The sequence below is a fragment of the Mya arenaria genome, chromosome 10, assembly GCF_026914265.1.
Source record: "Mya arenaria isolate MELC-2E11 chromosome 10, ASM2691426v1".
Classification (NCBI taxonomy): Eukaryota; Metazoa; Mollusca; class Bivalvia; order Myida; family Myidae; genus Mya; species Mya arenaria.
Genome location: NC_069131.1, coordinates 70082617 through 70226795, shown reverse-complemented (window position 1 = coordinate 70226795; position 144179 = coordinate 70082617). Strand labels below are relative to the sequence as shown.

At 34.8% G+C, this 144179-nt stretch overlaps 6 protein-coding genes and 2 long non-coding RNA genes across 11 annotated transcripts in view; 7 read left to right on the top strand and 1 right to left on the bottom strand.

Annotated features, from left to right (window-relative positions):
• Positions 1–458, top strand: part of LOC128205732 (interferon alpha-inducible protein 27-like protein 2B) — a 2429-nt gene extending 1971 nt beyond the window's left edge. For both annotated transcript variants that reach the window (XM_052907645.1, XM_052907646.1), the window contains exon 3: positions 137–458. In XM_052907645.1, the coding sequence (XP_052763605.1) occupies positions 137–259 (123 nt within the window). In that variant the 3' untranslated portion in view covers positions 260–458. The remainder of the gene's footprint in view (positions 1–136) is intronic.
• Positions 459–18394: 17936 nt separating this feature from the next.
• LOC128204981 (uncharacterized) lies at positions 18395–21167 on the bottom strand. The gene is made up of 2 exons (XM_052906376.1): positions 19616–21167; positions 18395–19533 (listed from the first exon to the last, which is right to left on the bottom strand). Exons 1-2 carry the CDS (start codon positions 21165–21167, stop codon positions 18395–18397), a joined length of 2691 nt encoding a protein of 896 aa, XP_052762336.1.
• A 10458-nt stretch (positions 21168–31625) lies between these two features.
• On the top strand, positions 31626–43548 carry LOC128205728 (multiple epidermal growth factor-like domains protein 11). The gene is made up of 5 exons (XM_052907640.1): positions 31626–31921; positions 32317–32387; positions 39370–40689; positions 42095–42223; positions 42472–43548. The coding sequence occupies exons 2-5, from the start codon at positions 32336–32338 to the stop codon at positions 42594–42596; spliced, it is 1626 nt and encodes a 541-aa protein (XP_052763600.1). The 5' UTR covers positions 31626–31921; positions 32317–32335; the 3' UTR covers positions 42597–43548.
• A 12025-nt stretch (positions 43549–55573) lies between these two features.
• LOC128205731 (receptor-type tyrosine-protein phosphatase alpha-like) lies at positions 55574–59032 on the top strand. Its single transcript, XM_052907644.1, has 6 exons — positions 55574–55677; positions 56073–56140; positions 56596–56632; positions 57101–57204; positions 58148–58273; positions 58953–59032. The coding sequence occupies exons 1-6, from the start codon at positions 55644–55646 to the stop codon at positions 59004–59006; spliced, it is 423 nt and encodes a 140-aa protein (XP_052763604.1). The 5' UTR covers positions 55574–55643; the 3' UTR covers positions 59007–59032.
• A 334-nt stretch (positions 59033–59366) lies between these two features.
• LOC128205733 (uncharacterized) lies at positions 59367–61382 on the top strand. The gene is made up of 3 exons (XR_008256318.1): positions 59367–59441; positions 59950–60078; positions 61281–61382. It is a non-coding gene; the product is annotated as an uncharacterized LOC128205733 (long non-coding RNA).
• An 11584-nt stretch (positions 61383–72966) lies between these two features.
• Positions 72967–92110, top strand: LOC128204980 (receptor-type tyrosine-protein phosphatase mu-like). Its single transcript, XM_052906375.1, has 20 exons — positions 72967–73209; positions 73605–73675; positions 79946–81265; positions 81464–81572; positions 81797–81879; positions 82043–82213; positions 82531–82688; positions 83669–83756; positions 84210–84277; positions 84777–84813; positions 85377–85480; positions 86400–86525; positions 88333–88481; positions 88863–88998; positions 89277–89405; positions 90395–90497; positions 90738–90814; positions 91080–91214; positions 91509–91643; positions 91952–92110. Exons 2-20 carry the CDS (start codon positions 73624–73626, stop codon positions 92108–92110), a joined length of 3339 nt encoding a protein of 1112 aa, XP_052762335.1. The 5' UTR covers positions 72967–73209; positions 73605–73623.
• Positions 92111–92428: 318 nt separating this feature from the next.
• LOC128205734 (uncharacterized) lies at positions 92429–94079 on the top strand. The gene is made up of 2 exons (XR_008256319.1): positions 92429–92563; positions 92835–94079. It is a non-coding gene; the product is annotated as an uncharacterized LOC128205734 (long non-coding RNA).
• A 36765-nt stretch (positions 94080–130844) lies between these two features.
• On the top strand, positions 130845–140283 carry LOC128205729 (protein draper-like). 3 transcript variants are annotated; one of them, XM_052907643.1, is made up of 5 exons: positions 130845–130931; positions 132576–132646; positions 136397–137690; positions 139086–139214; positions 139451–140283. In XM_052907643.1, exons 3-5 carry the CDS (start codon positions 136619–136621, stop codon positions 139573–139575), a joined length of 1326 nt encoding a protein of 441 aa, XP_052763603.1. In that variant the 5' UTR covers positions 130845–130931; positions 132576–132646; positions 136397–136618; the 3' UTR covers positions 139576–140283. The 3 variants fall into 3 exon arrangements, with proteins under 3 accessions (XP_052763603.1, XP_052763602.1, XP_052763601.1); XM_052907642.1 differs by having other exon boundaries at positions 130851–131067; XM_052907641.1 differs by lacking the exons at positions 130845–130931; positions 132576–132646 and having other exon boundaries at positions 135301–137690.
• Positions 140284–144179: the final 3896 nt, after the last annotated feature.

Genomic DNA, 144179 nt, shown 5'->3' with positions numbered 1-144179 from the left:
TAGGTCAAATATAAGTGAAATCTGATAAAAAAAGTTGAGGCCATATCTTCCCCTTAATTGTTATTTTAAAAAATAAGTCTAAATATTTGTTAGACCAATTCTGGTACATACTCAAACCCATACTTCAACATTTCAGGGGACATCCGTGGCATCCGGAAGTTTATTTTCGCTTGCGCAGAGCACAGGAGCGGCGGGGCTAGCTTTCGGGACAAAGGCTGTCTTGTTTGTAGGAGGAGCGATTGTAGGGATTTTTGTTTGATATTTCGTCTATGTAACTATGGACGTTCGTCACTGAAAATTACGTCATGAATATATCACAACATTTGAATTTATCTTACCGGATATGACGTCATTATTTAACAGATTTAAAATTATGTTAAAAATATAGTGTTTTTGTTGTTATTCTTATTTTAAATCATCTTTGAATGCATTCTTCTTATAAATCAAATAAAAACGTTCGGATGTATCTGTCGCTTAAAATTATTCCCGGTACAACAATTTATGCAATGCATATGGCGCGGGAAATGGCATTGATTGGTGGTATTCGGCGCATCACTCATACTTGCTAAACAAGAAGTTCGTTTATCGCTATTTTATTACTGGTAAAGAATGCACTAAAAATAATATTACACTCGTCATCATATAACTCGCCAATGGCTCGCTTACTAATACTTATCATGCACTCGTTGAATAAGATTGTGTATCATATGTCGACAATTGACAAACCCTATATTTAAATTAATACATTGATTCTCGTGTACTTTTATTCATAAAATGAACAATTAAAATAATAAGGAAGTACGGAAGGTACTTAAGCAAGTTTATTGTTAACACATGCCATCCTTTACAAATACGTGTATACATGTACATGCACTATAGTAAACGAGATTTGATATTGTCAATAAGTCAATATTAATTGGTAATTTTCATGAATATTTTTCCACAATATCATCGACCTATTAATTACTTATATCATGTATTTTAACGGATACGATGTACCTAGCGCCACCCATTCGAACAAAATGAACACACATGACTGGTGGGAAAATATGAGGTTATAAGGTTGCCGCTGAAGTCTTTGAAAGGGAGTTGATATATTCAACAAAAGTCAGCTAAGGGAAGTAATCAAGGTTAGATGATGGCAACTTTTCAGGGGTCAGTACAGGCGTACGATTGCAATTATTTGCATGATTGCCATTGGCTATTTTATGTGTTTTGAGTTTGTAGTTAGAAACAAACTGGACGTTATCATAATAACCGCGTTGAGTTCAATCTAATGAAACATTCGAAACTAAAGAGACAATACTATTGTAAGCAAATATCCTGCTTAAAGGATCAAGCCCAGTTTCCTATATTGTAAACAACATCCTGCTTAAATGGACACACCCATTAGCCTATATTGTACACAATATCCTGCTATAAGGGTCAAGCCCAGTAGTCTACATTGTAACTAATATCCTGCTTAAAGGGACAGGTTCAGTAGCCTATATTGTAAGCAATATCTTGCTTAAAGGGACAGGTTCAGTAGCCTATATTGTAAGCAATATCCTGCTTAAAGGGACAAGCCCAGTGGCCGATATTGTAAGCAATATCCTGCTTAAAGGAACAGGTTCAGTAGTCTACATTGTAAGCAATATCCTGCTTAAAGGGACAGGTTCAGTAGTCTATATTGTAAGCAATATCCTGCTTAAAGGGACAAGCCCAGTGGCCGATATTGTAACCAATATCCTGCTTAAAGGAACAAGCCCAGTGGCCGATATTGTAAGCAATATCCTGCTTAAAGGGACAAGCCCAGTAGCCTATATTGTAACCAATATCCTGCTTAAAGGGACAAGCCTAGTAGCCTGTATTGTAAACAATATCCTGCTTAAAGGGAAACGCCTAGTAGCCTGTATTGTAAACAATATCCTGCTTAAAGGGACAAGCCCAGTAGCCTATATTGTAACCAATATCCTGCTTAAAGGGACAAGCCCAGTGGCCGATATTGTAACCAATATCCTGCTTAAAGGGACAGGTTCAGTAGTCTACATTGTAAGCAATATCCTGCTTAAAGGGACAGGTTCAGTAGTCTATATTGTAAGCAATATCCTGCTTAAAGGGACAGGTTCAGTAGTCTACATTGTAACCAATATCCTGCTTAAAGGGACAGGTTCAGTAGTCTATATTGTAAGCAATATCCTGCTTAAAGGGACAGGTTCAGTAGTCTACATTGTAAGCAATATCCTGCTTAAAGGAACAGGTTCAGTAGTCTATATTGTAAGCAATATCCTGCTTAAAGGGACAGGTTCAGTAGTCTACATTGTAACCAATGTCCTGCTTAAAGGGACAGGTTCAGTAGCCTATATTGTAAGCAATATCCTGCTTAAAGGAACAGGTTCAGTAGTCTACATTGTAACCAATATCCTGCTTAAAGGGACAGGTTCAGTAGCCTATATTGTAAGCAATATCCTGCTTAAAGGGACAGGTTCAGTAGTCTACATTGTAAGCAATATCCTGCTTAAAGGGACAGGTTCAGTAGTCTACATTGTAAGCAATATCCTGCTTAAAGGGACAGGTTCAGTAGCCTATATTGTAAGCAATATCCTGCTTAAAGGGACAGGTTCAGTAGTCTACATTGTAAGCAATATCCTGCTTAAAGGGACAGGTTCAGTAGTCTACATTGTAACCAATATCCTGCTTAAAGGGACAGGTTCAGTAGCCTATATTGTAAGCAATATCCTGCTTAAAGGGACAGGTTCAGTAGCCTATATTGTAAGCAATATCCTGCTTAAAGGAACAGGTTCAGTAGTCTATATTGTAAGCAATATCCTGCTTAAAGGGACAGGTTCAGTAGTCTACATTGTAACCAATATCCTGCTTAAAGGGACAGGTTCAGTAGCCTATATTGTAAGCAATATCCTGCTTAAAGGGACAGGTTCAGTAGTCTACATTGTAAGCAATATCCTGCTTAAAGGGACAGGTTCAGTAGCCTATATTGTAAGCAATATCCTGCTTAAAAGAACAAGCCCAGTGGCCAATATTGTAACTAATATCCTGCTTAAAGGAACAGGTTCAGTAGTCTATATTGTAAGCAATATCCTGCTTAAAGGGACAGGTTCAGTAGTCTACATTGTAACCAATATCCTGCTTAAAGGGACAGGTTCAGTAGCCTATATTGTAAGCAATATCCTGCTTAAAGGAACAGGTTCAGTAGTCTACATTGTAACCAATATCCTGCTTAAAGGGACAGGTTCAGTAGCCTATATTGTAAGCAATATCCTGCTTAAAGGGACAGGTTCAGTAGTCTACATTGTAAGCAATATCCTGCTTAAAGGGACAGGTTCAGTAGTCTACATTGTAAGCAATATCCTGCTTAAAGGGACAGGTTCAGTAGCCTATATTGTAAGCAATATCCTGCTTAAAGGGACAGGTTCAGTAGTCTACATTGTAAGCAATATCCTGCTTAAAGGGACAGGTTCAGTAGTCTACATTGTAACCAATATCCTGCTTAAAGGGACAGGTTCAGTAGCCTATATTGTAAGCAATATCCTATTTAAAGGGACAAGTCCAGTAGCCTATATTGTTAACAATGCCCTGCTTAAAGGAACAAGCCCAGTGGCCGATATTGTAAGCAATATCCTGCTTAAAGGAACAAGCCCAGTGACCGATATTGTAAGCAATATCCTGCTTAAAGGGACAAGCCCAGTGGCCGATATTGTAAGCAATATCCTGCTTAAAGGAACAGGCGCAGAAGGCCATTGTGTAAAAAATATCCTGCTTAGAGGGACAAGCCTAGTTAACTATATTATAATTAAAATCTCCCCTAAAGGCACAATACCAGTAGCCTATATTGTGAACAATATCTTGCTTAAAGGACAAGCCTACTAGCCTGTATTGTAAACTATATCCTGATTAAAGGGACAAGCCTAGTAGCCTGTATTGTAAACAATATCCTGCTTAAAGGGAAACGCCTAGTAGCCTGTATTGTAAACAATGTCCTGCTTAAAGAGACAAGCCTAATAGCCTATACTGTAAACAAAATCCTGCTTAAAGGGACATGCCCAGTATTGTAAACAAAGTCCTACTCAAAGGTACAGGTCAAGTACCATAAATTGTAAGCAATGTCCTGTTTAAAGACACAAGCACAGTAACCTCTATTGTCAACAATATTCTGCCCAAAAGAACAAGCACAGTAGCCTATTTTGTCAACTCTATCCTCCTACAATGGACTGGCACTTTGGCTTTTACTGTAAACAATATCCTGTTTAAAGGGACACGTCCAGTAGCCTATATTGTAAACAATGTCCTGCTAACATGGACACGTCCATTGGCTTGTATTGTAAGCCATATTCTGCTTAAAGTAACAGGCGCATTAGCCCTTTATGTAAACAATATATTGCTTAAGGGCACAACACCAGTAGCCTTTATTGTGAACAATATCCTGCTTGAAAGGAGAAGCCGAGTAGCCTATATTGTAACTAATATTCTGCATAAAGGGACAGGTCAGGTTGCCTATATTGTAACTAATATCCTTTTTAAAGGAACAAGCCAAGTAGACTGTATTATGAACAACTTTCTGCTTAAAGTGTCAAGCCCAGTATCCGATATTGTAAACAACATTCTGCTTAAAGGGACAGGACCAGTAGCCTATATTGTAAACAATATCATAATTAAACGGACAGGTCTAGTAGCCTATATTGTTAACAATATCCTGCTTAAAGGGACACTCCCAGTGGTATATATTGTAACTTATATCATACTTAAAGGTACATGCCCAGTAGTCTTTATTGTAAACAATATCTTGCTTAAAGGGACACTCCCAGTGGCCTATATTGTAACTTATATTATACTTAAAGATACATGCCCGGTAGTCTTTATTGTAAACAATATCTTGCTTAAAGGGACACTCCCAGTGGCCTATATTGTAACTTATATTATACTTAAAGATACATGCCCGGTAGTCTTTATTGTAAACAACATACTGCTTAAAGGGACAGGTCCAGTAGCCTTGTTTACAATATCCTGTTTAAAGAGACAGGTCCAGTAGCCTGTATTGTTAACAATATCTAGCTTAAAGGGACAAGCCTAGTGGCCGATATTGTATGCAATATCCTGTTTAATGGAACAGGCGCAGACGCCCATATTGTTAACAATATCCTGCTTAATGGGACAAGCCCAGTTTCCTTTATTTTAATAAAGATCCTGCTTAAAGGTACAATACCAGTAGCCTATATTCTAAACAACATCCTGCTTATAAGGACAAGCCCAGCAGCCAATATTGTAACTAATATCCTACTTAAAGGGACAGGTCCAGTAGGCTATATTGTAAGCAATATCCTGCCAAAATGAAAAGCTTTCAACTCCACATAGAATAACTCCTGGAAAGTTGAACACTTCTGTGAACGTTCCTTTATCTTGAATTTATAGACTCAACTAATGTAATTAGATCAGCCCCGTAAGAGGGGCAACGCGTTTAGAATTAATGTTTTTCACTGCCCCTGGTCACAGACGTAAAAAAACAACAGCCGCGACCTTTTGACGTTGATGAAACACAAGAGCATTTATGTGAAACGGATTTCAGGTTATCTTTAACCAAATCACTTACGCATTTCCCCTGACATATAATTAAATATTTGTATTATTCCATTTCATTCCTTTGTCGATTTGAACGGCTATATTGTGTAGTTATATATATCGTGCTGGCATTTGCTCTTGACATGGGCGCCATTAAAAAAAACCCCCTAAAACTAACATCTAACAAACTAGCATCTTTCCTGCGCATGTGATATTATTTTGCCAGTCAACACTACCGGGCAGTAATAAGAAATATTGACCTCTCGGGTTTGAGGATTTTAACATTCAGAATATAAGAGAGGTATGACATTAACATGATTTAAGGCCATCCGTGATTTAAAATTTCAATTGTATAACATCAAATTAAATTGATATACGAAACCTTTTTTAACCTTATTGGGTCAGATAATGCGTTGACAATATGTCAGCCAATAAGGTTGTATTCTAAGTCAAGAAGATGAGCTTAAGTAATATTTTAATGATTCGTTACACCGTGCATGTTTATCATTACGTTTGTGCTTCGTGTCATCTAACGATATCTTAACAACTATTTGACCTCCTTTATGTAATCAGCTGTTTCTTATCTATAAACTATATTAAAGCTGTGGCTCATAGCCTGCGTACAAAATGCGTTTGCGTCACTCTATTTTCTGAAAGCCTGAAATAATGATTCATGCGATTTCTGAAAATGAATCGACTTACACTTTGAATAAGGCTATTCAAAAATAGCATGTGTTTTACACACTGTATAACCAAAGTTTAATATTGGTGGTACAGTTGTATAATTTATTCAGAATTGCCGAAATGTGTAAAGACTGTTCTAGCTTTATAAGTAGATTTCCTTAAAACCTATATGTTTAGAGCATATAAAAGCTACGCTTAATAAACAACCAAGTAGAATGGGAATTTAGAGCTATGATCGCAAATTCATCCTTCATCTTCATTGCAGTGAAACAAACATACCTGTCATTTCTTACAAACAGACAAACACAACATATTTAAATCTTTCAGGATGTTTAAGTAAGTTATCAAAAAACATTCTACCAAATGTCACGAACTTAATATTGCGATAGTACTCGATGTGCCAATTATCCATGCATGAATACGCACAACCACAATTAGTATATACATTATATATTATATTATTTTTATTTACACCCGAAAGTGATTTAAACATATTAAACAAACAAAGGTTATATATACAGTATGTTCAGCAATATATATTACATGTTATAAGGCACAAAGTTGTTACAGAAGGATGATGTTAATGCAATAATATTGTAAGACAAAGCATATATTTTAAAACTGAGGTTTATATGTTCTGAGTTTGTCCCTATTATCATTAATGCGATGTACAATACACTGAGTACTTATTTCTATTATTTTATTTTATTCCGAGAAAAGAATAAAAAAAAATGAAAATAGAAAAAAAAAATATCCAAAAACATCTCTTGGCATCTGGTTCAAAATCTTGCGGAAATTGAAAAACAAGTAATAGAAGGTGCTAAGGAAAATATGCTTTTATAATAATACCTTTGATTTTACTGCATCCGTTTTAATGTTCAAAAGCGTTAAAACGCACTGAGACATGCAAAATAAAAGGATAACCAAAATAAATGTTACAATAATATTAGAGTTGTCGTATAAGTTATAAAGAGAGTACTCATGAACAAGCAAGAAACATAGAAAGACTAACATAATACTAATTTCTTATGTCAATAATCAGCAGTGAGAGTTCCTTTGTGAGTGCAAGTCTATTAAGTCTGTTTGCACAATGCATTGTGAAAATATCTACAGACTGCGTGGATACGTTTGTCTGTATGATCACTCGGTGCAAAATGTTCATGACGAATCGCGCTAGCACAGTAGTAGATAAACTCTGCACTATTACATGGGGTCTCGAGTATGTTCATTAACACTTGTCTCTCGATGGAAAGTCTTGGACATGAAGAAACACGATGGACGTCGACGTCAGCTGACCACTTAAGACATTGAATACATATACCGGCCTGGGGATGTCTTATGTTTGTGTAGAAGCGGATGGTTGATATCGCATGACGTATATCTTCTCGTGATTTCGCATTGACCATATTAAGGACGGGTGGACGCGAGTATGGAAACTGCTAAAAAAATTGAAACTCCGGGTCGCCAGTGACGTTGGATTTCCGTAATCGTTATAGAAGCCTGTGGTAGCTGTTCGGGTTGACTGTTTCCAAGCCAGTTTTGTAGGAAGCTTTGCTGTACATCTTTAGGTGTGTATGTGCTGATCTAAACCATATTTGCTAAGGATTTTGAAGATGTCTGGGATAAAGCCAAGTTGGCTGCTATTACCACGAGTACAGAATAAATGTAGCCTACAGTCGAACACCTTCTTCACAAGTAGTGATACATTTAAAGTGCACAGTTTGTGGAAAAACATGAGCTTTCGTAGGTCGATCTGTGATGCAATAGAATGCCATCCCAACAGACTGAGAGCAATATCAGTTCTTGTCCTCTTGTTAAGGGTTTGACACATCTTAGCCGCACGTAACGTTCGAGCTTCATAATATCAGATTCAGTGAGTGACGACCATAATTCAGAGCCATATTGAACTGTTGGCGTCGAGATTTTGTGCACTAAGCCAGCAAGCATTAGCGGATTGACAACGTAGGCTGACTTTCTGATTGTTAGCAAGAGATGATTGTCCTTTTCTTATTCTGGCGTCAACGTCTGGCGTTATGACTACTCATAACTAATTTTAAGAACTAAACAGAAGTTTATTTTTTTATTTAGACTACCTAGTCTCTCATACATACACTAAAAAACAAACAAACACATACACGTACAAATAAAACAATTATAAAATAAAACAAAACATTTAATGATACAAAGAAAACAATGGGGAGGGTAGTCATAAATAGTTAAAAAACTATTTATTATTATGTTACTGTATTTTTGGAATATGTAAAATCAACGTTAAACAAAACCATATTTAACTTGATGTATTGCTTAAATTATTTCTTATTCTAATTGCACAACTGATATAACAAGAAAGCTGTTTAATACATTCTTATTTTTACTTTGTAACAGTCCCATAAGCTTGATCATACTAGTAATAACGACTTCTTTTTGGTATGATTTCATATGTATTACACTTGAACATGAAGTAAAACTCATCTTCAATATTCCAGTTCATCACAAAATACACATATTCGATCATGTCTCTCTTCTCGATTTCTCCCGTAACGACCAGTCTCAATTCTGCATTTATGTGATGATAGTCGTAGTTGACTTAACACATGTCGATAACGCTTTGAGTTCATAATGTTAAGACACTGTTCATATTCTATATTTGGTTTTTCATATCTAAATAGAGTACGTGCGTTATTATTTTTAAGGGAAGTGTGCCATTCTTGGCTGAAGAGATCAACAAGCCGCTGCCTAAACAATTGAGCAAAAACAGTCAGGATTTATAGTGGATGTATTTTAAGCATATGTTCGATTTTGTATGGCCTAATCCGAATGATAAATACGCTGAAAATCGGTTCTTTGTGGTTGTATTGATAAATCAGTTGTTTACGGATAAAACTGTTATTTCATAATATTCATTGGGCAGCAGCGACAAAAATGTCAGGTAAGAACTAAATTGATTTTTTTCTATTGATTTTTATTTGAACTAATTAACAGCATTTTGATAATTGTAAGGCAGAAGTAGTTAAGAACCAGGTCATGCTGCAATATGAACACTGAGACGAACACTTTCAAGCGATTTGAAATGAGTACATCGAATATAACGTAAAATGATTTTTTTTTTTTTTTTTTAAAAAGTTTTCTGATTATCTTGAATTGTGATCTTCTGTTCACCTTCAATTATTTAAGCACCAACATTTTTCTGTTCCTGTAGCGGGGGGCGGGGGGGGGGTCTTAACATGGATATCAATAATGTTATAAAAAATAAGTACATAATTTATATGAAAAACTACAGAAATAAGCTCAGTAGCCAAAAGTTTAAAAATAAACACCGTTTAATGACACAGGGCAAACGCCAAAGACATAGAACACAAACACACAAAACTCACAAACAAGAAACATGAAAAAAACAGCACAAAACTCTACAAACAACACCGTGCATATATACTTTACAAAACAAACTATTGGTGTTTATCAAAGATACGATGCATTTATTGTTTTAAACAATGAACATCACAAGCAGCCTGCCTTAGTAATATAAAAGGGTTAAACCTATGTGATCATTGAGTTTCGTATTAAAATGGAATCATTGTACTTAAACTGCGACAAAACAAGGAAAATACTATTATAGTTGAAAATACGACATGAGTTAGGTAAAAAAAATCCAAATGATTACCTTAGTAAAATTTCAGAAGAAATAGACCTCACATGCTGGAACATTCCTAGCACTATTTATGCGAAAAACTACAGAAGGAAGCCAAAACCGATTTTAAAGATAACATGAATCTGTAAAATCTTCATAAAATCAAAGCGTTGAAAGTTTAGTTATGTAAGGACGATATATTCAATCTTATATGTTGTATGAGGAAACCATAAAAATAAACTCATACAAGAACAATTCATACTATAGAATCCCATTTTTTTCAAATATTGACTTAACATCTATATAAATATAAGTTATGAGAGAATGATTCTAAAATAAACGAGTACACGGGGTATGTTATAAATCTGATTGAACTATGAAGCTATCTTTTATCTTTTAAAGCAACCTATGCTATTAAAGACGAAAACTAATCTCATTGAATCTCATTTTCTTTAAGGTATTTTGAGTTTAGCAGCTAGTGTCACAGCGGGTGTTGCAGCACTAGTTGGTTTCCCTGCTGCTTTAAGCGCCCTCGGATTTGGATCTGCTGGTGTCACTGATGGGTCTTTCGCGGCTTGGTTTCAGGTTAGGTAATTTGCATACATATACTACCTGATTATGTTTTGCTTTGTTGTTTTTCAATGGGTGTGTTTATTAATCTAAGTTTTGTAAAATCTGTATTCCAAAGGTAATACATGGACAAGCATTGAAGCCAACAATTTCACTCTCTTCATCTATCTCAAGAAAAAGTAAAGCAATATCACCCCACGAAAGAATCTCAATACAGCCATAAAAATAAATTTGAATAAATGAAATGTCGGGTCAGAAAGTAGGTCTGTGGGTCAAAGTAAAATCTGATAAAAATATATTGAGTCCATATCTTCCCCTTAATTGTTATTTTAAAACATAAGTCTAAATATTTGCTGTGTGGATCTGAGTCCAACTCTGGTACATACTCAAACCCATATTTCATCATTTCAGGGTCCATACGTGGCAGCCGGAAGTTTCTTTTTGCTTGCGCAGAGCGCAGGAGCGGCGGGGTTAGCTTTCGGGACAAAGGCTGTCTTTTTTTAGGAGGAGCGATTGCAGGGCTTTTTATTTGATATTTCGTCAATCTATCTATAGACGTTCGTCACATAATGTTTTGTCACTGAATATTACGTCATGAAAATATCGCAAAATATGACGTAATCTTACCGGATATGACGTCATAACAGATTTCAAATTTGTTTTAAAATGTACTGTTTATGTTCTTACTCTATTTTATATCATCTTTGAATGCATTTTTCTTATAAATTAAATAAAAACGTTTGGATGTATTAGTGTTTTTTTTAATTATTTCTGTTACTACATTTTTTGTAATGTATGTGGCGCGGGAAATGGCATTGCTTTGTGTTATTCAGTTTATTACTCATACATGTGAAAAAAGTAGGTCGGTTTTCGCTATTTTGTAACTGGTAAAGCATGTGATAAAAATAATCTTACATTCGTCATCATATAATGCGCAGTTTTATTTAACTCGTCATGGAAATATGTTACTAGTAAGCTCGCCAATGGCTCGCTAACTAATACATTTCATGCACTCCTTGAATAAACATGTGTATCATATGACGACAAATGACAATTCCTATGTTTATGTAAATACCTTGAGTCTTATTACTTTCATTCATAAAATAAAATGAACAATTCAACAAATAAGGAAATACGGAAGGTACTTAAGCAAGTTTATTGTTAACATATGCCATCCTATACAAATACATGTATACATGTACATGCACTATAGTAAATAAGATTTGATATTGTCAAATTTTCAATATTCATTATTAATTTTCATGAATATTTTCCGACATCGACCTATGTTTTATTTCTGTCGTGTTTTTCTAACGGATACAAGTTACCTAGCACCACCAATTCGACCAAAATGAACAAACATTATTTGTTGGAATATGTGAGGTTATAAGGTTGTCGCTGAAGTCTTTGAAAGGGAGTTGATATACTCAACAAAAGTCAGCTAAGGGAAGTAATCAAGGTAAGATGATGGCAACTTTTCAGGGGTCACTACAAGCGTATGATTGCAATTATTTGCATGGTTGCCATCGGCTATTTTATGTGTTTCGTTCGTCCATGTGTTTGTAATTAGAAACAAACTGGACATTATCACAATAATCGCGTTGAGTTTTATCTAATGACATTTGAAACTAGAGAGACAAGACTATTGTAAGCAAATATTCTGTTTAAAGGGTCAAGCCAAGTCGCCTATGTTGTTAACAATATCCTGCTTAAAGGGACAAGCCCAGTAGCCTATATTGTAAACAATATCCTGCTTAAAGGGACACACCCAGTAGCCTATATTGTAAACAATATCCTGCTTAAAGGGACACACCCAGTAGCCTATATTGTAAACAATATCCTGCTTAAAGGGACACACCCAGTAGCCTATATTGTAAACAATATCCTGCTTAAAGGGACAAGCCCAGTAGCCTATATTGTTAACAATGTCCTGCTTAAAGGGACACACCCAGTAGCCTATATTGTCAACAAAATATTTTTTAAAGGGACAGGCTCAGCATCTGATATTGTTTACAATATTAAAATTTAGATCAGGTAAAAAACATTGAACGAATATTAACATTCATTAGATGTGTTGAACTGAAGCCAACAAAAAAAATCAGTTTCGAAGAACAGCCGCATGATCCGATAACCTCGATCAAATCCTTGTTGGCTTTTTATATAACACTTAAAAGAGAAAAAAAAACAACATGTTAATAATTTGACTGACAATTTCCATTTAAACTTCATCAGTTAAGCTGTAAGTTTGAAACAAATGTTATAAATTGAAGCTAAGTTATAATTCCTTTGCAAGTAACGGTCAATGTTAGCGGAAGGGGACCCTATTCCAGTTCATCTTTTAAAAAAATCCAATCACTCATACAGACACGGTGAAGTTTTGCAGGATTGAATACCACGTCTCAAAATCCACGGCCGTCTTCCAAGTTAAAATAATCACGAAGACACGGGGTTGCTTTGCATTAGGGACCTCCCGCACTCTATTCGTCAGACATTATGGTTTCCCTTAAATAAGAATACTTTTATATATTAGGTTAATGGTATATTAAGGTTCATTTCTAGCATTATTTCTGAGTAGTACAATGATTATTCAATGTAAAAAAACACATTGCAGGGAATGTGTATCGGTTGAGTGGCAGTTGCCAATAAATTTATTGCGATTTTATTGAAAAATTAATTCCGTAGTAAATATGCCCCGCCCATTAGTATTATTGCGCCCATTAGTATTATTGCGCCCACTGGCAGGACAGAAGTATCGAACAAATGCACGCGATTTCGAAGGGAAATGCCATTGTTTATACAGAAATAATGTGAAATTGATAAACAGCAACTATCGTCAAAGAATAAAGTACATATATAACAAGAGTGAACAGAACATAAATGCAAAAAAGAATTGGAACGAACATACCTTAAAATAAACTGGCAATCCGACGAATCATAGTCTGTACTCAAGCCAACTAATCAAAGTGCTAATTTTACTGCAAACACTCCTTTCATGGTTCTAACTTTGATCTTTCAACAAGCACTTTCATTAGGTTTTGCAGATTTATACATTTTAACCAAACACGTCAATTATAACTTATCACGTCCTTATGCCTCAAGGTGTTGAGATTTTGATGAGCCAATTTAAATTCCATATTCGCTTTCAACTTTTCCCCTAACTTTCATCCCCTTCGTTTCAGCACAAATGAGAACGAACGCTTATCATAAAATCTATTCCCGATTTGATGGTATGAACTATACAATAAGTATAGTAAACATTCACTTGCAATGTACCTTTTAACTGCATTGCATTAAGAAATATTTATTTAGACTCCGATGTTTCTTTAATACACTACGTACTCTTACTTGTTCCCTACGAGTATATACATGATTTATTTTCGGGTACACAGGACCATCCCGTTTTAAACCCAAACACCATTGGGGTCCAAAACACATCGTATTTTAGCATTCAGTGACAGCATGGTTCCAAATAATGACCACCCGATAGGAATCTATCGCAGCGGGGTGTCATTAGTCATTACTGATAGGTAACAGACAAGGCCAATAACTCACAATAACATCGCCATATCGATATTGTGGCAATTATTGTATGCATTTAAAATGTATGCTTTATGATTTTATTTTTTTATATGCCTTTATTTAATAAGTATATTTTCCTATTATGACCAATTTAAATGATGTTGATGGTTTGTATTTACTTGCATTTATGGCAAGTGAAATTGTATTATTTGCGTTTCTTTCTTCACGAGAATGTGCAATTAACACAGCAATACTTTCCACAAAACTGTTAAGACAATTGGTTTCGCGGACAAATACACAAAAGGACAATTTAATACATCGGCTCCCGCTTGATAACAGTGTTAAGAGTATAAGTATTATACACAGTGGGTAAATTAATGAACACATTGAAAGGTTATTTTTCAGTCTAGATTTATTTATATATTGGTGGATAAAATAGTTCAAACCTTAAACGTTTTACAGTCTTCGTAAACAGACACATTGATTCTATACCTGGAATATCGATAAATATATATTGGATTATCTAAAGTAAGAAAGGTAAGAATTATGACTGTTGCTTATATCCATCTAATATTAATAAACTAAAAACAATCCCATACTTCTTACACGAGCTAACCTTTTGGAGAGTCAATTGAGTTTGGTACAGATAAATAACAACAAATCAATTTTATATGTTATAAGTTGCCATCTTGCATAAATCATAGTCAATGCCGCTAAATGATTGGAAATATTACGTTGTTGGTAATATTTGTTCATTTATTTTTATATTTTTTACTATGTTACATTACAAATAAATGTTTCATATATATATTCACTCATTTGTTGCAAGGATTTTTTTAAATAATATAATACATGATGAAAAAATGTAAATGAATATTAACACTTTGGATATTATTTCCGTTACAGAAAAAGCTGTTTAAACAGGATGATGTTTCGAATATTTGCTCTTCTTTGCCTCGCTCAATCATGTTTTGCAGGTAGGTTATATTTTATTATGACACACGTTATATTATTGATATAACAAGTCAATCGATGATGCGTTACTATACCCCTATCTTAAAACAATTATTTCCTGTCACAAGTGTTATACAGTTTTAAAAAATATATAGCTTTAACTAGCCAAGGTGCAAAACTATTGTATCATTTACAGTGTCGCAATCATTTGATACGGGAAGCCGCTAGGCGTCAAAAGGCACAAAAATCGATTTTAGTTCTATAAAAATCACATCAAAGCCAATTAAAAAAAACTCCAAAATTATGATTAAGTTATTATAAAACTCAACGCCAATTTGATTTACGGCTTAAAGCATTTGCTTAAAGTACATATGCTGTATGCAGTGTTTGTCCGAGGAAAGTAACAGAATGTAGCTACCGAGTCGAATATGAACATAGTTATTAAGCAGTGGACAGTTACATCGTTGGTTATAAACAGTTTGTTTATAACCGCACTTTGTTTGACAGCGGGATTCAACGTAAAAAATACGAGCATACGTCGATGTCATAAATGCAGTGAACGGTGCGGCGTTATTCTACACATTTATATCAATTAATTGAGCCTAGTTGGTTTTAATTTTATCACAAATTTGATTCACGCTTCCTTTAATTTGATGTTTTCTGCACACTGACACAGCATGGGCTATATTTTCACTATCCGTCTCATACCCATATATTCTTCAAATGAATAGAACACTTTGGCATTTCTAATATATAATTTCCAATTCGGTAGCGGAGAAACTGAATGAAAATCTGTTTTAAAATGATATAAAACAAACAAATCAAACATGACATTCTACCCATATTTTTCAGTAATATACCATGTCGCTTTACATCTTTGACGATTACAAACATATATAAAACGTCAACATCAACTAAATAAATTACATGCTATTTAAAAAAAACAACAATTGCGAGCTTTCAATCTTTTTTCCTTTAAGTGATTGTGACAATACAGAAAGAGGTGGACAGTAGCTTGCTGTGAAGGAGGAACGGGTGGATGTGGATTAGGTTCGAACCTCAACGATATTTGCCATGCAGGCTGTGTTGGCACAATATATGGCGCAAGATGCAAATATCTGTGTCCTTTAAACTGTGCTACGTGCAACCAATGGAATGGCACCTTATGTTTTTCTTGCAAGGACTCATTTTACGATATAAAAAGTGCTTGTAGCATGAGTTGTCCTCCTGGGTGTGATGGTCCTTGTAGAAATGACGGAAACTGTAAGACATGTAAATCGAGCTTTGAAGGAGCAAAATGCTATGTATACATGCCACGGAAATACGGTGATGATTGTTCTATGACATCCATAAATATTGCACTCGCAGCATCAATGGGAGTTTTGGGCATTGTACGTATTTGTACTCTCCCCGGAAGCTACCTGTGGAACAGACGTATGTCAAGATCAAATGGTATCTACAATTATACTGGTTTACAGAAACTGTTTATTTTATAAAATGTCAATGTATTGTTTAAATATTTTAGTTAATATCAATTTAATTTTCACAAAGAATATCATGACACACCTTGTTGTTTTATAAGAAACAAAGTGTTTAAATTCTGCCTCAAATACTAACAAGCATGTGATAATGGACTATATACTTCTACTGAAATCTATAAGATGCGCTGTTATTATCATTTCAGAACGAACTAAGGAAATACAGTTAGATCAGCGTGAAACCGGAAGGAGATATGAAGAGATACAAAGACAGACCACCGATCCAACATACAGGAATGTTGACTACAATTATACTGTCCTTGCAATGTAGAAGTAAAACAGCATATGGTTTCTAAGTTCACATTTAACAACACGTGTTTAGGACGTCTTGTTTAGTGCCCGTATATTTTAAACACTTGGTCAATGTTGGAACAAGTGTGAGGTTTACCACTATTACGCTTTTTGTGGTTACCCCTGCATATAACCATGTCAATATTGTTAAAGTTTCATTTTTTATGATGTCTTGATGCTGTCTTGAAGTTCAGTTTATCTTGTATGAACTTTTTGGTCTTGGGCCTTTTGCCGTTCAACAGGATATTTGATTCATTAAATGCTACTGGGCTTATTCAGGGAAAATACAATTATGAGGACAATTTTAGCGTTATGTATGTATAAAAGATCAAATATTAAAGCCTAACACAACATGGACATGGAAATTCAATGGCGGCTGTTCTAAAAACAACAAAAATACTTGTAAAAGAGGTGTTAGGCGAAGCATTAACATAAAAAAGATACGAAATTTCTTTTCCTTAGCACATTTAAGCCCCCTTTCACCGTCCGGTTCATGCACGATATGTGAATAAACAAAGTATTATTCTTAGTTCATATTACATACTAACCGAAAACACAAGCAGTAAGCATTTTAAGAGAAAGAAACGTTAATTGTATATATATATTCTGCCAGCTCTATTTTATAGCGGTACCGGGGGCACGTATTACTCAAGAGTGCAGATAGTGTAACCCTTTATTGATGAATCAAACGGTAAAAGACTGAAAAATATACAAACAGACATTGTTAAAGAAAATGACAGAAATGACACACATTCAATGAATTACATATACAAACACGTTTACAGCAATGCCTAAAGCTTTTAGATTGAGAAATTAACAATGATATTTGAATGCTAATTGGTGTTTGGACTAATTGTACAGTACACTTTACAAGAGGTGAAATTAAATTGGTACGAAGTAACATAGGTACGAAAGTTTATACAAAATTTTAGAGCGGAACTCCTCATACAGCCTTAACCATTAATCACAGAAGTGAAAAATCATGCAAGTAAGACATACAATCAATAAAATATAGAAACTTACACTGTGAGGGGGCATGAATTGACTAAAATTGAGATTGCGGGAAAATTTCTCCCATTAAAGTAAGTACAAGTTGAGTGAATAAATTCATACCATTTTCAAAGGTTACACAGCACTATTACTTTTCTTCTATAAACTGTGAAGATCGAGAGGGGTTCAGAACACTCCCCGTCTGGTATTTAACTAATATCACCCATTAATAATATATGAGGGTACAACTTAAATCAAACAAACACAACTCTTTTGTAACACACACACATCGACTAGAGACTTTAAGTGTAATACTGTATAATGAGCATAAACATACAGTTACATAGAGTTTGACATAAAACTGACAAGTTACTAAATGCTAAAAAATGATAATCAACCTCATATACAAGTACATAAAACCTGACCTAAGGTGTACTTAGTCTTATGTGTACAAGGTGATTCCTAACAATCTGGATTTAGTATAAAGTATGTAAACCACTGTACGCATTTGCAATTAAAAACACACTGAAATCTTATTTACATTGATTCAGTATAGGAAAATACTTTTAGGATGTCAAATATGAACCTTAATCAAAATACAACACATAAAATCCATATCTATTTGAAAAGTCACATAAATGGCAGTGTTCATACAAGTTGAACTTAATCACTCGGCATTAACAAGTAATACCATCTCAACAATTGGTCGAACATAGCTCACTAGTTTGTCATCTTTGTAGACCAATACTTCTACTTTACGAACTTTCTCATCTGAACTAGGGAACACTTTGTTAACACGAGCGATAGGCCAGAAAATACGACTGACCGATTTGTCTCTCAGCAAAACAATGTCACCAACACGAATATTATCTTCATCGTGGTTCCACTTCCTCCTCGGCTGTAACGTCTGTAAATACTCCTTCCGCCAACGACACCAGAATGTATCTGCAAGATGTTTGACTCGTTTCCACTGACTACGTAGCATGTCCTTGACATCCATCTGACCCAGGGGTTGTTCATCTGTGCCGGTCTTTGAGGTAAGTATCGTAGACGGAGATAACACTTCGGATACGTCAGAGTCATTAGAGACAGGTACCAATGGGCGTGAATTAACAATGGCACAAGCTTCCGCCATTAGTGTCACAATGACGTCATGAGTCAGATTCTTGACGTCACTTAGCATCGAATCCAATATGCGACGAACAACACCAATCATGCGCTCCCAGGCACCGCCCATGTGGGAGCGGTGGGGTGTGTTAAATTTCCATACAACACCATTATCATACAAGAACCTTTTCACATCTCCTTGTTCTACTTGTATTGCCTTCATATTGAGTTCGTCGACAGCCCCAACGAAATTTGTACCTCTATCGGAGTAGAACTCCTTGACCTTGCCACGAATGGAAACGAAGCGACGCAAAGCGTTGATGAATGCAGATGACGAAAGCTCTTCGACCACTTCGATGTGAATCGCACGAACAGTCATACAAGTGAAAAGCACTGCCCATCGCTTACTGCTTGCCTGTCCTCCTCTAGTGCGTCTGGTAGAAACCTGCCATGGGCCAAATGTATCTACACCTACGTAAGTAAATGGTGGTGCTTCACTGAGTCTGCAGGAAGGTAGTTCAGCCATCTTCTGTGTTTGCAGATTGCCCCGAAGCTTGCGGCACTTGACGCACTTGAATATGAACGATGAAACTCGCCCACTACCCCCAGTGATCCAGAATCCGGCCTTCCTGACAGCACCTGCAGTGAAATGTCTTCCCTGGTGTTGCACGCTCTCGTGATAATGGCGTATTAGTAAGACTGAAATGTGATGATCACCTGGTATGATTATTGGGTTTTTCTCACAAGTAGAGAGACTACTCCGACTCAAGCGACCTCCTACTCTCTTCGTCTAGATACGGGTCTAGTTGCAGTATGTGACTTTGCTTGGAAACTGGCTTTCCTAACTTGAGGCAGTCTAGTTCCTTCAAATAGCTCTCGGCTTGGACTACTTTGATGATGAACTTTTCGGCCTTTTGGTACGATGGTACCTCTTTCCGTTGAGATTTTGCTTGGTCCTTTTCCACAAAGTGTTGAAGGTATGCGATAGCTTGCACTAGGCGCCTCCACTCAGAGAAACACGAAAAGCGTTCAGAACCAAGACGGCTTTTAATTGCTGACTTAGAGACATTGACATCGACTCTCAACTCTTTGTCGTGTTCTGGTTCGACAAGATGATACGTTTCGCTGTCAACACTGTTCTCACTGGTCAAATGTGTGGGTCCTTGGAGCCACGCACTATTCATAAGGTCTGATGCTGCAAGACCACGGGTAGCGCAGTCAGATGGGTTCAGTTTGGTACAAACGTATCGCCACTGTGCTGGTTTGGTTGAACGCCGTATTTGCTCTACACGATTGCTGACATAAGTATGAAATCTGCGCGTGTTGTTGTTGATGTACCCTAGGACAACCCTACTGTCTGTGTGAAATGTAAATGTCTCAATAGAAATTCCCAAGTGTTCTGCTACAGTTTGTGCTATTTCTACGGCCATGACTGCAGCGCATAGTTCCAACCTGGGGATGGTGTGTCCGGCAATGGGTGCAACCTTAGACTTGCCCAATAGGAACCCAATTTGTGGGGTGTCGGATTCAAAAGTGAGTAAATAAGCCACCGCAGCAATTGCTTGTTCTGAAGCATCTGAGAAGATGTGGACACTACTCGGATGTTGCGTAAAGCCTTTCTCAGAGTATGTACGACATATACGAACTGCCTTCAGATCAGGTAGAGTGTTCACCCAAGATTTCCATGTCGTCGACATTGTATCAGGTAATGGTTCATCCCGACCTTGTGTACTGGAGGTCAGGTCTCTCATGATTAATCTCCCTTGGATAGTCACCGGTGCTAGAAATCCAACAGGATCAAAGATACTATTGATCAAAGACAATACACCCCTTCTGGTGAAACGTGTTTCTTCTGGCGAGACTGTAAATATTAATGTATCATCGTTCAGGTCCCACTGCAAACCAAGACTTCTTTGCACAGGCAAAGTTTCGTTCTTTATGTCGATTCCTAGGAGACCCTTTGCTAAATCATCTGACGGAAAAGCGAGCATAACCTCATCACAATTTGAAGCTATTTTGTGCAGATATAGCCCATGTGCCTGTAGGTCGTTTTGTGTACGTTTAAGCAAACTCACAGCGTCGGCTGGGTTTTGTAACGAGGTCAGGGCATCATCCACATAGAAGTTGTTGGTAACGAATGGCACAACGTCGCTGTCACTGTACTCCACCGATTTTCTCAGCCCATACGTGGCGATAGCCGGGGACGGGCTGTTCCCGAACACTTGTACGCACATCCTGTATTCAGTTAGAGCCTTCTTAGGATCGTTGTCTTCGTACCAGAGAAATCGTAGATAATCCCTGTGGTCCTCTCTGACGTTGAAACAGTAAAACATTTGTTGAATATCGGCGGTAATCGCAACTGGTTCTTTGCGAAACCGTAGAAGCACACCAAGAAGACTGTTAGTGAAATCTGGACCAGTGAGCAGCACATCGTTGAGCGAAATTCCGCAATGTTTTGCCGATGAGTCGAAAACGCACCTTATTTGGTCTGGCTTCTGTGGATGCGTTACGCCAAAAACAGGTAAGTACCAACACTCTTGGTCAGGCAGTAAAGTTGGAGCCAGTTCAGCGTGGCCGTTTTCAAAGACCTTTTCCATGAAATTGGTGAACATTTTTCTTTTGTTCTCGTCTTTTCTCAAGTTGTAGTCCAACGTCTTCGCCCGCCGTTCTGCAGCAATGCGGTTGTTTGGAAGCCTTGGTCTGTCTTTTCTTGAATTCTGTTCCCATTATGGCCATAAACTCCCTATCATCATTCGAAAAGCCTGGCTTGTTGTCATCCCGAGTTCTCTTAAAAATGGCATCTTCGCGTACTGCCTGCGAACACTTGCCTGGACATTGGTAAACGTGTAAACCATTATGGCATGGCGTAAGAACATATTCTCTGCCATCACTAAACAGATATGTTTTCTTCACATTCACATAATCACTTCTATGGATGTTGCCTAAACATGCTTCGCCAACAATAACCCATCCGAGAGGTAACTTCTGCGCATATGGGGCACCGCGTGGGCCAATCTTCTGGTCAAGTACATGGTGGGCTTCTAACAGATCCCTACCAATCAATATACTAATTTTCGCGTTGTTGTCCAGAGGCGAAATTGTAACGTCTCGGAGATAATAATGTGACATAGCCACTTCGGGGGTTGGGATTTCGCTCCTCACGTTTGGTATGTTTTGACATTCTAATAAACTGGGAAACTCGAACATCGTGTTATTGTCAAGGCTTGCTACCACACATCCCACTGCTATTCGTGCATTAACGACTGTTTGGCCGGAACAAGATCCAAGGGTATATTCAGTCATCGTTGCATTTAGGTCTAGCAAATCGAACAGCTCTGGTCCTGCTAGAGACCTGTTGCTCTGGTCATCGATCATGGCATAAACTTTAATTTGATTTTGAGGCCGATTCTTTTTATAAACGTTAACGAGAACCAATTTCGCGCATGACTTCCCCTTGAATTCTGCATTCCCGCAGACACTAGTGCACTTGCTTGCAACTACATGTTTCTTAGTTTCCTCCCCGCCACGACTTTCTCTAGGCTTGTAAGTGAAGTGCATCACCGTACAGTGCCTATCGCTTCCACATTCTTCACATTTCACGTTTGTGTTACAGTTTTTGTACATATGGGAAGGAGACAGGCATCTGAAACATAACTTGTTCTCTTTTAATAACTGTTTCTTATTCTCTTGGTTCATTGCTTTGAAAGCATTACATACTCTCAAACTATGTCTAGTCTTGTGTATTGGACACTTTTCTTGAGGGCGTTCTTCAATCGGTCCATGCGTTGACTGCACACGATCGTTGACCTCTGTTTTTCTCGAAAATACTTTCTGTTGCAACGTTTTATGCGTTGCTTCAATATGATCGAACATTAAACCAGGGTCATTCTTGATACGGGCTATTTCATTGAGGAACTTCACAAGCTCTTTGAATGGAGGGAACACGGCTTCGTGTTGGGCTTTATACTTCGCGGCGCGAGTAACCCACTTCTCGCTCAAACTATGTGGCAACTTCATAACGATCTTATTCACTCCCGACGATGAATCGTATACTGCCAGTAAAGCCGAGTATCTAGGATTCTCTTTCAGGGACTCAATTTCTGCTGCTATATCGGCAAGTTCATACAGTTTCTTGTTATCTTTGTTCGTCAGATTTGGGAATTGTGATAATTTCTTAGACACAGCGCTTTCAATCTGCTCCGGAGTGCCATAACGCTCTTCTAACCTTTCCCATATTCTCTTTACCCCTTGAGGGAGGTCGTGAATGTTAGCCGCGCGAATGGTGACTGCGTACTGTCTGGATTCCGTTCCGAGCCATTTTAACAACAGATCTAACTCTTCCACCGGTGTTACATCCAGTTCTGTAAGAACTGTCTGAAAGCTCTGTTTCCATATTGGAAATGTTTCTGGTCGATCGTCATATTTGTATAAGCGGCTTAACAAAAGGTCCTTTTTCAACAAGAATTTGCTCAATTGACCATGGTCGCATTTATCTGTATGGACAGATGGTTGAGTGTTAAATGGTGGTAAAGGTTGATAAAACGACGAAGTGAGCTGACCAGGCTGAAACAATGGCGGTTCAAACTGTGGTTCCGTACGTCGCGGAAGCTCAATATCTGGCTGTATCCGTGAACTTTGTTCGACAAACTGTAAAACACGATCAGTTTTATCAGTCGCCTTAAACGGGAGCTGTTGTAATGTTACTGAGTGCGTTCCTGAAGCTTCTCTCTCTAACACTTCCGCTTCAGCGACGGCGGCCGCTGCCTCTTTTTCTTCTTTTAGCACAAAAAGTTCTGCTTTAATAAGAGCTTCTTGTTTCATGAGCTCAGCTTGGCGTTGAGCATAGACGACCTTTGCCTTTGCGGCCTCAGCCTTTGCCAGTTTACCTGAAACGACACTTGATCTGCTCGACGAACCACTTTTGATAAATGAAGTTTCACTCATAGTGTCCAACTTAGTGTTTATCTGGCACAAGAAACGATCAACTTCATTATACACTTCATAGACAGTTTTTTCCAAGTTTGATAACTCGAGATTGCTTTGTTCAGTGTTAATTCTTCTCAAGTAGTCTTGAAATTCTTTATCAATGGTTTTGAGTTGACTAAATGTTTGTTCTATATTCCCTCTGAGAGTGTGTAGCTCACTGCGATTGTAACTTGAAATATTATACTTGGTGGATTGAATCACTTGATCACACAGAGGCTGAAGCTTGTTATTATAGTCACTAACAGTTTTATTGTAGATCTCCATTGCTTTGTATGTTAACTTCTTAACTCGGGACATAAGTCTGTATGGAACATGGAGTCAGTTTATTCGTATGATGTCGACACGTTCTTCTGATGATCCGTGTGAAAGAGGTTCGATGACAGGCTGTCATCTATCATCGGCGTCCGTTGCCCAGTTCTTTTACTATTCTGTCAGCTCTATTTTATAGCGGTACCGGGGGCACGTATTACTCAAGAGTGCAGATAGTGTAACCCTTTATTGATGAATCAAACGGTAAAAGACTGAAAAATATACAAACAGACATTGTTAAAGAAAATGACAGAAATGACACACATTCAATGAATTACATATACAAACACGTTTACAGCAATGCCTAAAGCTTTTAGATTAAGAAATTAACAATGATATTTGAATGCTAATTGGTGTTTGGACTAATTGTACAGTACACTTTACAAGAGGTAAAATTAAATTGGTACGAAGTAACATAGGTACGAAAGTTTATACAAAATTTTAGAGCGGAACTCCTCATACAGCCTTAACCATTAATCACAGAAGTGAAAAATCATGCAAGTAAGACATACAATCAATAAAATATAGAAACTTACACTGTGAGGGGGCATGAATTGACTAAAATTGAGATTGCGGGAAAATTTCTCCCATTAAAGTAAGTACAAGTTGAGTGAATAAATTCATACCATTTTCAAAGGTTACACAGCACTATTACTTTTCTTCTATAAACTGTGAAGATCGAGAGGGGTTCAGAACAATATATATACATCAAAATATACACTACGACACTCTGACAATGGTATTCTCCCTGAATTAGCCTAGTAGCCTAAAATGTATCAAAAATAATGTGTTGACAGTTTTTCCATTGCATATATTATACGAGTAAAACAATATTATGTTGAATACAAACAATGTTTGATTACATCATACATGAACTTGTTTCATAAATAAAATTGCAATTTTTGACAAAATGAATAGCTATTATGGAAATAAATACATCAAAAGCATCCATTACCATGGGGCAATCCTTCTAATAACACTTACTATATACTTGAATGAATAATCAACTCAATGACACTGGCGGTTGGTACAATTATTAAGATACATTACAGGTGATATAAATGCGATATGAATAAACCATCACATAGAAAAAGATTGAGTCTGTATGTGAACAACTCAAATTTCAGAGACCATTCGTGACGCTGCTCATTTAAGAAAGGTCCGAATATCTACTCGCCTTATTCTTAGACTCATTATCAGCTATTGGCTTAAAATTCAACAAGACGGTCGGATCAACATTTAAACGTATATTATGAAATGTTTATTACGATCGCTTATTTCATATTTTGAACTAGATTCATGTATTCATACTTACATCGATAATTACACTGATAAACTCACACATCAAATGGTGAATTGTTGTGAAATATGTATTTTGTCTTATATAATCACATTTATGATCCCAATGGTTTTTAAATAAATCCGTAAATCACTCCATCAGAGACGGAAATCATATAGAAGAGAAAAAGGCATAAACAGTCATCACCAGTGGCGAACTTATAGAATGATACACAACGGCGTCGACCATATTTAAGAACTGCCAAGCAATCACATTGTTACAAACTTAGGGAAATTAACTTTTCTTCAACAGTCTTTTGAAAACATATTAAAATGATTTGATAGTCCAAAAACATACCCCCTTCATCCACAATTGCACCGCCTGCGACTCGAACACTGATAACGCAAATATTCTAAACAATTTATTTCTATAACAGAAACTAACAGACCTTTTGCTATTGGTTCTGACGTTCCATTTCTGCCTGTCTTTGATTTTTCTATCAAGATATTATAGGCTCAACAAAGTTTTCTTAAACTTGCAAAGCAACCGGACCTAGTTCAGTATTCTGCGACATCACAAAAGCCTTTTATCGCGTATAATATGAATGTCTTGTTCCATGCCTAATGAAGGTGGTAATGACGATTGCCCATAATAATGGCTAACTAATTATTTCAAAAAGAAAACAGTCATTTGTTTTGTCTGATTCTTTGTCTGACACGGTTTCCATTGCTGTACCTTTCGCAACAATGCTTGTCACATTAATTGAACCAACCTTAACCAGACTTCTGTCTAGTCAAACTAGAATCACGTCATTCTGTTACGTTGGTAGAACCATAATTTCTCTCTGGTCAGCATTAAAAGTGTCATGTCGGACCTATAGTCCTTTTTGTTTAATTAATTAAATGCATAACACTTATACAGTCGAGTGTTACAGTGAACACACCTTTAAAATATATTGTATTTCAATTTACATGAGTCTCTAAATGTAAAGAACATTCCCTGGCAATATGAGTTTTTGCGTCATTGCTTGCATTAGGTGAATTCTAACACTGAAACTAGTGCATGCTTCACTCAATTCTTTTCTAAAACGACGACGCACCCATCTTTCTTCACATGTTACTGAATTGATGGGTCACCATTCCTGTTGTTTTCCAGTGTCCAATTGCTGTTGAAAGTCTGATGTATGTTCTTTCAATGAAACTGACTGACCCAGCTACAGCTCTGTTACTTCCCGATTGGATGACTGATTGCACAAATACCACATGGATATAAGTAACTAATTTTCAGGGGTCACTTGAATATAATACCTAGGTAGCGTCTATCTAGCACTGACCCTTTGTTTAACATTAGGGTGTTAAAAACATGACGGATAATTTGCATATCACGCACAACGTCACAATAACCTGCAATGTCATAAATAAGCAAAATCAAACAGTGCATTCATGTCTACCGAATGGACTCAGCGGTCCTCGCTTTTGTGTCTTGTAAATAAACATGCGCAACGGATCAACTTGATGAAACCCGTACTTCCATCCTACATGACTTCAATCGCAAAAGTAGGCGGATGCAACTAATCCTTTTATACAGGTTGTTTCATTCCCTTGAAGAAGCCTAGCTTACCTACATTTTTTGCCATCCTGAGTCTCGGATAGACAAAATTCTGATAACTTCTGTGATATTTATTGTAAACCCTTTTCATCGAATGCATTCATGTCATATACAATAGCCTCATGAAATGCACGATCTGAAACATTTCGTTGCTCTGTCCATGCTCTCCTTCAAATATAATCTTAGCAAGAATAAAAGAGTGTCATTTATGCAGTGTTACGCATACACTTTAGTAAATTGTTAATGAATTTTTGTTCTCTAGAAGTTTTTTAACAACCCTAATTACCAACGTAAAGAAAATTATGACACCTACCGATTGTTCTTCACGTGTCCCCTATATACTGTTCAATGACATCACTTCGGTCAAGTATCAGTCCTTTGTCACTACAGCTACTATTCTGTATAACAAAAATGTCACGCACCTGACCAACACAACGATACTCAAACAAATTCAGCACTGCATTCGCAATATACGCTTTTGAACTCCTTAATATAATCTAGAGCAAACTTGATTCTACCGCTGACCTGACCTGACCTCGTCTTGCCCCCCCCCCTATATTTATTTTACTTTCTGTTTCTTCCCTTGTGTCTACTTTCAAGCTTACAACACAAATTTCCCCTATGTACTTCAGACATGTATCATACACATTTCGCTTATCCATTACATAATTAAACGAAAAATATAGTCTCAAATAATACAATTAAGATAAAAAATCATAACAACCTTTATACCAGTGAAAGACATAGTATAAGCGCCGAAGCCTTCCTATAAAATAGTTCCTGTTTATTTTGTTTTGTGCATATATCACCTGTTTATTGTTCAAATCCGTTGATTATGCTTCTACTTCGTGTGTCTTTAAAATGTTTTAATGGAATAATAGTGTTTCAACCGAACCAATAACTTATATAAACTCGCAAAGCGTCGCTTGGCAACAAAGTAAAACAAAGTAATACATTAATTATCTACAAATAAAAATTACAGTTTTGAATTAAATGAATACCAATTTTAGAAAACGCTTTCAATTCAATCTCATTCAATAAATGAATTGTATTTTCTAGGACATACAAGTAATGGAATGTGTAACAAAACATCTCAAAACATCCATTTTATAAAATTCATTATTTAATTTATTGAAATTATCATACAAGTCTGGTAATATACACAAAATACTATTTTTCCGGTATATTGTATATTACGTATACAACGTAAAGTCAACTCTGCTGAAAAGCACGTAAAACTATCAACAATTTAAAGTTCAAATGTTTTTCTTCCTGTTTTCGACACGCTTTGGTAATTTGATACATGCGAGACAAGCTTAACGCTTATCTAGATACAATTGGTGTGATTTATCTGAGTATTGCTACCTGTCATTTGATAATTTATTGAATAGAAAACGACGTGTTTGTTCGTGAGCTTTAAGAGTTGTTACATTCATCTACTGCTTTACTGCTTTGACTTTAACCCTTCACGATTTATTTATATAAGTAAATGTATTTATAAGATAATATACCCGAATCCAAATTATTATATTTTGGGCAAGCTTATGCGCAACATGCAAAAATATCTACACTGTAAGCATATTGTTGTTACCTAAATGTTTTGATATAAGATCTTGTCTGCATGAAACGTGTTACTATAGTATACCATTTTGACAAGAACCTGTTATTGATGGTCATGCTTTAAAGAAAGAACATGAACTTTGCTCCTGCATATTTTGATGGCCTTTCTGTCGGAATAGGGCACATTGAAAGTTTAGGATACACTTACAAACAGGACAAACTAATTTACACGTCGACTTCAGTCAAATTTTAAACAAAGAGTTAGCTTAAACGAGTGCATGCGAATAACACTTAAACTTTCAATGTGGTATCGTTTTTAAGATCAAAATTTAAGGATGCAATTTCAATACATTAAAAAGAGTGTTATCGTTGCTTAATGTTGCAAACATAAATTATTATGAAATGATTATTAAGGCATGAATCGTGCGTTCGATTAAACAAACAATATTACTAAATTGTTTTGATGTATATTTCGAAACAAATCACTTTGAGACAAAGTTTATACGATTTAGGGAATAAAATGTTCTACCAAAGTGACGCTGATTTATATAATCAACGACATGTCTTGATTCTAAGATATGTTTGTAGTACGTGATACTAAGGCCACATATTTTGTGATGCATGATAAGAATTCTGGATTGCCAAATATTATTTATTATCAAAATGCATTGTCCTACGCTGTACTCATTAAAGCGACTATCACTGCGCAAGACGTTTGAATTTACAGTATATTGGCTATTGCTTAACTATACTATAATATCAAGACGATATTTTGTCATACATGGTTATATACATGTTTATTATCAATTAGTTAACATCTGATGCGCGTTTCTTGTATATATTACATACCTTTTTTAATTCAACATACCTCAATCTCCATTTACGACGTTTATCGTTATATATATAATACCTGTCTTATATTCCAACAGATAAGTAATTTCATTTGTACATGGTTTTCGTTATTATTATCAATTACTCGGCGAATGTGAGTTTTGCGGTTCGGGCCGATAAATGACAATTTACAGCTTGCCAACCCTCCTGTGTAGTACTTTAATTATAATATAAATTATATATGTGTGTGTGTGTGTGTGTGTGTGTGTGTGTGTGTGAGCTATTTCCATTTTAAACTACACGCATCAGTTGTTCCTGTGTGTTGTACACTGCAATCACGCTTATTACTTGATGATAATAAAAATCACATGAACGCGTTCGAAACAAGTTTTATATAAAAATATTAGTTTTAGATAATTATGGAACAATCTTTTGAAATTTTATACTTAAAAGTGAATAGCTCAAATCAAGCATTTTTTCGTACTTGGTGGTAATAATCTTCTTTGTTTTTAGAAATCTGATGGTTAAAGAACAAAATATCAATCGAAACATAAATCCTTACTTTTACTGTCAATCGTGAAGTATCTAGTGCCGCTTATAGGCGACTAGCTGGTAAAAGCATACGTATATGCTTGTTAAACATAAACGTCAGAAAAGGAGACGTCAAACACTGATGTTCTTACTACAACTTTCTCGGTGATCGTTACAGGAGATGGAAGATTAGTTGTGTCATTGCTTGATAGAAAAACATTCTGTGATATAGTTATTTTTTTAAACAAATGCAATGCCACAAAACATGCACACAAATACCTCCCAGGACTGTCATTGCATTTGTTTGTAAAATATCACTATTTCACAGGACTATTTCTATCAAGCAATGACACAACAATCGATTGTGTTTTTTTTTGCTTCAAAACGGAACTGCAATAATGTAACATAGTATCTTCATATATTCATACTACGTTATAATTCATAATTTAGCTACAATTATCAGTGAAATACACAGCCGTACAGTTAAAGATTGTGAAAAAACATGAGACTGGGATGCATGTCATAGTGAAAGTCAAATCGTCCCCTTCATCATCGGTCACCAGGACGGTAAACGCGGTTGTTCCTACCAGAACGGTCGTGGATATGGTCGTAGAGTCTAAACTTTGTATGCATGCTTGGAGTAAATTAACAGTTGTAAATACTTAGATTGAATATAAAGTAAGGTTTACCATGTTTGTTTGAAACATGGACCACTGTTTATAAAAGTAAATTTAACATGGACAAGTATTATATTTGTAGACACCAACATAAGAGCTATAAACAAAAGTACTTCAGTCAACATATTGATTTACTTTGAAGACATTACTTTGCATATTCTTAAGGATTGATTCTTTTATTTTGTGCGTTCAATACTAAATAGTCAATAACAAATGCATGGCAGTAAATTATTACAATTTGACAGTCCATCTACTTGGCCTAATGCTTTTACACATGACACACCAAGATTATAAACTATATATGTATATATGGTATCCCATCTTTCTGTAAAGTAAGAAACTGGTTAATCCAACCCATTTGACCGAATCGTAACAATTGCATGATGCACCTCGAGCTTCAAGCTTTCCTTTTCATTATTTACTGGAAAAAGTACTAATGCTTAAATGACAAAACATTAATTAAGGTTTCGAAATGGTTATTTATTAAATGAACAATTTTGCAGTATGGTAACGTCAGTATGCCTTCAGTAAATGAAAGGTACATCAACAGTTTGTATTCAATTTGCATATTTCTTTTTTGATTACTTGGTTTGGTCAAAGTTAGTCAAAAAGTTTATTGTTTGGTCAAAATTTATAACAAATTTCCTATTTCAGTTTGAACAACTTATCAAAAAATGAATTAAGTTGGCTAATTACTTATCCTTAATACTGTAACATTACATTCTATAGCACACAACAAGAACAAGTACAGTGCGTTTCATTATGCTTTATGATTCCCTATGGGTATACTCAGTGTATCAATTAAGTATTTAATATAGTGTTTTCACAACCATAATTGCTATAACGCGCAAAAATAAAACCACATTTAAAATGAATACGTACATTCGTGAAGTAAATCTTAAATAGACTTTGGAATGTTTACATTGATGTATCGTGTTTCAGTGCTCTATTCAGCTTACTACAATCGACTAAATACTGCTTAAATAATCCTAGGTGTGTAGGAATAGGATTAACAATGATTGCGATATTTTTTCCTGATTGAGGAAAATAAATATAATAAAACAGTCGTCATTGAGGACTGACATGATTTGGACTTATTATATTAGTATTGAGTTGTTCGAGTACACGAATTATATAAGTGAGTTTATGAATTAATTAACACATTAAATGATTTGTTTTCAGTTTAAAATTATTTATTTATCGGTCCATAAAGGATTTAACCAGAAACGATGAAGAGTCTACAAACACATGCATTAATACTTTACCTGGAATATTGATAAAAAGTGGATTTTTTAAAATAATAAAGGTAAGCATTATAACTTTTCCTTATAATTATCTGTATCTTAATAAACAAAAAAAGCAATCCAATATATTTTACACATGTTAACGTATTTGAAAGTCAGTTGAATTTGATTACCTATTACCAATCAATATTGGTTGTTTTGAATTGCCTTCTTGAATGAATCATATCTTAAGCCGCTAAATTATTGGAAATTATTCGTCGTTGATGATATGCTATATATAAAACAGACTAAGTTGTTAAATAAGTTAATTATGTTTTTCTAAACGTACATTGTATAACACTTATAACTATATTTTGTTTATTATTACTCATTTGATGTTTTTTTTTATAAATAGACTAATAAATAAATAAACAATGTTAATGAAGATTAACAAATGTAGATATGATTTCCGTTACAGAAAACGCTGTGTAAACAGGATGATATTTCAAATATTAGCTATTCTTTGCGTCACTCGATCATGTTTGGCAGGTAGGTAATACTTTTATTTGCCACACGATATATTATTGGCATAACAAGGCATTCGATAACGCTTTTAAATATCCCTATTCAAAACAAGTATTCCATGTCACAAGTAGTTTTCAAAAATGTATATTCTTACCTAGCCTTACATTACCTAATCTACTACCTAGCCTAAGGCCAGAGTTTTTTTATTTTTCGTTTTACGGGAGCGCCGTACCTAAATATTGCAAAATCCAAATAAGAAAAAGATTCAAATTCTTAACTTTATTTTTAGTTTTTCCACCGCCCGTTCTTCGATATCCGATGAAAAATAAAATTTAGTATTTTTTAACCTTACGCTAATTTAACAACAACAAAAAATTATCGCGAACAATTTCCAAGATGGCGGAAGATGGCGTTTATTGCTAATAATGTTAACTGAAATATGTTTCATTGTTTTGTGATATCGAAAACAATACAATATATGCCATGATGAAAATAAAACTTGAAACTTGCTAATTATCATCATCTAAACGCTTGTAAGGAATATGGCTGCCTTTTACGAAATTTTAATGTGGATTTAGTTTGAAGACTGATACGGTTGTTCATAAAATCGTGGCGTTTGTCATTTTGTGAAATCGGAATAAAATAACTTGAAATGATCGAGCCGCATTCTTTCAGAAACCTTAATACGATCCCTCTTATGGCTGTGGCGCAACACTATTATACAACAGGCAGTATGAAGTACAAAACAAGTGTGCATAGTTTCAAAATATGCATTGTATAAAAAAAATCGAAAAAAAAGAAAACATATGGAAAATCCATCTTATTTTTATTCTATTTTCTCGACGCTAAATTTTCGACATCTTTTTCTTATTTTTATTCCCTCCTCCTGGTGCTTATTTTTGAAAAAAATCCCGTGAAACGAAAAAAAAAACTGGCCTAACATAACCTTGCCTCCTACGTAGCCTCAACAATAGCGTCTTCTCTAGCGTCTTTTCTAGCCTCTTACCGAGCCTCTTACCTAGACTCGTACCTAGCCTCTTTCCTGTCCTCGTACCTAGCCTCGTACCTAGCCTCTTTCCTGTCCTCGTACCTAGCCTCTTACATAGCATCTTACCTAGTCTCTTACCTAGCCATTAACCTACCCTCTTAAATAGCCTCTTATCTAGCCATTGTCTGGCCTCGTACCTTGTCTCAAACCTAGCCTCTTAGCTAACCTCTTACCTAGCCTCATACCTTGCATCGTACCTGGCCTCTTACCTAGCCTCATACATAGCCTCTCACCAGGCCTCGTACCTGGCCTCTTACCTAGCGTTTTACCTAGCCTCTTACCTGGCCTCGTACCTGGCCTCGTACCTGGCCTCGTACCTAGCCTCGTAACTAGCCCCATACCTAGCATCTTACCTGGCTTCGTACCTGGCCTCTTTCCTAGCCTCGTACCTAGCCTCTTATTTGGCCTCGTACCTGGCTTCTTACCTTACCTCGTACCTAGCCTCTTACCTGGCCTCGTGCCTAGCCTCGTACCTTGCCTCTTACCTGGCCTCTTACTTGGCCTGATACCTGACCTCGAAACTGGCCTCTTATCTAGCCTCTTTTCTGGCATCGTATCTAGTCTCGTACCTGGCCTCTTGCCTAGCCTCGTACCCTGCCTCTTACCTGGCCTTTTACCTGGCCTCTTACCTGGCTTCGTACCTAGCCTCGTACCTAGCCTCGTTCCTAGCCTCGTTCCTAGCCTCTTACCTAGCCTCTTTTTTGGCCTCGTACCTAGCCTCGTACCTAGACTCTTACCTAGCCTCCTGCCTAGTCTATAACCAGGCCTCGTACCTGGCCTCTTACCCAGCCTCGTACCTAGTCTCTTGCCTGGCCTCGTACCTGTCCTTGTACCTAGCCTCTTACCTAGCCTGGTACATAGCCTCTTAACTAGCCTCGTATTTAGCCTCATACCTAGCCTCGTACCTAGCCTCGTACTTATTCATATTTTTTAGCCTTAAATTGCATATACTCGTACGAGCCTCTTTCCTAGTCTCTTATCTAGCCCCTTACCTACCCTCTTACCTAGCCTCTTTTCTGGCCTCGTACCTAGCCTCGTACCTAGCCTCCTACATAGCCTCTTACCTGTCCTCTTACCTAGCCTCTTACCTAGCCTTACACTACCTACATTCTTATCTACCCTCTAACCTGGCCTCTTAACTAGCCTATTTCCTAGCGTTACATTATCTTTCATCGTACCTAGCCTCTTACGTAGCCTCTTACCTAGCCTTACATTACATATCCTCGTACCTAGCCTCTTACCTGGTCTTTTACCTAGCCTCTTACCTAGTCTTCTACTTAGTCTTACATTATATATTCTTACCTACACTCTAGCCTGGCCTCTTACCTCGCATATTTCCTAGCCTTACATTACCTATCCTCGTACCTAGCCTCTTACCTAGCCTTACATTACATATCCTCCTACCTAGCCTTATATTACATATCTTCGTACCTAGCCTCTTATATGGCCTCTTTCCTAGCCTTACATTACCTGTCCTCGTACCTAGCCTCTTACCTGGCCTCGTACCTGGCCTCGTACCTAGCCTCTTACCTAATCTCCTACCTAGCCTTACATTACCTTCATTCTAACCTACCCTCTAACAAAGCCTCTTACCTAGCCTATTTCATAGTTTTACAGTACCTAATCTCGTACCTAGACTTTCACATGGCCTCGTATCTAGCCTCTTACTTTGCCGCCTATCTAGCTTTACATTACCTACATTCTTACCTTCCTTCTAACAAAGCCTCTTACCAAGCCTTTTTCCTAGCCTTACATTAATCATCTTCCTTACCTAGCCTCTTACCTTGACTTGCATTACATATCCTCTTACCTAGCCTCTTACCTGGCCTCTTACCTAGCCTCTTACCTAGCCTTACATTACATATCCTTTTACCTAGCCTCTTACCTGGCCTCTTACCTGGCCTCTTACCTAGCCTCTTACCTGGCCTCTTACCTGGCCTCTTACCTAGCCTTACATTACCTATCCTCTTACCTAGCCTCTTACCTAGCCTTATATTACATATCCTCTTACCTAGCCTCTTACTTGGCCTCTTACCTAGCCTCTTACCTATCCTCTTACCTAGCCTCTTACCTAGCTTTACATTACCTATCCTCTTACCTAGACTCTTACCTGGCCTCTTACCTAGCCTTACATTACATATCCTCGTTCATAGCCTCTAACCTAGCCTAACATTACATATCCTCGTACCTAGCCTCTTACCTAGCATTACATTACATATCCTCGTACCTAGCCTCTTACCTAACCTCTTACCTGGCCTCTTACCTAGCCTCTAACCTCGCCTTGTACCTGGCCTCTTACCTAGCCTTACATTACATATCCTCGTACATAGCCTCTTCCCTAGCCCAGTACCTAGCCTCGTACCTAGCTTTACATTATCTATCCTCTGACCTAGCCTCTTACCTAGCATCTTACCTAGCCTATTTCCTAGCCTTACATTACCTATCCTCGTACATATCCTCTTACCTAGCCTCTTACCTGGCCTCTTACCTAGCCTCTTACCTAGCCTATTTCCTAGCCTTACATTACCTAGCCTTTTACCTAGCCTATTTCTTAGCCTTACATTACCTATTCTGTAACCTAGCCTCTAACCTAGCCTTACATTACATATTTTCATACATAGCCTCTTACCTGGCCTCTTACCTAGCCTTATATTACATATTTTCGTACATATCCTCTTACCTAGCCTCTTACCTGGCATCTTACCTAGCCTCTTACTTTGCCTCCTACCTAGCCTTACATTACCTACATTCTTACCTTCCCTCTAACAAAGACTCATACCCAGCCGTTTTCCTAGCCTTACATTACCTATCATAGTACCTAGCCTCTTATCTGGCCTCGTTCCTGGCATCGTAACTGGCCTCGTACCTAGCCTCTTACCTAATCTCCTACCTAGCCTTACATTACCTACATTCTTACCTTCCCTCTAACAAAGCCTCTTACCTAGCCTTTTTCATAGCCTTAAATTACCTATCCTCGTACCTAGCCTCTTACCTGGCCTTGCATTACATATCCTCGTACATAGCATCTTACCTGGCCTCGTATCTGGTCTCGTACCTATCATCTTACCTAGCTTCTTACTTAGCCACATACACAGCATCTTACCTATCATTTTACCTATCCTCGTACCTGGCCACTTTCCTAGCCTCTTACCTAGCCTCTTACCTAGCCTTCTACATAGCCATTTACCTAGCCATTTACCGAGCATCTTACCTAGCCATTTACCTAGCCCCTTACCTAGACTATTACCTAGCCTCTTGCCTAGCCTCTAATATAGCTTTGTACATGGCCTCGAACCTAGCCTCTTACCTAGCCTCGTACCTAGCCTTTTACCTGGCTCGTACCTTGCCTCGTACTTAGCCTCTTACCTAGCCACCTACCTAGCCTCTTACCTAGCCTCTTACCTGGTTTCGTACATGGCTTCGTCCCTAGCCACTCTCCTAGTTTCTTACCTAGCCAAATACATAGCCTCTTACGTAGCCTCTTACCTAGATTCTTACCATGCCTTTTACCTAGCCTTTTACCTAGCCAATCACCTAGCCTCTTATCTAGCATCCTACCTAGCCTCTTATCTGGCCTCGTACATTGCCTCGTACCTAGCCTCTTGCCTAGCTTATATAAAGCCTCTTACCTAGCCTCGTACATGGCCTCGTACCTAGGTTATTACCTAGCCACTTTCCTATCCTCTTACCTACCCTCTAACCTAGTATCTTACCTGGCCTTGTACATGGCTTCTTACCTATCCTCTTACCTACCCTCTTACCTAGCCTCTTACCTACCCTCGTACATAGCCTCTTACCTAGCCTTTTTTTCCAGCCTCTTATCTAGCTTATAACCTAGCCTCCTATCTAACCACTTACCATGCCTCTTATATAGCCTCTTACTTACCCTCTTACCTACCCCGTTACCGAGCCTCGTACCTAGCTTCTTACCTAGCCTCTTACCTAGCCTCTTGAATAGCCTCTTACCTAGCCTTTTACATAGCCTCTTACCTGGCCTCGTTTCTAGCCTCGTACCTAGCGTTTTACCTAATTTCTTACCTAGCCTTACATTACCTGCATTCTTATCTAGCCTCTTATCTAGCATTTTATTACCTACATTCTTCCCTAGCCTCTTATCTAGCCTTTCATTACCTACATTCTTACCTACCCTCTTATCTAGCCTTACATTACCTACATTCTTATCTAGCCTCTTATCTAGCCTTACATTACCTACATTCTTACCTAGCCTCTTATCTAGCCTTACATTACCTACATTCTTACCTAGCCTCTTATCTAGCATTTCATTACATGCATTCTTCCCTAGCCTCTTATCTAGCCTTTCATAACCTACATTCTTACCTACCCTCTTATCTAGCCTTACATTACCTACATTCTTATCTAGCCTCTTATCTAGCCTTACATTACCTACATTCTTATTTATTCTCTTATCTAGCCTTCCATTACCTACATTCTTATCTAGCCTCTTATCTAGCCTTACATTACCTACATTCTTATCTAGCCTCTTATCTAGCCTTACATTACCTACATTCTTATCTAGCCTCTTATCTAGCCTTACATTACTTATATTCTTACCTAGCCTCTTATCTAGTCTTACATTACCTACATTCTTACCTAGCCTCTTATCTAGCCTTACATTACCTACATTCTTACCTAGCCTCTTATCTAGCATTACATTACCTACATTCTTATCTAGCCTCTTATCTAGCATTACATTATCTACATTCTTATTTATCCTCTTATCTAGCCTTCCATTACCTACATTCTTATCTAGCCTCTTATCTAGCCTTACATTACTTACATTCTTACCTAGCCTCTTATCTAGCCTAACATTACCTACATTCTTACCTAGCCTCTTATATAGCCTTACATTACTTACATTCTTCCCTAGCCTCTTATCTAGCCTTACATTGCCTACATTCTTACCTAGCCTCTTATCTAGCCTTACATTACCAACATTCTTACCTAGCCTCTTATCTAGCCTTACGTATCCTACACTCTTATCTAGCCTCTTATCTAGCCTTACATTTCTTACATTCTTACCTAGCCTCTTATCTAGTCTTACATTACCTACATTCTTACCTAACCTCTTATCTAGCATTACATTACTTATATTATTATCTAGCCTCTTATATAGCCTTACATTACTTACATTCTTACCTAGCCTCTTATCTAGCCTTATATTGCCTACATTCTTACCTAGCCTTTATCTAGCCTTACAATACCTACAATCTTACCTAGCCTCTTATCTAGCCTTACATTACCAACATTCTTAACTAGCCTCTTATCTAGCCTTACATTACCTACATTCTTATCTAGCCTCTTATATAGCCTTACATTACCATCATTCTTATCTACATACTTATGTAACCTCTTATCTAGCCTAACGTAAGGTACAATACTATTCAATAATCATTTACAGTATGAAAGACTCATTTGATACGGAAATGTGGCTATTCGTCAAAAGTCACAAAAGGTACTTTTGGTCTATGAATAAAATCAAAGCCAATTTAGATAACAACAACAACAACAACAATTTTGAATATAAAATTCAACGCCAAATCCGATATACGGCTTAACGCAAAGTTTTTCAAAGTACGTATGATGGATGCAAATTTCATCACAAATTCGAGTAACGCGTACTTTAGTTTCATATTTGATGCACACTAACATAGAGTGGGCTATTTTGTCACTTCCCCTGTCAAGCCCATATGTTCCTCAGATGAATAGATCGTTTTGTCATATCCAATATATAACTTCCAATTTGGTAGCAGAGTAACTAAATGAGAATCTGCTTTCATGTGAAATAAAACCTACAAATCAAACTTGATACACGTATTTTCAGTTATATACCATGTCGCAATACATTTTTGCCGATTATTTGAATAAAACAACAACATAAAATATATTAATTACATGCTTTTTTAAAATTCACGATTTTCCAATCCTTTTTTCTTTAAGTGACGGTGATAATAAACGGGAAGGAGGTGGACTGTAATGGCCATTGTGCTTGCTGTGAAGGAGGAGAGGATGAATGTAGATTCGCTGAAGGAAAATCTGATTATTGTTTGAAAGGATGTGTAAACACAATATACGGATACAGATGCAAAAACCCCTGTCCTGTTAACTGTGCTACTTGCGAGCAAAACGATGGCAGGCCGTGTTTTACTTGCAAGGATTCATATTACGATATAAATAGTGATTGTAGCATGAGTTGTTCTCTTGGGTGTGATGGTCCTTGTAATAATGACGGAACATGTATGGCATGTACATCGAACTTTGAAGGAGCTAGATGCGATGTATGTATACCAGGGAAATACGGTGAAGATTGTTCTATGAACTGCCATTATCAAAACTGCCGTTGTAAAGACTTGAATGGATGTGATTCATGTAAATCAGGTTTTGCTGGTACCTTTTGCATGGAATGTGTAGCTGGATATTATGGAGCAAACTGCAACATAAGTTGTTCTAGCGGATGCAGAGGTGACAGTTGTATGAAAAATGGAGTATGCATTGAATGCATAACTGGATATTATGGCGAACAATGCAAAGACATGTGTTCTAAGGGTTGTAGTGGTGGAGTTTGTTATAGAAATGGGACATGTGCTTGTACGGATAATTTTAGAGGTACATATTGTGACGAATGTGTTGAAGGGAAATATGGCGAAAATTGTCAAAATGAATGCAGTGTTGGTTGTTCTATATTGTCTTGCGGCAAAGAAGACGGATCATGCCTTGGTGGATGTAAAGATGGACTCTATGGCATCAATTGTTCTCAGAATTGTACTGATATTGACAGTAAGTGTTTGAAATGTAGCCAGCTTGGTGGGACGTGTTTGATGTGTAACAAAGGATTTTACCGGAATGAAACAGGAACTTGCACCACTTGCAATAGTAACTGTAATAATGGAGAGTGTAATCCTGAAACAGGCAAATGTATAAATGGCTGTGCAGAACGCTTTTGGGGAGACAAGTGTGACTTCAATTGTAGTTCAAAGTGTGAAACGTGTCAGCAAGATTCAGGAATTTGTTATTCGTGTACAGATTTTACTGTTCATGGACTGTATTGTAATACATCATGCAGCAGTCTGTGCTTTGAAAGGAAATGCGAACTAAAGACTGGCTTTTGTTCCCTTGGATGCGATGGAGACTTTTTTGGCAATTTGTGTGAAACCAAATGCCCTGAGAATTGTCAGCACACAGGAACAAAAACAAGTTGTAATACTGATGGCGACTGTTTGTATGGCTGCATAAATGATCTTGAAGGCAGATATTGTACAGGTACGTTCCAACTAAATTTTACGGCTGTTGATATGACTTTACTTTTCAATTAGCTTAGTCCATCAACGGTAACAGAACCTGCTCAAAATGATGAGAAAAACTATTCATGCAGTTTATATCTTCAATGTCTAAGAACTGTCCTTTGTCAATATTTATACTAGTTTTATGTTCAATTATTATGCATCCATGCTGCGGCTTTTGTATCAAACGTAGGATCATTTTAGATAGGATCATGATTTGAATCTAACACCGAAGCAAAATGGCGGGACGTATATAGCCGTGAAGGATCGTCGAATGATACTGATATACAGTTTCGCCAAATATAGTACAGCAATGCCGAAGCATTTCAATGACAACGGCAAAACCCGTTAACGCATTTGTATCGGCATTGGATACAATAGGAGATACGTCAAGCTAGCACAGGTTAATACTGTAGATAAAATATATTGAACGTGTAAATACTGAGTACCCGGAGGACCTGAACACCTACACCCAACTCGATATGTTGTTAAGAGAACGTCTATAAAATATGTGTTTCTTAATTAGGTTGCTGAGGCTGCTATTTGATAATGTGATACCTGTAAATTAATCACCGAGTCTTTAGAAGAAGCGTAACATACTCATAATTATATTGTATTCTGCATACTTTCTGCTTAAACAATTGACTACAAGTCTTAGTTGAGGTGTTAGTATACGTTGTTTTAATATGAAACATATTACTTATGACATTATAATCGCTTCCGTGATATATTAGGTGATATATTTTATCGACTTTTTTATAACTGAACGAATCCATTCAAATATTATTAATTATCTTTGATATAAAATTTACAAAAATGCCATGCATTTTAAAGTAAATGTACATATATATCACTTTGGTATTTTCCTAATCGGTGGCGCCTTGTGATGAAAAGTCGAATCAATGCTCAAACTATGTTTTCTGGTCTATTATTGTTTTGAATATGGTTCTAATGCTTTCTTAAAAGTCATACTCTGCTTCCTCTGATTTGTGACGCACCGTGATGTGTCGATTTGACGTACTTGTATATCATAACGTCATTTTGTTCGTATAACGTCATTCAATATATTACATTTGCAAAGTTCAAAAACGTCAATACAGACTAAAAGTTGTAAACAGATACATTCCGGAGGAATTGTAAGAGTGACTTATACTTTTTGTTAACGTTCACAAACTAAATTTATTTGTTCGAAGTTAGTGTCAGGGGAAAGAATAGGACGACTAATATATCTCAAAAATGTTGTACTCGGTACTACGTTAAACATGTAATCGAGAAAAATGCGTGTTAACAGTTATTTGTATATACACATTGAATAAGTAACATACATAGACATCCTATGTTTTATTTCCTTGTTCTTCAAGTTAATGCAAACGATGCTTTTTCAGAAAGACGAACTTACAATGCTTCTTCTACAAATACTGCACTCACAGCTTTAGTGGGAGTGTTTGCTGCTTTGTTCCTTTGTACAGCTGCTGGTTGTTTCCTGTGGAATAGACGATTGTCTAAATCAATAGGTATCGGTCTTGATATTGGTTTAACACATAGTTTGTATTAAATTGATAATTTGTATATGTGTTGTTTAAATATATGTTAATGTATTATAATCATTTAAAGTTTATTATAAATATATCATTGCACGCCTAGTCGTGTTCATAGGAAACAACGTGTTTTACCTCCTGTCTCATATAATCACAAGCATACATGGTATTGAACTATATACTTTCATTAAAATCTGTTTAATGTGCTTTAATTTTGATTTCAGTACAACAATCGGAAACACAGTTAAATCAATGTGAAACCGAAAGTTCATATGAACAGTTACAAAGACAGTCTAACGTAGAAGCAAACATAAGTGTTGAGGACAATTACACTGTGCTTTCAATGTAGAAATTCACAACAATAATATGTATTATTTTATACTTGAACTAGGACATTGCAAGAAGGAAAGTTACCCAAACATTTACCAATGCCGATTTTGCAAAAGTTGCAAAATATGTGTTGTCTTGTTGTTTGTTAATCTTGTATACACTTTGTTTGGGCTTGATCCTTTTGCCTTTAAAAAATGAAAATGGACTCATTTTAGTAACTGGGCTTATCCAGTAAAACACATCACATTCTTATCTATACAATAACTTTAACTGATGCATTGAAAGTACTGAAAATGATCTAGCTGCAACAAATGTAACTTTACTCTTATTTCTAAATCATTTTCTTCAAATATCTAAACTAACCTGTAATATTGTAGTTGAAAATCCTATTTAAAATGCTGTAAGTAAGTTATGTAAATAACGTATTCCCCACACAATTTGTTCTTCATTCTATTTCCTTTTAGTCCCTATGTAGGTTTATGTATGCATTAAATATCGGCTCATTATTACTGTTGATTCTGTGAGAGGAATGGCTCAGGTTCAAGAAAAATGGGAATGATTGCGTCGCATGCTGGTGATAACCGAAAAATCCAAGGTGGCTACCAAATTTTGAAAGATCAACAATAGCAACATTTCAGCTTTAAACAAACTTATTTTCTGTACAGGTGAGGTTAACTGATCATTTTTTCTTATTGATAGAACATGAAATTAGCGAATGTCTCACATTAAAAGTGGAAAAATATATTTTTTGATTTTTTTTTGTTCAAAAAAATGTTCCCCTTCTCATTTCTGTCAAAAGCTATAAAGTTCCTTAATATGTAAGAATTCTCATTGCTGAAGATGTACAATTCCAATACAATTTTGACATTTTCAAGAATTAATTTGTTTCTGTAAAAAGTGTTATAAAGAAGCAAAAGTAATACACTTTTTAATTCAATTTAAAATGACTGTCAATTGATTTTGATGTCAAATCATGTTGGAAATAAGAAAACAAACACTTGTTAAGAAAAATATGTCCTAAAACAGTGTCATTTCACTAATGGCGATTCATTGAAATTTGGGTTCATATCAAATTACCCCACCCATTGCTTTGGCTTTAAATTGCACATTTGTGCAAATATTTTTATTAAATGCATCCTAAATATCACCATTTCAATTCATCTTGTAAATGATTACTATAACACTTATCTTACCACACGTACTTAAGTTGGCATAATTGTTACACATAAGGTGCAATGAAAATGTTTTATGCCAACTTTAATTGTAAATCCTAAGTTACCACCATGTTCTTCACGAAGGAAAATGATTAATAACTTGTACCTGTAGCTAAAACTATCTAATCCTTGAGATATTCATGAAGTATATCTCCCCGACCATACTGAATTATACTGAATTAAAGTAGAAAAACTGTCAATTATATTCACTACTTAGACTTAAACAAAATATCAGTCTGAAGTAGCATTCCAAATCTTACATATGGAGAGTGCGTTCTCGACCCAATCCGAGCATATGGCATTTGGCATTTAGTTATAGTGTACCCAATAGAAGAGCCAGATGCAAAATCAATGACCACCAGTGGTGAACTAATTTGACGATTCTCTACACATCAACCATAATATTAAAACCTCCAAGTAAACACGCTATAATAACCTGTTCTAAAATTAGGTAAAAATACCTTATATTGAACATAGTATTGTAAAACTACTGAAACCTTTGCTAGTCCGAGTTCGATATAAGAACCTCCCCCCCCCCCCCCCCCCCCCCCACGTCCACGATAACAACACTAACCGAAAACTGAGAGGCAAATTTTCTGAATAACTTCTTACTACCATTCACGCTTTAAACTGTACCTTTCTCTTAAAATTGGTTCTGATGTTCCATCTAAGCAGCACTTAAATATCCCGTCAATATGATATAGCATCAATAAATGTTCTGAAAACTGGGAAGACAAACGGAACGGACTCTGTAAAAAGCTATTTTCTGAGGAAGATAGCAACTAAAATTTCTCAGTTTCTTTGGAACCTTTTTATTCATCTTTTCTTTTAAGTGAAGTATCAGATTCAATGAAAACTGGCTCATGTATGTGCTATTTATAAAGATGTCAAATTCCCAAAAATGTAGGTAATTACCCTCCAATATCCCTATCAGTGGTCAAGGACCCCATTTCTAAATAGCTCGTATCAATCTATCACTCGTAATGCCTAGCTCCAGATGAGTGAACAGAAGTTATATCAGTATTCTGCTGAGACATCTCAAAAGCCTTTGATTGTATATGGCATATTTAAAAGGTATATGGTATTCTGTTCAAGCTTTGAGAAAGTGGTATTTCCGATTCCCTACAATTATGACTTACTGAATATCAAAGAACTTGAATCTCTGAAGGAAAGCAGGCGGAAACATAAATTTACACTTTTCAACAATATGTGTTATTCTCTAAGACATGCATATCGTTCAACACTTATTCCATCCGGAGTAATGCAATCTCTTACAATCTCAATATTATCCGTCTTTATAAATACCTCGTATTTTTTTAGACATTTGAGTAATTAATTGTGCAACGAACGTCCCAAACATCAAGAACATAATTTTTATTAATAAAATTATCTTACAAGTGTGGTATTGAAGATACTCCAATTACCTCTTCGCAAGTAGATTGTATGCAATTTCTTTCCTGTTTTCGATACGCTTACGTATTTGAATACATGCCATACAAGCTTCACGCTTATCTTTATACAATTTATGTGTTGATGAATATTCTTCCTTGGAGTACTTATGCTTCATTTTATTATTTTATAAAGATCAAACGACATGTATATGCTTGAGCTGTAAGAGTGTTCACATAGATATATTACTTAAGCTTTAACCCTTGTCGTTTTAATAATATATATGAATCTAATATAATATACCCGAATCATAATTACTATATGCAAGCCTATAAGTAGTTAACTGAATGTTTTGAATCAAATCTTGTTTGTACATAAAACGTGTTATTATCGTATTTGTTTTTTGCAAAAACCTTTTATTGATGGTTATGGACTATATACCTGCATGTTTTGACGGCTTCGCTGACTGATACGGTGTGTCATATTCCGTGACCAGGCGACTCTTACATGAACTTCTTCGTGTGAAATCAAAAATTGAAATACGTTTAAAAAGTTTTCCGTTGCTGAAACATCCTGATCTGTAAACCATATGGCAATTTATTGCTTTATCAATACTTTATTATATAGTGTTCTATATCAACATGTCTTTTACCAAAGATGTTCCCCACAGGTCGGCATTCTGTGTCGTACAACTCACATGTATAAGTATGTATGGTTATTTAAGTGCACATTGATTTAGGTAAATGCCGCAAAACAATTCAAAAACGGCACTCATTATAATAATCGTCGGAACTTTTTTTATAATAACCCTATCATGTTCCTTTTCATGAAATACGTTAATATATCTCACCATGAAACTATCAATTGGCTGTTAACTTTGGGTTTTAAATGTAGGTTACTTATTTGTGTACCCTTACATTATATCACATGTATTAGTTTGTATTGTATTTTTAGTTTGTGCTCATATAATATTGAAATAAAGTTTATGATTAATACCACTTTAGCCTTCTTTTGCTTGTTTGATGTTTATAGTTGTTTCCACTGTTACAGTAGTGATATTTATGAGACGATGACATGCTACATGTTAAGCACGTACATTGACCCATTTTAATAGCCGACGAACGATGTTGGGTCAAAAAGAGGTATGGGAATGAGCATATCTGTAGTCAAGCTTGTAAACTATAAAGTACTTATCAAAATTGCCGATGTTCTTCTGAAACTGATTTCATTTGTCATAAAACGGGATTCAATGGCAGGGAGTCTTTGTGTCGAAAACCGTGTTATCCAGTATGCCAGAATGGGGTTTGTCACAACAACGGAAGTTTTACCTACTTGTCCAGTTTAGAGTGAATATTATGGTACACATTGCAAAAACAACAATGTTTAACAGGTTATGTAAGTGGTAAATATTCCAACAATGGCACTTGCGTTCCCTACTGGATGGGATGTTTGTGGCATTTGTTAAGATGGAGATACGGTGTTATCTGTGATAAAGTTGGCATCGTAGCTGGGCATCATACATGTGCTCACATGGGTATGCTAATCCTGAACAACAATGTAAGTGTCAGTCTCAGTATAGTATCGGAAACAATTGCAATGCATGCGTTAACAAAACAGTTTATGCATATTGTATATAACCAAAGAATTACAATTATTATTTTTGCACGGATAGACCTGAGTGTTGTTCAGGTTATAATCATGATTTTTTACAGTCGCATTTGTTCTCAACAGTGTTTTTCAATCAGTGCCGACTCTAATCAGAAAAAGTCTATTACCTGTATATGCATGACAATGCAATACGTGTAAGTTTCAAATGAAGCTTGAAGAACGTATAATTCCAACACTAGCAAATGTTTTTTTGGCTGTACAAAAGAGACAGGGACGATAAATATGCTCAATATCAATTTTGATGATGACCCATGCAGCATATATCGGAAGACTGCGATTTGTGTACACATCTTATTGTCACTGGACCGGTTTGCAAAAAGGAGCTGAAAAATGCCGGATACTTAACAAGTTTAACAAAATTGTACCAACCTAGAAGTTTTTTTGTTATTTGTTTTACTATCTAGCCGCTTTCTGGATTAAGAGTTACGTGATCAATGTTCAACTCGTTTGGATGCCATGCAGATTGCACATGCCATTTTGATCCAGGGTTAAGGTCAGGCTAGAAAACACACGTCAAATGGCCATTGTTAATTTTGCTCTTTATTATAAATACATATTTAAACATTTCCATTGTTATAGTATTTCGTAATATTGTAAAGCTCATCGCCATTTTATTGACTATATTTGACATGGAATGCATTTTTAATTCATACATCCCACTTGGCCTTCTTTATTGTTATACGTTAATATGAGAGTGTACAGCACACGTGCAGTATAACAATATAACTCCGCAGGCTTGTGAACAATGCAATTGAAAACAAGAATTGCTCAATTGCTTATATTTCAGCAAGGCATACGTTTTTTTCTCAATTTGTTGAGGCTGTTCGTTCTCGCTTATTCGTTGAATAAAATTGTGTATTGCAATTTGAGACAGCTCCCGTAAGGATCGCTCTTTTTTGCTACTTATTAGAAAGGGTACTGTGTTGTTATGCAAATGCTATTTCTTGTCAAATGTTGTACAAAGAGCAAGGTTAACACCGTTATGTTAATATTGTGTATCTCTTACCTTAAAATTACCGCAAGTGGCCGATTTCAGACATGACTTTAGCTCAAAGGAGAGCAACACGATTCGTTTACCTTTCTGAAATTCATATTGAAATTAATCTAACATAAAAAGAGAACATGTTCATATTTTTACATTAAAACATTTTCAAATATTATTATTTAAAGTCTAATAATTTTTTATTGCTATAACAATCAGGACATAAAATGAACGTCACCACTCGTCTTTTATCTCAAAGTTGATAAGGGTATGACTCCATAATTGTTAAACCAAACCATACATACCTACCTAGAGTTATACTTGTGCATAAATGTCTGCGGCAACTTAAACCATGTTGGAATGTTTTTCTTGTTTTCGCTTCACATTTAATAAAAAAGTAACGATATTAAGTAGAATATGCGTAATCTGTCTATTACTTCCCTGCGGATGAATACAAAATCATCTCATTAAAACCGTACGGTATATACGATTAAAAAATACTTTATTGTATGTCCTTGACGACTTTAACAATTTACCTACTTCACCTGCATACCTCGTAATTGATGTAATACACTCTTTCTATTTTGGGTGCAGCACCTAGTATTCAGCCTATAAGATTTATTGCTTGAACAAATAAGACTATTAACATCAGAATAAGCTAGATTTAGTTCCGGTATAATATAATAAAACCTATATTATCATTCCATCGGTGGCTGTCCTTTAGATGAATTTGTTTAATGTGTTGTACTGGGTGAGTACCTAAATCGGAACACTTTTGGCACTATTTGTGAAATATTTTTAGTTACACTTATACCACAACTACAAAATTTTCCATCAGCATACTAGGATTCAAGACCAATTGGTTGATATAAATGGCATTTTTCAAGATACTACCAATCTGCATGAAAAGTACTTTATTAACCGCACAATTAAGGACTGCCATTTTCGTCCTCGGAGTACCTAAATATGGAACAGTTTTAATTCGTTATTTATTTTTCTGTATTCTTTTAAAATTATTGCTCCATGTTTTGTTTAAGTAAATTAATAATTTATGTTATTTCTAGCTTGTCTTTTTTGTCAGTAAAATTTGATGATTTTAGTAAAATACAGGCTGTACCAGTATGCTGTGATTGTGGCAAGCATGAAGTCTTTCCCCCGCGAGCCATGTATTGATATTTGAACATGAAAAACTTAAAATGGTCTCAGTATTTGAAATACTTAGCGGAGAATCGTATTCTTTGTTATATGAAGCAACCATCTTTATTAAAATCGTAAATAAACTGATCTCAATCGGAAAAACACTTTTATAATGGCTGTTCCATATTTAGGTACTGTTCCGATTTAGGTACTCTCCCAGTATAATAAGTTTTAACTAGAAACTTTATGTAGTTTATGCATGACATTTATTTCTTGCCATCTTACCCTTATTTATTTAATTAGTTTAATAAATTTGAGCCAAGAAATAACTTTCAGTTCCAAAGGACCGCCACACGATCCGTTGACCTCCATAAAATACGTGTTGGCTATTATTTTACTTTTGAAGAGAAAAAAAGAATATCAATGAATATTTTGAGATTAGTTCATTTCTATATCACACAGACACACTGTTGCTTTAAAGGAGGGAACAGGCCTCCCGCAACCTCTCCGTCAAATAGTTTTGTGTCAATTTCCCTGCAAGAATTAACCCGGTAAAATAATTGCAAGGTATGTAAACATAATAATATTGATATACAGTTAGTATAATATGATAAGTATTAACAATAGTGTATACACAACACCAATTACTCTATAACGCAAAAATAAACACATTAACAAAAACTTTAAAACATTAATCTTAAAAACGCTTGTGAAATATTCAAATTGCTGTATTATGTTTCAGTGTCCCATTCAGTCTATTGAAATCGGCAAAAAATCCGCTTGCCTAATAGTGATAGGTAAACAGAAATTACAATAATTGCGATATTTGTTTCCTGTTTGAGTATATCAATATGATTTGGCATAAATAAGACTGAGTTTACTGCGTTTATGTTTAGGAGTTACAGAATAGTAGTATTATGTTTTATGGTATACATATTATACAAATGAGTTGTTGATTTAATTAAAGCATTTATTGATTATTTTTTTCAGTTTAAATCTATTTGTGCATATTTTTTAAACCTGAACTGTTTTATAGTCTTCGGCCATAGACATATTATTGCTATACTAGTAATATGGATAAATAGTGGAATATTGTGAATACAAGGTAATAATAAGAAATGTTTTGATGCTCATGTTTAGTAAGAGTCTACCTCATATAGCGTACAAGTGTTCACGTATTTCAAAGAAAATTTGGTTTGATAAAGATCAATTATTACCAACCGTTATATTTGAATTGTCATATTGCATCAATTATACTTAAAGACGTTAAATTATTTGAAAATATACATCTGTGATAATATGCTCGGTTGTTTTTTTTTATTTAAAACGCTCAGCTGTTTAATCAATTAATCTATCTTAATTCACGTCGTAATAGTACTAATTAATATATATGTATACTTTTTTTCATATCATGCAATTTTGATTGCATTAAAAAAAATTGAATAAAAGAATACATGAAACAACAATCGTTGACAAGGACAAACAAAGGAAATACTATTTTTGTTACAGAAAACGTTGCCAAAACATGATTATGTTTCGAATATTTGCTGTTATTTGTGTCGCCCGATCATGTTTGGCAGGTAGGTAATACTTAATTATGACACACGATATATTATCGTTTTAGCAATAATGTGACGACGCGTTTTCTATATATTTAATACCAATGTTGTTGTTTGTCTGTCACAAGTTTAATACGTTTTCAATATTTTATTTCTTACCAAGCCTTACATAAGGTGCAATTATATTCATTAATCATAAACTGCTTTCAAAAAAAACGATATGTGTTGAAATTAGGCGTCAAAAGTCACAAAAGTTACCTTGTTTCTTAAGAAAAAGAAAATAATACTTTATCTGACATAATATTGATTATGTGAATATACCATCACAGAGCTAAATCTGACAAAACGGCGTAAGGCATTTGCTTTAATTTCATACGATATATGCAATGTGTCTCGAGAAGGAAGTAACATAATGAAGTAACCGAGACGAACCCTTTGGTGGTTTAAAATGTATAGTGAATAAGTAGGCTTATGCATGGTTCAATATATAAGACAACTTTCTCGTAATCAGTGCCCCCATGAACACCAATCCCATCCTTACATAAAAACACAGCGATAAAAACTTGTCATAGGGGACTGAGTTACTGTCTGTTTGTCGTTTTATTATGTTTTCAAACATTAGAACATTGCTATTAAGCAACGGACATATCCACCATCGTTTTTAAACCGTTTTGTTTGCGACCGTATTCTATTAGGCCTCCCGCCTCAACAAATAAACTGCGAGCATAAGTCCACGCCATGAATGCAATGTATGGAACGCCGTCATTCTTAACATTGTGTCATTGTCTCTGTCAATGAATTTATATTAATATAAAAACTACGGAAATAAATCCAGTCGCCGAAAATGTATAAAAATAGGCCTCTTGCTTTATGTATTCGATTATACAGTTTGATTTACGCATTATGTAAGAACTTTGTTTGAAAATTAAAATACAAGCGCTATTTCTCTACCTTTTATGGCCTACCCATATGTGCTTCAGATGAATATAACATTATAGCAATACAATAATCATTTCTTATTTGGAAGCGAAGTAACTTGATAGGAATCTCTTTTCATGTGGTATAATATAAAGAAAAATATAACTTAACAATCTACACATATTGTTTAGTTATATAACATAAAGAAATACATATTTGCAGATTGTTGTAAAATACAACAAAATAAAATACTTTTATTACCTAAATATTACGAAATATTTGGGAAATTAATTTACGATTGTTCCAACATTTTTCTTCAATGACAGTGATAATAAACGAGAAGGAGGTGGACTGCAGTATACAGTGTGCTTGTTGTGAAGGAGGAGAGGCTGAATGTGGACAGTGGAATACCTGATTATTGCTTAAAAGGCTGTGTTAAAACAATATATGGACACTGATGCAAAAATCCGTGTCCAGGTAACTGCGCTAGTTGCGAACAAAATAATGGCCAGCCGTGTTTTACTTGCATGGATTAGTTTTATGATAAAAATAGTAATTGTATCATGGGTTGTCCTCTTGGGTGTGATGGTCCTTGTTATAATGACGGAACATGTATTACATGTATATCCAATTTTGAAGGAGCTAGATGAGATGCTTACCAGGGAAATACGGTGAAGATTGCTCTATGAACTGCCTTTATCAAAACTGCCGTTGTACAGACTATAATGGATGTGATTCATGTAAAACAGGATTTGCTGTTACATTGTGCATAGAATGTGTAGCTGGAAAATATGCAGCAAACTGCAATATGAGTTGTCCTGCCGTATGCAGGGATGGAAAATGTATGAGAAACGGAGTATGCATTGAATGCATAGCTGGATATTACGGCGAACAATGCACTGATACATGTTCTAAGGGTTGCAGTGATGGAGTTTGTTATAGAAATGGGATATGTGCTTGTACAGATAACTTTACAGGTACACGTTGTGACGAATGTGTTGTAGGGAAATATGCCGACAATTGTCAACATGAATGCAGTGTTGGTTGTTCTACTTCGTACTGTGGCAAGGAAGACGGATCATGCTATGGTGGATGTAAAGATGGACTCTATGCCATGAGAGACAAGTGTGACGTCAATTGTAGTTCTAAGTGTCGAACATGTCAGCAAGTTTCAGGAATCTGTAAATCATGTACAAATCTTACTTACCATGGTCTGTATTGCAATGAAACATGCAGCTCCATGTGTTTTGACCGCAAATGCAAACCAAAGACTGGATATTGTTCTATTGGTTGCTCTGGGAACTTCTTTGGACTTCTGTGTCAAACCAAATGCCCTGAAAATTGTCTACGAAGTGGTGAAGAAACAAGCTGTGATAAAAGTGGTCACTGTTACAATGGTTGCATCGATGGCTTTGAGGAAGTTGACTGTACAGGTAAAGAACTATGCATTGTCAGTTGATACATGTATGCACTTGATAAACTAGTAGAGTTGACATAAATAGTCGCGGACATTTGCTTCGTCACTTGCGTGCTTCATTAAGTTATAATATACATACGACTATACTTAAACTCTGTTAAGTATGACTGTTAAACCTCAATTATATTATCTATGTAAAATTCCATGTACCCGAGCGGCCAATATTATTTAAAACTGCCAGGCAATGTTGACTTTCAAAACATATCACATGAGCAGGAAATATGCGCGGTCGTTTTAGATTTTTTGTAGTGGCTGATGCCCGCGCAGGAGATTACTGCGTAAGATATATTACGTTACAGAAGACCTGAAAATCCGTATCGCAAAAACGCTCATTGTGCTTTATTGAAGTCAAAAGGTCAAGGCTGTTTTTTGTCGTCTGCGAATTTCTGCTACAATGTATTTATTGAAAATTAAAAAAAAATGATTTTTGCTGTGTAAAAGGTGTTGAATTTTATTTCTATTTTTTGGAACTTAAATAAATTATTATTGTTATATACAATGTGTTGATATTATTTGGTTTATTAACCATAAATATCACAATCCTGTGAAAAGTGACAATCTTCGAAATATAAGGTTCATCATAACATCATAATTCTTAGGTTCACAATTTGCAATTTGCAAAAGCGCCCTCTCAGGAATGTGATATTTATATAATTACTTTCGTGCTTAAACACAATTTATACTTAGTGTCTGTACTTGTATGAAATATTTTGATATTGATACAAATTTTCAGTACAAAAGGGATCAGTACCAGTAGCTATTGTGGCAGGTGTAAGTGGTGGTATTGTAGTCATCATAGGTGTTGTTGTTGCAATACTCTTCATTCGGCGAAGGTGAATATACACCACTCTTTTCATATCTAAACTTAATATGATGTAAAATAACAATTGATTCGTATCTAAATAAGCTATTCCTTGTTTTAAATATCCATTCACTTTTCAACTTTACAAGACATGATACTCATTAAGATAAAAGTTAGATTTCCATTTTTGATGTTTTTATTTTTAATTGAAACAAGTAGTTTCTGGCTTTACTTTTTCTTGAATGCATATTCTTTTATCAGATCTATTCGCCTGCCTGTTTTGAGCATAAACAAAGGAAAAGGTCATACAATAATCCAAGGTAACATTCACGACGATAAAACATATGAGTGTAAGTACAAATACAATTAACTCATTTTGTTTGTAGAATATTGTAAATCTGTTTTATAAAATAAATGCAAGTGGTATTTATTTTACGTGCCATTTTAGTACAAATTGTCCTGACCGTTCCCAGGCCGTAATCTTATCTTTGAACGGTAAAGCAATATGTGTGAGGCTATGGTTTAATTGTGGTGTTTATATTTGTGTATGTGGTGTACGTTTGTTTTTGGTGGTTGTGTTTGTGATTTTAATATGTTTGTGTCCTTAGTTCATTGCATTTTTGTCCTTTTCCTTGTGCCCCTAAACAGGGTTCATTTTTGAGTTTTTGATTATGTTTGTTAAAAAATGCCAATGCCAATAAAATCAAATTGAACTGCCTGTAGCATCAGCAAATGATCGGACATATTACAACGAAGGACAGATCATGAGAGAATCTACGAAACCAAACCAAACTGGTATCCGACCGCAAGCAAGTAGGCCAGTTTCCGCCAAGAACCAAGAATCTCCACGAGTGGTAACTGCATCCGAAATCGAGATTGACCTGAAGATAGGTAAGCTATACGAAGCATTCTGGTAGATTTGAGGTTGAAATTAATTCAAACAATAAATTTGTAAGTCTCAGCTAAATTTCAAACGAGTTGATGATTTGTTAACACTTCAGTAAGGCTATTGGAAAATTATACACATTTTTTAGACAAATCTAAGAATATGCCACACACAAAAATAAGTAAGTCGACAATAAGGGAGTATTCGTAAGAGTTAATTGAGTGTGAGTACTGTAAAGTTTAATTTGAAAAATATACATAATTTAACGTGATCTTCATAGTCCCTCTATGCAGTTAGTGTATTTTGTTATACAGATGACGAAAACAATACCGGTCTTGACAAGTCTTCCAAAGACGATCAGACGTACTATAATGAACTTGCATCATTAATTAATAAGTCAAAAATACCCATTGGTCAACTCGTGCAGTATGTGAATGGAAAGAGTCATGATGCGTATAGTGAAGAATTTGAGGTATATTCCAGGAACAAGAGTTAAACTATGGTTATTAGTATTAGAATGACACTTGTAATACTAACAGAACATTACCGACATAGTTCAATGTTTATTTCATTATTCATTATGAATAGCGAAGACGTTTGAATGGGATCTCTCATGTTCGTGTAAAATGCAGATCGTAGAGTATGACAAAAATAAAGTGTGGCAAACCTAGGAGCGTTAAAGCTTATTTGTTGACGACTGGAACTATTCAACAATTGTTGATATATGCTTAAATATTGTCTTTGAATTCCACGATTTTGAATAGCGTCAGTAACGCGTTTCAACAAAAAGGTTAAAGGTGAAGTTATTCTTATGTTTATTGATGAGTCCTTGTGTATGAATATTTTTGATACCCTAAAGTGACACTCGTATATAAAATGGGGGTGTAGTATATATTCCACCAAATACTATTTGAAGTCATACTTTTCTCCTTGTTTGTTTTATTTACACTTGTATATAATCATGTGTTCCTTGTTCACAGAAATTTACTCGCGGTCTAGTGAAGCCATATGTAGAATCTCAGAAAAAGGAGAACATGAGCAGGAATCGATACAAAGGAATTTATCCATGTCAGTGGTGACCATTGTTATTTTCATAGTGCAATTGTCTAATCTGACAAAATCTACACATACTAGATTATCTCATTTGCTTGTTTCATTCATCCATATACGTAATTGGCGTTGTAATTGATTAATTTGCAAGAGGGGTTTGACTGATACTTGTACATGAATTGTTATATTCAAAGATTCTCACCGCACAGTTTTTTTTTCTAATATAAGTTATGAAAATCGCTAACTGACTTTATATCTTTTTATTGGGTATGATTCCTACTAAAATGTACCACAATGGAGTATTCAGCTATAAGTTGAATCCACTTTATTTTCATATGACTTTGTAAATAAGAATATATTTATTTCAAACAACAATATTTGATACATTTTTTCCTTTCCTTTCAACCGTCTAGACGATGACTCGAGGGTAAAGATTAGAAGCAGTTGTGGTTCCGACTACATAAACGCAAGCTTTATTGATGTATGTACAGTCGGATATTACTGTAAAATGTTTAAGTGTGTTTTTCTTACTTAAAGCACAAATTTCCATATCGGTACTGTAACAAGTATAATTGGCGTAAACGTGTTATAAATACCATAGGAATGCAACCGTATTCACCTATCTTCTTCAATTTATGTGTCAAACGTTGTCCTTGAAAAAAACAAAAACAATTACGTCACCTGCAAACCTCGTGATTAAAATCATACACTCGCACTAAAGCGTTTGAGTATAACCTTAATAACTCGATGTATTCAGTATCAATACATCCTAGTTTAGTGGGCATGCACTCGTACTTGCAAATGTTAAAATAATATCTTTGAAATTTCGTTGTCAATTGTGTTATTTAAAGACGCCGTCAAACTACCCAATGTCATAGTTTTTAAACCTTGATAAAAATTTAAACCAATTATAATTAAAGTATAACACCGTTTCAGGGTTATAAAAAGCCGAAGCAGTATATCGCCACATTAGGTAAGAGGAAACATGACATATGATACCATATCACGGTATTATGTGTCATTTTGTATAAGAACGATTTGTAAAATCGGCAAAACGTTGTTTCGTTATTGAAATGCATGGCATTTTTGTCATTCAGTGCAAGATTTCAATGGTGCAATCCAGGCATTATATCTGATTATTCAAAATGTAGAAATAATGACGCATACATACTATTGAACGCATCATACCTGAATAAACACATTCAAACATTTCAGCAAATGTATATTTCATCTTTGCCTCGGGAGAAGCATTTAAATCATTAAACACAATATAGTAATTTATTTAAAATCTATTTACATATAATTGGAGTCCAGTAACTTAGTAACACATTAAACAGATGTAACCAACCAATGGTCGTCCTTCTTATCGTTTGTCTAAAGGGAACGATTTAACAATAAGATTTATTTAAACCAGATTTATTGTATTAAATATCCGTTCTAGGTCCGATGTTCCAACAATTAAGAGATTTAAGCTTATTTTGGAAAATGATTTGGCAACAGAGGGTTGAGAAAATTGTCATGGTTACCAACCTCATTGAGCAGGGAGTAAGTATAAAACTTTTAAACATTTTTTATAAAAGTACTCCAGATGATAACATTAAGAAGAAATAAGTTATTAAAGTAAACATGACAATTCTCACAAATAGCTCTTTGCATATCTTGGGTACAACTGTGCTATCATGTCCTTTTTGTCATAACAATACAATTACGAAAAGAAAAGAAAATATATCGAAAACAAATGAGTCTAGTCTATATAGTTTTTCTAAAACTGTATTGTCAAATGATTATATAGTTTCTAACATGTTATGTCACATAATCTATAAAATGTTATGTTGCAAGTGTAAGTATTCTTTAAAATATTATGACAATGTTCTTATAGGCCGCACGTCAATAAAATCATAAGGTTTAATAGCGTAACGTTTTAGGCGTAACTTCTTGTTTTTCGAAAGCTGCATTTCAAAAAATATATCGTAAGGAAATGTGTCACATAGAATCTGCCCGTAACTTAACGGCTGAACTCTTACACTCTTAAGGAGAGTAAGGTTAACTACTAAGAACTATTATTGAAACAAGGACCATGATCTTTCAATTGGTATGTCGCATGTTATTTTAGTCTTTCAAATATTATGACACATGTTATATGTTGACTTTTAAAATTGTTCGAGCCACATGCACATTTGAGCCACGTGATATATCCGTGTGTAATTTATTCGTTAGAATTTTCCGTTATTCGCTTTAACATCGGACGAACTTCACTCATTTACATGAACACTAAGTCACTGTCGTGGTTTTAAATGTAGGAATAAGCTGGTCTTATGTAGTCGTTAATAATAACAATTTCACTTGTTGACGTATAACGATATATTTGCGAACGTAATTGTGTATTTAAGGTTTCCTGATAACTGAACCCGACATAATTATATTGATTATCGATTAAACCTAAAGTGAATTGTGTACCTTGGTAACGATTATAGGTATGTTATTTCAGTCTGCTAAATGCGAGCAGTACTGGCCGAATCCTGGCACAACTAAGAAGTATGGTGATATAATGGCGGAGAACCGCTCGGAGGATGAGTTTGCCGAGTTTACTAGAAGGGCTTTCACAGTAACCATGGTGAGCCGGCATAATATACATACCGTTGGATGTCAATGAGCCTGTTTTAATGGTCTTGAAAATAGAGTGCAAATTATCGTGTACTAACTGTTATTGGAATTGGTACATCTATGACTACTGTCTTAATGGTAGTCTCCGTCAAACGGAAGCTGCAATTCCACGCGGCGTATTGTGCGCTTTCGGAGAATAGGTCGTCCAGGGTTTAAGTAATATTTTACTTCAACACAAATGGTGCTCTTCCGAATTTACATGTTTATAAATATCGTTAATCTCAAAATTATCTCAAAATGAAATCCGATAACATCATTCATTTGAAAGTCCTTCTTTTATAAAATTAACCCTGGTCCATGTATTCAATTTACATTTAAAACTCGTTTTCCTATTGTGTGGATTTAATTTGATTAGATAACAGAACATAGTGAGAATATCATCTATTACGTTAGATGTATTTATTTGCATGAATAAGCGCTTCTTGAAGGCTGAATACCCAATTTCTAAAGGCGTATTTTCTCAATTGCTCGATTACAAGATAAACAAAAGAATGCATACAGCTCAAGCAATATATATCAGTTGATGTAATTTGTGCTTGCGTTTAACAGTTTAAAAAAAACTACTGAATTCAAATGATATTTTATAAACATATTAAAAGTATCCAACTTGAACCATAACATATCTCTAGGATACCGACAAAAGGACGTTGCACCAATTGCACTTCACGTGTTGGCCTGACTAAGCGATACCAGATGATGTAACTGCGATGATCGAGTTTCGACAGCGGGTTCTCAGTACTCAGAGTCAACTTAATGGACCAACGATTGTACATTGCAGGTTCGTAATTGTATAAACTCTGAAAAGTCTACTAAATGAGAGTATATTCGCTATTTCATGACTGAACTCTATTTTGAACTTTCAACTAAAAAACTATTCTTAAATGACGTATCTTAGGAATTGAATTGAAATGAAAACGAAAAATGATTGTATGAATTAAACGTGTATTTTATTTACGTGAAATTAATGTAGATACTAATATTGTAACCAGGGAATAGTTTACAATACGAGCTTCCCCTTTTTACAAAGAAGTTAAGTATGTAAAGCGGAAGGAGCCATTGATATTGCGGGATGTGTCAACAAAATGCGCCAGAATAGGCCAAATATGGTTCAGACATTGGTGAGATATTATTTGTTCTAAAATAAACACTGATTTTGCAAAACACCAAAACGAAGCAAATTTGAAAGGATTTTGGTTATCCAATTGTTTCAATACCATCGAAATAAGCAGTTAAAAATGACATGTTTGCCAACACTGACACTGACAACACAATTATTTTTAATATTGCTAATTAGATACTGTACAACTATATATAGATAATACTTGTATCGGCTTTGTTAACAAATCATGATTTTCTTTAGTGAGTTTCCATTGCTTTATGTGGTACTCTTTCAAATGCTCTTGTAAAGCTTGCACGCACTAGTAAGCTTAAGTTATTTATTAAATATCGTCTACAAAGTCAAGACACATTGTACAGATGTAATTTAAACTACTGAGATATTGTTAACTGAAACCAAATGTGCAAAATAAATAACAATATGTAAATATTGAAAAGTTGTTCTTCTTTGCAGACAGGAGTAACATCTATTACTAATGATGTAAGTTAAGTGTCATATTCTCATTCCAGGGGCAGTATCAGTTTCTGCACACCGCCGCGGTTTATTCACTTACTTTCGACTGCAAACAAATCAAGGGAGAAAACTTCAACCAGTACATGAACAATTTCACTACACAAGAACTGAATAGTCTGTTTAAGGTAACCTTGATAAATATTTTACTGATAACCATTATTAACACATGTTTGTCATCCAATCTTTTTGTACTCTATATAGGTTATTTGACTGCGTCTGTACTTTATTTCTACTAACTGTCCAACATTTGGAGAATGGACTATCCAATAGTTTAATAATGGAGAGTAATGGACAGTCGTAGTAGTATTTTGCGTTAAACATACTATAGAACCAAGATGATAGAACTATGACTTGCGTTAAAAACTTGTTTTTTCTTATAAATGCATTCAAAATTGAAAAAAAACAAGCTATCCGCTTATGTGATGAAAAATGACTTTAAAACCTTTTTTGTTTAGGTATAGAAATAATATTAAAGATAAATTGTTTAAATTTTTGGCTACTAAGCTTGTTTCTTTAGGTTTTATACAAATATTGTTTATAAAATTCCGATTTATAGGTTGTAACAACTCAGTGTCCAATGAAGACGTGGCTTAGGCTTGACGTTGGGGAAAAGGAACATGTTTATTTTTGTATTTTTGTTTATCCCTTAAAGAGAAAAAATAAAGCTTCAGTATTAAGGGAATTATGCACACTGATAACACGGTTTGCAGGTTTTATACATCCGTAGAAGTTTATTTTTAAAGATTTTTTTTTATTTTAAATAGTAATCAATATAATATTTTACAATTTTTATGTTTTTTAGCGCAAACTTATTAATATTTGCCAAAGAGCTTCATATGATTAACATATTTTCAATGGGATTGATAGTCTCCGGTAATTTGACAATAGCGCCATAAAAATAATGATTAAAACTTGTTGTTTACATGTTTTAAGTATGTTAAACGACACAAACTATCATTTATGACAGCGAAAAACAGCCTCGGCACTGCGTGCCTCGGGCTAGTCTTTCTCACAAAATGGACAGTTTTCGGCCTTTCATTTTTGCATAAAACAGAGTCTACTTCAGTATGTGTTGCCTACATAATAACCTAGGGTTGTCTCCTCTGTTTTGTTGGAATGCTTATTTTTCACGTACTTTCATTTTTTTTCATTACAAAAGCCGACAGCACCAGAAAGCTGACCTGAACGATAATTCAAATCTTATTTTATTGAAGGTTAATACTTGATATATATAATGTATATTGTGTTCTGTGTAGCTGCCATATCTAACTCTTCTGTGAAGCATATATTTTACGTTGCGTCAATATTTGACGATTGATTATTTTAGCAACTGCAGCACACGGTCGAAAAACGATCAAAATATGAAACAGAAGCGGTTGAACGAAATAAACAGCACCTAAATAAAAACAGAACAAATGCTGATATCCCGGGTAAGTTACAGAAATGAGCTGATAACATGTAAACAAAATTTAGTCCGGATTATTATTTGACACAAATAATACATTTATCAGAAGGTAATAACTGTCTAATCACCAAAAAGGACGTTTGACTTTATAAATAAACAAATCTCGTTACAACGTAAATGAAACAAAATAATCAATTTTAAATCGACGTCCTGTCTTTCCAAAGCTGATATTGATAAGCTTGCTTTTGTTCAGGAAACGAAAACAGAGTCCGACTTCATCTGAATTTAAAACCAGGAACTTCAGACTACATCAATGCTGTTTATATTCATGTAAGCATTCTCCAGTTGTCTATATGTTATTTGTTAAGTCGAATAAAAAACACATATCAATATTAATTGAATTATACAGGCAATTTATTACGAAATGAAATTGTACATCGCTTGATTATATTACAAGCAAAATAATTTGGTTTATTTCAAACATATCGGTGCTTCTCCTTTTAATAACTGAACGTTGTCATCAATACAATGCTTGTCATAAAGTGTACGCTGTTCCCGCAGTTATATAGATTATATTCTTCCGTTCGTTACAGAGCTTCAGAATCAATAACGTTACCTGGTAGCGCAGACTCCACTTCCAGAGACAATCATTGAGTTTTTGACGCTTGTTTTCCAAGAGAGCTGTTCATGTATTGTCAGCATCGAAGCTGATATGGACAAACAAAAGGTAAAGTGTACACTGCTTACGATTTTATCGTCAGATACAATAGATATATATTCACCAGCTTTCAAATCAAAGAAGTAATATTATATAAAGACACACTATAATTAATGTTTATTTAATCAGATGAGGTTCATGTCACACAGGCTTTGTTTAGCCATCGAGACCGAAAACCAAATAGGGCACAGTCGAATGCCGTTATTGTATATGATGTTTGTACGATGTTGAAGTTAGTTATTGAGAACAGCATAATTCAATTTAGATTTCAGTGAGATCTCCTATTATTTAAACTTGTTACAGAATATTGGAATGTATTACCCTACGGCAAACCAAGACGTTTTAAAGAAGGGAACGTTTCAAGTCAGCAGCTCAAGGGAGGAAAATAGAACATTCTACACAGAACGAACATTGACTATACAGCACAAAGGGGCAGGAGTAAGTACAACAAAAGATGACTCAGTCACTGGACAACTACTTATCATACAAACATTGTTATGCCGAAACTATCGGGTTTAAAATATGGTGTACATTTTGCGAAACACTGTTTATGTATTCATCTCAATATTCAATGCGTTAGCCGCTAGATATATGCACTTAAGTGCAATTGACAATGGATCATACACCATGTCAAAATTATAATAGAATAGTCTAACGTGTAGATAATTATCGTTTCAGAATAGCACGGATCGATCCATTCCACATCTTCAATTTACTGACTGGGATGAAATGAAGAATATTCAAAGATCAACAGCAAACTTTCTGTCATTTCTGAACGTGATAGAGAATGTCGTGAAACAGCAAGATGATTGACCGATTCTGGTCCATTGCTTGTAAGGAAATACATTTCAATTTTGAAATTTTATTTAAATTGCAATTAAGCTTGTAAGCAAAATGTCAAAATGAATCCTAAACAAAGATAATAATTGCTTAACATAAGATTGCAATATTTGATCCAAATAATTGTCGTGGCATAAAAGGAAGCCAAGATCTTTATATTCCGTTTCACATTTTATCACCATAAAGAATAGAATCTGTTAATACTATTGCATAACCGCATGATATGTAAGGGGTAAAGAAATATACTTACTGCTTGTAATCTTGTCTCCTTAACAAAGTGATGGTGCGGGCAAAAGCGGCGTGTTCTGCGTGGTGTCGTTGCTTCTCACCAAAATGGCCGTGGAACATGAAGTCAGTGTACTCAACGCTGTAAGGAAAATAAAAACCACACGGCGGCTAGCGATCCCCAATCAGGTGATACTCCTCTTATCAATCTAAATGTAACGCACAATATATATTATAAATGGAAATATCGCATCCTTATTATTCGTTCGACAAACGCTACGTTGTTAAAAAGCATTGATGGGAATGGTTCCCTGTTTATTGAATTGTTTCCGTTTTATATAAGCGACGGATACCAGTATCAGTTAATGGTCCGATGCGTTCGATCATTGTATATCAGAAGTACGCATGCAGTTGAAATTATCGAAATCTTTTTAATGGCAGTTCATAATTTGTGTTTTCAGGAACAATTTGTGTTCTGCCATGGGTGCGTATCGGAGTATCTTCGTTCGTTCGAAGTGTACGCCAACTTTCATGAAGAAACTTGAAAATTTTAACTTGTTGTCCAGACGCTGATGAATGTAAAACTGGAAATAAATTTGAATAAAAATAATGCATATAAGTACGTTGTGCATACACTAATACAAATATCTACTAAATAAATAATATGCAATTATTTGCAAGATGTCAAGTGTAAATAAAATTGTATTGATCCAATATTGTACATGTATAAATGAAATCGGAATGGATTTTTTTTATCAACAATATTTATTCTCTAACGTTTAAAACAGCCTGTATGTAGGTGTATGATGTGTATCTTTGTAAGTGTGTTTCATGTGGCAACATAAACAGATAATTCCTGAAACAGAAACTTTGTAAGAATATGCAGTGATATTTTATCTTCATAATGTTGTTTTCCTACTGTACTCTATTTCCTAATACACAATCGAGTGCTGATGGCGTGTTTTTATGATATAAACAGAATGTAAGCAGTAAAATATTGACATTTACATAGCATATAGCTTTAATGCAGCTGTTGCCATAAGTTACTAAACAGAATCCTTCTATTAAGTATGTGTCTATATACATAGTGTGACATATAATTAAGAGTAAATATTCAATACAAATATGTCAGAACAAGTTCAACTTGGTATTATTTAAATATATCCTTGTCACAATTCATAGACAAGCCAATTTTACATTTCCCGACAGCAGGATTATTTTTTTCGACTGATACATTGTCATGTTTTCGTATCAATAGGATGCATTTTTTATCTCTAATTGTTATTAAAATTTCACCAAAAGTCGGAGTTTTATTTCATAATTTACATAATTTTGTTGTATATACATGACAATTGTTTCTTGTAATTTTCTTTTGATATTAGTGTTAATAATTATGATATGTACTTTCTTTGTAATGTTTTATACGCAATTGTGTCATCAAGACAAAGAGCTTACGTCCACCTTTCTCAGATCATAACTTTCAGTTAAACGTTAGAAAAGGAAAATCGAGTTAAACATCTTAGTTTAACATTGTAATATGGCTTGTGCTTGGACTTAACAAAATAGTGTGTAATTCTTATTGCACAGCAATCACGATGGTGTTGGTATGTTTTGTTCAGCCATCAGTTAATGGTAATATTTTATGAATGTTGACAAGAACTTTTATACGTCTATTTAATCTTTTTCTATGACTGTCTGAAATACTCAGTTTACAGATTCTCGATTTGAATGTGTTAGCTTTCTTTCTTTTAAGTCTAAAACTTGATAGTAATAACATATTTTCATATCTTCTATTGTTTGTTATTCTTGTGCCAAATAAGAATCATGTGCAGAATGCGCACCAGCTTCCTTATGGAACCTGGAATGTATAACAAAACATCATTTAATTTACACAATCACAATATTAACACACAACTCAGGTAGAGGAAATGATACAACTGTGTAATAAATTCAATAACATATACCCCGTTTAATGACACAGAGTAAATGCCAATGACATAGAACACAAAAAACAAACAATCACAAACCAGAAAAAATTGAACAACAACACAAAATTTCACAAATAACACTACATATATATTATATATAAAACACTTCACTCTTGTCCCAACAATCCCGAATAAAGTAAAATCGTGCGTGGTAAATCGTATCAAAGTTTACTCGATAAAAAGGATGGGTGCCTATTGTTTGGAATGTATTCGATTTAAAACTGATTTAACGTGAAAGAAACATTGTTGAATTGAATTGTATTCTCTGCAAATTAAGGAATGAATACATCAACTTTAAGAACTTCTTTTAAATCAATTGTATTTAATTCGGCTTGATCAAAAGAAATCACATAACTTTTAAACAAAAAAATATTGCTAATAAATAATTCGTTCATTGCCTACTTTAGAGCGTATCAGGGTACCGACGGTCTCTATCGATTTCTCCTCTCAGTGCAAAAGTAGCATTAAGATACGCTAGTTTAGCACTTATTTATCTACTGGACGCAGTGTGAGATTAAGACAGATAAGAAATACAGAGTTTATGAGGGTCATAAAGTTGACCCGTCCTTTTATTATAAGTTGCGATAGAAAATTTCAGTTTTTGGCGATTTTAGATTGAGCCATAATTAGGAAGAGCTGTTCTATAGGAAAATCGTTAGTTGATAAAGTACTGAAATATCAATAAATCTCTGAGTTATTTACTTCTTTTACATATGATATTCCCTGTCTTTTTGTTGAAGTCTATAATCGATCGTTTATCAAGACATTTAATTGGGGCCATTTCCACACCTTTAACAGTTTGGTATTTTTTTTTCTAATAGCAGTGTAACACAAAATTGCGTGTAAAATTTCGGAAAGGATCGAACAGCTAAAATGAAATAAGTAATTATATTTACGCTAAATTTATGAACATGTTTGGTTGAGTGCAAAATGGTAGACCAAAATGTTTACCATTAAGAATTAGAACTTAATCATTACTAATGAACATGTTGACTCGATGTAGATATGTAAATTATTATCTTTGAATACCCTTATTTATTATGTTTCATAGCCCATATGTATTTCCAAAATTGCCAATGAAACTTGAAACATTAATATTTTATAAGAAAAAGTGTTACGTTTTAACTGTCTGTGATAGTGTTTGCGATTAAAAATGGGAATAATTTTTGCTTAATATATTTCTTTCTTTTTACCACAAAAACAATATATATGACATTTCTTACTTACTAATGTAAATGAATAATCGAGTATCATATATATTTTCAATTATATAATTATGATAAAAGGAAAAAATATCCGAAATAGTTATGGAATAATTTCATTGCAATAAATGACAAACTTCGCTGCACATGTCATACCCAGTGTCATAACCTTGCCGATGGATTATTTCTATCCTGCTGTGAATACGCCGCGGAGTGGGCCATAAAACCATTAACGTACAGTTGAATACACAATTTATGGGCATTGAATTTCTACAAATTTTACATAAATGTTCAAAAAGGACCAAAAGATTTTCAAAAATTCATTATTTCGAAAGGTGCATTTGAAAGAGAAAAAAATTCTGCATCGTAATCCGCTGAATGCTAACCGATCGGATGTCTATACTCACTTTAAACAGTAGGGATTGAACGATGATCGAGTATTGTCGAAAGTCGATTATTTGTGTCCGAGGTCGGCGATAATCGATTTCATTATTCCATAATTGGTTATCACTTATTTACGGCAAAGGGAAGTAACCGTGTTGTGTATGTACTGATTTTCTTTTAAACGGGAAACGGTACGGACTTATACGGGATTATACGGCAATTTATTCTCAATTAATTTAGAATTAAGTTATCTCCTAAAACATTTTACTAAATTATCAATTGTAACCTGGAATGTATAACAAAACAGCATATTAAACATAACTGATTGTAATATGTTTATTCATTTATTGACACGTATGTACAAACCAATATAGTTTTGGATATATTTGTAATATATTCACTTGTTCCGTTTCGATTGTATAATCGATGATTGATCGAAATGGCTCGTCCGATTTTTTTCGATGATCGATTATGACTTTGGTCCGATTTTCAATCCCTATTAAACAGCAAAACATTTTTTAGCTCCTTCTTATTTCAATGTAAATTTTAATGACCAACAAAACCCTTAAAAAGGACCAAAATGTAAAAATCATACAATTCATTCAAAACCATCACATTCAAGAGCAAGAATTATCCTTACATATATGTAGGCAGTAAGTTGATCTGTTGAAAGACTAAGTCGTGAACACTGTTTAACCATATTTTCCCTATATAACTCTATAGGCACTTTCGCTTCAGCGGATTTCTCCAAAGTAGGCAATGTGATATTAAAATGGGTTCAATTAAGAATTTATTCTGATTTTTGTGTGTTCATACTGCATGAACGCACAAAAAATAGCAATCAATACTTATAGTTATATTTTTCATTTCTATTTGTTTATTTGTTCGCTCAAATAGTGTTTGAGAACAAGTCTTTAATTAAAACAAATGGGAAAAACGTGTAGAGCGAATGTAAATGGTAAGAGCACTTTTCGCCCTTGGTGTTTGTTTATCTTCCGCATGATAAATAGTCCATAAGTAATTTGCAGAAAAAAATTCAAATAATCAAAGATTGTTTTAATCATTTGGTAGTTTCTGTAAATTATGTGAAGGTAATAATGATTTTTGTTGTATACGTTCATTTTAATCAAGAGAACTTTCGATACATTTTAATTCCTGTTTTACATAAGCATGATCTATCTGAGTGGGCATAAAAAATGTGGCCATGCTGATTTAATGGATAACTTCCAGTTTAAGGTAATTATACCGTCATGATATTTTGTTGTCTTTTAACTTTCGCATAGATATTGAATTGTTGTGATGTGCTAGTCTTCTCGAATTGTCAATATTAAGACGTTTGTTCGATCTCGCGAAAAAGATGACACTTTGACAGTCTCCAATCAGTTCATGTTTTTAAATGTAGACGAAGATATCGCCTAATTCTGTCCAAGAAAGATATTCATTGGAATCCGATAATGGATCATACATTCGTCCTAGAAAGAAATCGCCGAACTCAGAATCATCAGCCATGTTTGTTTTGACAGTTGTTGCAGACGAACCGTAGTAAAAACCGCGTCAATTTTAATTTGTTTTTATTATTTGTTCAATGCGTGTTCTTTTGTTATCAAAAGCAAAATCATATTTTTCAAATGATATTTATAGAAAATAATGCCTTTCATTTAAATTCTTCGTAGAACATAAAAAAAAACATGTTAACAAGCCGGAATTCAACGGAACATGTGCCCTGCTATATTTAGCAATAAAGTAGATCGTAGTAAGATCACTACGCGCGGTTATTCAGCAGCGCTTAATCAGAGCGTTGCTTTTTTGCCCAACTCCGCCAACAAAGGTCACGAAAGGTCGACCGATTCATGCAAAATGAACTAAACTTTTATCGTTCAGAAAATCAAGTACGGATGTAAATATATAACATTTGAGACTTTTTGAAGTTAAAAAATAAAAAAAGCTAACAATTTTTTTTTGTCTTTTTAAATGGGACGTGGATATTAACATATCCTCAGATCGACTATATTCGTCCCATGTAACCATCTCCCTTCATAGTATCAAGCCCAGATCAGGTCAAATAGTTCGAAACAGGGGACAATGACAAAATAGTTGTCATCAACTTTCTTGTGGATAGTCTGCAATTGAAATAACTTGCTGCCTTGTGAACGCCGATAACACCATTCTCTTCTGTGTTAAATCATTTTTTTATTAAACGTTTAAATATGGGCTTGTTTTAAAACAATATAATAGTTATTCGCATTCACTCGTTTTAACTAACCCCTTGTTTAAAAATTGTCTTTAGTCGACGTGTACATTAATTTGTTTTTCAATTTACACCATGTTTGTAAGAGTATTCTTAATTTTCATCGTGCTATCGTTTTGAAGATCAACATTTAAGGATGCACATTCGATACTTGAACTATTTCAAAGCTGATTCACATCCTGATGTAAATGTAATGTATGCTGAAGGCTTTAGGACGAGACTATTTTGCTTCTTTTATTTTTAAAAAAACAAAACAAACGGATATTGTTTGGTGTACTCTATTCAGATTATAACATATACTAAAACAAATGCATATTTTATATCAATTTTGTTTTAAAAAAAAGTTTTGAATACAATTCTTGATCCTACAGTATTATGTATTGGTAAAACAGGGCAGAAAAGGATATATATAGCGTCTACATGGCAATTTGCTCACGAAACACGGTCACCACTCAGGCGAATAATTTATGATGTTTAATGGCACATACTTAGTGAAGGCGTGAAACTCTAAAACACCCCATTATAAAGAGGCGTGAAAATCTAAAACACCCCAAGATCAATCCGTTCGTCACTATATAAAGAATTAAGAGAGATAGATGCAAACCGTGCTGTTAGAAATTGGGCCTCAAATGTTCGAGATGTTTTACAACATTCGGGATTTCATGACGTGTGGCTTTATCCAGAATCAGTAAATATGACTGTATTTGTACCTTTGATTAGAAATAGGCTACGATATATTTATATTTCAGACTGGAGAGTAGGTATGGAAAGTTGTACCTCACTATTTATATATAAAGAACTAAAAGACACATTCGAAGTCTCAAGCTATATTCATAAATTAGACAACATTAAATACAGACAAGTACTTGCAAAATTAAGACTATCGTCACATAGATTAAATATTGAAGTTGGGAGACATAATAACATTGTAAGAAATGAAAGAAAGTGTACATTTTGTAAATTAAACGATCTGGAAGACGAGTACCATTTTGTCTTAAAATGTCCAATGTATGCTGATGTTCGTAGAAACGTTATACCCAGATACTATTTAGAACATCCTAGTTTGGCTAAGTTTATCTCTCTACTGCAAACTGATAATAAATCACTTCTTGTTAAATTGGCAATTTTTTGCCTAAAAGCCTTTGAAATAAGAAAGAACAATGGCTAATGGTTTTATTCATTAATTGTCCCAAAAACAAGACGAGCTGTATATGTATTTGTATTTCCTTTTTACATGCTTGTTTGTTTTGTTTCCTGTTGTTGTTGTATCACACATGATGTATCTCCAATCTATTGGTATTAGTTTCTTTAGAAACGGCAATACTGCTTCTATTTTCATGTCTTATTCTATTTCTTTCCGCAATTTTCAAGGTTTATGTGCTAAAGAATATATTTAACATTCTCACTTTTATATCAACCATCATGCACGCTGATTTGTGTGTAACTTGGTTGATGTTTTCCTTTTTTTCTTTCGATTTTTGAGTAATTTCTGAAAAATCTGTCAATGATGCAAAAATCATTTAAAACGTGTTATACATGAAACTATATATATTCTGATTGTTTATGTGTGTGTGTATTCTATATTATGTTTATATTTGTGTAATGTGACGATGAGCTGTATATGCTTAAGTCAAAAATAAATTTTCTGTTCTGTTCTGTTCTGTATATATTCTTACTGTCACTTGACAAAAAAAATATATATATTCTTACTGGGTTATATGAAATATTTAATGATCTATGTCATTGTACAAAATTGATATATGTAACCATTATCTTCTTAAATAATGAGAGGCTTAAATCTTAAGTAGCGATTTTTAAATGTAAGTCTTTAGTTTGACAATATGGGTTATCTCAAAACATTTCTTTTCAAGGAAGCCGAAACTAATATCACCACGTACAATTATATTTTGGATACTGTCAATGTCTAAACTCATCTATAAGTAGTATTTGTATTTGTCTAATTGTTAGGAGAATCCCGACTTTATTCAAAACGGTCGTTTAAATGTTGGACTAAATCTTTGAGCTGACCCCTTCAGACTTAAAAGTGTAATCTTTAAACTTTTCCTCATTCGCCTATGAGCAATTTAACAAATTCAGGTAAACAAAAGGTCGATGAGGAAAACATCAGTTATTTAAAAAGACAATGAGGAAAATTTTACGTGAGTAAACAAGGAAAACATCGAATGCCCTTGAATTGAAGTTCAGGTAATGTATCTGGTTTAAGACTGTCAACGTCTTGGGTATGAACCAACAAAAGCTAAACAGATGAATTTCTTTTGTTCCGGAACCGCCTAAATAAAGTATTTCCTTTAAGCCATAGTGTTGACATTCGATATTCGATGACCCCACATGGATGGATAGCAATGGTAAACACAAGACAGGAATCTGCATTCATTGGAGATTTTTTTAAATTAAGACGGAATTATTTCGTCGTAGATGTATGCTTTTGTTTCTACCTAGATTTTTGACCAATCATTTTTTTAACTGATAATTTGAACAATTCCAAGAGTGTTATCGTTGCTTAATGTTGCAAACAGAAATTATTATGAAATGATTATTAAGGCATGAATCGTGCGTTCGATTAAACAAACAATATTACTAAAATATTTCGAAAAAAATCACTTTGAGACAAAGTTTATATGATTTAGGGAATAACATGTTCTACCAAAGTGACGCTGACTTATATAATCAACGCCATGTCTTGATTCTAAGATATGTTTGTAGTACGTGATACTAAGGCCACATATTTTGTGATGCATGATAAGAATTCTGGATTGCCAAATATTATTTATTATCAAAATGCATTGTTCTACGCTGTGCTCATTCAAGCGACTATCACTGCGCAAGACGTTTGAATTTACAGTACATTGGCTATTGCTTAACTATACTATAATATTAAGACGATATTTTGTCATACATGGTTATATACATGGTTATTATCAATAAGTTAACATATGATGCGCGTTTCTTGTATATATTATATACCTTTTTTAATTTAACATACCTCAATCTTCATTTACGACGTTTAACGTTTTATATATAATATCTGTTTTATATTACAACAGATAAGTAATTTCATTTGTACATGGATTTCGCAATTATTATCAATTACTCGGCGAATATGAGTTTTGCGGTTCGGGCCGATAAATGACAATTTACAGCTTGCCAACCCTTCTGTGTAGTACTTTAATTATAATATGTGTGTGTGTGTGTGTGCGTGTGTGTGTGTGTGCGTGCGTGCGTGCGTGCGTGTGTGTGTGTGTGTGTGAGCTATTTCCATTTTACACTACACGCATCAGTTTTTTCTGTGTGTTGTACACTGCAATCACGCTTATTACTTGATGATAATAAAAATCACCTGAAAGTGAATAGCTGAAATCAAGCGTTTTTTCGTACTTGGTGGTAATGATCTTCTTTGTATTTAGAAATCTGATGGTTAAAGTACAAAATATCAATCGAAACATAAATTCTTACTTTTATTGTCAATCGTGAAGTTTCCAGTGCCGCTTATAGGCAACTAGCTGGAAATAGCATACGTATATGCTTAAAAGTTTATTGTTTGGTCAAAATGTATCACAAATTTCCTATTTCAGTTTGAACAACTTATCAAAAATGAATTAAGTTGGCTAATTACTTATCCTTAAGACTGTAACATTACATTCTATAGCACACAACAAGAACAAGTACAGTGCGTTTCATTATGCTTTATGATTCCCTATGGGTATACTCAGTGTATCAATTAAGTATTTAAAATAGTGTTTTCAAAACCATAATTGCTATAAAGCTCAAAAATAAAACCACAATTAAAATGAATACATACATTCGTGAAGTAAATCTTAAATAGACTTTGGAATGTTTACATTGGTGTATCGTGTTTCAGTGCTCTATTCAGCTTACTACAATCGACTAAATACTGCCTAATAATCCTAGGTGTGTAGGAATAGGATTAACAATGATTGCGATATTTTTTTCCTGATTGAGGAAAATAAATATAATAAAACAGTCGTCTTTGCGGACTGACATGATTTGGACTTAACATATTATTATTGAGTTGTTCGAGTACACGAATTATATAAGTGAGTCTATGAATTAATTAACACATTAAATGATTTGTTTTCAGTGTAAAATTATTTATTTATCGGTCCATAAAGGATTTAACCAGAAACGATTAAGAGTCTACAAACACAGATGCATTAATACTTTACCTGGAATATTGATAAAAAGTGGATTTTTTAAAATAATAAAGGTAAGCATTATAACTTTTCCTTATAATTATCTGTATTTTAATAAACAAAAAAAAGCAATCCAATATATTTTACACATATTAACGTATTTGAAAGTCAGTTAAAATTGATTAACTATTTCCAATTAATATTGGTTGTTTTGAATTGCCTTCTTGAATAAATCATATCTTAAGCCGCTAAATTATTGGAAATTATTCGTCGTTGATGATATGCTATATATAAAACAGACTAAGTTGTTAAATAAGTTAATTATGTTTTTCTAAACGTACATTGTATAACACTTATAACTATATTTTGTATATTATTACTCATTTGATGTTTTTTTTATAAATAGACTAATAAATAAATAAACAATGTTAATGAAGATTAACAAATGTAGATATGATTTCCGTTACAGAAAACGCTGTGTAAACAGGATGATATTTCAAATATTAGCTATTCTTTGCGTCACTCGATCATGTTTGGCAGGTAGGTAATACTTTTATTTGCCACACGATATATTATTGGCATAACAAGGCATTCGATAACGCTTTTAAATATCCCTATTCAAAACAAGAATTCCCTGTCACAAGTAGTTTTCAAAAATGTATATTCTTACCTAGCCTTACATTACCTAATCTACTACCTAGCCTAAGGCCAGAGTTTTTTTATTTTTCGTTTTACGGGAGCGCCGTACCTAAATATTGCAAAATCCAAATAAGAAAAAGATTCAAATTCTTAACTTTATTTTTAGTTTTTCCACCGCCCGTTCTTCGATATCCGATGAAAAATAAAATTTAGTATTTTTTAACCTTACGCTAATTTAACAACAACAAAAAATTATCGCGAACAATTTCCAAGATGGCGGAAGATGGCGTTTATTGCTAATAATGTTAACTGAAATATGTTTCATTATTTTGTGATATCGAAAACAATACAATATATGCCATGATGAAAATAAAACTTGAAACTTGCTAATTATCATCACTTAAACGCTTGTAAGGAATATGGCTGCCTTTTACGAAATTTTAAAGTGGATTTAGTTTGAAGACTGATACGGTTGTTCATAAAATCGTGGCGTTTGTCATTTTGTGAAATTGGAATAAAATAACTTGAAATGATCGAGCCGCATTCTTTCAGAAACCTAAATACGATCCCTCTAACAGCTGTGGCGCAACACTATTATACAACAGGCAGTATGGAGTACAAAACAAGTGTGCATAATTTCAAAATATGCATTGTATAAAAAAATCGAAAAAAAAACAACATGGAAAATCCATTTTATTTTTTCAAATTATTTTTATTCTATTTTCTCGACGCTCAATTTTCGATATCTTTTTCTTATTTTTAAACCCTCCTCCTGGTGCTTATTTTTGAAAAAAATCCCGTGAAACGAAAAAAAAATGGCCTAACATAACCTTGCCTCCTACGTAGCCTCAACAATAGGGTCTTCTCTAGCGTCTTTTCTAGCCTCTTACCGAGCCTCTTACCGAGCCTCTTACCTAGACTCATACCTAGCCTCTTACCTGGCCTCGTACTTAGCCTCTTTCCTGTCCTCGTACCTAGCCTCGTACCTAGCCTCTTTCCTGTCCTCGTACCTAGCCTCTTACATAGCATCTTACCTAGTCTCTTACCTAGCCATTAACCTACCCTCTTTCCTAGCAACCTACCTACCCTCTTAAATAGCCTCTTATCTAGCCATTTTCTGGCCTCGTACCTAGTCTCAAACCTAGCCTCTTAGCTAACCTCTTACCTAGCCTAATACCTTGCATCGTACCTGCCCTCTTACCTAGCCTCATACATAGCCTCTCACCTGGCCTCGTACCTGGCCTCTTACCTAGCGTTTTACCTAGCCTCTTACCTGGCCTCGTACCTGGCCTCGTACCTGGCCTCGTACCTAGCCTCGTAACTAGCCTCATACCTAGCATCTTACCTGGCCTCGTACCTGGCCTCTTTCCTAGCCTCGTACCTAGCCTCTTATTTGGCCTCGTACCTGGCTTCTTACCTTACCTCGTACCTAGCCTCTTACCTGGCCTCGTGCCTAGCCTCGTACCTTGCCTCGTACCTGGCCTCTTACTTGGCCTGATACCTGACCTCGAAACTGGCCTCTTATCTAGCCTCTTTTCTGGCATAGTATCTAGTCTCGTACCTGGCCTCTTGCCTAGCCTCGTAACCTGCCTCTTACCTGGCCTTTTACCTGGCCTCTTACCTGGCTTCCTACCTAGCCTTGTACCTAGCCTCGTTCCTAGCCTCTTATCTAGCCTCTTTTTTGCCCTCGTACATAGCCTCGTACCTAGACTCTTACCTAGCCTCCTGCCTAGCCTATAACCAGGCCTCGTACCTGGCCTCTTACCCAGCCTCGTACCTAGTCTCTTGCCTGGCCTCGTACCTGTTATTGTACCTAGCCTCTTACCTAGCCTGGTACCTAGCCTCTTAACTAGCCTCGTACTTAGCCTCATACCTAGCCTCGTACCTAGCCTCGTACCTATTCATATTTTTTAGCCTTAAATTGCATATACTCGTACGAGCCTCTTTCCTAGTCTCTTATCTAGCCCCTTACCTACCCTCTTACCTAGCCTCTTTTCTGGCCTCGTACCTAGCCTCGTACCTAGCCTCCTACCTAGCCTCTTACCTGTCCTCGTACCTAGCCTCATACCTAGCCTCTTACCTAGCCTTACACTACCTACATTCTTACCTACCCTCTAACCTGGCCTCTTAACTAGCATATTTCCTAGCGTTACATTATCTTTCATCGTACCTAGCCTCATACGTAGCCTCTTACCTAGCCTTACATTACATATCCTCGTACCTAGCCTCTTACCTGGTATTTTACCTAGCCTCTTACCTAGTCTCCTACTTAGTCTTACATTATATATTCTTACCTACACTCTAGCCTGGCCTTTTACCTCGCATATTTCCTAGCCTTACATTACCTATCCTCGTACCTAGCCTCTTACCTAGCCTTACATTACATATCCTCTTACCTAGCCTCTTACCTAGCCTCCTACTTAGCCTCACATTACCTATCTTCGTCACTAGCCTCTTACCTGGCCTTACATTACATATCATCTGACCTAGCCTCTTACCTAGCCTCCTACCTAGCCTTATATTACATATCTTCGTACCTAGCCTCTTATATGGCCTCTTTCCTAGCCTTACATTACCTGTCCTCGTACCTAGCCTCTTACCTGGCCTCCTACCTGGCCTCGTACCTAGCCACTTACCTAATCTCCTACTTAGCCTTACATTACCTTCATTTTTACCTACCCTCTAACAAAGCCTCTTACCTAGCCTATTTCATAGTTTTACATTACCTATCCTCGTACCTAATCTCGTACCTAGACTTTCACCTTGCCTCGTATCTAGCCTCTTACTTTGCCGCCTACCTAGCTTTACATTACCTACATTCTTACCTTCCTTCTAACAAAGCCTCTTACCAAGCCTTTTTCCTAGCCTTACATTAACTATCCTCCTTACCTAGCCTCTTACCTTGACTTGCATTACATATCCTCTTACCTAGCCTCTTACCTGGCCTCTTACCTAGCCTCTTACCTAGCCTTACATTACATATCCTCTTACCTAGCCTCTTATCTGGCCTCTTCCCTGGCCTCTTACCTAGCCTCTTACCTGGCCTCTTATCTAGCCTCTTACCTAGTCTTACATTACCTATCCTCTTACCTAGCCTCTGACCTAGCCTTACATTACATGTCCTCTTACCTAGCCTTTTACCTGGCCTCTTACCTAGCCCTTTACCTATCCTTTTACCTAGCCTCTTACCTAGCCTTACATTACCTATCATCTTACCTAGCCTCTTACCTGGCCTCTTACCTAGCCTTACATTATATATCCTCGTTCATAGCCTCTAACCTAGCCGTACATTACATATCCTCGTACCTAGCCTCTTACCTAGCCTCTTACCTGGCCTTACATTACATATCCGCTTACCTCTATCCTCTAACAAAGACTCATACCTAGCCGTTTTCCTAGTCTTACATTACCTATCATAGTAACTAGCCTCTTACCTGGCCTCGTTCCTGGCCTCGTACCTGGCCTCGTACCTAGCCTCTTACCTAATCTCCTACCTAGCCTTACATTACCTACATTCTTACCTTCCCTCTAACAAAGCCTCTTACCTAGCATTTTTCATAGCCTTACATTACCTATCCTCGTACCTAGCCTCTTACTTGGCCTTGCATTACATATCCTCGTACATAGCATCTTACCTGGCCTCGTATCTGGTCTCCTACCTATCATCTTACCTAGCTTCTTACTTAGCCACACACACAGCGTCTTACCTATCATTTTACCTATCCTCGTACCAGGCCACTTTCCTAGCCTCTTACCTAGCCTCTTACCTAGCCTTCTACATAGCCATTTACCTAGCCATTTACCGAGCATCTTACCTAGCCATTTACCTAGCCCCTTACCTAGACTATTACCTAGCCTCTTGCCTAGCCTCTAATATAGCTTTGTACATGGCCTCGAACCTAGCCTCTTACCTAGCCTCGTACCTAGCCTTTTACCTGGCTCGTACCTTGCCTCGTACTTAGCCTCTTACCTAGCCACCTACCTAGCCTCTTACCTAGCCTCTTACCTGGTTTCGTACATGGCTTCGTCCCTAGCCACTCTCCTAGTTTCTTACCTAGCCAAATACATAGCCTCTTACGTAGCCTCTTACCTAGCTTCTTACCATGCCTTTTACCTAGCCTCTTACCTAGCCAATCACCTAGCCTCTTATCTAGCATCTTACCTAGCCTCTTATCTGGCCTCGTACCCGTCCTCGTACCTAGCCTCTTGCCTAGCCTATATATAGCCTCTTACCTAGCCTCGTACATGGCCTCGTACCTAGGTTCTTACCTAGCCACTTTCCTATCCTCTTACCTACCCTCTAACCTAGTCTCTTACCTGGCCTTGTACATGGCTTCTTACCTATCCTCTTACCTACCCTCTTACCTAGCCTCTTACCTACCCTCGTACATAGCCTCTTACCTAGCCTCTTTTCCAGCCTCTTATCTAGCTTATTACCTAGCCTCCTATCTAACCACTTACCATGCCTCTTACATAGCCTCTTACTTACCCTCTTACCTATCCCGTTACCGAGCCTCGTACCTAGCTTCTTACCTAGCCTCTTACCTAGCCTATTGAATAGCCTCTTACCTAGCCTTTTACATAGCCTCTTACCTGGCATCGTTTCTAGCCTCGTACCTAGCATTTTACCTAATTTCTTACCTAGCCTTACATTACCTGCATTCTTATCTAGCCTCTTATCTAGCATTTTATTACCTACATTCTTCCCTAGCCTCTTATCTAGCCTTTCATAACCTACATTCTTACCTACCCTCTTATCTAGCTTTACATTACCTACATTCTTATCTAGCCTCTTATCTAGCCTTACATTACCTACATTCTTATCTATCCTCTTATCTAGCATTTCATTACATACATTCTTCCCTAGCCTCTTATCTAGCCTTTCATGACCTTCATTCTTACCTACCCTCTTATCTAGCATTACATTATCTACATTTTTATTTATCCTCTTTTCTAGCCTTCCATTACCTACATTCTTATCTAGCGTCTTATCTAGCCTTACATTACTTACATTCTTACCTAGCCTCTTATCTAGCCTTACATTACCTACATTCTTACCTAGCCTCTTATATAGCCTTACATTACTTACATTCTTTCCTAGCCTCTTATCTAGCCTTACATTACCTACATTCTTACCTAGCCTCTTATCTAGCCTTACATTACCAACATTCTTACCTAGCCTCTTATCTAGCCTTACGTTACCTACACTCTTATCTAGCCTCTTATCTAGCCTTACATTTCTTACATTCTTAACTAGCCTCTTATCTAGTCTTACATTACCTACATTCTTACCTAACCTCTTATCTAGCATTACATTACTTACATTATTATTTAGCCTCTTATTTGGCCTTACATTGCTTACATTCTTACCTAGCCTCTTATCTAGCCTTGTATTGCCTACATTCTTACCTAGCCTTTATCTAGCCTTACAATACCTACAATCTTACCTAGCCTCTTATCTAGCCTTACATTACCAACATTCTTAACTAGCCTCTTATCTAGCCTTACATTACCTACATTCTTATCTAGCCTCTTATATAGCCTTACATTACCATCATTCTTATCTACATACTTATGTAGCCTCTTATCTAGCCTAACGTAAGGTACAATACTATTCAATAATCATTTACAGTATGAAAGACACATTTGATACGGAAATGTGGCTATTCGTCAAAAGTCACAAAAGGTACTTTTGGTCTATGAATAAAATCAAAGCTAATTTAGAAAACAACAACAACAACAACAATTTTGAATATAAAATTCAACGCCAAATCCGATATACGGCTTAACGCAAAGTTTTTCAAAGTACGTATGATGGATGCAAATTTTATCACAAATTCGAGTAACGCGTACTTTAGTTTCATATTTGATGCACACTAACACATAGTGGGCTATTTTGTCACTTCCCCTGTCAAGTCCGTATGTTTTTCAGATGAATAGATCGTTTTGTCATATCCAATATATAACTTCCAATTTGGTAGCAGAGTAACTAAATGAGAATCTGCTTTAATGTGAAATAAAACCTACAAATCAAACTTGATACACGTATTTTCAGTTATATACCATGTCGCAATACATTTTTGCCGATTATTTGAATAAAACAACAACATAAAATATCTTAATTACATGCTTTTTTAAAATTCACGATTTTCCAATCCTTTTTTCTTTAAGTGACGGTGATAATAAACGGGAAGGAGGTGGACTGTAATGGCCATTGTGCTTGCTGTGAAGGAGGAGAGGATGAATGTGGATTAGCTGATGGAAAATCTGATTATTGTTTTAAAGAATGTGTAAACACAATATACGGACACAGATGCAAAAACTCATGTCCTCATAACTGCGCTACTTGCGACAAGGATGTCGGCCATCCGTGTTTTACTTGCAAGGATTCATATTACGATATAAATAGTGATTGTAGCAAGAGTTGTTCTCTTGGGTGTGATGGTCCTTGTAATAATGACGGAACATGTATGGCATGTACATCGAACTTTGAAGGAGCTAGATGCGATGTATGTATACCAGGGAAATACGGTGAAGATTGTTCTATGAACTGCCAAAATCAGAACTGCCGTTGTACAGACTTGAATGAATGTGATTCATGTAAAGAAGGATTTGCTGGTGATTTTTGCATGGAATGTGTAGCTGGATATTATGGAGAAAACTGCAACATAAGTTGTTCTAGCGGATGCACAGGTGACAGTTGTATGAAAAATGGAGTATGCATTGAATGCATAACTGGATATTATGGCGAACAATGCAAAGACATGTGTTCTAAGGGTTGTAGTGGTGGAGTTTGTTATAGAAATGGGACATGTGCTTGTACGGATAATTTTAGAGGTACATATTGTGACGAATGTGTTGTAGGGAAATATGGCGAAAATTGTCAAAATGAATGCAGTGTTGGTTGTTCTATATTGTCTTGCGGCAAAGAAGACGGATCATGCCTTGGTGGATGTAAAGATGGACTCTATGGCATCAATTGTTCTCAGAAATGTACTGATATTGACAGTAAGTGTTTGAAATGTACCAAGCTTAGTGGGACGTGTTTGATGTGTAACAAAGGATTTTACCGGAATGAAAGTGGAACTTGCACCACTTGCAATAGTAACTGTAATAATGGAGAGTGTAATCCTGAAACAGGCAAATGTATAAATGGCTGTGCAGAACGCTTTTGGGGAGACAAGTGTGACTTCAATTGTAGTTCAAAGTGTGAAACGTGTCAGCAAGATTCAGGAATTTGTTATTCGTGTACAGATTTTACTGTTCATGGAATGTATTGTAATACATCATGCAGCAGTCTGTGCTTTGAACGCAAATGCGAACTAAAGACTGGCTTTTGTTCCCTTGGTTGCTCGGGAGACTTCTTCGGACATCTATGTAACACCAAATGCCCTGAAAATTGTCTTCGAAGTGGTGCAGAAATTAGCTGTGATAATAATGGTCGCTGTAACAATGGTTGCATCGATGGCTTTGAAGAAACTGACTGTACAGGTTAGAAAGTATTCATTGTCAGCTAATACATGTATGGTAATAAAGTTACATTTTCTTTAATTGTGGCAGACATTTGCTTCGTTACTTGCGTGCTTCATTAAGTTATTACATTCATACTTAGTATACTTATAATCATACAAATTGTCTGTTTTTGTATGACAGTTTTATTTGTGACATTGCTTTAATGTATGATTTTAGTAGCAGCGCTGCCAGTGGGCCCGCCAGTAGGTGCTATTGTGGGGGGTCTAATTGGCTGTCTTGTAGTCATCATTGGTGTTGTTGTTGCAATACTCTTCTTTCGACGAAGGTATATACATATTACTATTTTCGTATCTGAACTGAATATATTGTATAGTATGAATTCGTTCGTATCAAGGTGTGCTCTTCCCTGTACCTGTAAGTATCTATTCACCTTTACACCCATACCTGACATGCAACACATTTAGATAAACGTTATTCATGTTGCTATACTTAATTGAAACAAGTTGTCACTGACCTTACTGTTTCCAAAAATCATTTTCATGTTTTCAGATCTATTCGCCTACCTTTCTCGGATAAAAGCAATAGAAATAGTCATACAATAATCCAAGCTAACATTACGGACGAAAATGAATGTAAGTACAAATACAATTACCTTATCCACTTTGGTTGAAGAACCATGTCGTGCTGTTTTATAAATTTAATGCAAGGAACAGTTCGCTGTATAAAATGGCGTGAATTGGTATTAGTGTTTGTTTATATAAATCGCTGTCGATTGAAAACAATTTGAACTGTCAGTACCATCAGCAAATGAACGGACATATTACAACGAAGGACAGATCATGAGAGAATCTAAAAAAACAAACCAAACTGGTACCCGGCCGCTAGCAAGAATGCCAGTTTCCGTCAAGCAGCATGAATCTGCACGTGTGGTAACTGCATCCGAAAACGAGATTGACCTGGAGATAGGTAAGCTTAGGGAAGCTTTCTGTTAGATTTGAGGTTGAAATCAATTCAAACAATAATTCTGTTAGTCTCAGATAAATTGCAAACGAGTTGGATGAATTGTTAACATTTCTGTTAATAATAGGCCGTTGGTAAATTATACACAATTTTTAGACAAATGTAAGAAACGAGTAACACACAGAGAAAAGTTAGTCGATAACAAGGGAGTATTCGTAAGAGTTTATTGCGGATGAGCACTGTTAAGTTTAATTTGGAAAGTATACATAATTTAACGTGACCTTCATATTCACTCTATTTAGTTAGTGTATTGTGTTATACAGATGACGAAAAAAATACGGGTCTTGACAAGTCTTCCAAAGACGATCAGACGTACTATAATGAACTTGGCTCATTAAGTAATAAGTCAAAAATACCCATTGGTCAACTCGTGCAGTATGTGGATGGAAAGAGTCCTGAGGCGTATAGTGAAGAATTTGAGGTATATTCCAGGAACAAGTGTTTACCTATGGTTACTAGTATTAGAATAACATTTGCATACTTGTAATACTAACAGAACATTACCGAAATAGTTCAATGTTTATTCATTATGACTAGCGAAGACGTTTGAATGGGAACTCTCATGTTTTTTTGTAAAATGCACTTTTTTTGTGTATGACAAAATAAAGTGTGGCAAACCATAAGGAGTGCTAAAGCTAATTTGTTGACGGCTGGAACTATTCAACAATTGTTGATATATGCTCACATTTCGTCTATGATGTCCAGGATTTTGAATAGCGTTAGTAACGCGTTTCAACAAAAAGCTTAAAGGTGAAGTTATTCTTATGTGTGTGTATGAGTCCTGTTGTTTGAACATTTTGATACTTGAATGTGACACTCGTATATAAAATCAATGCGTACACATAAATTACAAACATATCTTTTGAGTGATCAACTTTAAACTACTTATCTAGTAATGCATTGATGGAAAATATTATTAACTGATAACAAGATTGTAACCGTGTATTTAATAGTTGATAACGCACCAATACTTAATGACTGGTGGGTCCCTAAGGATCTACAGTCAACAACTATCGCCTCATTAGGTAGGAAAACTGTGTGTTCTGCACCCCTCTCAAATAAAACGCGGTATCCTTTATAAGAATCATTGTTTCCGATATGAATTGATCCTTTTCGGTTTAATTGAAACAATTGCATTATTAAAGGTACATCATATTTGGAAGTAAGAAACTTTAAGTGTATTTTTGTAGTTATAATATTAGTATTTTCAGATGCTTTCACGGTTAAGAGTGTTGGTGCCTGAACATGAGCGAATCCCTTTAAGTGAAAAACAAGAAAAAGTAATATGGGGTTAATATGGGGATATAGTATGTATTCCGCCAAATACGTTTATTGAAGTCATATTTTTGTCTTTTTTGTTTTATTTATAAATGTGTATGTTAAAGTATCCCTTGTTTACAGAACTTTTCTCGCGGTCTAGTGAAGCCATATGTGGAATCTCAGAAGAAGGAGAACATGAGTAAGAATCGATACAAAGGCATTTATCCATGTAAGTGTTGACCATTGTTATTTCATAGTGCAATTGTTTAATCTGACAAAAGCTACACATACTTGATGGTTCTATCTTTTGACCGTTGATACTGAAGCAATGGAAACGAGGTGAAAGCTATTTCTTAAAGATTTCAAATTGACTATAGTAAGTTCGTATTAAAGTATTCTATGAACTGTCTAAATACGTATCGTTAACAATCGTAAATTGCATATAATTTTCCAATTCTATAACAATGTATTATATACTGATTTAAATTACATCATTTGCTTGTTTCATTTATCCATGTACGTAATTGGCGTTGTAATTGATTAATTTGCATGAGTGGTTTGACTGTTATATGAATAAGTCGAATCCACTTATTTTTTATATTACTTAGAAAATAAGAATATATTCATTTTAAACATTAATATTTGAAACCATTGTTGTTTTCCTTTCATTTTAACCGTTTAGATGATGACTCGAGGGTAAAGGTTAGAGGTAGTGGCAGTTCCGACTACATAAACGCAAGCTTTATTAATGTATGTAAAGTTAAATAGTATTGTAAAATGTTTAAGTGTGTTTTCCTTATTAACACCACACATTAATTTCCATATCGGAACGGTAACAAGTAGAATGTGCGTATCTATAGATACCATGAGGATGACTAACTACGCTATTCACTTAGCTACTGCACGCTATGTATTAAACGTTTTCATTGACAACATGATACAAACACATTTACGTCACTTGGAACGATCGTGATTAAAATAATATTCTCACACTAAAGCGATTGAGTATAACTTTAATAACGCGGATAGTGACTTTTTACTCATATAAGTGTTTGTGCAGTACAAATACTTCGTAGTTTAGTGGGCATGCACTCGTACTGTCAAATGGAAACATGATGTATTCGGGACTTCCTTGTCCATTGTGTTATTCAAAAACGTCATCACAATACCGAATGACATAGTGTTTAAACATTTAAAAAAAATAACAGATAACAGATTATATTTAATGTATTCAATTGCACCGTTTCAGGGTTATAAAAAGCCGAAGCAGTATATCGCCACATTAGGTAAGACGAAAAATGAAATATTAAACCCATATCACAAATCCAGGTGTCAATTTGTATAAGAACATTTTGTGAAAACAAATAGTTTCGTTATTTAAATGCTTGAAATTTAATACATGGCATTATTCTCACTCAGTGCATGATTTCAATGGTTTAATAGCCACTCGGTTTATCTGATAATTCAAAAAGTTCGATATTATGACGCATACATACTGTTGAACACAGCATACCTGAATAAACCCATTCAAACAACTTTAAGCAAAATTAATGTATATTTTGTCTTAGCTTCGGGGAAACCATTTAAATCACTAAGCACAAAAAGTAGATTTATTTAATGTATGTTTCCATATAATTTGAGTCCAGTAACATAGTAACCCATTAAACAGATGGCATTAACCAATGGTTGTCCTTCTTATCGTTTGTCTAAAGGGAACGATATAATAATTAGATTTATTTATTCCAAATTTATTGTACTTATTTAACTTTTAATTTAATGTATTCGTGGTATCATTTAATTTGTATATAAACATTAAATGATATCGGCGTTTTACATACTTCCGTTCTAGGTCCGATGTCCAATCAATTAGGGGATTTTAGCTTATTTTGGAGAATGATTTGGCAACAGAGGGTTGAGAAGATTGTTATGGTTACCAACATGGTTGAGCACAGTGTAAGTATAAAACTAAAAAAAATGGCAAAGTACTCTAGATGATAACGTTATGAAGAAATAAGCTATTAAAGTAAAAACACAAAATAGCCCTTTGCATATCATGGTTACAATTGTGCAATTATGTCCTTTTTGTCATTACAATATAATTACAAATATATAAGAAAAATATATCGAACACAAATGTGTATGGTCGATATAGTTTTTTCTAAAACTCTAATTTCTTTTATAGTCTCTAACATGTTATGTCACATAATCTTTAAAATGTAATGTTGTAAATGTAAGTATTCTTTAAGATATTAAGACAATGTTCTCATAGGCCCCATGTCAATACAAATCGTAAGGTTTGACTTTGTAGTCGTCACTCCGTTTTTGGCGTAAGCTGCGTTTCAATTAATGTATCGTAAGGACGTTTATCATGTAGACTCTGCCCGTAAGTTAAAGGTTGAACTCGAGCACTTTTAAGGAGAGTAAGGTTTACGACTATGAAATATTATTGAAACAGGGACCATGATCTTTCAAATGGTATGTCACATGTTATTTTAGTCTTTCAAATATTATGACACATGGTTTATGTTGACTTTTAACAGTTTTCGAGCCACATGTATATTTCAGCCACGTGATCAATCCGTGTATAATATTCAAATCTTTTCGTTTTTCGCTTTTACATCTGACTTACTTACTCTTTTACTTTACAAGAACACTAAATCACTGTCGTTGTTTTAAATGTATGAATACGCCTTATGTAGTCGTTTCTAATAAGAATTTCACTTGCTGACGTATGACGATATACTTGTGGGAGTAAACATGTGTATTTAAGTTTCTAGTTACTGAAACTACTATTATTATACTACCATTGATTATCGATTAAACCTTAATTGAATGGTGTACGTTGGTAACGAATGAGGTTATGCTATTTCAGTCTCCTAAATGCGAGCAGTACTGGCCGAACCTTGGCACAAATAAGAAGTATGGTGATATAATGGTGGAGAACCGCTCGGAGGATGAGTTTGCCGAGTTTACTAGAAGGACGTTCACAGTGACCCTGGTGAGCCGACATAATATACATACCATTGGATGTCATTGAGTCTGTTTTAATGGTTCTTGAAAATAGAGTGCAATTTATCGTGTACTAACTGGCATTGGAATAGGTACATCTATGACTACTGTTTCAATGATAGTCTCCGTCAAACAGAAGCTGCAATTTCACGGCGCGTATTGTGCGCTTTCGGAGAATAGGTCGTCCAAGGTTTAAGTAATATTTTATTTCAACACAAATGGAACTCTTCCAAGTTTACATGTTTATAAATATCGTTTATCTCAAAATTATCTCAAAATGAAATCCGATAACATCATGTGAAAATACCTCTTATACAAAGTTAACTCTGGTCTATGCATTTAATTCACTTTTAAAACACGTTTTTTCTAGTTTTATGGATTTAATTTATTCATATTACATAATATGGTGAGAATATCATCTATGACGTGAAATGAATAAGCGCTTCTCGAAGGGTAAATGCCCAATTTCTAAAGGTGTATTGTCAATATAAAACCGCAATGCCTCCACTAGCTCATTAAACTTGCATGTTTGACTTAAGTAACTTTAACGTAAACCGTCTTTCGGGTTTAAATTTATAGATTGCCTATCCTTATTTTAACAAAGACGTTTTTATAACATGACAAAGACTTAATAATATGCCTTTTTATATTTCACTGATATATTTAGTTATATTTCTCTGCTAGATTTATTTATAACTTATACTGAGAGACTGTGCACGAGTTATTAAAAAAAATGGGAATTTCACCTGTTTCATTGTTATATAAATTTATCTTTTCTGGATATAAGTATTCTAACCACAAAGTAAATTTATACGAAAGACAACAATTTCAGATATTGCAATCACATTATGAAAGTGGTTTCGAATATGAAATTAAGGCAGTATGATGTTAAAAGCTAGATACAGTATTAAGTGATGAACACAATAAAACAATTCGTTCGTGTTTTTTAATTCAGAATTTAATTTGCCTTATAATCACCCGCTCAAAAGAACATTTAGATGGGTATAGATTTGGCGTTTTCCGTTCTTCCGTCCGTCTCTCCGTCAGGAGTCATTACTATGGACAAATGTTTTTAAAGTATATGTCTATTGTGCATTAACACAGGGCGCTGGTACACGCGCAAAATTATTCTTTCTCGGGTCATTCATGCAATTGTTATTGACAATTGCCAATCCGGAGCCATTTCTAAGTAACAGGAATTCATAAAGCATATCTGAGAAGTGCATATCGATAGTGTGGTGGTGCACGCGCAATATGTATTTAGATCAGGTCAGTAACACGAGTTAGTTCCATTAATAAAATAAAACAGCTTATCCTAGTCCTGGAGATTCCATCCATATTTTCAACCTCATATTCGAAATTCCTCTCCATGTAAATCAAATTTAAGGACTTTAAGATGTATCTTTTACCTGGATTCTTGAAATGTTTAATTCATTGATAGTGAAATTCCTACGTTGGGGATATTATTTGTATTGTTAAATTTGATAAACAATTCGTGTTCACACGAACTCACACATATAATGAATCATGCAGACAGTTTGAATTCGCAAATCAATGTACAGCGCCAAGCCGAGTATCCAAACAATAACCAAGAATGAGTTTAAGGGCGCACATATTAAACTTCAATGCTCGATTATAAGATAAACAAAGGAATGCTCACCATTCAACCAAGCAATATACATCAGTTGATGAAGTTTGTGCTTGCGTTTAACAGTATAGAGAAGAAGCAACTGAATTTAAATACTATTTCATAAACATATTAAAAGTATCGTACTTGAACAATCACATATCTCAAGGGTACCGAAGAAAGGACGTTGCACCATTTGCACTTCACGTGTTGGCCTGACAAAGCGATACCCGACGATGTTACTGCGATGATAGAGTTCCGACAGCGGGTTCTCAGTACTCAGAGTCCACTAAATGGACCTACGCTTGTGCATTGCAGGTTCGTAATTGTATAAACTATCAACACTCTACTAAATGAGAGCATATTGGCTTTCTCGTGACCGAACTCATTTTTGAACTTTCAACAAAACAAACTATTCTTAAATGACGTATTTTAGGAATTGTATTGATAAATAAAACGAATAATGATTGTGAAGAATATTTGTTTTCCTCTGTCATTAATTAACGTGTATTTAATGTATGTGAAATTAATGGGGATACTAATATTGTATTAACTGGGAATAGTTTGCAGTTCGAGCTTCCCACTTTTTACAAAGAAGTTAACGCTGTAAAGATAATAATGTATCTGTTTTAAAAACTGCTTTCCACGAGTTTGAAGTGGCTCTTTAGCATATGACTGTGTTTCATTCTTACTTTAAAGCGCTGGCGTCGGACGAACAGGCACATATATTGCCTTGGACATCTTGACAAAAGAAGGTGAGGCTGAAGGAGCCATTGACATTGCGGGATGTGTCACCAAAATGCGCAAGAATAGGCCAAATATGGTTCAGACATTGGTGAGAAATTATTTGTTCCAAAGTAAACTCTGATTTTGCAAAACACCAAAACGAAGCAAATTTGAAAGGATTTTGATTTTCCAATCGCTTCAATACCCTCAAAATAAAAGTCAAGACACATTGTGCAGATGTAATTGACACTATTGGGATATTGTTAACTGAAACCAAATGTGTAAAACAATATCAATAAGTAAATACTGAAAAGTCGTGCTGCTTTGCAAACATCGAAGAACATCTACTACTAACGATGTAAAATATTTGTCATATTCTCGTTTCAGGGGCAGTATCAGTTTCTACACACCGCCGCGGTTTATTCACTTACTTTCGACAGCAAACAAATCAGGGGAGAGAACTTCAACCAGTACATGAACAAAGTCACTACACAAGAACTGAACAGTCTGTTTACGGTAAACATGGTTAAAATGAAATTGATCACCGTTGATAACACATATTTGATACGTAATCCATTGTTCTTTGTGTACTCTATGAAGGTTATTGGACTGCGTCCGTACTTTATTTCTACTAACTGTCCACTATTTGGAGAATGGACTGTCCAATAGTTTAATAATGGACAACAATGGACAGTTATTAGAAGTAAAAAAATGCTGCGTTTAACATACCATAGAACCAGACGATAGAACCTTGACGTGTGTTAAAAAACTAGTTTTTCTTGAAAATGCTATCACAATTGTGAAAAACTTTGCACTTATGTAATGAAAAATAGTTTTAAAACTTTTTAATTTAGGTTAAATAAATAATTATAAAGATGATATGTTTAAACGTTTGGCTACTGAGCTTGTTTCTTTAGTTTTCCATACAAATATTGTTCATAAAATTCCGATTTATAGGTTGTTACAACTCAATGTGCAATGGAGAAGTGAGGTTTGCGGTTGGGGAAAAGAAAAAATGTTTATATTTGTATGATTTTTATCTTAAATAATAATTAATATAATATTTCACAAATTATATGTTTTTAAGCGCATTTTTTATTTGTCCAAGAGCTTGAAAAAATTTAACGTATTTATTCATGATTTAAACCTGTTTACATGTTTTAAGTATGAGTAACGCTTCAAACTGTCATTTATGTCAGCGAAAGACAGCCTGATCACTGAGTGCCTCGGACTATTCTTTCTGACAAAATGGACAGTTTTCGGTCTTTTACTTTAGCATAAAAGAGAGTCTATTTCAATATGTGTTGCCAACATAATTACCGAGGGTTGGCTCATCTGTTTTGTTGGAATGCTCATTTTTATGATACGTTCATGTTTTCATTACAAAAACCGACAGCACCTAATCTTATTGAAGGTTATACATGCTCTGTGTAGCTGACATATCTAACTGTTCTTTGAAGCATATATTTTGCTTTGCATCAATATCTTGACGATTGATTTTTTAGCAACTGCAGCACACGGTCGAGAAACGATCAAAAGATGAAGCAGAAGCGGTTGAACGAAATAAACAGCACCTGAATAAAAACAGAGCAAATGCTGATATCCCGGGTAAGTTGAAGATATGTGTTGATAGTGTTTCAAATAATTTGTAAACAATATTTAGTCCGAATTATTATTTGACACAAATAACACATTTATCAGAAGGTAATAACTGTCTAATCACCAAAAATGACGTTTGACTTTATAAATATACAAATCTCGTTACAACGTAAATGAAACAAAATAATCAATTTTAAATCGACGTCCTGTCTTTCCAAAGCTGATATTGATAAGTTTGCTTTTGTTTAGGAAACGAAAACAGACCCCAACTTCATCTGAATTTAAAACCAGGAGCTTCAGACTACATCAATGCTGTTTATATTCATGTAAGCATCCTCCAATTTTCTATATGTTATTTGTTAAGTAGATTAAGAAACACATATCAATATTGATTGAATTATGCATGCAATTTAATACGAAATGAAATTGAACATCGCCTGATTATATCACAAGCAAAATTATTTGATTTTTTTTCAAACATGTCGGTGCTTTCTCCTTTTAATAACTGAACGTTGTCATCAATAAAATGCTTGTCATAAAGTGTACGCTGTTCACGCAGTTATGTGGATTATATTCTCTCGTTTGTTACAGAGCTTCAGAATCAAGAAACGTTACCTGGTAGCGCAGACTCCACTTCCAGAGACAATCATTGATTTTTTGACGCTTGTTGTCCAAGAGGGCTGTTCGTGTATCGTCAGTTTCGAAGCTGATATGGACAAACAAAAGGTTTAGTGTACACTGTCTACGATTTTATCGCCAGATACAATACATAAATATTCACGAGTTATCAAGCTCTTAAATCAAAGAAATAATATGATATAAATATATTATAATCCATGTTTATTTAATCAGATAATGTTCACTTCAAACAGGCGTAGGTTACTCGTCGAGACCGAAAACCAAATACGGCACAGTTGAATGTATATAATGTTTATACCAGCATGTTGAAATTAGTTTTAGAGAGCAGTACAATGCAATTTAGATTTCATTGAGATATCCTATTAATTACACTTGTTGCAGAATATTGGAATGTATTACCCTGTGGCAAACCACGACGTTTTAAAGAAGGGAACGTTTCAAGTCAGCAGCTCAAGGGAGGAAAATAGAACATTCTACACAGAACGAACATTGACAATACAGCACAAAGGGGCAGGAGTAAGTACCAACAAAAGTTGACTCACTCACTGGACAACTACTTATCATACACACATTGTTATGCCGAAACTATCGGGTTTAAACGTTGGTGTTTACGTATTATGTTACGAGTGTAGAAATCCGTATTCGTTGTAACAAAAGCCTCACTATTCAGGACATTTTACGAAACACTATTTATGTACTAGTACATCATCTCAATATTCAATACGTAAACTGCTATATATACGCACTGAAGTGCAATTGACATTGGATCATACTCCATGTCAAAAGAATAAAATAGTCTAACGTGTAGATAATTATCGTTTCAGAATAGCCCGGATCGATCCATTCCACATCTTCAATTTACTGACTGGGATGAAATGAAGAATATTCCAAGATCGACAGCAAACTTTCTGTCATTTCTGAACGTGATAGAGAAAGTCGTGAAACAGCAAGATGACGGACCGATTCTGGTCCATTGTTTGTAAGGAAATACATTTCAATTTTGGTTTTCATCGTTTAAACTTTTAATTTATATCAACATGATGATTATTTAAATTGCAATTAAGCTTGTGAGCAAAATGTCGAAATGAATCCTAAACAACGACAATAATTTTTCAACATAAGATTGTAATATTTTATCCAAATAATTGTCGTGGCATGAAAGTAAGCCAAGATCTTTATATTCCGTTTCACATTTGATCTCAATGAAGAATAGAATCTGTAAGAAATATTGCATAACCGCATGATATGTAAGGGGTAAAGAAATATACTTACTGCTTGTAATCTTGTCTCCTTAACACAGTGATGGTGCAGGCGAAAGCGGCCTGTTTTGTGTGGTGTCGTTGCTTCTCAACAACATGGCCGTGGAACATGAAGCCAGTGTCCTCAACGCTGTAAGGAAAATTAAAACCACACGGCGGCTAGCGATCCCTAATCAGGTGATACTCCTTTTATCAATCTAAATGTAACGCACAATATATATTATTAATGCAAATATCGCATCCTTATTATTCGTTCGACAGACTCTACGTTGTTAAAAAGCAGTGATGGGAATGGTTCCCTGTTTATTGAATTGTTTCCATTTTATATAACGACGGATACCTGTATCAGTTAATGGTCCGATGCGTTCGATCATTGTATAAAAGAAGTACGCATGAAGTTGAAATTATCGAAATCTTTTTAACGGCAGTTTATAATTTGTGTTTTCAGGAACAATTTGTGTTCTGCCATGGCTGCGTATCGGAGTATCTTCGTTTGTTCGAAGTGTACGCCAACTTTCATGAAGAAACTTGAAAATTTTAACTTGTTGTCCAAACGGCTGATGAATGTAAAACTGGAGATAAATTTGAATACAAACAATGCATATAAGTACGTTGTGCATACCATTATACAAGTATCTACTAGTATGCAATTATTTGCAAGATGTCAAATGTAAATAAAATTGAATTTAATCCAATATTGTACATGTATTAATGAAATCGGAATGGATTTTTTTATCAACAATATTTATTCTCTGACGTTTAAAACAGCCTGTATGTAGGTGTATGATGTGTATCTTTGTAAGTGTGTTTTATGTGGCAACATAAACAGATAATTCCTAAGACAGAAACTTTGTAAGAATATTCAGTGATATTTTATCTTCATAATGTTGTTTTCCTACTGTACTCTATTTCCTATTACACAATCGAGTGCTGATGGCGTTCTTTATTATATAAACAGAATGTAAGCAGTAAACTGTGGACATTTACATAGCATATAGCTTAAATGCAGCTGTTGATAGCTGTCATCAACATAAACCTTCTATTACGTATGTGTCTATATACATATTTTGACATAAAATTAAGAGTAAATATTAAATACAAATATGTCATAACAAATTGGTATTATTTAGATATATCCTTGCACAGTTCATGAACATGTCAATTTTACATATGCCGACTGCAGAATTGTTCTTTTAGATTTATACATTGTCATGTTTTCATATCTATAGTGTGCATTCTTTATCTCAAATTGCGAATGGAATTTCACCAATAGTCTGAGTTTTAATTCATAAATTAAATTATATTGTTGTATATATACATGCACATTGTTTCTTCTAATATCTCCTTAGATTATAGAGTTAATGATATAAACTTGTTTTGTAATGTTTTATACACAATCGGGTCATCTCGTCAATGAGCTTACGTTCAAATTTCTTAAAATCATAACTTTCAGTAAGACGTTTAGAAAAGAATAATCGAGTTGAAAATCTTTAATTAACATTGTTAAAAGGATTACATTTTTTTGGACAATAATTCGTCGTTATTCTTATTGCACAGAAAGGACGATGGAGTTGGTATGTTTTGTACAGCCATCAGTTAATGGTAATAAATTATAAATGTTGACAATAAATTTTGTACATATATTTTATCTTATTCCATGACTGAATAAAATACTCAGTTTACAGATACTCGATTTGAATGTGTTTGCTTTATTTCTTTTATAGTCATTAAAGTTGATAGTATTAATATATTTTCATATGTTCTATTGTTTGTTTTTCTTCTTGTGCTTACTAAAAATGTGTAGCATGCGCGCCAGCTTACTTTATGGAAAGGTGGTAACTAATTGATACAATCACAATAACAATACTCAGTAGAGTAAATGATGTATTGCTCATTTTGTTCTTGTTGTGTTAAAATAATGCAATACATATGGAATAATGAGTTTGATCAGTGAAATGACATAATTAAATGGTATATTTTCACTGAAAAGTAAAGAGTGAACATATCATTGTAGGAACTTCTTTTGGAACAAAACATATTACAGACGAAAATAGCTGCTTTTACATGTCTTGAATTCGATGTTAATTTATCCTTAAAATACCTTTTAAAGACCTTTGACCTTGTAATACGAAGTTTACGGAAATGTACACAACAAATAACAGATTTCGCTTTATTTCACCCAAAACTGGTCAACAACCTAGCGATGTCTTCACTCTTATTCTGTAAATATTTACACCTAAAATTATATTCCTTAAATGAAATGCTTTTGTTATTATCATCCAATGAACGCGACATCTTCGGATATGTTCGGATCGTGAATCATCGCATAACAATAAATATGAAACTTGTTTATCTTGTTTTTGTTTTTATTGTGTCAGCAGGCACTGGAAAACTTCAATCAACATTCCAGAAAGTGAACAGTAATGATATGTATTGTTGTCATAAGTGTTTCAAATTTACGTTTAAAAGTGATTTCAAGTGGTTGATCTTTTCCCACGTTATTGGCGTTATTTTATATACTGTCTCCGCTTACGGTCGGGTCGTTCAATTTACAGAATGGATGAGAAAGAATTTCTGTAAGCTTATCTTAAAGGAAATGAAGGAAATAAGGAACTATTGGTGTAAATATAAGAAATGAATTGCATAATTGATGTTATTATCGGGGACATGAAGGCAGTTAGGCTGGTAAAAGTACGCATGGAGTCCTTCGATCTCGACATACTTTAACCAGCCCAACTGCGTTCATACCCCGATAAGGATGAAATTCTTTCCTTAAAACGACCCTTCTTTAAGCAGATCAGAAAGGTCTCCGACAGTGAGGGGTGATACTTATCTACATAAAAAAACTCTCAAAATTGAAAAATGTTTTTAATCTAATGTTTTCTCGGTTTCTTTAAAAAATAAAACGATTGTGCATACCATGTTTTTTTTTCGGAACATATATGCATTCCCTTTTAGCCCCAATATGAGTTGTACTCTCGAGTTTTGTCTGTGTTACTAAAAATTCATTAAAAATACAGGGACATTCCCTAAAGTCGAAAACTAACCCCGTTTAGGGGCACATGGCAAGGGCTCGAAAGTCTGAGAGAGCCCAAATGGCGTTAGATTCAAGAATGTTTGAAAACATATAATTTTCTCTCTTAGAATCATGAGTTTAATAACAATGTTTAACAATTAATGTATTGAAACGTGTACAGTCGAGTGATAAACATCACATTTGAAAAACAGGAATTTATATATACACATGCAAGGACAGTTACAACATGCACAGAAATGCCATATTTGCAGCGAAAATAAGAACAATTGTGGAAAAAAATCAACCCGTTTTTTTTATAACATAGCATCTTATCGTAGCCCACAATTTGTTTAATAGGGTTTGTTTAATCTTAAAAGCAATGACTTCAAACTAAGATGCCGATCGACGAATATGTTTTTCGCCACATACTGGATGCATACTTATTTCAAATTTTAAAGTGAAAATCCACTTACAGGCAAATGATGGTACCAGAACCGTTATTTGCGCTTACAAATCCGCCGTTGTGGTTGCATTAAAGCACTTTCCAACTTAATGTTTGCATGTTACAAAACTACGCCCCTCGCCCCCCCCCCCCACCCCGCTTGATTCGTTTATCGAACGTTTTTCATTTTTAAATATATTTGTTTTAATTGCAAATAAACTGCAAATGACACAATGCAGACAATTAATCCGTTACTGTTTTAAACCCGAAATAAAAAATAAGAAATTAATAAATAATATAATACCAGTCTGATAAAAATAAAGCTGAGAAATGCGAATTAGCGTAACAACTGGATGCAAACATTGATATTAGCTGTACATAGACCTTTTTACTCATCAACGACATATATACAATGTTTATCCATGATATTAAATATTCACATGTTTAAGACAAGTAATTGAAGACGTTAATTCCAAACGATATATTTAAGAAAACGATCTGTTTTATATATATGGTTTAATATTCTTGTAAAATATTTTGAAAATGCAACAAATTTACGGATTTCTCCAACGCGTGTAGACAGACATATATGCAGGAAAAACGGAACCATGAGACATTCTAGGAACATCGTGAACGATAAACGATTCTGAACATGTAGTTTTATGATTTTCAATTACGTTTGCATGGGTGCTGTTGTTTCCATTTTTGTCACAGCTTATATAGGCAAGGGCTATTATTCACAAGTAAATGAAACCTCATTATAACTTCATAATTCAACAGGAAAGTATTGATGAATAACATTTTCTACATTAACCAAACAATGGGTCATATGACACTTAGCACTTCCCGATACAATACATGTAGCATTCAATACTTAATAAGGAAGTTATCATCATGTTTTGTATTGTGAAGTTTTCGGCTCATATTTTAGATTTTAGATTATTGTCAAAATAGAAGCCTTAACATATATATAAGCTTCAAGAGTTGAATGTGATTATAAATTGAAGAAATCTTATATATGCGAGTATACTTTTCCTACAGGTCAGTTGACTTCATGTTTTGCAACTATTGTCTATAATCTTTTTAAATGTATGATTAGTTGACGTTTCTCGTTGCTTCGTTGATTTACAATATGAATATCTTTAACATTGTTTTATTTAATACTGTAAATTTTATACCAATGAGTATTCTTTAAAAGCATCACGAAATACATGTTTCTACTTTCTTGGAATTTTATTAATATCAACATTTTTAACAGGAAACGTCCCAAGCACCATTGGTTTTGAGGCAAAATGATTATTCTGATAGTTATTTTATTCTGCTGTTTGCCCGCATATGACGCAGGTAATTTCATGGCTATTTCGTTATAATATATTTTTTATTATTATCCATATTAATAAAGAAATATCATGCATGAATGGTGTCGATTCGTTTTGTAACTGTTTACCAAGTATTTAATTGGACAAAATACGTATGTTAAGAATCGCTCTTTAGCTACAGCCATTATAGACGGGGTTGAGGAAGACTGTAGTGCAAACTGTGTCTGCTGTTTGGGAGGAGTGGAACGATGTGGTTTTAAGAAAGGGATCGGAGACAACTATTGTTTAAATGGTTGTGTCGACGGAATATGGGGCCATAGATGTCGTAATCGATGCCCCGGAAATTGTTCTTCTTGTGAGCCAAGTCAGCCAAAACCGTGTTTCGCCTGCCTAGATACATTTTATGACAAAGAAAATTTGTGCAATAAGTCGTGCTCGGTAGGATGCAAGGACGGACTTTGTTTGGATATCGGCATTTGCGATTGTAATTCTAATTTTGAGGGGACGCATTGTGACCATTGTATTGAAGGCAAATATGGATCTAGTTGCGCCTTTAATTGTCTCCATCAGAACTGTCGATGTACAGATGAGACGGAATGCCATTCCTGTAAACCTGGATTTTTCAATACCACGGCGTTCTGCGTAACTCCTTGCTCAGTTGGGTGTATAAACTTTTCTTGTAACAATGATGATAATTGTGCATGTCGCGAATCTTTTACAGAAAGCAGATGTACGGACTGTATTTTTGGAATATATGGGGTACACTGTAACAGACTGTGTTCCAAGGGATGTTTTAGTGGATCCTGTTTGAGAAATGGAACATGTTCTTTGTGTTATCCTGGATATTACGGAGATGGGTGTCATGAACTATGTTCTATTGGATGTGTTGATGAAGTTTGTATGAGGAATGTAACATGTCAGGAATGTATTGCTGGCTTTCATGGACCTAGATGCAATTTAAATGTTCTCAAGGATGCACTGATAGAATGTGCATAAGAGATGGTTCATGCACGAAATGCATTTCAGACTTTTACGGAGAAAACTGCAACATATCGTGTAAACAAGGAGCCTTTTTCAAGAATAACACATACTCTTGCATAGATAACGTTGCCGGTAACGTTTCGAATACGTCTTAATATGAATATTTCATATTTTGCAAAATATTAAAGAATAGTATGAGTCCACTTCTTCCTCTTTTTAATGGTATTGTAACCAAATGTGATTTGATTATAGGGGCAGGAATAGGTTTATCTAGCTTGACATTATCTAGTAAACAAAAATGTCCAAACGTTTAAAATATTTCAATCGCTTATAATAGCCTATGTTTTTTACTGAAGACATGATACCGGATAAATAATTCAAACTATAATTTTATCATTTTAACTTAAACAACACAATATGTAGGAGTGCTGATACACCTCGATATACTTTAGCGTTGCATAATATTGAATAAATAGAATGGTCTGTTATGTTTCAGATTATTTAAGCATGGAAATGAAAATATAGACATGGCCACCTCGACAGGAGACACCATCAATGGTGGTACGTTTTTTTAATACGATTACTCCAAACATTTAAGGCCAGATTCACGAAACATGTTCAAATAGAGTCATGACAATACTTTAACTTAAAATATTCTGATTTTCTTGAATAATACATAAATAATATAATACAATATAAAAGTACAAAACTGCATTTTTCAAACATATATTCTTCATTTTGAGAAAGTTCGATCATATCGAGCTTTTACACAAAAATGCTGTAAACCTCAAGAACGTTTATTTCATGATATGAAACAAATTTATCGAAGTGTTATTGTTTTTTTTTACAGTAATTAGAAGTAAATCATAATAATTCGATAAAAATGCATATTGAATAATTGTTTTTGTTATAATGCAACTGATAATTTATCATTTACAGGTATGACTTTTTCACCTGAACCAGACTTTGAGCGGTTATTTCAGGACGAAAGAAGAAACAGCTCGGACCAAACGGTGTACGACATGTGTAAAACTACTTTTGTCCAACATGGTCCGAGCGTATAATGAGTCCAATGAGGATAACTACAATCAACGAATCAAGAAAGGCACAGCTTGTACGTCAGTGGATATCGATAGCTGATTGTTGCATTTGTAACAATATATGCACTTTTTGTAAAAATATCTAAATACATTGAGCCCTGGTCGTTCAAAACTCCCGTTAAGGATCAAACGTTAACCATAAGCGCTAAAATTATGTGTTATCGTTTCATTTCCTTTACCTCTTATCGCTGACACACATCAGTTCCAGTTAGTGTAAGTTTTCTAAGGATTTTAGAACTATTGGGAATTGAAGTTTTTAAATATTTCCATAATGATATTTATGCGAAAAACTTCAGAATGAGTCCAATCTTCATGATCAAGAAATTCACAGCAAGCAGATTGGATTACGTGTAGTTAATAACCTATATTCATATCAAATATGGGCATTCATTTTTATATGTATATATTTTTTTAATAACAAATGAGTTTGTTTCATAAGGGTAATGAATACTTAACACAAATATTAATGTTTTTATGTCAGTTTCCAAGGAAAATTGTTTACTAGCAATCAATGATCAATAGTCTTGAAGTTAATAATTGTACATGTACGGGTCTTTATTGTGTACATACATGTTTTAACATTAATGTGTTTTATATATCTGTCTGTATGACTCATGAATATATATATACAAAATAGTTTGAAATAAACGTTTGCAATGTTGCATATCAAATGATTAACAAAAGAAGATTTTAAAGGAATTAAGAAGAAGGAGTACGATTTTTATAATCTTAATATTTAAATATGGAGCAACATGATAATTGCGTGTACGACATCCTAAGTCATGATTGGAAAGTGCATTCTTCAGAGGTTAAATTGTCTTGTTGCAAACAAGAGGTCAACTTTAATATTTTGACAAAACCTTTTTTTCACGATTTTACCAATGATGGAAAAAGTGCTTCAAACCTTACGCTTATGTTGCGAGGATTTTATATGACTCTTTTGTGGGAAGTATTCGAAGAGTGCTATTGGATTCAATTTGTGTTCATACCTTTGTCTATGAACTTTTGTCGACATTCAAAAATACAAGGACCAGTGTTTAAATTGTTGTGATCTTATTGTCATTATTTAAACTAGGTTTTTATACAATTTCATTTTTTGTTTTAAATTATTGTTGTAATACTGTAAGTCAGTCAACCAGTTCAACAGAGGAACAGACGAAAGTTACAAAATTGGGACAACAAGACAATTAACTTACTTACAGTATTACAACAATAATAATCGAGGGGTAACTCGACACAAATTTTCATTAGTACCGGATACCACAGCTGCGTAGTCCAATCTGGAACAACCAGCACACCCTCCGCATTTTTTTGTGCAACTTTTGCAGTACCTTGTCTATCAGACTGTAAGGTGGAAAAGCGTAAGCCTATATTTCAACAAGTCCCAAATAAACACATGATTTCAGGTTATCCTAACCCAATCTATTACGCAGTCATTTCCCCTGACAAATTATTAAATATTTTTATTATTTTATTTCATTCCTAAGTCGATAATTTGAACGGTTATATTGTGTAGTTATATATATTGTGCTGGCATCTGCTATAGTTATTTAGGCCGCCATTTAAAAAAAAAACCTAAAACTAATGCGCATGTGATATCATTTTGTCAACATTACCGGGCAGTAATAAAAAAATATTGACCGCTCAGGTATTGGGATTTTAACATAAAGACTATAAGAGAAGTATAACATTAGAAAGATTTTAGTCCATCCATCATATACACTTTCAATTGTATAACATCAAACTAAATTGATACACGAAACCTATTGCAATCATCTCATTGTGTCAGATGTTGCGTTGAAAATATGTCAGCCAATAAGGTTGTATTCTAAGTCAATAAGATGAGCTCAAGTAATGTTTTAATGATTCGTTACACCGTGCATGTTTATCATTACGATTGTGCTTCGTGTCATCTAGCGATATCTTACCAACTCTTTGACCTTTTATGTAATCAGCTGTTTCTTATCTATAAACTATATTAAAGCTGTGTCTTATAGCCTACATGCAATATGCGTTTGCGTCACTCTATTTTCTGAAAGCGTGAAATAATGATTCATGCGATTTCTGAAAATGAATCGACTTACACTTTGAATAAGGCTATTCGAAAATAGAATGTGTTTAACACACTTTATAACCAAAGTTTAATATTGGTGGTACAGTTGTATAATTTATTCAGAATTGCCGAAATGTGTAAAGACTGTTCTTGTTTTATAATTAGATTACCTTAAAACCTATATGTTTAGAGCATATAAAAGCTAAAATTGATAAACAAATAATTAGAATGGGAATTTAGAGCTATGATTGCAAATTTAGCCTACATACTCAATGCAGTGAAACAAACAGTCCTGTCATTTTTTTCAAACGGACAAACAAAACATATTTAAAACTATCAGGATGTTTAAGTTAGTTAACACCAAGAATCATTCTACCAAATGTCATGAACTTAAAGATGCACTCTCACAGATTAAACGTTTTGACTATTTTTTTGATTTATGTCTTGGAACGAGGTAATTTTTGCGAAAATTTATTGAAACCAGTTATATAAGACTGCTTACAAAAATAAGATCACATATTTTACTTCCTAAGTTCTAAAACTGATAGTTTATGTATTCGTCTTAAACCGTTAGTAACGGTTTTAGTCATTAAAACTTTTCGAACGGAAATATGAAAATCTACAATTTGATATTTTGACAGCAATCTTATATCATTGGTTTGCAGATATTAACGCTAAACAATTATCTTTTTAAGTCAATTTAAAAAAAAGAAGGTATATCTGTGATAGAGCAGTTTTAATATCGCGACAATAATCGATATGCTGTTTTATCCATGCATGGATACACACAACCACAATTAGTAAAAGTCATTCATAGATTATGTTAAATCGCCTAATGGCTCACATCAACATAGTTAGAAACTATGCAATATAGGATTGTTTTGTTCTTGCTTTTGATGTTCTAATACGTTATGACTAAACTAATGCAAAATGCTTCGAGACCGGACGTGAAATGACGCAATATCAGAGAAGCTTGCATTTCATTACTTGGTAAATATTCTCCTGCGTAATTAAAAATAATCCAGCGGATTTCTCGATAGTGCACAATCCAAAACAACGTTACATTTATTGTCCGGAGTGTATTTACAAGTATTATTTATGCGTATTTCCTTTTTCATGATAATAAAGTCCTAGATAAGAAAGGCATGCCACGTTCATTTACAAAATATATTCACCGCGAAAAATTGCAGAAAGATAACGGATTGCCGATGTGTTATTTTAAATGCAATGGAGAAGTAGCATTTCTTGCCATTAGAAGTTGTATGGCAATATCTCAAGAAAGGCTGTAACACTTTTTTAAATTAACTTTACGTAGTTCCAACTTATGCTTTAACTTCCTAGATGGCAGTGCGCAGTGTTTTCCTGTTATGCTGATTACAAAGCTATTCAATTATAATCAGCAAATGTTGCTTCAACACATGCACTAAAGTGATAGAGACAAAAACGATATGTAATATTTAAAAAAAAAATCACGAATAAACGAGTTAACCATCCCCCATAAACATAGGCCTTAAGACTACCAAACACTCTTAACTGGATTCGGGGAAGTTCACATGCAGGGGAGTTCAGAAAGCATAACGCCCTCCTTTCCACTCGTTCTAACCGCGAAGCAAAATTATTGACGGTACTGTGTATAAACTGCCGAAACACTTTCTTAATTTGGTCAAGTGCTACGGCAACTAAAACAATAACAGACACATATTAAACGTCATAAAATTTCCCCAATCCTCAAAGAAACGCATAAATAAGTTTCTGAATTTCTATGTTTTTGGGGTAATGTACAATTGGTACAACACAGTTAAAATAACCGTGTTGCTAAGTTCGCAAATGTCTTTCTTAGTGCTAATGCCAACTTCTCTTTAATATAGATTCTTGACTTTTGCTCCCAAATTGTGGAGTATTCGTGAACTCTTCGGCGAAATTTAAAGAACGTTAGTGGTTCCGTGTCTATTTTTATTTTTAATATGGACTAGGAATACTCGAAAACCATTCCAGATTATCACAACTTGTGTATGCTTGCTGAGACATTATTTTATGTTCAAGCAACAACAGTTGCTTCTGAACGTGTATCAAGCACAATTGGGGGCATTGTGTCGACAACACGGTCATGTTTTAGCCCTGATGTTGTGGACAATTAAGTTTTTTTGATGAACAATATGATGACCAGCTATGTTAAGTTTTAAGATGTGTTGCAATTGTAAGACAAGTATTTACACTTTCCCAAAGAAGATTGTTTAAGTATATTTGTGTTTAAACCCTAGTTGAAAGTTGATTTTAAATAGTAAACATCTGGTGCTGTTTTATACACATTCTGCATGTTCATGAATAGGTCTAAGAAAAGACTTTTGAGATAATACATTCATAGTTTTAATACCTTTTTCTGGTTATCATTTGATACTAGAAATATTGTGTTGTTTGTGAAAGAAAACTAAACTCTTTGTTGGTGATTGTTGTTTACATATTCTAAGTTTTTTTGTCTTATAATATTACCACCTCAATATTGCAAAACGTATCGAATCGAAATTTAATTAGCAATACCCATCATTAGTATTTAAATCGGCCTCCGAAAAAGAGGCAAAACGTGTAGAGTATTTTTTCTCTCTGCCGCTGGTCTCAGACGACAGTAAAAAAAAATCTTGACCTTTTGACGTTTAATTTAGGTTATCTGTAACCCAAACTCTTAGGCTGTGATTTCTCCTGATAAATAATTGAAAACATTTTTTTTTTTTTCAATTTTTAGTCGATAATTTGAACGGTTATATTGTGCAGTTATATTTATTGTGCTGGCATCTGCTCTAGTTATACAGGCCGCCATTTGCGTCACTCTATTTTCTAAAAGCTGATAATGATTCATGATATTTCTGAAAATGCATCGACCTAGACTCTTAAAAGGCTATTCAAAAATTGAATGTGTTTAACACACTTTATAACCAAAGTTTAAAATTGGTTGTACATTTATGTGTTTAGGGCATATAACAGCTACCCTTGATTAACAACCAATTATAAATATTTACATAAACACTCCATTCCTTAACGATGGTTTTAGTTTAATCAATTTTACATTATTTCTGTACAAATTTCAATGGCATTTCACACCAAAATCGCGTGCATTTGTACAATACTTCTGGCCGGTCATTGGGCGCAATAATACTCATGAGCGGGGCATATTTACTACGATCAGTTGAAGAAATAATAAATTACAATAATTAAAACTTAGTTCGGAAATTGGAATTGACAAAACATTTAATCGAGGAAATAAACCAGAAACATATTGTATTGCACCCAGCAACGTCCAGAAGAATGAGCTCAGTTTAACACTAAGTTTTCTCGCGTGCTCTGGCTTTCCTTCCGCGAAAGTTCCCATTGCTTCCAAAAAATGACAATGCACTTGCTGATTTGTCCAACACCGTATTCCAACATGGTTCATACACCAACTGATCCTTCCCCTCAACAGGTAAATAGACTGGAATCTCTCTCCAATTTGAAAACTCGCTCCTAACAAACGCTAGTATCAAGTATTATCGTGAGATATAATAAGAACTTTGTAGGTGGCAATATTTTTTTTTTTTTTTTTTAATTTTTCATAAGTTATAATTCGTTTTTAAAATATACTTTTCCTTGAAAATATAGAAAATAAACCAATGAATAAGGAACTTTTAAAGAACAGAACAGAAGTTTATTTTTATTGAGACTACATAGTCTCCAATCATACAAACAATCCCAGAAGTGTACATACCCACAAAACAAACAAAGGTAAAACAAAGCATAAAGTTATACAAAACAGTGTGAAGGGTAGTAATAAGTAGTTCAAAAACCATCTATTCTTATGTGATTATATTTTTATAGCATATATATGATCAACGTAAACCATACCTAACTGTAGGTATTGGTTAAATTATTTCTTATTTAAATTGCACAATTGATAAAACAAGAAAGGTTGTTTAATACATTCTTATTTTTACTTTGTAACATTCCCATAGGCTTAAACATACTTGAATTCTGCCAGTAATAACGACTTATGTATCGTTTTCTTATGTTTGTATATGTATCACACTTGAACATGAAGTGAATCTCATCTTCAATATCCCTGCTATCACAAAATACACATATTTGATAATGTCTGTCTTCTTGATTTCTCCCGTAACATCCAGTCTCAATTCTAAGTTTATGTTATTATCGTCGTAGATGACCTAACATATGTCGGTAACGCTTTGAGTGCATAATGTCTAGGTACTGTTCATAACCTATATTTTGTTTTAAAAATTAACAAAGAGTAAGAACGTTATTATTTCGCAGTCAGGATTTATAGAGAATGGATTTTAAGCATATGTTCGATTTTGTATGGCCTAAACCGAGTGAGTAATACGCTGGCAATTGGTTATTTGTGATTGTATTGATAAAGCAGTTGTATACGTGATAGAACTGTTATTTCATAATATTCGTTGGACACGAGCTACAAAAATGGGTAAGAAATTTATTTTTTCTGTTGATTTCAAAGACTATGCTCCTTGCTGTTGTTTATTTAAATCTATTGACAGCATTTGAACAATTGTAAGACAGAAGTAGTTTAGAACCGGGTTATGCTTCAATATGAACACTGAGATTTCTCAAATGAGAACATCGAATATAAAGTAAAAGGAATGTTTTCTGATTCTTAAATTGTGATTTTCTGTTCACCCTACAACAATTTAAGAACCAATATTTGTGTGTGTCTGTGGTGATGGGGTGGGGGGAGGTCTGAAACTGAATATTAATTATGTAATTAAAAGTAAGTACACTATTTATATGAAAGACTACAGAAATAAACTTAGTGGACCAAAAGTTTAAACATAAATTCCGTTTAATGGCGCAGGGTAAACGCCAAAAACTTAGAACACAAACACACAAAAAATCACAAACAAGAAATATGGAACAACATAACAGAACTGCACAAACAACACCGTGAAAATATAATTTATAAAAAGCAAGGTTTGTTTATAAAGGATCGCCATTAGAACGGTCAGTAAAATGTAAATTTATTTGGTGTTTAAACCAGTTTGCGTGCACAACCTCACTCTTATCCCAACAAACCAGAATAAAGTAAAAACCCTATCGAGGTAATCAAAGAATGGTAGTGCGAGTGCACCTATTGATCTATTTACACATGACATGCCAAGTACTTCAATGATAAGGGATCCCAACTGTATTTGCAGACGAAGAAATACAATTCAGACTGCTTTATGCAAAAACGTTTCAGAGATAAGATGCAGTTATTGTTGAAACAATGAGAATCAAAAACACAGCCTGCCTTAGTAAATAAAAGGTTTAAACCTGTGTGATCGTACAGTTTTATTATAAAAAGCATCATTGTACTTAAACTTGGAACAAACAAGGAAAACTCTATTATAGATGAAAACACGACACATATTTGCTAAACTCTAAATGATAACCTTTGTAAATTTTTAAAAGAAATAGACGTCAGATACCTGAACATTCCTAGCAAACCAAAACCGATTTAAAGATAACATGAATCTGCAAATTATTCATTAGATCAAAGCATTGAAAGTTTAGTTATGTAAGGACGATATATTCAACCTTATATTTTGTTTGAGGAAACCATAAAAAAACCCATTTAAGAACAGTTCAGACTATATTTGTTTTTCAAATATTGACTTAACATCTATATAAATAAGAGTTATGAGAGAATGATTCTAAAAACACGAGTAAACGGGGTATGTTCTTAAGCTGATTGAACTTTGAAGCCATCTTAAATCCTTTAAAGCAACCTATGCACTAAACGAAAATTAATTTAATTTTATCTCATTTTATTTAAGGCCTTTTGAGTATGGTATTTGGTGTCATCGCGAGTGTTGCAACACTAGTCGGTTTCCCTGCTGCTTTAAGCGCCCTCGGATTTGAATCTGCCGGCGTCACTGCTGGGTCTTTCGCGGCTGGGATTCAGGTTAGTTAATTTGCATACATTTATTACCTGGTTATGTTTTGCTTTGTTGTTTTTCAATTGGTGTGTTTTTTAATCGAAGTTTTGTAAAATCTGTATTCCAAAGGTATTACATGGACTAGCACTGAACCCTACAATCCTACTCTGTTCATCGATCTGAAGAAAATGTAAAGCAACATCACCCCACGGAAGAATCTCAATAAAGCCATAAAATTAAATTTAAATAAATTAAATGTCGTGTCAGAAAGAACGTCAGTAGGTCAAATATAAGTCTGATAAAAAAAGTTGAGGCCATATCTTACCCTTAATTGTTATTTTAAAAAATAAGTCTAAATATTTGTTAGTCCAATTCTGGTACATACTCAAACCCATACTTCAACATTTCAGGGACCATCCGTGGCATCCGGAAGTTTATTTGCGCTTGCGCAGAGCACAGGAGCGGCGGGGCTAGCTTTCGGGACAAAGGCTGTCTTGTTTGTAGGAGGAGCGATTGTAGGGATTTTTGTTTGATATTTCGTCTATGTAACTATGGACGTTCGTCACTGAAAATTACGTCATGAATATATCACAACATTTGAATTTATCTTACCGGATATGACGTCATTATTTAACATATTTAAAATTATGTTAAAAATATAGTGTTTTTGTTGTTATTCTTATTTTAAATCATCTTTGAATGCATTCTTCTTATAAATTAAATAAAAACGTTCGGATGTATCTGTCGCTTAAAATTATTCCCGGTACAACAATTTATGCAATGTATATGGCGCGGGAAATGGCATTGATTGGTGGTATTCGGCGCATCACTCATACTTGCTAAACAAGAAGTTCGTTTATCGCTATTTTATTACTGGTAAAGAATGCGCTAAAAATAATATTACACTCGTCATCATATAACTCGCCAATGGCTCGCTTACTAATACTTATCATGCACTCGTTGAATAAGATTGTGTATCATATGTCGACAATTGACAAACCCTATATTTAAATTAATACCTTAATTCTCGTGTACTTTTATTCATAAAATTAAAATAATAAGGAAGTACGGAAGGTACTTAAGCAAGTTTATTGTTAAAACATGCCATCCTTTACAAATACGTGTATACATGTACATGCACTATAGTAAACGAGATTTGATATTGTCAATAAGTCAATATTTATTGTTAATTTTCATGAATATTTTTCCACAATATCATCGACCTATTAATTACTTATATCATGTATTTTAACGGATACGATGTACCTAGCGCCACCCATTCGAACAAAATGAACACACATGACTGGTGGGAAAATATGAGGTTATAAGGTTGCCGCTGAAGTCTTTGAAAGGGAGTTGATATATTCAACCAAAGTCAGCTAAGGGAAGTAATCAAGGTTAGATGATGGCAACTTTTCAGGGGTCAGTACAGGCGTACGATTGCAATTATTTGCATGATTGCCATTGGCTATTTTATGTGTTTTGAGTTTGTAGTTAGAAACAAACTGGACGTTATCATAATAACCGCGTTGAGTTCAATCTAATGAAACATTCGAAACTAAAGAGACAATACTATTGTAAGCAAATATCCTGCTTAAAGGATCAAGCCCAGTTTCCTATATTGTAAACAACATCCTGCTTAAATGGACACACCCAGTAGCCTATCTTGTACACAATATCCTGCTATAAGGGTCAAGCCCAGTAGTCTACATTGTAACTAATATCCTGCTTAAAGGGACAGATTCAGTAGCCTATATTGTAAGCAATATCCTGCTTAAAGGAACAAGCCCAGTGGCCGATATTGTAAGCAATATCCTGCTTAAAGGAACAGGCGCAGAAGGCCATTGTGTAAACAATATCCTGCTTAGCGGGACAAGCCTAGTTAACTATATTATAATTAAAATCTCCCCTAAAGGCACAATACCAGTAGCCTATATTGTGAACAATATCTTGCTTAAAGGACAAGCCTAGTAGCCTGTATTGTAAACTATATCCTGATTAAAGGTACAAGGCAATTAGCCTGTATTGTAAACAACATCCTGCTTAAAGGGATAAGCATAGTATATATTGTAAACAATATCCCTGCTTAAAGAGACAAGCCTAATAGCATATACTGTAAACAAAATCCTGCTTAAAGGGACATGCCCAGTATTGTAAACAATGTCCTGCTCAAAGGGACAGGTCAAGTACCCTAAATTGTAAACAATATCCTGCTTAAAGACACAAGCCCAGTAGCCTGTATTGTAAACAATATTCTGCCCAAAAGAACAGGCACAGTAGCCTATTTTGTCAACTCTATCCTCCTACAATGGACTGGCACTTTGGCCTTTACTGTAAACAATATCCTGTTTAAAGGGACACACCCAGTAGCCTATATTGTAAACAATGTCCTGCTTACATGGACACGTCCAATGGCCTGTATTGTAAGCCATATTCTGCTTAAAGTAACAGGCGCATTAGCCCTTTATGTAAACAATATATTGCTTAAGGGCACAACACCAGTAGCCTTTATTGTGAACAATATCCTGCTTGAAAGGAGAAGCCGAGTAGCCTATATTGAAACTAATATTAATATCCTATTTAAAGGAACAAGCCAAGTAGACTGTATTATGAACAACATTCTGCTTAAAGTGTCAAGCCCAGTATCCGATATTGTAAACAACATTCTGCTTAAAGGGACAGGACCAGTAGCCTATATTGTAAACAATATCATGCTTTAACGGACAGGTCTAGTAGCCTATATTGTTAACAATATCCTGCTTAAAGGGACACTCCCAGTGGTATATATTGTAACTTATATCATACTTAAAGGTACATGCCCAATAGCCTTTATTGTAAACAATATCTTGCTTAAAGGGACACTCCCAGTGGCCTATATTGTAACTTATATTATACTTAAAGATACATGCCCGGTAGTCTTTATTGCAAACAATATCCTGCTTAAAAGGACAGGTCCAGTAGCCTTGTTAACAATATCCTGTAGACAGGTCCAGTAGCCTGTATTGTTAACAATATCTAGCTTAAAGGGACAAGCCTAGTGGCCGATATTGTATGCAATATCCTGTTTAATGGAACAGGCGCAGACGCCCAAATATTGTTAACAATATCCTGCTTAATGGGACAAGCCCAGTTTCCTTTATTTTAATAAAGATCCTGCTTAAAGGTACAATACCAGTAGCCTATATTGTAAACAACATCCTGCTTATAAGGACAAGCCCAGCAGCCAATATTGTAAACAATATCCTACTGAAAGGGACAGGTCCAGTAGCCTATATTGTAAGCAATATCCTGCTAAAATGAAAAGCTTTCAACTCCACATAGAATAACTCCTGGAAAGTTGAACACTTCTGTGAACGTTCCTTTATCTTGAATTTATAGACTCAACTAATGTAATAAGATCAGCCCCCGTAAGAGGGGCAACGCGTTTAGAATTAATGTTTTTCACTGCCCCTGGTCACAGACGTAAAAAAACAACAGCCGCGACCTTTTGACGTTGATGAAACACAAGAGCATTTATGTGAAACGGATTTCAGGTTATCTTTAACCAAATCACTTACGCATTTCCCCTGACATATAATTAAATATTTGTATTATTCCATTTCATTCCTTTGTCGATTTGAACGGCTATATTGTGTAGTTATATATATCGTGCTGGCATTTGCTCTTGACATGGGCGCCATTAAAAAAAAAAACCCTAAAACTAACATCTAACAAACTAGCATCTTTCCTGCGCATGTGATATTATTTTGCCAGTCAACACTACCGGGCAGTAATAAGAAATATTGACCTCTCGGGTTTGAGGATTTTAACATTCAGAATATAAGAGAGGTATGACATTAACATGATTTAAGGCCATCCGTGATTTAAAATTTCAATTGTATAACATCAAATTAAATTGATATACGAAACCTTTTTTAACCTTATTGGGTCAGATAATGCGTTGACAATATGTCAGCCAATAAGGTTGTATTCTAAGTCAATAAGATGAGCTTAAGTAATATTTTAATGATTCGTTACACCGTGCATGTTTATCATTACGATTGTGCTTCGTGTCATCTAACGATATCTTAACAACTATTTGACCTCCTTTATGTAATCAGCTGTTTCTTATCTATAAACTATATTAAAGCTGTGGCTCATAGCCTGCGTACAAAATGCGTTTGCGTCACTCTATTTTCTGAAAGCCTGAAATAATGATTCATGCGATTTCTGAAAATGAATCGACTTACACTTTGAATAAGGCTATTCAAAAATAGCATGTGTTTTACACACTGTATAACCAAAGTTTAATATTGGTGGTACAGTTGTATAATTTATTCAGAATTGCCGAAATGTGTAAAGACTGTTCTAGCTTTATAAGTAGATTTCCTTAAAACCTATATGTTTAGAGCATATAAAAGCTACGCTTAATAAACAACCAAGTAGAATGGGAATTTAGAGCTATGATCGCAAATTCATCCTTCATCTTCATTGCAGTGAAACAAACATACCTGTCATTTCTTACAAACAGACAAACACAACATATTTAAATCTTTCAGGATGTTTAAGTAAGTTATCAAAAAACATTCTACCAAATGTCACGAACTTAATATTGCGATAGTACTCGATGTGCCAATTATCCATGCATGAATACGCACAACCACAATTAGTATATACATTATATATTATATTATTTTTATTTACACCCGAAAGTGATTTAAACATATTAAATAAACAAAGGTTATATATACAGTATGTTCAGCAATATATATTACATGTTATAAGGCACAAAGTTGTTACAGAAGGATGATGTTAATGCAATAATATTGTAAGACAAAGCATGTATTTTAAAACTGAGGTTTATATTTCCTGAGTTTGTCCCTATTATCATTAATGCGATGTACAATACACTGAGTACTTATTTCTATCATTTTATTTTATTCCGAGAAAAGAATAAAAAAAAAATGAAAATAGAAAAAAATAATAAATATCCAAAAACATCTCTTGGCACCTTGTTCAAAAATTGAAATACAAGTAATAGAAGGTGCTGGAAAGATATGCTTTTATAATAATACCTTTGATTTTACTGCATCCGTTTTAGTGTTCAAAAGCGTTAAAACGCACTGAGACATGCAAAATAAAAGGATAACCAAAAATAAATGTTACAATAATATTAGAGTTGTCGCATAAGTTATAAAGATAGCACTCATGAACAAGCAAGAAACATAGAAAGAGGAACATAATACTAATTTCTTATGCGAATAATCAGCAGTGATAGGTCCTTTGTGAGTGTAAGTCTATTAAGTCTGTTTGCACAATGCATTGTGAAAATATATACAGACTGCGTGGATACGTGTGTCTGTATGATCACTCGGTGCAAAATGTTCATGACGAATCACGCTAGCACAGTAGTAGATAAACTCTGCACTATCACATGGGGTCTCGAGTATGTTCATTAACACTTGTCTCTCGATGGAAAGTCTTGGACATGAAGAAACACGATGGACGTCGACGTCAGCTGACCACGTAAGACACTGAATACATATCCCGGCCTAGGGATGTCTTGTGTTTGTGAAGAAGCGGATGGTTGATATCGCATGACGTATATCTTCTCGTGATTTCGCATTGACCATATTAAGGACGGGTGGACGCGAGTATGGAAACTGCTAAAAAATTGAAACTCCGGGTCGCCAGTGACTTTGGATTTTCATAATCGTTATAGAAGCCTGTGATAGATGTTCGGGTTGACTGTTTCCAAGCCAGTTTTGTAGGAAGCTTTGCTGTACATCTGTAGGTGTGTATGTGCTGATCTAAACCATATTTGCTAAGGATTTTGAAGATGTCTGGGATAAAGCCAAGTTGGCTGCTATTACCACGAGTACATAATAAATGTAGCCTACAGTCGAACACCTTCTTCACAAGTAGTGATACATTTAAAGTGCACAGTTTGTGGAAAAACATGAGCTTTCGTAGGTCGATCTGTGATACAATAGAATGCCATCCCAACAGACTGAGAGCCATATCAGTTCTTGTCCTCTTGTTAAGGGTTTGACACATCTCAGCCGCGAGACGAACGTAACGTTCGAGCTTCATAATATTAGATTTAGTGAGTGACGACCATAATTCAGAGCCATATAGAACGGTTGGTGTCGAGATTTTGTGCACTAAGCCAGCAAGCATTAGCGGATTGGCAACGTAGGCTGACTCTCTGATTGTTAGCAAGAGATGATTGTCCTTTTCTTATTCTGGCGTCAACGTCTGGCGTTATGACTACTCTTTACTAATTTTAAGAACTGAACAGAAGTTTATTTTTATTTAGACTACCTAGTCTCTCATTATACAAACAATCACAGAAATGAACATACACTAAAAAACAAACAAACACATACACGTACAAATAAAACAATCATAAAATAAAACAAAACATTTAATGATACAAAGAAAACAATGGGGAGGGTAGTTATAAATAGTTCAAAAACTTTTTATTATTATGTTACTGTATTTTTAGAATATGTATAATCAACGTTAAACAAAACCGTATTTAACTTGAGGTATTGCTTAAATTATTTCTTATTTTAATTGCACAACTGATATAACAAGAAAGGCTGTTTAATACATTCTTATTTTTACTTTGTAACAGTCCCATAAGCTTGATCATACTTGGATTCTGCTAGTAATAACGACTTATGTATCTTTTTCGTATGATTTTATATGTATTACACTTGAACATGAAGTAAAACTCATCTTCAATATTCCTGTTCATCACAAAATACACATATTCGATCATGTCTCTCTTCTCGATTTCTCCCGTAACGACCAGTCTCAATTCTGAGTTAATGTGATGATAGTCGTAGTTGACTTAACACATGTCGATAACGCTTTGAGTTCATAATGTCAAGCCACTGTTCATATTCTATATTTGGTTTTTCATATCTAAATAGAGTACGTACGTTATTATTTTGAAGGGAAGTGTGCAATTCTTGGCTGAAGAGATCAACAAGCCACTGCCTAAACAATTGAGCAAAAACAGCCAGGATTTATAGTGGATGTATTTTAAGCATATGTTCGATTTTGTATGGCATAATCCGAATGATAAATACGCTGAAAATCGGTTCTTTGTGGTTGTATTGATAAATCAGTTGTTTACGGATAAAACTGTTATTTTATAATATTCATTGGGCAGCAGCGACAAAAATGTCAGGTAAGAACTAAATTGATTTTTTTCTATTGATTTTTATTTGAACTAATAAACAGCATTTTGATAATTGTAAGATAGAAGTAGTTAAGAACCAGGTCATGCTGCAATATTAACACTGAGACGAACACTTTCAAGCGATTTGAAATGAGTACATCGAATATAACGTAAAAGGATTTTTTTTCTTTTTTTTTTAAAGTTTTCTGATTATCTTGAATTGTGATCTTCTGTTCACCTTCAATTATTTAAGCACCAACATTTTTCTGTTCCTGTAGCGGGGGGCGGGGGATTGTCTTAACATGGATATCAATAATGTTCAAAATAAGTACATAATTTATATGAAAAACTACAGAAATAAGCTCAGTAGCCAAAAGTTTAAACATAAACCCCGTTTAATGACACAGGGTAAACGCCAAAGACATAGAACACAAACATACAAAACTCACAAACAAGAAACATGAAAAAAAACAGCACAAAACTCTACAAACAACACCGTGCATATATACTTTACAAAAAAAAACTATTGGTGTTTATCAAAGATACGATGCAGTTATTGTTTTAAACAATCAACATCACCAACAGCCTGCCTTAGTAATATAAAAGGGTTAAACCTATGTGATCATTGAGTTTCGTATTAAAATGGAATCATTGTACTTAAACTGCGACAAATCAAGGAAAATACTATTATAGTTGAAAATACGACATGTGTTAGGTAAAAAAAATTCCAAATGATTACCTTAGTAAAATTTCAGAAGAAATAGACGTCACATGCTGGAACATTCCTAGCACTATTTATGCGAAAAACAAAAGCAAGCCAAAACCGATTTTAAAGATAACATGAATCTGTAAAATCTTCATAAAATCAAAGCGCTGAAAGTTTAGCTATGTAAGGACGATATATTCAACCTTATATGTTGTATGAGGAAACCATAAAAATAAACTCATACAAAAACAATTCATACTATAGAATCCCATTTTTTCAAATATTGACTTAACATCTATATAAATATAAGTTATGAGAAAATGATTCTAAAATAAACGAGTACACGGGGTATGTTATAAATCTGATTGAACTATGAAGCTATCTTTAATCTTTTAAAGCAATCTATGCTATTAAAGACGACAACTAATCTCATTGAATCTCATTTTCTTTAAGGTCTTTTGAGTTTAGCAGTTAGTGTCACCGCGGGTGTTGCAGCACTAGTTGGTTTCCCTGCTGCTTTAAGCGCCCTCGGATTTGGATCTGCCGGTGTCACTGCTGGGTCTTTCGCGGCTTGGTTTCAGGTTAGGTTATTTGCATACATATATTACCTGATTATGTTTTGCTTTGTTGTTTTTCAATGGGTGTGTTTATTAATCTAAGTTTTGTAAATTCTGTATTCCAAAGGTAATACATGTACTAGTATTGAAGCCAACAATCCTTCTCTGTTTATCGATCTGAAGAAAACTAAAGCAATATCAACCCACGGAAGAATCTCAATACAGCCATAAAAATAAATTTAAATAAATGAAATATCGGGTCAGAAAGTAGGTCAGTGGGTCAAAGTAAAATCTGATAAAAAAATGTTGAGGCCATATCTTCCCCTTAATTGTTATTTTAAAACATAAGTCTAAATATTTGCTGTGTGGATCTGAGTCCAACTCTGGTACACAATCAAACCCATATATCATCATTTCAGGGTCCATACGTGGCAGCCGGAAGTTTCTTTTCGCTTGCGCAGAGCGCAGGAGCGGCGGGGTTAGCTTTCGGGACAAAGGCTGCCTTGTTTTTAGGAGGAGCGATTGTAGGGCTTTTTATTTGATATTTCGTCAATCTATCTATAGACGTTCGTCACATAATGTTTTGTCACTGAATATTACGTCATGAAAATATCGCAAATCGTAATCTAACCGGATATGACGTCATAACAAATTTGTTTTAAAATGTAGTGTTTATGCTCTTACTCTATTTAATATCATCTTTGAATGCATTCTTCTTATAAATTAAATATAAACGTTTGGATGTATCACTGTTTTTTAAATTATTTCTGTTACAACATGTTTTGTAATGTATGTGGCGCGGGAAATGGCATTGCTTTGTGTTATTCAGCTTATTACTCATACATGTGAAAAGAGTAGGTCGTTTTTCGCTATTTTGTAACTGGTAAAGCATGTGATAAAAATAATCTTACATTCGTCATCATATAATGCGCAGTTTTATTTAACTCGTCAAGGAAATATGTTACTAGTAAGCTCGCCAATGGCTCGCTAACTAATACATTTCATGCACTCCTTGAATAAACATGTGTATCATATGACGACAAATGACAATTCCTATATTTATGTTAATACCTTGATTCTCGTTACTTTCATTCATAAAATAAAATGAACAATTCAACAAATAAGGAAGTACGGAAGGTACTTAAGCAAGTTTATTGTTAACACATGTCATCCTATACAAATACGTTTAAACATGTACATGTACTATAGTAAACGAGATTTGATATTTTCGATATTCATTATTAATTTTCATGAATATTTTCCGACATCGACCTATGATTTATTTCTATCGTGTCTTTCTAACGGATACAAGTTACCTAGCACCATCAATTGAAACAAAATGAACAAACATTATTTGTTGGAATATGTGTGGTTATAAGGTTGCCGCTTAAGTCTTTGAAAGGGAGTTGATATACTCAACCAAAGTCAGCTAAGGGAAGTAATCAAGGTTAGATGATGGCAACTTTTCAGGGGTCATTATAAGCGTATGATTGCAATTATTTGCATGGTTGCCATTGGCTATTTTATGTGTTTCATTCGTCCTTGTGTTTGTAATTAGAAACAAACTGGACATTATCATAATGACCGCGTTGAGTTCAATCTAATGAAACATTTGAACCTAGAGAGACAAGACTATTGTAAGCAGATATCCTGCTTTAAGGGTCAAACCAAGTATCCTATATTGTAAACAATATCCTGCTTAAAGGCACAAGCCCAGTCGCCTGTATTGTAAACAATATCCTGCTTAAAGGGACAAGCTCAGTAGCCTATATTGTAAACAATATCCTGCTTAAAGAGACAGGTCCAGTAGCCTATATTGTAAGCAATATCCTGCTTAAAGGGAAAAGCCCAGTGGCCGATATTGTATGCAATATCCTGCTTAAAGCACCAGGCGCAGACGCGCATATTGTAAACAATAACCTGCTAACAGAGACAAGCCCAGAAGCCTGCATTGTGAACAATAACCTACTTAAAGGAGATGCTGTTTTGTGAACAATATCCTGCTTAAAGGGACAATACCAGTAGCCTGTATTGTGAACAATAAAATGCTTACAGGGCCAAGCCCAGTAGCCTGTATTGTGAAAAATATACTGCTGACAGGACCAAGCCCAGTAGGCTGTATTGTGAACAATATCCTTGTTAAATGGACAAACCCAGTAGCCTGTATTGTGAACACTATCCTGCTAACGGGGCCAAGCCCAGTAGCCTATATTGTGAACAATATCCTGCTTACAGTGCCAAGCCTAGTACCCTGTATTGTGAACAATGTCATGCTTGAATAGACAAGCCCAGTAGCCTGTATTGTGAACAATATCCTGCTTAAAGGGAAAATCCCAGTAGACTGTATTGTGAACACTATCCTGCTGACAGGGCCAGGCCCAGTAGACTGTATTGTGAACAATATCCTGCTTACAGGGCAAAGCCCAGTAGACTGTATTGTGAACAATATCCTGCTGACATGGACAATCCCAGTAGACTGTATTGTGAACAATATCCTGCTTTAAGGGCAAAGCCCAGTAGACTGTATTGTGAACAATATCCTGCTGACAGGGCCAAGTCCAGTAGCCTGTATTTTGAACAATATCCTGCTTAAAGGGCAAACCCAGTAGACTGTATTGCGAACAATATCCTGCTAACAGGGACAAGCCCAGTAGCCTGTATTTTGAACAATATCCTGCTTAAAGTGCAAAGCCCAGTAGCCTATATTATAAATAATATCCTGCATGAAGGGACAAGCCCAGTAGCCTATATTGTAAACAACATCTTTCTTAAAGGGACAAGCCCAGTGACCTATGTTGATAACAATATCTTGTTTAAAGGTCCAGGCTCAGTGGCCTATATTGTAAACAATATCCTGCTTGAAGGGGCAAGACCAGTGGCCTATATTGTGCACAATATCCTTAAAGGAACCAAGCCAAGTAGCCTATATTGTAAACAATATCCTGCCTGAAGGGACAGGCCAAGTTTAGTTTATGGAGACCTTTCATGGGACTACGTTTTGGTCGCTTTTACTAAAAGCAGAAATAAAGGAGTTGGTTCTGAACACATTTAGTTAGATTGACATATTGCGACCTAACTTAGAATATAGATAGAATTTGTAGAGACCTTTTATGAGATTGCGTTTGAGGCCTTGGGGATAAAGGTCGAGATTACTGTTACTAAAACCGTTTCATTCTGAATAACTTTAGTTAGAATAGACATATTGTGACCAAACTTTTTATGCAAGAAAAGTTAATGCAGGACAAGATAAAAGGCGAGCGTGCTCTTCTTTGATAGTTCTTATTTAATATAGTAGTCTTATTTAAATTGAAGCAGGCTTGTAGCCAAGCGGAATAAATGTCAGACGTTAGCACTTTAACTGACAATCGTTCTAGTGATTTCCATTCATAATATCCTATTTTACATAATATATTTCCAAAAGACATACATAAAACAATTTACTGTGCGACAGCTGAGGGGACATTATATTTGAAAGAATTTGATGACTGTTATGCCAAGGTTAGTTTCAGCTAGGTACGCGATTTTTTAATTAGCATTCAATATACATATTTACTTTTTAGCAGGCGATCCAAACAATCGGAACAGTAGCAATATGTGGGTGAAATTTTGAGTCCCGAATAGCGAATAACTAGTTCTCAGTACCGATAAATTGCTAAACCGAGTCCTGTATACGGTTAAACACAAAATAGTTCATAGTAAAGCATGTTTTCATGGGCATACTAGGTTTATTATTTTGAGTATTGCATCCTAAAACTGTGTTGTGACAGCTGTTTCAGATTAATATTTATAACTTGATTATATTTAATTATGTGAGCACATCATTAACTTTTTTACGTTTAAAAGTTAACGATCTAACCAACACTCTAGCACTGGGTATAACTTCCAACAGTTATTGCAGAAGGGCTTATCCTGATAACAAACTTCACCTATTACTTGTCCTTATGTTATCGTGGATGAAGTTCAACGATAAAATAAACATGATTTATTGGATATTGATCAGTATAGCTTATAAATGAATTATCATAACAAATAAATACACGGTTCACAAGGTACAATAATATGCATTCGGAAATAATACACAAATTTTGTATAGCTAGGCCAAGAATCAAACTGATTCTGATTTGAATTTTGCATTATTAGATTGTTTTTAATGTTCATTATATTCTACATGTATTTAATTGAGAATATTTATTAAAGTTTAACCGTTTTAAACGTCAACATAATTACATATTGTTGGGTATAAAAGATCGGTCGGACGGGATCAATACTGTACCAACGGAAATCTCCATACTGATCTGATGAAGAAGTGGGGCTTATAAGACTGGCAAATTTAGAAGGTGTGTTTAGCACTTAATATATGGAAATACGCACTGTTTTGAAGTGCATTTAAAATTTCAATACAATTTGTTAACAATACGTTTTAACGTTGTGCAAAAATTCAATGTCTTCTTTTTTATGTTAACTAATTACAAATGCTCAAACATAGTTTTCAGATAATGATTAAAAATATTTTATTATGTATATTCTCTTTATTTCCACCGGAGGATGATTTCAACACATATACTATTTGAAACAATCGCAAGTTTACAATAGACCTGAGTTAATCAATGCAAACAAGCTATGAGAAGCTATGCACAAAACTATATAAATGCAATTCATGTGTTATAAATATATTTATTTACGAATACAATTTAGTCATAAAGAAGTGCGATGATATCATTAGCATAACCTTATTTCCCGGACTACGTTTTTGACGACCCCGTTACATTTCCCATGAAATCTGGTGTTTATTATAGACTAGTTAATAACACGGGGTCAACTTTTAAAGCAAATCTAGCACTTCAATTTCCCCAAGTCTGTGATAATGCTCAAGCTAAACAGTCAACTATCAATTTTTTCATTTGCTTAAAAAAAACTCGCAAATGTCTTGCCAGTTGTGAACTCTCGAATGTGGAAGTACTGAAATAAAGTAACGCAGTTAAGGATTATTTAACGTATTTTTTGTACAGTCAAAGGTTCATTTATATTTGTACTAAACTCAAATATTTCGGCTATGAATTGAAAGTTCTTAGACAAGGATTATTGATTATTACTTTTCCAATCGTATGTTATGTCTTATTAGCCTAGATGCACTCTTGGGAGTAAAATGGCTTCATACGGTACTGACTAACCGATTTAAATACAAACCATTGCCATGCGCCTTTGACCATGTTTTTGCTGTGACATAACAACGTGTACCGTTTGATCTGCAGCCGATAAACATGGCACATTCTATTACATGAGTAATTAGTGAAAAATTCACAGTATTTGTCTGAATTGCAGTTGAATGGACTTAAATTAGGAGAAATTAATCACCAGTGATGATTGCGGATAAATAAATGTAACAATTAAAGAAATGTGTATTGAAACCTGTCAGTTAGTCTGCATGATATATAAAGCCTAATCTTAAGAAAAAGGTAAGCTTTATTTCCGACATGTAAAAAAAAAAAACACGGTGAACCATATCCAAAATATTTTTTATAAAGGCAGCAAAATGTGACTCCTGTGATTTATTGGGGTGTCAATTTCCCCGTAAAATAGTCGAGATAATACGACGCTTGCATCCGAGGTCACCGGAGACAGCAGTGCAAATAATTCAAACGGTTTACATAACTATTTTAACGGAGTGGTTATGTGAAATAAAGTAAAGTTATTTTTTTCCAAAAGTAATTGCTTAGTGTTTGACTTGTTCATTTATTCTTGGAGAAGATTTGTTATCGGTCCCTGCTTAAATTGAGCTATTGTTGCTGTACCTTTCTCTGTATGATTTTTATGAGTATATTGTCCTCACAGTGTCCAAAATGTAGCAAGTATTTTACTTTTTTGTCGTTATGTTGTATATGCTTAATACCAAAACAATAAAGGTCTTGTTTCTGGTCATAGGCCTTTAAATAAAACCGTTGTATCAGAATGTTGAATGTATTGTATGCCAGCATTTGATAGCACATTTAATTGAATCAAATGATGATTCAATGATATTTGACACCCAATTAGACCTGTAGTTTATTCAAATGACCAATTATACTATACTTATTTAATAAACAGCAACATAAATAATCTAGTTTGCAAATACTATGATGTAGAAATTTATGAATAGCCGTGAAATACCTTCCATAACTTAAAATAGCAACATCTCGTACAGACCGCATAAATACGTTAGATGTTTGAAGCGAATTGTTACGGAAATGGCGATAAATGTCAATTTTATCTGAGTTGTACCTTAAAGTGTTGAGTTAAATATGAATCGGCATGTATTATTTGTTCTGTAATCCAACGCATCCTTGTCAAAATCCAATATGAGTTAAAAAAATAATCTCACTTTCACCATCAGTTACACTTTAAAATTATTATTCTTCCAAATAAACAAACACATTCAAAGTTCCAAATGCCAATAACCCTACATTGTTCTTTTTTTTAAAAGGCAGAGCAATCAAACTGTTATTTAATCGAACTTTACTATAGATAAGCCACGATTTATGTAAAATAATTCTCTTTTCACATTCATTAAAATTGACAGTATTAAATAAAGTAAACGTTTTCACCTGTTTACCGCGCTTTTTAGACCGTTTGCACGCTACAAAAATGTTTATTTTTTCTATTATGCATAAAAAACTTGCAAGATTTACCATTTAGTTTTAGCCTTTGAATAAAATAAAATTTTACTAAATATCATTTCAATTTTTGATATGAAAACATTATTGTTCGTACTTAAAGTAAGCTAAAACTGCCGAAGGGATTTGTTAATTTACATAATTGGCGAAGTTATTCATGACCTTGAGTTTGACTGCTGTTAATGGACACAGCTGATCGTTAATCAGTTGTCACTTAGGGCGTTTATTTAACTTGACATGTGTTGCATATATACTTTAATTGAATAAACAAACATTCATCCATTTTGATCTTCAGATTACGGACTACCGACTCTTGCATTGAAATTCTCCTTGGTCAAAATTGACGCTAACTTGCTAAACTTACTTGTTCTGGTTATATAGGACTTCTCATGGGAACTCAGGTCAATTGAAAGTCCCCTGGGTTACACACATTGATATTGAGGCAAAAAGGTATGGTCGGCGGGTAAAACGTATGGTCGGTCGGTTGACCAAAAACAAGATCTTTCTTTAGTTTTAATATGCAATGAGCTCTATAATTGTTGTTTGTTCTAAGCATTATGATTTCGTACGGAAATGGTCCGATCCAGTCAATCTTTTATACCCGATCGAAATCTGAAGACATCCGAATGATTTCTGGACCGGTCAAGAAATTTCCGGTCCGACCGTCTTTCATATCCAACCTTACATTATAGTAATATACGTTATAAACGTCATTTTTCTTATCCCTAAAAGTCTAAGCGGGTTGGTGTAAATTTGTTAATTTTTGGCGTGTTTGCCACGGAGGAGCATATCAAAAGAAGCTTTCTGCTGGAGTATGTGGTGAAGAGGTTGTCTGAGGTGGAAGTAGAGTTCAAGCAGCAGATAACAAGACATTCCATTATTCCAACGGTAGGCAAAAACTGTGGTATGTTTATTTTGCACCAATAGTACCATTAATTGATAAATACAGGGCAAAATTTGTATTTAAACCCACATAGTCAAGGGGTATACCGGGTATACCTGGGATATAGGCTGTGTGTTGACTTTCGAGGTGGCCCGGCAGTGCCGAGTGAATGTGGTGGTTTTGTTTTCGCGCCAAAACTAGCGGGGAATAGGCGTTACCTAGGATATCCCCAATGTGCGCGGGGCATTTGGCGGGGATTGTATCAACAATTGGACCACTCAGGGCGGAGTGTTCGGGGCTACTTATCCAGCAGGAAGAGATACCCTTAAATTTACTCAAAGATATTACCATTGCAAAACTTACAAGCAATGATTACCCTTTGCCAAACCAGTTTGGGAGGGGTATTTGGTGTTTGCGTTGCCCGTCAATATTCTCTATCAAACCATTGTTTTGTAGGAATAGGTAAAAACTGTTCAAACGTGGCCAGAATGTTCCCTTTGATGAAATCATCTTCAAAAGTGAGTCACATGGGGTCAAAATCAAGGTCATTAAACCTCATATGGCCTTTGAGTTACTTATGAAATTATGTTATACATATATATATTAACAGTATTAATACAGTTGTAAAATTGTTTCCAAACTTGAATTGTTGTAGGTACTTTCAAAGACCATTCAGGGGGGATGGGCTATCATGGTTTGGAGTTTTTGGCAATGTTCAAGAAATACAAATTGATCCAATTGAAACACTGACTTCTCAAATTATAAGATTGATTTTAGAAATACTCACTTTCTATTTTACCGTATGTTATTTTACCTAAAATGGTATACAACAGATGCACTGTACCTGTATAATCATCACAATACAAATGCACTGTACCTGTAAAATGTATTTTACAAATTAATCTGTTTAAACTTCAAAGTTTGTGTTTTTCCTATCTCAAGTTCCGACATTGATACAGTGCCAGTTTTTCATCAACACACATGAATACATTTCATACTGATTACATGTAATAAAATGTTCTAACTATACACTGTACATATTTCTTACGTAACACAAAGGTAACTTTGACTCTCTGTTTATCAATTCATTTATTTTTTTTCAACAATATTCTTTTTATGTTTTAGTCTGAAAAAACAACACCCGTTTAGTTCTTTGCTGTGCCCCAAATCCCAGATTCGGTGGAAGTGGAGTTGGAACAGGTGGGATTATAAGTCGAATATTTGCATTATGGTTTAAATATATATTTCTTATCGTGGTATCGTCAGCCTGAATCAGAAACAAAAAAAAGCAGTCTGCCTAAATTTGAAGATTTACAATGTTAGAAATATATGTGTCTACCTAGTGCTTCTTTAGTATATTGATAAGTAAAAACATTACCACACCCTTTAAGGTCATTTGAGTGCCCCAAATGCCAGATTTGACAGAGATGGAGTCTGAACAGGTAAAATTATAGGTTGATTATTTGCATCATTGATATAGATATAGACTTCAAGAAGTGAAATTGTTATATCTGGATCAGTAATAAAATGGCAGTCTGCCTAAATCTTCAAATGTACAATGTTGGAAATATATGTGTCTACCCAATCCTTGTTTAGTTAATTGATAAGTAAGACTATTATAAAACATACATTACTTTTGTTTTCTAGTCTGAGGAAACCACACCCTTTAAGGTCATTTGTGTGCCCCAGATGCCAGATTTGACAGAGATGGAGTCTGAACAGGTAAAATTATTAGCTGATTATTTGCATCATTAATAATAACATTATATTGAAGTGCACATAAAATCAACAGCATGATAATTAAAATGTAGTACGCATGATTGAGAACTGGCCTTGCCTTCAGGTTAGGCGTATGAACTTGGATTCAGAACATCGTCCAAAGGTATCGTTAAATTGTCAATAACGGATGGATGGACTTTATTTTAAAAGTGTCATTTTAAAACCCAAATATTATTTGATATTGTGGTCAAGTGTCCCTCTCTCACTCAAAGTGATCAAGTCTCATTAGGTATTCATCTGTGTTTTGTCTGCTGTTACATGTATGTGTATGAGCATTTAATATTCACCACCTCATAGTTTAATTGTCTTGTTTCATTGTTCCAATTTTAAAAATGTATTTATAAGGATATGTTTTGTGAGCGCGTTAAGCCATAAATAAAAAATGCTCATATAAGATTTCTGAGTGGCATATAGGTGTGAGTCTAGATTACATTTTCGTCAAAACATTTTTATATCTAGCTATAAAGAAATGATTATTCATTGAACATAATCCAAAATATTTACGAACACTTCACTAGCTATTTTGACTAAAAAAACAAATTCACTTTGTAAACATACTTTTCCGTAAAATTGTAAATGCTTTTTATCTGATTAAATCTTCTTTCGTAAAAGTTGCTCAATTTCTTATTTCACCTTCACATGTTGCAACGTATATATGTTTTATGCTTCCTAAGTATTGAATCTCAAAACATAATGTAAAATGATTTTTTTTTTTTAAATATTTGTGCTTTGGCCCTTCAAACTAATTTTTGCACTTTGGAACGCCCTTAACTAAATAACGAGCTCTGTTTAAAGAAACGACTGCTAGTCAATTACCGCCTGAAAGGTTGTTATCTAGCATGGTTATATTGACTGTATTGACAGACACACTTTTGAAAAACCCACTCTCCGAAATGTATGTGTTAAATGATAAAGGAGTTACTATATTCCTGGGTATCTTGTTGGTTGAATAATTATTTTACCGTAATTGTCACTTAGACGTTATTTTATCTATATGATCCTTGGTTTTCTGAAATGGACACTTTGTTATCGATTAAATGTCGTAGGCCTTAAACCGTGTGTCTCGAAACAAGTATATTGTTTAAAGCGGGGTTAACCGTGAGGCTCCCATTGTATTAGTCTTTCTTTAGTAAACTCCCTTCGTAAATATGCTTTTTATTTTATTCAGATTGGTAAACGTATAGACCGCGTCATCAGCCACCACGTCATCAAATAATGGTCACATAAACAATGACGGCGCCAGGTCCCAAGTCAGCGCGAGGGTCGTGACGTAGGAACGCATGATATAGCGGTTGGCGAGGATGCACCAAACAGCGATGCGACGGAAACACCCGAGATGACTTACTCTCCGATGCGTCAAACGAATAGGGATTCGGCCGAGGCCTACCAAATGAATACTCACACGGAACCTCGAATATAAACAGTGTTACGTGGAACATTGCTCGGCTAAGCAAACACTGTGATAATATTTTATTGAATATATTTCAAGCTCATTTGGCATTATTTGCATCTTTGAAACTTGGAGCAAAACTAAGGGTGAATTTGATAATTTCATAGAGTCTCATTATCACTTTGATTGTATTAGAACACTGACTGTTAATGCTATACGAAATAGTAGGGGATAAGCGTTTTTATGAGTAGTGCTCTGTATGAGTTGAATATAATTGAACGTATATAAACGTAATGATTGTGTTGTAATACATATAAACTTGTCGTTATTGTATGGTTGTAAAGATGTTATTATGTACTTATGGATCCATACATTATAATCGAATAATTGCGAAAAATGGTATTTTGCAATTATTTGACCATTTCAAAATCATTGAGCTTGATTATCCGGATATTTTATTGTTTTTGTCCGGGGATTTTAATTCACAAACGAAATAATTCTTAGATTTTATCACAAAAGATAATATTGACTTTAGGAGATGTTTGATACGAGGGAAGTAATTTTGAAATTCCACGAAACTACAAAAATGTTATTTGAGGAAACAATTGTGGTAAAACAGTAGTGAACTTTTGAGGTATATTTGATGTGCAACTGTTTAAAGGAAGATTCCCAGGTGATACAAGGGGAGAATATTCTTGCTTTTCAAACGACGCAGTTAGTACCGTTGATTATATGATAGCCTCTTCTGAATATTTTTAATATGATTTTTCAGTCTTGAATAAGGACGACTCGGATCATTTTGCAATCTCATGTAAATTTAAATTAAGGCGAAATATATGGTACAAAGTAGAAAATTGCTACAGGATATTTGTTGTAGAAGTAGTACGAAAACAGAAAAATACGGAGTTCGTTTAACTTAAAGTATACTTTTGCTAACAAGGTCCGAGATTTACTACATTTGCACGAAAATGAAATATTACATTATTTGAATGCGGGTGTTAACCAATATATAAACAAGTTAACAACACTATATTATAAATTATTATATTATTGTGGCTGGGGAATGTATGAAATTTAGAGCAAAATACGTGTCTGATATAGGACCTTTTTTGTTACACTTATTAAATAGCACTCATAAATTATTTTAAGGTGCCATTAATAAAAGCCTATATGATTGGGCTAAAAACAGCCATAAAATTGATGAATTTTAGTATAGGTTTCGCCGTAATTATTCAAGAGTTGATGACATGTTATGTTTACAAGCCATGGTACATAAATACTTATCAAAAAAGGAAGGGCGCCTCTACTGTTTATACGTAGACTTTCGTAAGGCTTTGACAAAATAAACCACGTTAAACTGTTCCAATCACTCCAAAAAATAGATATACATAGTAATCTTTTAAAAGTTCATACAGCTATGTATCACGATTTAAATTCATGTGTTAAAACGTCAGATGGTGCAACAAATTTGTTTCCATGTAATGCCCGTACAAGACAGAGGGAAAAGTCAAGTTCGACAATTTTTGTCCTATTCATTAATGATTTATCAGCCCTTTTACGAGAACATTGTGGTTCTAGGATTTTAATACCGGTATGGAGGTCAATTTTGACAAGACTGAAATAACTGTTTTTAGCAATGGTGGCCCTTTACGAAATAATGAGAAATGGTACTTTCGTGGTGTAAATATTTAATCAACATCTGTTTATAAATACATGGGTATATTGTTTAGTCCACAATTGTCATGGGCGCCCGCACAAGATAAACTAGCAGCTGTTTTTGCTAATAAACGTTACCAGAAACCTTTTGGTTATTTTCCAACTATAGGAATGTTTAAAATGTTTGACACTATGATTAAACCTATACTATGTTATGGGTCCCAGATTTGGGGCTATACATTCTCTCCTAAGATTGAATATGTACAAAATGATTTCTGTAGGAAGCATATTTGTGTTAATAAAAGCACCAATACATGTATGATTCTTGGAGAATGTGGAAGATTGCCTTTATGTATACATTATTTTTCTAATTGTATTAGATAGTATTGCAAATTACAACTTTCTAATAAAAGGTACCCTAAACAATGTTACTTAATGCTCAAGTCGTTGGATGAAATCGAATGTACTTGCTGGGCAACTAATATTAAGAATATGCTTGTTATGTATGGCTTCGGTTATATCTGGATATCCCAAGATGTTGGCGACATGAATATATTTATCAGTGTCTTCAAACAGAGAATTATTGATTGTTTTAACCAAAACTGGCTTGAATCTATTAACAGTTCGAGTCGGTGTTTTCATTATAAATAATATAAAACTTTGCTTAATGTTGAAGGTTATTTACCTTTAGACATACCTTTTAAACATCAATTAGCTTTTAGCAAATTTATATGTCAAATCATAAATTGAAACTAGTAGGCTTAATAATATCCTTAGAAAGAAACGTGTTTGTCGGTTTTGTCTAGATAATATTAATTTTGAACATTATTAGTTAAGATTAAGGGGAAGTAATCATGATTTGTTATATACACTTTACTTGTATCGAAAAATTACCCTGACACAACTCATGCCTTTCTTGTATGTTATGTATTATGGGCCAGTGGCCTTTAATTACTCAATAAACTGTTGACTTGATCTTTACGATAAACATGATGATTTTAATTATAAAATAATTAATTACCCTTCTTTAGATAAGAAATGTTCCTAGTTCACCATCATATGGTGTTTTAATTCATAGTTGATAAGATTTGCTAGAATATGTACAGATGCAAAAAAAAATCAGCTCTCGTAGTAAACTTATGACGGAAAAACTTCTAAAACAGGGTTGCAGATATTATAAATTAAGGAAAACTTTCTCAAAATTTGTTAATGGTCATTACAATATTATATCAAAATACAATAGTAGTCTTAAATCGTTGATTGCTAATAGTATTGCTCATCCCGATTTTTATGTTGATGTTTCAAAGAAAATTCGTAAAATTAAAATGTTTCCAGCAAGTAGTTGGGCAGATAGACTCAATGAATAACTTGGATTTTATTTAAACCGTGGTTATAAAGGTAATACTTTGAAGAGTACTTGCCTTCTAGTTTTTGAAGATGAATTCCTGAAACAAAATATAGGGTTGAATATAGCATCTTTACATAACTAAGCTTTCAGTGCTTTGCAAATTCATGTTATCTGAAAACCTTTTTGGCTGACTCGTAGTGTTTTGGCATGTGACGTCATTTTCTTTACATATTTTTCTTAGGTAATCATTTGGATAGAAAGATTAGCTAATATATGTCGCTTTTATTTTTGATAATGTTTACTTTATTTGTTCTCAGTTTTAGTACAATGATGCTTTTTATTATGAAAATCTTATGATAAGACAGTTTTAAACCCTTTATTTTATAAGGCAGACGGTGTGTGATACTCATAGTTTCAAACAATGACTGCATCGTATCTTTGAAAAGTGTTTGCATTAAGTGCTCTGAATTGTATTCCTCCGTCTGCAGACAGAGTTGGGATCTCTTATCATAGAAGTACTTGGTTTTTACCTATAATGCACCAGTCATTTGTAACCACGGCACCCCAGGTCCGGGGAATAGTGGGGACCTTGACTTTTGGTCCAGCCAACCCCGGGTAAAATCCCCGGGACGAACAGATGGTAAATTCCCCGCCAAATGTCTTCGCACCGCAGGGACCCTAGGTAAGGCACATTCCCAGCTATATTTGGCGCAAATACAAAACCACCACATTCACCCGGCAATGCGTCCAGGAAGGTAAAAACACGGCAAATTTCCCCGGCTATTCCCGGTATACCCCCGGACCTTGGGGGGGGGGCGTGGTTGTGGTTACAATTGACTGGTGCATATGTTTATTATTTGTTTTATTATTAAATTTCATCAAGTTAATGCTTTCTTTGATAAGATTTGCCTTTTACGTGTTTTCTTTATTTAGGATTGTTGGGATAAGAGTGAGGTTTGTGCACGTAAATTAGTTTAACCCCCCAGTAAATTTACATTTTACTGACCGTTCCAAGGCAGTACATAACAGTCCTTGATAAACATACCTAGTTTTTTATATATAGTATGTATGCACTGTGCTGTTTGTGGAGTTTTGTGCTGTTCTTCCATGTTTCTGATTTTTTTGTTTTTTTTTTTGTGTTCTATGTTTTTGGCGTTTACCCAGTGCCATTAAACTGGGTTAATGTTTAAACGTTTTGCTACCGAGCTTGTTTCTGGAGTTTTTCACATAAGTATTGACTTAACAGACACGGTTTAGCTTACACTAGGGACTTTCCGAAAGCACCATATCTGTCAACATTTTCAGTTTCAATTTTTGCTATAAAGCGCAAAAAGTAAACCACATTTAAAATCAAAGTGACATACATTACGTAAATCTTAAATAGACGTTTGAAATGTTTAACTTGCTTTATCATGTTTCAGTGCTCTACTCAGCTCATTACAATCGACTAAATACTTCCGGCTGACTAATCTTAGGTGGGTAGGGGTAGAAATTACAATGAATGTGATATTTTCTTCCTGATTGTTGAATATGAATATAATAAAACAGTCGTCACTGCGGATCGTCATGATTAACACAGGTTAGTGCCATTCCATTTGGACTTATTATAATAGTATGATAGTTTAAACCTGAAACGTTGTACAGCCTTCAAACACAGACACATTAATCCTATGCTTGGAATATGGATAAATAGTGGATTTTCCAGCATAATAAAGGTTAGAATTATAACAGTTCCTTATAACCATCTTTATGCTAATTAACAAAAAGCATTCTCTTATATCTTACACGTGTTAACTGCTTTTTTAAAGTCAATTGAGTTTGATACAAATTAACAATAACCAATCAATATTGTTTGTTTTAAATTGCCATTTTGCATACAACATAGTTAATATCGCTAAATTATTGAACAATAAACGTCGTTGATAATATGCTCTGTAAGATGTTTATTAAATCATATCTTTAAAACAGGACACAAATTGTAGAAGGAAAGGAACTTTATTAGTTAATTCTACCGTTCCAATCCTTTATTTTATATGTTTGTAGCAAATGCTGTATTGTTGTTTTTCTGCGTAATAAATATGTTTAAACTAATTGTAAATTTGGAATATTACAACCTGAGATACTCCCCATCACATCTGGGGCGCCCCAGGGGTCCATGTTATGGCCATTGCTTTTTATACTTTACATACATGATATTACGTTTATGTATCCTGATCTAAAAATGGACTTATATGCAGATGACTCAACCTTGTATGAATCGGGGAATTATATTTTCACAACTCAAAATAAGCTCCAGAATAGTCTTGAGCATGTAAATAAATGGTGTCAATAAAAAAGTATGGCATTACATCCAACAAAAACTAAATGTATGAAAATTGGGTCTGCTTATCAATTAAAATCCGCTCGAAATGTATAAATGACATACGTCAGGAACACGTTACTTGTCATAAGTTACTTGGAGTTTATGTTGACAATAAACTAACATGGCACAATCAAATAGACAAGGTTGTAAAAATAAATAACATAATTGCCTTGTTAAAGAATATAATATATTACCTCACACCTGAAATGAAAGTCATGTTTTAACGCATATATATATTGCCCATATTTGACTACTGTTGTAAGGTCTGGGGCATAGGAATAAGTAACTATGTGAATAAGATAAATATACTACAGAAACGAGTTGCAAAAATAATACTTAATAATCCGATGCGAACACCATCGGCAGAGGTCTTCCAAGAATTAAAATGGCTGACTTTTTCAGACAGATGCAAATACCACTGTTCTGTCCTGGTATATAAAATTATGAAGAACAAGGCCTCATCATATTTGGCAGATATTGAAACGTTCTCTGACAATTAAACATACCGGTTAAGACCAGTATCAAACAAGGATCTTGTCTTACAGATAACACCTCGTACTAAATACATGGAAACCTCATTCACAAATTATAGCAAAACTATATGGAATTATTATTATTATTATTATTATTATTATTATTATTATTATTATTATTATTATTATTATTATTATTATTATTATTATAAACAGACTCAGCAGTTAAATCAATTAATCTCTCTAAATCCACGGTGTAACAATACTAATAACTATATAAATATGTCTATTATCACTCAGTAAATGCATTCAACATTTTTTATGATGTAATATATGCCGAAAAAATGTAAATGAAGATTAACAATTGTAGATATTATTTTCGTTACAGAAAACGCTGTAAAAGCAGGATGATATTTCGAATATTAGCTATTCTTTGCGTCACTCGATCATATTTGGCAGGTAGGTAATTCTTTAGTATTACACACGATATATTATCGGCTTTACAAGGCAATAGGTTACGCGTTTTAATATCCCTATTCCAAAACAAGTATTTCCTGTCACAAGTGTTCAAAAATGTTACCCAGCCTAACATTACCTATACTCTAACCTAGCTCATCATACCTAGCCTAGCATTACCTATCCTCGTACATAGCCTCTCACCTGGCCTAACATTAGCTACCCTCTTACCTGGCCTAACATTAACTATCCTCTAACCTAGCTCATCATACCTAGCCTAGCATAACCTATCCTCGTACATAGCCTCTTGCCTGGCCTAACATTAGCTACCCTCTTACCTGGCCTAACGTTAACTATCCTCGTACCTAGCCTCGTACCTAGCTCTTACCTAGCCTTGCAATACCTATCCTCGTACCTAGCCTCCTACCTGGTTTAACATTACCTATCCTCATACCTAGCCTCGTACCTAGCCTCTAACTTGGCCTTACATTACACATCCTCGTACCTATCCTCGTACCTATCCTCGTACCTAGCCTCTAACTTGGCCTTACATTACACATCCTCGTACCTATCCTCGTACCTATCCTCGTACCTATCCTCGTACCTAGCCTCTAACTTGGCCTTACATTACATATTCTCGTACCTAGCCTCGTACCAAGCCTCTAACTTGGCCTTACATTACACATCCTCGTACCTATCCTCGTACCTATCCTCGTACCTAGCCTCTAACTTGGCCTTACATTACACATCCTCGTACCTGTCCTCGTACCTATTTTCGTACCTATCCTCGTACCTAGCCTTTAACTTGGCCTTACATTACACATCTTCGTACCTATCCTCGTACCTATCCTCGTACCTATCCTCGTACCTAGCCTCTAAATTGGCCTTACATTAAATATCCTCGTACCTAGCCTCGAACCTAGCTTCTAAATTGGCCTTACATTACACGTCCTCGTACCTATCCTCGTACCTATCCTCGTACCTAGCCTCGTACCAAGCCTCTAATTTGGCCTTACATTACACATCCTCGTACCTATCCTCGTACCTATTTTCGTACCTATCCTCGTACCTAGCCTCTAACTTGGCCTTACATTACACATCCTCGTACCTATCCTCGTACCTAGCTTCTAACTTGGCCTTGCATTACACGTCCTCGTACCTATCCTCGTACCTATCTTCGTACCTAGCCTCTAACTTGGCTTTACATTACACATCCTCGTACCTATCCTCGTACCTAGCCTCGTACCTAGCCTCTAACTTGGCCTTACATTACACATCCTCGTACCTATCCTCGTACCTAGCCTCTAACTTGGCCTAACATTACACATCCTCGTACCTATCCTCGTACCTATCCTCGTACCTAGCCTCTAACTTGGCCTTACATTACACATCCTCGTACCTATCCTCGTACCTATCCTCGTACCTATCCTCGTACCTAGCCTCTAACTTGGCCTTACATTACATATCTTCGTACCTAGCCTCGTACCTAGCTTCTAACTTGGCCTTACATTACACATCCTCGTACCTATCCTCAAACCTATCCTCGTACCTAGCCTCATACCTAGCCTCTATCTTGGCCTTACATTACACATCCTCGTACCTATCCTCGTACCTGGTCTCGTGCCTAGCCTCTGACTTGGCCTTACATTACACATACTCGTACCTATCCTCGTACCTAGCCTCGTACCTAGCCTCTAACTTGGCCTAATTTTACACATCCTCGTACCTATCCTCGTACCTAGTCTCGTACCTAGCCTCTAACTTGGCCTTACATTACACATCCTCGTACCTTTCCTCGTACATAGCCTCGTACCTAGCTTCTAACTTGGCCTTACATTACACATCCTCGTACCTATCCTCGTACCTAGCCTCTAACTTGGCCTTACATTACACATCCTTGTACCTATCCTCGTACCTTTCCTCGTACCTAGCCTCTAACTTCGCCTTACATTACATATCCTCGTACCTATCCTCGTACCTAGCCTCTAACTTGGCCTTACATTACACATCCTCGTACCTATCCTCGTACCTATCCTCGTACCTATCCTCGTACCTAGCCTCTAACTTGGCCTTACATTACACATCCTCGTACCTATCCTCGTACCTATCCTCGTACCTAGCCTCTAACTTGGCCTTACATTACATATCCTCGTACCTAGCCTCGTACCTAGCTTCTAACTTGGCCTTACATTACACGTTCTCGTACCTTTCCTCGTACCTATCCTCGTACCTATCCTCGTACCTAGCCTGGTACCTAGCCTCTAACTTGGCCTTACATTACACATCCTCGTACCTATCCTCGTACCTATTTTCGTACCTATCCTCGTACCTAGCCTCTAACTTGGCCTTACATTACACATCCTCGTACCTATCCTCGTACCTATCCTCGTACCTATCCTCGTACCTAGCCTCTAACTTCGCCTTACATTACATATCCTCGTACCTAGCCTCGTACCTAGCTTCTAACTTGGCCTTATATTACACGTCCTCGTACCTATCCTCGTACCTATCCTCGTACCTATCTTCGTACCTAGCCTCTAACTTGGCCTTACATTACACATCCTCGTACCTATCCTCGTACCTAGCCTCGTACCTAGCCTCTAACTTGGCCTTACATTACACATCCTCGTACCTATCCTCGTACCTAGCCTCTAACTTGGCCTAACATTACACATCCTCGTACCTATCCTCGTACCTATCCTCGTACCTATCCTCGTACCTATCCTCGTACCTAGCCTTGTACCTAGCCTCTAACTTGGCCTAACATTACATATCCTCGTACCTAGCCTCGTGCCTAGCCTCTTACCTGGCCTAACATTACCTTTCCTCGTACCTATCCTCGTACCTAGCGTAATATTACCTACCATCTTACCTAGCCTCTTACCTGGCCTAACATTACCTACCCCTTTTTCTAGCGTAGTATAAGGTGCAATAATAATCACTTACTTTTACAGTATTAGAAACTCATTTGATAAGAATAAGTGTTTGGCGACAAAACTCACAAAAACGTCCTTTAATTCTTTGCAAAAAACGCATCAAAGCCAATTTAAAAAATAGCATAATTTTGATCATGTAAATATAAAAAAATGAACGCCGAATCTGATATTCGGATTAAAGCATTTGATTGAAGTACGTATGGTGTATATAATGTTATAGAGGTAAATTAACAGAATAAAGCTACCGAGTCGAATTTTGTATGAACATGGTTATTAAGCAGTGTTACAACGTTGTTAATAAGCCGTTTATTTATAACCAAAATTTGGTTTAAATGCAGGTTTCAAACTAGAAACTACGAACATACGTAAAGTACGTCATCATTGTAAAAATTGGGTGATTGTTTCTGTCAATTCATTAAGCCTTGTTTTTATATTGATCACAAATTCGAGTAACGCGTACTTTAGTTTGGTTTTTGTTGTACACTTACACAACGTGGGCTATTTTGTCACTTTCCATGTCATATTCATATGTTTTTCAGATGAATAGGACAGTTCTAATGTATCATTTCCAATTTGGTAGCGGAGTAACTGAATAAGAATCTGCGTTCATGTGATATAAAACAAACAAATCGAACTAGACAAAAAATCTACACGTACTTTTCAGTTATATAAAATGTCGAAATACATTTTTGCCGATTATATATATATATATATAGAACCTCTACATAAAGTATATTATTAATATGCTTTTAAACATAAAATCATTTACGAGTTTTCAATGTTTTTCCTTTTGGTGACGGTGCTGATAAACGAGAAGGAGGTGGACTGTAATGGCCATTGTGCTTGCTGTGAAGGAGGAGAGGCTGAGTGTGGATGGGCTGATGAAAAATCTGATTATTGTTTAAAAGGATGTGTAAACACAATATACGGACACAAATGCAAAAACCCATGTCCTGGTAACTGCGCTACTTGCGACCAAACTTACGGGACGTGTACTACTTGCAGGGATTCATTTTACGATAGCAATAGTGCTTGTAGCATGACATGTCCTCTTGGGTGTGATGGCCCTTGTAGTGATGACGGATTTTGTAGCGCATGTAAATCAAATTTTGAAGGAGATAGATGCGATGTATGCATACCAGGGAAATACGGTGAAGATTGTTCTATGAACTGCCATTATCAAAACTGCCGTTGTACAGAGTTGAATGGATGTGATTCGTGTAAAACAGGATTCGCTGGTTTTTTGTGCACTGAATGCGTAGCTGGAAAATATGGGTCAAACTGCACCATTAGTTGTCCTTACGAATGCGAGGGTGGAAACTGTATGAGAAACGGAGTATGCATTGAATGCATATCTGGATATTATGGCGAACAATGCAAAGATATGTGTTCTAAGGGTTGTAGTGGTGAAGTTTGTTATAAAAATGGAACATGTGCATGTACGGATAATTTTACAGGTAAAATGTGCGACCAATGTATTGAAGGGAAATTTGGGGACTTTTGTCAACATGAATGCAGTGTAGGATGTGTTACGTTGTTCTGTGGCAAAGACGACGGATCATGCTATGGTGGATGTAAAGATGGAATCCATGGCATTGATTGTTCTCAGAAATGTACCGATATTTACGATGAGTGTTTAAAATGTAGCCAGCTTAATGGAACGTGTTTGATGTGTAACACAGGATTTTACCCGAATGAAAATGGAGATTGCACTACTTGCAATAGTAACTGTAATAATGGACAGTGTAATCATGAAACAGGCAAATGTATAAATGGCTGTGCAGTCAGGTTTAGGGGAGACAAGTGTGACGTCAATTGTTATTCAAATTGTGGAACATGTAGGCAAGATTCAGGAATATGTAATTTATGTACAAATCTTACTATTCACGGTCTGTATTGTAACGAATCATGCATGCCATCATGCTATAGAAGAAAGTGCGAACAAAGTACTGGTCATTGTTCCCTTGGATGCGATGGAGACTTTTTTGGCAATTTGTGTGAAACCAAATGCCCTGAGAATTGTCAGCACACAGGAACAAAAACAAGTTGTAATACTGATGGCGACTGTTTGTATGGCTGCATAAATGATCTTGAAGGAAGATCTTGTACGGGTACGTTTCAACTAAATTTTACGGCTGTTGATATGACTTTACTTTTCAATTAGCTTAGTCCATCAACGGTAACAGAACCTGCTCAAAATGATGAGAAAAACTATTCATGCAGTTTATATCTTCAATGTCTAAGAACTGTCCTTTGTCAAAATTAAAACTAGTTTTATGTTCAATTATTATGCATCCATGCTGCGGCTTTTTTATCAAACGTAGGATCATTTTAAATAGGATCATGATTTAAATCTAACACCGAAGCAAAATGGCGGGACGTATATATCCGTGAAGGATCGTCGTATGATACTGATATACAGTTTCGCCAAATATAGTACAGCAATGCCGAAGCATTTCAATGACAACGGCAAAACCCGTTAACGCATTTGTATCGGCATTGGATACAATAGGAGATACGTCAAGCTAGCACAGGTTAATACTGTAGATAAAATGTATTGAATGTATAAATACTGAGTACCCGGAGGACCTGAACACCTACACCCAACTCGATATGTTGTTAAGAGAACGTCTATAAAATATGTGTTTCTTAATTAGGTTGCTGAGGCTGCTATTTGATAATGTGATACCTGTAAATTAATCACCGAGTCTTTAGAAGTAGCGTAACATACTCATTGTATTCTGCATACTTTCTGCTTAAACAATTGACTACAAGTCTTAGTTGAGGTGTTAGTATTCGTTGTTTTAATATGAAACATATTACTTATGACATTATAATCGCTTCCGTAGGTGATATATTTAATCGACTTTTTATAACTGAACGAATCCATTCAAATATTAATAAATTATCTTTGATAAAAAAATTACAAAAATGCCATGCATTTTAAAGTAAATGTACATATATATCACTTTGGTATTTTCCTAATCTGTGGCGCCTTGTGATGAAAAATCGAATCAATGCTCAAACTATGTTTTCTGGTCTATTGTTTTTTTGAATATGGTTCTAATGCTTTCTTAAAATTCATACTCTGCTTCCTCTGATTTGTAATGCACCGTGACGTACTTGTATATCATGGCGTCATTTTGTTCGTATAACGTCATTCAATATATTACATTTGCAAAGTTCAAAAACGTCAATACAGACTAAAAGATGTAAACAGATACATTCCCGGAGGAATGGTAAGAGTAACTTATACTTTTTGTTAACGTTCACAAACTAAATTTATTTGTTCGAAGTTAGTGTCAGGGGAAAGAAAAGGACGACTAATATATCTAAAAAATGTTGTACTCGGTACTACGTTAAACATGTAATCGAGAAAAATGCGTTTTAACAGTTATTTGTATATACACATTGAATAATATGATTATCTGAACGAAGTAACACACATAGACATCCTATGTTTTATTTCTTTATTCTACAAGTTAATGCAAACGATGCTTTTTCAGAAAGACGAACTTACAATGCTTCTTCTACAAATACTGCACTCACAGCTTTAGTGGGAGTGTTTGCTACTTTGTTCCTTTGTACAGCTGCTGGTTGTTTCCTGTGGAATAGACGATTGTCTAAATCAATAGGTATCGGTCTTGATATTAGTTTTACACATAGTTTGTATTAAATTGATAATTTGTATATGTGTTGTTTAAATATATGTTAATGTATTATAATCATTTAAAGTTTATTATAAATATATCATTGCACGCCTAGGAAACAACGTGTTTTACCTCCTGTCTCATATAATCACAAGCATACATGGTATTGAACTATATACTTTCATTAAAATCTGTTTAATGTGCTTTAATTTTGATTTCAGTACAACAATCGGAAATACAGTTAAATCAATGTGAAACCGAAAGTTCATATGAACAGTTACAAAGACAGTCTAACGTACCAGCAAACATAAGTGTTGAGGACAATTACACTGTGCTTTCAATGTAGAAATTCACAACAATAATATGTATTATTTTATACTTGAACTAGGACATTGCAAGAAGGATAGTTACCCAAACATTTACCAATGCCGATTTTGCAATAGTTGCAAAATATGTGTTGTCTTGTTGTTTGTTAATCTTGTATACACTTTGTTTGGGCTTGATCCTTTTGCCTTTAAAAAATGAAAATGGATTCATTTTAGTAACTGGACTTATCCAGTAAAACACATCACATTCTTATTTATACAATAACTTTAACTGATGCATTGAAAGTACTGAAAATGATCTAGCTGCAACAAATGTAACTTTACTCTTATTTCTAAATCATTTTCTTCAAATATCTAAACTAACCTGTAATATTGTAGTTGAAAATCCTATTTAAAATGCTGTAAGTAAGTTATGTAAATAACGTATTCCCCACACAATTCGTTCTTCATTCTATTTCCTTTTAGTCCCTGAGTAGGTTTATGTATGCATTAAATATCGGCTCATTATTACTGTTGATTCTGTGAGAGGAATGGCTCAGGTTCAAGAAAAATGGGAATGATTGCGTCGCATGCTGGTGATAACCGAGAAATCCAAGGTGGCTACCAAATTTTGAAAGATCAACAATAGCAACATTTCAGCTTTAAACAAACTTATTTTCTGTACAGGTGAGGTTAACTGATCATTTTTTTCTTATTGATAGAACATGAAATTAGCGAATGTCTCACATTAAAAGTGGAAAAATATATTTTTTGATTTTTTTTTTGTTAAAAAAAATGTTCCCCTTCTCATTTCTGTCAAAAGCTATAAAGTTCCTTAATATGTAAGAATTCTCATTGCTGAAGATGTACAATTCCAATACAATTTTGACATTTTCAAGAATTAATTTGTTTCTGTAAAAAGTGTTATAAAGAAGCAAAAGTAATACACTTTTTAATTCAATTTAAAATGACTGTCAATTGATTTTGATGTCAAATCATGTTGGAAATAAGAAAACAAACACTTGTTAAGAAAAATATGTCCTAAAACAGTGTCATTTCACTAATGGCGATTCATTGAAATTTGGGTTCATGTCAAATTACCCCAACCATTTCTTTGGCTTAAATTTGCACATTTGTGCAAAATATTTTTATTAAATGCAACCTAAATATCACCATTTCAATTCATCTTGTATATGATTACTATAACACTTATCTTAGCATTAATCTCACACGTACTTAAGTTGGCATAATTGTTACACATAAGGTGCAATGAAAATGTTTTTAGGCCAACTTTAAATGTAAATCCTAAGTTACCACCATATTCTTCATGGCGGAAAATGATTAATAATTTGTACCTGTAGCTAAAACTATATAATCTTTGAGATATTCATGAAGTATATCTCTCCGATCATACTGAATTACTCAGTACTCAGACTTAAACAAAATATCAGTCAAAAGTAGCTTTCCAAATCTTACATATGGAGAGTGCGTTTTCGACCCAATCCGAGCATTTGACATTTGGCATTTAGTTATAGTGTACCAAATAGAAGAGCCAGATGCAAAAAACAATGACCACCAGTGGTGAACTAATTTGACGATTCTCTACACATCAACCATAATATTAAAACCTCCAAGTAAACACGCTATAATAACCTGTTCTGAAACTTAGGTAAAAATACCTTATATTGAAACTACTGAAACCTTGGCTAGTCCGAGTTCCTTATATAAGAACCCCCCTTCACGTCCACGATGGCACCACTATCCGAAAACTGAAAGGCAAATCTTCTGAATAATTTCTAACTACCATTCACCCTTTAAACTGTACCTTTCTCTTATAATTGGTTCTGATGTTTCCTTTCTGCAGCACTTAAATCTCACGTCATTATGTTTTAGTCTCAATAAAGGTTATGATAATTGGCAATGCAAACGGACTCTGTAAACAGCTATGTTTTGAGGATAATAGCAACTGAAATTTCTCAGTCTCTTCGGAACCTTTTAATTCATCTTTTTCAGGTGAAGTATCAGATTGAATGGAAAATGGCGCATGTATGTTCTACTTATAAGACGTCAGATCCCCAATATGTAGGTTATTACCCACCAATATTCATATTAGTGGTCATGGACCGTATTGCTAAATAGTTCAATCTATCACTAGCTCCAGATGAGTGAAGAGAAGTTGTGTTAGTATTCTGCTGAGACATCTCATAAGCCTTTGATGGTATATGGCATAAATAAGAGGTATATGGTCTTCTCTTTAAGCTTTGAGAAAGTGGTATTTCTGATTCTCTAAAATTATGACTTACTGAATATCTCAAAGAAAGATAAAAGTTCTATGTCTACACTGTTTCTACGCCTGAAACGGTTTCAATGTCTGTCGGGGTTCCGGAACGTTCAATATTGGGTTATTACTCTTCCTTAACTGCAGTTATGATATCGTTTGTGAAATAAAATTACCCATACGTCTTTTTGTAGATGACAAGACCCTATATATCAATGTCAATGGCCCTAATATTTATGCAAAAAGCTACAGAAACAAGCTCAGTAGCAAAAATGTTTAAACATAATCCCGGTTTAGTGGCACTGGGCAAACGCCAAAGACATAGAACACAAAATCACATACAAGAAACATAGAATAACAGCACAAAACTCCACAAACAGCACAGTGCATACATACTTTATATATAAACAATAGGTCTAAGTTTGCTGATCAGCGACTAAATGTTGAAAACATCCATTTTTGGGGCGAAAGGTTGCTATTATCATTCAATCCAGCGAACTCCAAATCACTTTATATCATGAATATTTTTAGTCCGTCAAAACGAAGGCATGCCAACGTATTCACCTGATGAACACAACAACGATCGTAACTCGCTTGAAGTTTTATGTTAAATATTTATTCGGCCCCAGTTGGAATATGCTGATGTGGTTAGGGACTATCTAATGCAAGCAGACAAAGACGACCTAAAGAAAATTCAGCATGAGGCAGTGCGAATCATCTCCGGAGAACATAATGAAACAGAACTTGAATCTCTGAAGAAAAGCCTGCGGAATCATAAATTTACACTTTTCTACAAAATGTATTATTTTTCAACACTTATTCCATCCGGAGTTAGTGATGCAATCTCTTACAATCTTTGTAATTTGATCAACGTTCGAAATATCTCTCGTAAAACATCGTTGAAGTCGAATTCCTTCCTTCTATCTATGATATCCTTATTTAATGCACTATATGAAATAGTTCATAAGTCTTCATTATTGCCCTCCTTCAAGTATAATCTTAAAAGATTAGTTAATGAGGATAGTATTATCAAACACGCAAGATAACTAATGCACTGTAGTACTCTTAACGGATTATCACAAATTGCCATTGTTGAGAAATCGAGGACACTATTATTAACCTGTCTCATATATCATCACATATTTGAACATTTAACGGTTATCATGACTTTGTCAAACTTCAACAACTACTCTTAGGAACCTAAAAAAGACATACGCCTGAACAACACAACGATATTTATCCACCAAAACACTAAACTTGCCAAACAAAGTGATTTCATGGATTATATTGTGAAAGTTTTGATTTTGCTAATATCCCTTTTTTAATTGTTCATGAATTATAAATATTTTGATTATGATTTAATTATGGGTATTTTTTTTATTTTTTATCAAAATAAATAGTTTAAACCAAAGCAATGCGTAACATAAACTAAAAGCGTCACTTGCCAAGGAACTAAAACATAAATCGCATGAAAATACCAATTTTAGGAAGAGCTTGTAATATCATCTCTCTTTATAAATATATAAATACCTCGTATTTCTTCAGATATTTGAGTAATGTAATGTGGAACGAACGATCCAAACATCAAGATCATAAATTTCATTTTAAAACTATCTTACAGGTGTGGTATTGAAGATACTTCAATTACCTCTTTGTTAGTAGATTGTATGCTACGTAGTGTGAACCCTGTCGCATAGCTTTTATCAAACAGTTTAAGATTAAGCTCTTTCTTCCCTATTTTCAACACGCTGAAGTAATAAGATACGTGCCATACAAGTTTATCGCTTATATCGCTTATACGGTTGATGTGTTAAATGTGATGAATATTCTGCCTTGGAGTACTAATGTTTCATTTTATTATTTAATGGATAGCAAACGATGTACTTAAGCTGTATGAGTTTCACATTGATACTATGCTTTAACTTTAACCATTGGCGTTTTATAATGTATATGAATCTAAGATAATATACCCGAGTCCTTATTGTTGTATTTTGTGCAAGCCTATAAGTAGCAGGTAAAATTATCTACACTGTAATCATATAGATGTTAACTGAATGTTTTGAAATAAGATCTTATTTTGGCATGAAACGTGTTACTATGGCATATTTAATTTGCAAATATATTTTATTCATGCTTATGGATTTCACTCCTACATGTTTCGATGGCTTTGCTGACGGAATACGCAGTGTCATAATCTGTGTTCAGGCGACTCTTACATGGATGGTTTATTAAGAACACATTGAGTAGGGTTAATGTTGCAAAAAACAGAACCAAAATGTCTCTATCTTAGTTGGATGGTTATGTTAGGCCAAATACAGCGGGTCTTTTCCAAAACGGCGGCCAGTAGATTATCGTCGGAAAACTTTG

Coding starts and splice junctions, on each gene's coding strand:
- LOC128205728 (XM_052907640.1), top strand. CDS start 32,336: ATGATATTTCAAATATTAGCTATTCTTTGCGTCACTCGATCATGTTTG. Junction 32,388..39,369: donor CACTCGATCATGTTTGGCAG/GTAGGTAATACT, acceptor TTTTTCTTTAAG/TGACGGTGATAATAAACGGG. Junction 40,690..42,094: donor TGAAGGCAGATATTGTACAG/GTACGTTCCAAC, acceptor ATGCTTTTTCAG/AAAGACGAACTTACAATGCT.
- LOC128204981 (XM_052906376.1), bottom strand. CDS start 21,167: ATGTTTTACTGTTTCAACGTCAGAGAGGACCACAGGGATTATCTACGA. Junction 19,534..19,615: donor CCCGTATCTAGACGAAGAGA/GTAGGAGGTCGC, acceptor ATCACATTTCAG/TCTTACTAATACGCCATTAT.
- LOC128205731 (XM_052907644.1), top strand. CDS start 55,644: ATGAGCAGGAATCGATACAAAGGAATTTATCCAT. Junction 55,678..56,072: donor ATACAAAGGAATTTATCCAT/GTCAGTGGTGAC, acceptor TCAACCGTCTAG/ACGATGACTCGAGGGTAAAG. Junction 56,141..56,595: donor TAAACGCAAGCTTTATTGAT/GTATGTACAGTC, acceptor ACACCGTTTCAG/GGTTATAAAAAGCCGAAGCA.
- LOC128205729 (XM_052907641.1), top strand. CDS start 136,358: ATGTTTTTCCTTTTGGTGACGGTGCTGATAAACGAGAAGGAGGTGGAC. Junction 137,691..139,085: donor TGAAGGAAGATCTTGTACGG/GTACGTTTCAAC, acceptor ATGCTTTTTCAG/AAAGACGAACTTACAATGCT. Junction 139,215..139,450: donor ACGATTGTCTAAATCAATAG/GTATCGGTCTTG, acceptor TTTTGATTTCAG/TACAACAATCGGAAATACAG.
- LOC128204980 (XM_052906375.1), top strand. CDS start 73,624: ATGATATTTCAAATATTAGCTATTCTTTGCGTCACTCGATCATGTTTG. Junction 82,689..83,668: donor CGTATAGTGAAGAATTTGAG/GTATATTCCAGG, acceptor CCTTGTTTACAG/AACTTTTCTCGCGGTCTAGT. Junction 91,644..91,951: donor TACAGCACAAAGGGGCAGGA/GTAAGTACCAAC, acceptor TTATCGTTTCAG/AATAGCCCGGATCGATCCAT.